This window comes from Cydia pomonella, chromosome 16 (assembly GCF_033807575.1).
Source record: "Cydia pomonella isolate Wapato2018A chromosome 16, ilCydPomo1, whole genome shotgun sequence".
In the NCBI taxonomy this organism is placed as follows: Eukaryota; Metazoa; Arthropoda; class Insecta; order Lepidoptera; family Tortricidae; genus Cydia; species Cydia pomonella.
The window spans coordinates 4010530-4135454 of record NC_084718.1 but is presented as its reverse complement, the minus strand read 5'-3'; the positions used below and the strand labels follow the sequence as shown (position 1 = coordinate 4135454).

The 124925-nt window shown below is 37.2% G+C and overlaps 2 protein-coding genes, 2 long non-coding RNA genes and 1 other non-coding gene across 10 annotated transcripts; 3 read left to right on the top strand and 2 right to left on the bottom strand.

The window, feature by feature from the left end:
- Positions 1-10577: 10577 nt before the first annotated feature.
- Positions 10578-69786, top strand: LOC133526510 (SH2 domain-containing protein 4B-like). 2 transcript variants are annotated; one of them, XM_061863181.1, is made up of 11 exons: positions 10578-10756; positions 21757-21802; positions 55682-55796; positions 58958-59074; positions 62870-63043; positions 63731-63949; positions 64372-64546; positions 65179-65292; positions 65697-65804; positions 66304-66504; positions 67647-69786. In XM_061863181.1, the coding sequence occupies exons 3-11, from the start codon at positions 55692-55694 to the stop codon at positions 67754-67756; spliced, it is 1323 nt and encodes a 440-aa protein (XP_061719165.1). In that variant the 5' UTR covers positions 10578-10756; positions 21757-21802; positions 55682-55691; the 3' UTR covers positions 67757-69786. The 2 variants fall into 2 exon arrangements, with proteins under 2 accessions (XP_061719165.1, XP_061719166.1); XM_061863182.1 differs by lacking the exons at positions 10578-10756; positions 21757-21802 and adding an exon at positions 53578-53732.
- On the bottom strand, positions 53883-53954 carry Trnat-cgu (transfer RNA threonine (anticodon CGU)). The gene has a single exon. It is a non-coding gene; the product is annotated as a tRNA-Thr (tRNA).
- LOC133526509 (cyclin-dependent kinase-like 1) lies at positions 69780-122415 on the bottom strand. Of its 5 annotated transcripts, XM_061863175.1 has the most exons (17): positions 103850-103970; positions 101662-101877; positions 88485-88708; positions 87583-87723; positions 83681-83875; positions 82850-83019; positions 82250-82371; positions 81466-81640; positions 80673-80745; positions 80338-80406; positions 79926-79992; positions 78887-78963; positions 77449-77538; positions 73035-73084; positions 72256-72362; positions 71992-72065; positions 69780-71495 (listed from the first exon to the last, which is right to left on the bottom strand). In XM_061863175.1, the coding sequence occupies exons 3-17, from the start codon at positions 88560-88562 to the stop codon at positions 71439-71441; spliced, it is 1545 nt and encodes a 514-aa protein (XP_061719159.1). In that variant the 5' UTR covers positions 88563-88708; positions 101662-101877; positions 103850-103970; the 3' UTR covers positions 69780-71438. The 5 variants fall into 5 exon arrangements, with proteins under 5 accessions (XP_061719159.1, XP_061719161.1, XP_061719163.1 ...); XM_061863177.1 differs by lacking the exons at positions 101662-101877; positions 103850-103970 and adding an exon at positions 122261-122415; XM_061863179.1 differs by lacking the exon at positions 101662-101877 and having other exon boundaries at positions 103850-103958.
- LOC133526513 (uncharacterized) lies at positions 73338-74085 on the top strand. The gene is made up of 2 exons (XR_009800740.1): positions 73338-73789; positions 73893-74085. It is a non-coding gene; the product is annotated as an uncharacterized LOC133526513 (long non-coding RNA).
- Positions 76627-77337, top strand: LOC133526512 (uncharacterized). The gene is made up of 2 exons (XR_009800739.1): positions 76627-77041; positions 77145-77337. It is a non-coding gene; the product is annotated as an uncharacterized LOC133526512 (long non-coding RNA).
- Positions 122416-124925: the final 2510 nt, after the last annotated feature.

Below are 124925 nucleotides of genomic sequence, written 5' to 3'. Positions count from 1 at the left end.
CGGCAACCCATCTGGTGTTGCAGGTGTCCATGGGCGGCGGTAATCGCTTACCATCAGGTGATACGTCTGCTCGTTTGCCTCCACTACCATTAAAAAAGGCATTTTGTCACAGCCGATTGAAGAGGTGCTCTATGGCCTCTATTTTGTTTTCGTAAACATCCATAAATTCAGGCGTTTAAGGCCGTAAGTAATAGGTTTACCAAGCAGTTTCATGCCAATTACTTCGACGGAAGCAGACAATTGCTACAGATTCTTTGCCGTCTGATTACATTTACTTAGAACAATGCGTCACTTGTAGGAATGCGTATATTGTGTCACCATCCTCAGTTGCTGTTAGCATAGGGTTAAATTAAAATATATTAAACATTTTATTTCATATTCATGGCTTGAATAGAACGGACGACTCAAAGGTTTACAGCTAAGCTAAGTTTTACTTTCGAATAAATGAAAAGATATAAAATATTTTTTTTTATGCGTTGCAAATTTTGTATTTGAAGTACAAGTACATTCAATATTTATCGTAGTTTATATAGACACTAACTGCTATGAATCGTTTAACATGCATCGGTGTTTTCTAATATACCTAGTATACAATTTACCAAATTTCAAAACTACACTGGTTTTCTTGACTTAGCTATAAGGGCTATAAGCAACAGAGTTATGGCTCAAAGTGAATGCACTAACTGTATAACAACGACATTAAGTTTAAGACCATAGTAATTAGTTGAAAAGGTCTAATAAAGACCTTTTCAACTAATCACGGTATTGGGAGCGTGCACAACTGTCACGCAACCTAGTGTCCGCAATTCTAGGGGAAAACGACAATTCACATCATCTTATAAAACTACTCCAAAAATAAACTACTGAACGGATTTTCATACGACTTTCATCTATCAATAGAGTGATTCTTGAGGAAGGCTTAAGTCATAGATTTATAACTAACCTAGATGCCTAGTCTGTACATCCCTAGTGAAGCCATTTCGAGTACGACATTATGTCGCCCTCGTGTCATCGTATCCGAACGGCCCTCGCAGTACTCAAGGTCGAGTTGGTTTGTGTTATGGTTATAAATGGTTATAAATTAAAAAATACAAGAAAGATGGTTGTTTGTGCGGTGAATTGGTGTCACAACACATCAGTGAATAAAAACAAACCGCCTGATATAACATTTCATGCGTAAGTATCCAGTTTAATGTGATATTTTTACGTAATTGTAAATACAAAAATCCAAATTTTCGTCAGCCGCCATTACTTATAAATGTTGCCAGGTGATATGAATCTTTTTTCCTCCAAATGAGGCATGACGATTACATTGATAAAATTAATATGCTTACTTTAAGTTCCTTGTATGACTATAGAAAATATTCTTTTTTAGTTTTTTCATTCTTTTATTTCAAATTATGTTTTGTCTTTTATAAAATTACAGTTTAAATTCATATTTTTATTTTGTGTGATATTCGTTTTAGATTTCCGACTGATCCGCTTCTGTCTGCGAGATGGACGGAAAAAATTAGATTAAATAGGAACGATGCAATATGGAAACCGACTAAACATAGTCGAATATGCTCTCGCCATTTTGATGAGCAAGTAAAGTAAATTTTATTTGTGGAACACAGGTGTTACAGTTAAGGTCTGTAAAAACGAAACGCAACTGTCACTGTCGCACTTATATGGAAGACTGATAGAGAGACACAAAGCGTTTCGTTGTTCGAAGCAATAGCGATTGCCACCTTGGCTAGGCCTGCAGGTACAATTACTAGTACTGACGATAAATAGTTATTTGTTTTACAAGTGGAAAAGTTGTTGTTTAACCGCTCGTGCTAATATTGCTACTCGAGCTAAATAAAGATCCAAAATGTCGAAAAATGGAATCTTGAGCGTTGCGAGGGTTTCAAGTTACGAGAGTAAAACAAATTTTGCCCCAAGTGAAACACAAAACTTTTCACCACACTAACCCGAAGAAAATATTAGTCAAATAAAATCAAACCAAATCAAATCCAAATGATCGTCATTAAATATTTATCATTTAAAATCATTATTCCAAAGTCAATTCTACCAGCTATTATCTGTGCACATTTGTAAAATAAAAAAAATAAACGTTTTTTTATTTAAACATTATTTCACAAAGTACAGAAATGCAAAGTCCTTAAAAGAAACCTTGAAAGCTTTTGCTACAAATTTAATATCTACATACACACTCCCAAATGATTGATAGCCAAGTATAAGGATGTGGTTAAAATCCATCTACTTTAAGGGGAATAAATGAACTCTGGCAACCCGTTTTTGTATATATGTGTGTGTCGCTGAGCGTAAGACACGAGCGTCGCACGCACACATCGATCGAGTTTCGGCTTCACTTTTGGCAGATTAGCATTATGAGGAGTAACTGTCTATGTGTGATAGGTCAGTGGCTTAAGTATATAACTTGTTAAGGTTTTGTGTAAATTGTTTGAAATATAACGATGTTGTCGGAAAAAATCACGCTGGATAGGAGCTTTAATCGAAAACGCTGCCTAATCCGTTTGAGCTATAACAACACAATGTATGGTGGGGTTGTTTCTCATTCACAGGTCTACAAAAAAGTCCGCGATGTGAAATGTCTATCTTTTAAGGATAACTTACTATATCCATTCTTAACTACTAGAAAAAGATCACGTAATATGTGGCATTTGCAAAGCTATTTACATGGATACATTATTAACAATTATCAAAATAAATACGTTAGTTATATTGAGCATTTCATACAGATTACAATGGTCCCTTACACCATACAATTTAAATGAATATTTCAGGAGTAATCGTAAATCAAAGTTTCATTTCGAGCCATATAATCGTACGAAATGTTAAAGACGCTATCCGCAGTTAGTTCAAATTTTACCTTATGCGCTGGGATCGCTTTACTTACCCCCACCATGCACTTCGCACGATCCCAATAGGTAAAAAACTTAAGTAAGTCACCTGTTGTATGTAGTTGTGACGTGTTCGAATAGACATTTGTTTGTGTGTGTCTTTTAAACATGTATTGTCTATTCGAACACGTCACAACTACATACAACAGGTGACTTACTTAAGTTTTTTACCTCTACTTACGGTTTTTACAACATAAGGTATCTACATGTAATTGAAATAAATAGCCCGATTTTATTTTGTAGCCGTTTTTTTTTGATTTTCAGAATATAAGCGCATTTTCACCGTACGAAACTGTATGGAAATTTCGTAACACAACGTAAAATTCCTAATTGGAATTTTGTGTTTATTCAGTTCTTGATGCCCCCACTGATTACCAGTTTGCCGGAAGATATCGGGCTGATAGTTATTCCTGATTTGCGCAGGCCCATATCGTCCGGCGAACTGGTTTTTATTTAATCGTATGGCATGCATAAAGAAGGCAATCAGAGTATAGCCTTGAGGTCGCTAAGCCAGGTAACCAACTCAGGCGTGACTGACTCCAGATCTTCAGCTGGTCCAGAATACGAGTGAAGGGGACAGCGTTGGAAAATATGATCAGTGGTCTGCTCTTCCTCGCCGCACTCGCAGAGAGGAGAATCTTTCCAACCCCATTTATATGTTAGGGAATTACAACGGCCATGCCCAGTTCTCAGCCTATTTAAGCGACACCAAAGTTTGCGGGGGAGGTCAAACCCTTTTGGTTTTTTTTGTTGGGTCGGTGACATGGGTGGTGTGCCCTGTTGTAGCAGCAGACCACTCCGTTTTCCACCGATCTGAGATAGAGAAGTTGTTCAGAGTCTGAGCTGCAGAACAGGGTGGATTTCGGGATTTTAGTCGCTGGGGAGGTGGACGGCAGAATTCATCATGAACTGGCAGCGCGGGATTCTTGACGATTTTCTCAGTTTCCCTCTTCAGAGCCCGTAGTCGTCGGAGATGAGGTGGAGCTATGTGACTTAATGCCGGTAGCCAGTGGGCGGGTGTGGATCGAATGGTACCAGATATGTAGCGCATAGCCTCATTTAGCTTAACGTCTACTTTGTGGACATGTGTGCTTTCAAGCCACACCGGCGCGCAGTATTCAGCCGCTGAATAGACAAGCGCAATGCCTGAGGTGCGTAAGCAATCAGCTGAAGCCCCCCAACTGGTCCCGCAAAGTTTGTGTAGAAGATTGTTCCTGGTCGCGATCTTCTGCGAGAGTTTTGATAGGTGAATTTTATATGTTAGGGATCTATCCAGAGTAACTCCCAGATATTTCGGACAGGGATTATACTTTAGAGCTTCACCATTCATGTAGACTTTTGGTTGGTAGTCTGCTAGCTGATTGTTAAGATGGAAGCAAGACACCTCAGTCTTGCTCGTACTTGGCACAAGTCTCCACGCGCTGAAATATGCGGCCACAGCTTTGAGATCCGATGTCAGGATTTTGCCTCCAGACTCAAAGTCTTTACTCTGAGTTACGAGTGCGATATCATCGGCATACATAAACCTGGCAGAAACTGTGTGCGGGAGGTCGGATATGTACAAGTTAAAAAGTATTGGTGCCAAGACAGAGCCCTGTGGGAGTCCATTGTTGAGCTTGCATTTTCGGCTCTTCTTGTTGCCCAAGAAAACTTGAAAAACCCTTTCAGTTAACATGTTGGACACGAGATCGACCACTTCTTTGCTTGGAATTACTGATAACATCTTGTGGATCAGACCTTGTCTCCAAACTGTGTCATAGGCAGCTGTGAGATCGATAAACACTGCGCTGGATTTAAGGCGTTTCTGGAATCCGGCTTCTATATGGTTGGTGAGTGACAAGACTTGATCAACACAGCTCCTGTTTTTTCGAAAGCCGGCCTGCTCAGTTGGAATAACAGCCTCTATGAAGGGTTCTATCCGTCCCAGAAGGAGACGTTCTAAGAGCTTAAGCGTACAGCTAAGCAATGCAATAGGTCGATAACTTTCAGGAAGATGTTCAGATTTGCCCGGTTTAAGCACTGCAACCACTTTTGCTATTTTAAACTCCTTTGGCAGGGTGTTATTTGCCAGAATGTTTGAAAACAAAGCTGTAAGCCAACTAACCGCGACCGGGCCCAGATGCTTCAGGAACTCATTAAACACGTTGTCTGGACCAGCAGCTTTATTATTCTTAAGTTGTTTGATGGCATTCATTACTTCGTCCTTGCCGAATGGCCTAGCCAGCTCGTGGTTTCGAGGCGAATTCTGCTTGAGAATCGTGAGTTCCTTCCTGATCTTTTTTGTGAAGACTATATCACGTTTTGCTCTGGTGAGCTCTACCATTCTATTCGCTATGGCATTCGGGTTAATTTAAGAGCAACCTATTTTATTAGGAGTGTACTTTCCAGTGAGGCTGTTAAGCGTTCTCCAGGCCTTTCTGCTGGAAAGCTTGAAGTCCATCTCTTCCACGGCAGATTCCCATTTTGCTTTTCGGCTCTCGTCTAAGGATGCAAGAAGTTTAGCGCCAGTATTGGGGTGGCCTGTTGTTTGAAATTCCTTGTAGAGATCTTCACTTTTAGAATTCCAGCCTGGTACGTATTCCTTCCTATAACCCCTCGGTATGCTGTGTTTTGCTGCTCTAAAGATTAGCTCGCTGAAATGACCGTAGTTGGGGGTAACTGGGTCTAGATTGGCATGGGACAGGTACAGGTCCAGGTGCTCTTTGAAGCTGTTCCAGTCAGCTCGAACAAAATTCCATCTTGGCAGGGGCATGGAGTTTTTTAGGGGTATCTTGGCTCCGATCTCCGCAAAAATGGGCCTATGTTGGCTGTTGGGAAAATTTGGGAGTACTGAGCGGCTGCAAGGAAGTGGGCGATCGAGGTGGTCTCTAGACACAAACAGTAGGTCAGGATTGTAGTCCTTTTTCCACCTGGCGGAATGAAAGGTACCTTTGTCTTTGGCATCGAAGATTAAGTGTACATTGTGTGTGTCTGCCCATTGAGCTAGAAGTTCACCATTTTGGTCCACCTTTGCGTACCGCCAATTTGTGTGGTGGCTGTTAAAATCCCCGACGTACACACTTGGATGCGGTTGGATGGGTAGCAATTCCGTAGGCCACGAAGCGGTTGGAGCTTTATAAACGTTTGTGACAAAGATGTTGTCTACCCGTATAACGATGTAGTATACATTATCCTTAGCACTGGCGGTGATAAGCTGTACGTCTGTGATGGCTGACTTGACAAAGGTGGATATTCCATGTTTGGGATGATGTATGGCTTTTACTAATGAGTAACCGGGTAGTTTTGCCCTTCTCTCGAGATCTGTTTCGTCTCTTGTGTGCGTTTCCTGGATATTAACGACGTCAACCCTATAGTCTTTTAGTACCTTTGTCAAGTAGTCACTTTTGGCTAAACTAATGCCTTCAATATTTAGTTGTAGGATGCGTACTGAGGGTCCGACATCCCTTGTCGGATGGCTCTGAGCAGAGCGCTTCTTGGATAGAGAATCGCATATGTTTGCCTTAGCATTTATCATTCTGATAGCCTCTGATTGCCTTGTTGCCTTTAAAAGGCGTTACTCATTTAGCACCACCCAGGGGACACGTGCAGGGCTGTGGTGGGTAATTCCTGCGGACGCGAGTAACATTTGCCCCCTGGCGAACTGGTAATCAAATCTTACCAAAACTTTATTTATGACGATAAAAAATCCAGGAACAAAATAACAAATAACACAGACTTCGCGAGTCTTGTCATAATTGTGGCAAGTGCCAATTGTCCTTTTTTATTATTTAAACTTTATTGCACATAAAAAGAGTACAACAGGCGGACTTAATGCCAATAGGCATTCTCTACCAGTCAACCATAAGGCAAAACAGAGAAACTTCAAGGTGGGTGCAGTGAGAATTAAACAAAAAAAACCGTAACTTTTAAGCGAAATAAAATTTCTAAATAAATACTATAGTATGTTTCATTATACCTTATGACTATGAGTACACAAATATATACATATATATGGATAACCAAGGATAGATACATATACATACAATTGCACAGCTTTGCAATTGTCCTTTTTGTAGGACAATGAAACTTTTTTTTTAAATATCAGGTTAATATTAATTATATTGATAACTTGCTTATGAAAATAATTATAAATTATATTTAAGTTCTGATATATTTAGGTTTAGTTTTTAATTAGTTTAATGTTTAGATATATTTTAGTACTCGTATGTATCTTCTTTGTTTTTGTTATATTATGTAATTTGTCTTGTTTTTATTATGAAATACGTAATAGTTTGTGTGAAATATTAGTACATATATAACGAATAATTTAAGTAGTAAACTACGATGTAAAGTAAATCTTTCGTCGCTGGATATAATTTATTTCTTCATCGCTTTACAAGTTTTTAAAGCGACTTGCAAAAAGTTACCGTTCTCTGTAACGTTACATAATATTTTTTTGCTTTATAATACAATTATAATAATCTTATTACAGAAAGTTACCGCGAGCGTTGCCCCTGCGCATCGATTACATGTTTCGAAACTAAAAAGGAATAACTAGCACAATATACCATTTTTAATCTGTTCTTTATGTAGTAGAATATAGAGTTGACTATCGAATGAGCTTGTCGATGAAAGTGTTACACTTTTGTTTTCGCTGTGAGACGTATATTATGATTTGAGGCCACACCGTCAGCGTCATCCATCACTGATAATGATAAACTATTAAATATGACGTGTGACCTTAAATTCATCAAGCTGTCATTAAATGCACTAGGTTATTAAAATGCACGCAGACAAATTACCGTTGCGGTAGAACACATATTTTAACAAATATTATTTACAATACCACTGGCTATTTTTTAACCTCAGACCAATTAAAATCACATATTTTATAGATCGGCATAATTTATTAACTAAAACCATATACTCGAACCCGTTAGTGTTTAGGTCATACTGAGTAACTTTTATTATGGGACCAAACCCGAAATCATGAAATAAAATTAGGCTATTTCGTACATATTGATTGGTCTGCCGATGCCGATGAAATGTTCTATGGAGTAAATTTTTTTTTGCGATTTCCGGGTCGACCCCATGATAAAATTTGCAAAGTATGACATGAATATTAACAGGTTTGAGTACATGGTTTTAATAAATAAACATACTTTATTAAGGATATATATATATATATATATTTTACTGTTATCTATTTAAGGATTAATTTAATAAGTATGAAGAGGGAAACGTTAAGTTTTGCACTCAGCTCGCTTGTTTTAGAGCCTAATGGTACCTATAATACTATAGAGTATCTCACAGCGATAGTGTGTCATAGTTCATAGAGAAAGTGTTTATTTAATGATATTGTCTATCAGCTGCTTCAATCCATAATAGATGTATTTGAATGGGTGTGTTTATAACATATGATGTTGATGTATATTACTTCACTTGATGGTCCCAATCCCTTCCATATTTGCGTTTAAGTACTTTTTTATTAATTTTTTTATGTATGATTTTTGGTCGACTTTCCAATCAAGTGCACTTCGATATCATGTTTTAAAACATGTACATCTAATATTTACTCATACTAGAATAAAATATACACCTAACTTGTACTAACTATAAACAAAGAGATACAATAGGACTTTATAGAGCTTTTTGTTAAAAAAATATTGAAGACATGATTCTCACAGATGCTGTTGTTTTAGGGTTCTTTCAACTCAGAATCAATAGCATGTTCATTCTGATGCTAAAAATAAATGTCCCAATTTTTTTTATGAAAATTGTACTTTTCACTACGCCACGCGCGTACAAGTTTTTTTTTTATTTATTCAAATTTTTAGGTTTTCAATATTTATTTTAGAAAACGCCCTATAACGTTGCATGCATGCTGTATGATTTAGACACGCTACTAATAGAGGCAATTGTGTCAAAGTTCATAACACAGGTCGGCGTTACAAGTACATACCGCGAACTGTGGAGAAAGTGCATACTGCATAGCTAATGATATAGTAAACATTGTCTGCTTATCTAATATCCACCACATACTGTAGTAGGGGTCACCTCGATTAAATAAGGTTAATTTAAGAGAGGTATGGTTATTGTGAATGTCATCTCGCTTAGTGTGGTAGGGCACAGCCAGCGGATGTCATTCCAGATCTAGAGCAGAGCCCAACTGGGGAAGTACCTCCACCTTACAGAAAACCGCAGCCAAATGACACTAGACCCTACTCATACCTAGTGTTGTGTTCCTGCTGGTGAGTAAGGTTGCCAGAGCTCAACGAGGGTGCGGAGTGTTAGGGTCGGCAACGCGCATGTAACTCCTCTGGAGTTGCAGTCTTACATAGGCTACGGAGACTGCTTACCATCAGGTGGGCCGTATGCTTGTTTACCACCGACGTAGTATTAAAAAAATAAAGTCTAAGTCATTTTAATGGAGAAAAACAGGGGAGGCTTGGAGGCAGCAGTGAGACACAAAAGTTATAACATGGAGTAACTTTAAAATTATAATATTACAATATTTATGAAAACAAATTGGGTCCGATAATTTAAATAATTCTATAATGTTGAGATGACATTCACTGATTTGAAACCGCTGTTAACATCTCCTTCTTTCTCTTTATCTTCTAGAACAAAATTGTGCAGATTTCTGTAAAACATTAATTTCAAAATTCAATCACATGTATTTTATATTAGAAAAATTCTTAGTTCTAAATTAAAAAAAAAAAACAACAAGCCTGACAACGCAGCTTTATTAACTGCTACCATTTAAGATGAAGTAATATGCACTTACAAGCTATTAAGTAATATGTACTCTGTGTAGAACAAAACCCTTGCTGGTGTTTCCGGCTGCGCCCGCGCCGAACAGCGTGTCGTGTCGTGATAAACAGTTCGTGATAGGCCGCCGAGCGAAATTTGATGGTATATTCTGAAAGTTCTTGGTTTGAGTTGCAAATACAATTTAATACAAATATTGAACACCAATGTTACAAATCGAAATAATGAATAGTTACACAATGTATAACTACGATTGATTGCATGATGTATATACTTAATATAAAATTAATTAGTATTCATCAATCAATTCAATTCATTGATCAAACATTTAGGTAGTCAATAATTTTACGTGCATTGTAATTCAAAAAAGTCTTCAACACTGTACAAAGTTATTTTAGTTTATGAATTATTATTTGAATGCACCTTCGTAAATTATATTATAGTAAATCTATCTAAAAGTTTATTTATAATTCTAACAGTTAAAAATTAAGAAGTACATATCAGATTCTATCATTTAATTTTTATTGTAATTTCAGGGCAGGAGTTTGAGATTGAGCTGGTTAAAGGAAGCGTTCCTGTATTATTTCATTATTGATTTTTATATAATACCTATTATATTTTTATTTTCATAAAAATAATATGATAACTTTAATAACGCTTTTGTAGAAAAATACTCTTATTAGGTTTTAATTTCACCACCGTGCTTGGTGATGAAATTAAAAGCTAATAAGACTTTCTTCTTCAAATACCTATGCAAATATACATTATTGCGTTTCTTTTATTTTATTCGCAGTGCGTGTAGTAAAGATGTAAAAATTTAAAGACATAATAAATTCCTATCTATCAAGAGAAAATAAAGTGTATTGAGTGCAGAATGGCACCAGCAGCATACCGTTTGTAAAGTCACATTCTCTTGTTTCTGAACGCACCAGTCGGCCCAGAGAGCGCTTCGAGGACAGACGCGTGCGCGTTCCGAATTTAAAAAGTTCCCGCTATTAAATTAAAAAGTTTCTTACTTTGAGTTTGGTCTGTGGATTTAGTGTTGTGTTATCGTGTTTTGTGAAAAGCTATACAGGAAGGTTTTTTTCTGTTTCGTGGTGAGTAATGCAATAATAACTTCTGTTAATTAAGGAAATATGTAGAGTAACTTGAGTTAGTTGTACACATTTTATAATTATTATATATAACGTAATAGTTGTTGAGTAACATCTTTATAATTTATATTTTTTTTTCAATCCTAATATTGAGTTCTATGTATATGTTTCAGTTTTTGTTTTTTTAGGTCGTACGAAGTGAAATTAAAACTATTAAAGTGTTCTCTAGTGTTAATGTCATAATGTCTACGTGATGCCCTAGTACTTTACTAACTACTACATTAACTTAGTTAACGAGTCGTTATCAACTTAAATTAACTCGTATTTGTGTGTTTTACGCAAGTTAGCTATTTAAATTACACAAATTATACAATCGCATGGATTAAATTAAATCACTCGAATATCATGTATTTCATAATCTTTAATTAACTTATAATAATAATGTAATTTAGACAGAAGTAATTAAATCATGTTATAAGTTTCATACTAGGTAAGTACTATTAATGTTTTTTTTTTATATGTAACTTGGTAGTTTAAATTATGTTTTAAAACGTATATTCCTAAACGTAATGTCCTTTATATAGGACAATGGGCAGCATGATTAGGACTTGATGGCTTTTGATGCATGTATTTTATGACTGACGACATTCTTGGGGGCACCATACTCAATTCGTTGGCTAGTCTAGCTAAGGGCTTACTAAATATAAAGTCATTTTATTAATATTATTTTACGCATTTCAAACAAGTTACATATGTGTAGTGAACCTGCATGTTACGCCATATATTTTCTCTATAAGTATTACAATATAAATTCAAATCTTTTCAACAGAACATCAGAATTTAGAAGCCAAGTGTATTCCACGTTTTAAGTAAACTTGACACTTTAAATTTACTCAGCAAGATTGAAAACCTATTTCGAAAACACTTTACCATTTCAAACGCCAACGACATGTTTGGAATGTAACTATTGGCTCCAATGGCCTCTTTGTATTTACTACCAGCAACTTCACTTACTATTGGTATGCCTTATTTCCTTATAATAAGGTTTAGAACCGGTCAATGAACTAATCGACAATTTGCTGATGAGTGAGTCATGGATAACGGAGTTTCAAGGTCCAGGGTAGGGCTTAGGCAAAGGAGAATCTTTGTCTGTATTGTACCTTTGTGTATTTGAAGAATGTGTGAATGTTGAATAGAACTTATTAGGTCACCTCACCTTGTTCGTGAATCAAGGTTGATGTTTGTTTACTTAATAATTAGTATTATTTGTGTCGATCAAACAATAAAATGTTTACTGAAGCGTTTTTGTGAGGAATGAATACTTGCATGTTATTATTAGTTTCAAACAACATGATAGTATTGTCGACGACAGCAACTATCATAATATATGTTTTCGTTAATATGTTAACGGCACCAGTCATGGGACATTTAAGAGAAAATTTGGAGTATTTAGATATTTTCTCGGAAACTATAAAATTTCTACCACTTTATACGTTAAAAGTTGAATGTTCTATTCGTCCTTTATGTTTTCAATGTATTTAATGAAAGATACTGCAAATTGGTTTCAATATTATTAAAAAATAAAAACTATGTTTTTTTGCTCCAGTCATGGGATGTATGGCGCCATTAATTTTAAAATAAAGAAATATCAATGAAACATCAAATTTAATCAGCATCATTGGCTCTTGTTTATGGTAAAATAATGCCAGTGTTTAAAAACTGATTATAGATTAGATTAGACTTATTTTACAGGATTTCTCTATACCATCCCATTACTGGTGCCTGTTCCATTATAGGGGTGTTTACTATATGCGAGTTTAAAAATACAAGAAAAAAGTTTTGTACAGTCAAGGACTTTATTTGTTGAGCTATTTAGGGTTCAATCTAATTTGGTTGGCTATACTAACGGTATGAAATGTCTAATGTAAAGTAAACGCTAAACCTGTACCATACATTGTATTATTTTTACTGCGCTGCGGCAGCTGCGATATAAATAAGTAAACAAAAAAGGAATATCCAATTATATTTCGCGTATTTACAAACACCACATATGCTTTTAAAGTCACGTGAAGTATGCCATGTTGGAAAACACTTGCCTTTAATTTTAAGACGCATAATCCCTTAATACATTCATACGAAATTTGAGGAACAAACAAAGTGAGGATTTGATAAAGGTGGAGATAACCTATCAGAGTAAACAAGATGAGATAAGAAAGAAAGGAAGGGGCGGTGTATGTATGTGTTTAACAATTTGATATTGGCAAAAATACTCAGATATGTACCACTTACCAAACTGTGTTTAATGTCGACTACGCTGCTCTAAATGGATTAAAACAATTATATTTATCAGAAATAACTCAGTATGTCAAATTGGTTCTAACATTTAATAGTCCCTCTTCTTCTTCTTCTTCTGGGTCCATATTGGCTCATATACAATTTATTATTATTCGAAGTTAAAAATTAGTTTAAAATTCGAAGTTCCAATGAGTATTGTTTAAAATTAAAAAGTATAATGATCATTAGGATGTAAAATTGTATGAGATACATTTTCGGAGTTTCAATAATCGAGTTTGCAATTTTATATGAACTTTGGCGCACCCTCTTCTTCTACCTAGTGATATCCCGGCCTTTGCCAGGCACTAAATAGATATTATTATATTATTATCCTACGTTCATCATTATTATATTATGAGTATGTATGAAATATGTAGTAGTATTAGAATTATTTATATTATAGTCTATTCTAGTCTTTTTTTCATGTACTTATCAGAATTATAAGTTTTAAGTTGTTTATAATGTTCTAATGAATACCATCATTTGTACATTATTTTAAATATTATACCACATAAAGTGCCTAAATACAAACTAATACTTCCAAACTGAAAATGTATAAAATAATTATGTTCGACACAATATAATTATTGCTGAGAAAAAATGTTGTACTCGTACACAGTTTTACGTTACATACAGTCTGTCATTTCCCATTCATCTTAATGTGTATCCCATTTGCATCTTTAGATTCTGCTTTGAAACCCTGGGCCCTCTTTTTCGACTTATCCGACTTAGCGCTAAATCCTTGTCATATTTTGTTTATGTCAACAAAGTAACACCAAAAAAACCTGTCCGATATCTTTATACCAAGTAAAACAGCAATGGATGTTTTGTAATTGTATTATTCCAAACGATTACATGAAAAGAAATCGCAATAATGTTCATTTAATGGAATTCAGAAAAGATACAAATCGACTTCTCGCGTTTGCATTTTTAATCAGTTAAATCAATGAATAAACGTTTAATTATCACCTGGACAAATATGGATGGTACAGTCAGTTGTAACTGCACATAAATAAAAAAAAAAAAAAAAAAAAATTAAACTAAAATTTTCAACTTAACCAGTTAAAATCCCAGCGTCCTATTTATAGGACAAAATTGATAAAAGTGTTTTGGTTCTCTCAAAGTAACAAGAGGCACTGAAATCGTCTTCAGTATCAGCATTACTTGAATACCTTACAGATAAATATTTTTTTAAATAAATAGACACGTAAGTTAACGGCACTAATCATGGGACATTTAAGAGAAAATTTGGAGTATTTTTGATATTTCACCGACATCTGTAAATATCGCTTTACGCTTCAAAAATCGAATGTCCAATTCGTCCTTTATGTATTTAATGGACACAACTGCAATTGATTACAAGATTATTAACCATTTAAAACTATGTTTTTTTTGCTCCAGTCATGGGATGTATGGCGCCATTAATTTTCTAACTAACAAAAATCAATGAAAAATTAAATTTAAGCAGCTCTTTGGCTTTTGTTTATGGTAAAATGTTGCTGGTGAAACTGATGGCAAATTCTTGTTTTTTTGCAGGATTTGTCTATACCATCCCATTACTGGTGCCTGTTCCATTATAGGGGTGTTTACTATATACTATTTGTAAAGCCAAGTAGAATATTTATTTTCTTCCTTTTAAAGTACGTTATATGAACTCCTAATCTATTAAATAACTAGCTACTTATAAACTATTGTGTGATAATGAAAAATATGTCAAAATTAAATAAATATCATTGAGCAATTTGCCTCAATTTTTCTTAAGCGAGCTTTAGAATGGCTATAGGTACTTAACGATATACGTATTACATAGTGAAAAATAAAATGATATGAAATCAGAATAAAATCAATAGTAAAAAATCTTAGAACGGTTAGTTTCACTAAAAAAAAGAATCACGAAATAAAGTTTTCGGAGCGCTACGCTCGTGGCAGATCCCAACGTTTTCCTGCTTTGTAGAGGAAACCGACTACGAACAGAGAACCCGCCGAGCGGGTTCCCGGTACTCATTGTGTTGATAAGTGTAGTCATTAAATTGATTAAATACTACACATTTTCGTGCTCGAGTATGCCAGTACATAAGTACCTACATTATGTACCCACTGCGGCAACGCTAACAATATCGTTATGTAAATAAAGGCAGATGTGTATTTACTTTCATTTTCGTTAATTTTCCACTGTTTTGGGTTCAAGGATAATTATACCAAAGCTAAATAGGTTTAGGCTCTAATTAAATTTCACAACAGTGATTCACGGGTTTGCAACATAGGACTAATTGTAAATGAGTTTCAAATTAAAGCAAATTGTTGCTAAATGTATTTTGGTGCGATACTGCAGAAATAAATTACATACCTATTCTGTACATATTTATACACTTTCAGCGAAACTAGAGCGACATGTTCCTTATAGAATAAATGGTACGGTGGTAGAAAAGCCAATAATAGGTATCTGAACTCCAATAGCAATGACAACGCAAAACATTACTTCAAAAGTGACCCGATTTGGTTACTCCATAGTGTTTTGGTGTAATTGAAATCCTCCTTTTAAAAGTCGATTATAGTAAAAACCCCTATAATGGAACAGGCACCAGTAATGGAATGGTGTAGACAAATCCTGTAAAACAAGTATTTACCATCAGTTTTTAATCGCTGGCAATATTTTACCATAAACTAGAGGCAAATAGCTGCTAAAGTCAAATTTTTCATTGATATTTTCAAAATGAATGGCGCCATACATCCCATGACTGGAGCAAAAAACCAGTTTTAATTGGTTAATAATATTGAAACCAATTGCAGTAGCTTTCATTAAATACCTACATAGAAAACATAAAGGACGAATTGGACATTCAACTTTTAAAGAGTAAAGCGGTAGAAATTTTACAGGTGGCGGTGAAATATCAAAAATACTCCAAATTTTCTCTAATTGTTCCATGATTGATGCCGTTAACATAAATATTAAAAAAAAACACAATAATCGGGTTTGCCATCGGTTCCAGCAACGTTAGGAATAAAATACCACAATCTCCACCTTGCTTATCTCTTTCTTCTGAGTTTTTATTGGCCTAAAAACCATATATTTTCTCTGTATACATTTCTTCAGTATGTGCTAGCTTAAGTATGTATGCTCGAAGTTCTATTGGCACCAAAGACGTTGAATTCTAATAGTAAATTTAAATTCCATTTACGTAATAACGAACCAACGGTCTCTGGATTCGAATTTTGAACGCACCCTGAATACTTTAGAAGTTTTAAAACGTTACATCGTATATTAAGTTATATCACCATTTAAATTATTATTAAGAAAGACGCGGTTACATAATTTTAGGAAATGGTTATCAGTCAAAATATTACACATTGCATTGAAAGCTTAAGATAATAAAACGTAGATAACCTGCAATTCTACATTAATCTCTTGACACAGTTAGATTAAGTCCAAATAGATAATGGTATAAATAATAACAACAAGTCTTTGTTTTGCCAGACATGTTACCTATTGACATCATTCATTTTTAGGTTAAATGGTTATAGAATAATAAATAATCAGCTAATATCGCTATTCTTCTTTTGGAATGGCATTATCACGATAATTTCTATGTGTCATGTCTGGTGTATACTGTAAGTGACATTATAAAAAAAAAATGTATATTATACAATTTTACGATTTTCCCGACTACCTATCATCCTCCATGCCTCCACCGGGCCAACCGCGAAAATCGAAGTTCGTCAATTGAGGGCATTTTTCTCTGTCACTCTAATTACGTCTTAGTGAGAGTAAAAGAGAAAGATCCCCGCAATTTGCGAATTTCGGTTTTCGTGGTAGGCCTCCAGAGTACCGTCGATGTAGTCTCATCCGCATGTAGCCCTAGTTTGCAAGCAAGAATAAAACGCAATCTATTTTATGTATAACTCATTAAATCGCGTTGCTTTTTAGGGTTCCGTAGACAAATGGCAAAAAACGGAACCCTTATAGATTCGTCATGTCCGTCTGTCTGTCCGATTATTTATTTCTGTCTGAGACCTAAATAACTCACGTGTCTTGGACAGATTTATAGTATTTACTACTTGTTTCTGTGGCTTTAACATGCTTACTTGTAAAATGGGTAACTGTCTGAGCGTAGTCAGTTATTTTAATGTCTGTTACCGTTTCGCTGAATAAATGTTAGTGGGTAAACGGTGATATTTTACCAATGATCGCGGTTTCTAGTGTAACTGCTGGTTAACCTAATTTTGTTTCTTTTTGGTCTAGATTCATGATCTGTATTTGATAGAAAATGTAAAGAGCGCCATTATTTTTCATTTTATCCTCCTGATGACTGGATTTCGACATTAGTAGAAACTTAATTTTAAGCATATTAATTGAAGACCTACTATTGTATCCATCTATGCTTAACAAATAAATTTATACATTTTATAAGTACTTTGTTTCTTATAGGATTAGAAAGAACTAAGGAAAATGTTCGATAACAGACCCTTTGTGAGGTAAAATTATGAAATGAACAGTGAGTGAGTGGTGGCTTTTTGGAAATTTTCACTATTTTTTATAGATACAGTACCAGATAAATATCTTCATGCTTACATGAAGTTCTTGTTAATGCTCAAACATTTATTTTATACCTGATTTTTTGTACTTGAAAGTATAACTTATATCTGGCGCAGATGATGATATCGTAGTAAACATAAATATTTATTTTAACTCCAAACATGGCCCGCATCTTTCGAGGTACTGTTCTAAAATAAGATTACGGATTAACTAACCCCTATGACAATAATGGGGTTCGTCTGGGGTCCGGGGCTAGTGTAATGTACAATACTATAAGTAGTTTCTATTCATAAAAATAATCAATCATAATTATTCACATTAAATATCCTATATAATGATTATAATTATTTAGGTAAGACAAAATAGTCATATAATGAAACAAATAAAGGACTTTTCAATTTAATAATGTGGCATAGATATATATACTTATAAAAGATTTGTATGTAATTTGTAAGTAATTTGTTTTTAAAACAAGGAATGCAAATCCTACAAGAAATTTGAACGGAAGTATTTCCGAAAACATGATGCACAAAATGTCACGGTCGAAAATAAGTCTCCGATTGACCTTTGCGATCTGATGCAATCGGATTATACACAGATTTGGCTTCTTATTTGTCCTTTCTATTCCTGAAAATACCAAATCTACGTCGTATGTCACAGAACGAAAGGCAAAGAAAGACAGAAAGTTCGCCTTTGCTGTATTTAATTTACTCTGTAACTGTGTTTTTCGTGTTTTTATTTCTATGTACAATAAAGTATATACATACATACAAAGAGACCCATTAATGTTAAGGTCATACTGAGCAACTTTTACTATGGCACCGACACTGAAATCGTGAAAAAAAATTGACTCTTCCATTTCAACATCTGCAGTGGCTGCATGGTTCCATTTTTATCGCTTGTCACTATGCCCGTCACTTTCGCACTTACATACTTGTTAGAACGTGACAGGCACGGTGAAAAATGGTAAAGAGCCGATCATCTTAGCTCTTCAGACAGCAAAATGTATGAAGCAGCCAATTTTTTTCGCAATTTCGGGGTTCTGTCCGATAGTAAAAGTTGCTTAGTATGACCTAAACATTAATGGGTCTCTTTCTTTGCCTTTTCTTCTGTTAAATACTGTATAAGTCACAGCCAGAAATAAGGCGTCAGTATTCATTATTGATTATTGATTTCTGTATGAAACTTCAAATTGTGTTTTACTGTACGTATACGATCCTAAATACGTTACGACATCGCTTACGCAACCGAAACAGCGTTAACATTCGAAACACCCGCACAGAACCATTGATGTGTACGCTATGAGGGTAATTTCTTATCTTGTCATGTTCCTGGCCTTTGTGATGTAACAATAGCATCCGCTTTTGGCGGATAATCAACAAAATGGGGGCAATCTTCGCGGGGGGCCACATCGCTGTGTCTTACTTGGTTAAGAGGCTGTCAACACCCAATGTCCTTGAAATTGATGTTACTTAAACAGTTTTTTAAGAAAGACTATTTGTTTTAGTCAAGTAAGAAAAATATATGTTCATATTAATTATATTTCAAAGACCGTGGTTGTACTCGATACATGATTGAACGAAATCGGCTCGATAGAAAATAATTGCAAAGATTGGTCTTAAAATCACAATTAAACGGTTCTATGTCGTTATTGTTTTGACTTATGGGTCTGCAATTAAAATCGCAATTTCAAAACATTTATATCTAAACCGCTATTGAGTAAAATATTACACTAATAATCCACTTTTTTTTTATTTAAATATTTTTCTTATTATTCCCTTGCCCAGGCCCAGTAACATGCGACAGTGCTATCTCATTTACTCCGATACAAATAGACAGTGTGCGCGCTTTAGGTATTAACAGCCTCTTAACTGCTTCTCTTAGTGTGCACGGAGTCCCTAGGTATTTGTTCCTGTATACTTCAACCTGTTTGCAGTCTAGGAGAATGTGTTTTATTGTTTCCTCTTCTTCCATGCACGCTCTGCACATTATTTTATTACTGTTGTTTAAACTTCAACTAAATTATTCGCTGTCTTGTTGCATGTTTTATATTTTTATCTAAATAAGACATTGAGGGAGGAGACAATAATAAAATTATAACTGTTGAGTGTACCTATTTCTAAAATTATATAATTGTAAACGTGAACGTGTGCTTTTACTATATTTAGTATGCTCAAAACGTACATATCATGTAACAGTAATCACAGAATAAATAATAGTATTATCGTACAGAAAGGAAACTTCCTACAAAACTGAAGTTTGACAACGATTCAGGGACGAATCATGTTATCCCTTTCTAATATTGTCACTATCCCTTTCGGCTATTTAGGGTTGTAAAAATTCAAGTCATTTTCTTATCTGTGGTCGTGCAAGCAAAGGGAAATTAAGTTTTGCCAGCCCTAATAATTGCTCGGAGCAATGCAGGGCGGCTACCGGGAAAATCGTAATTCGTCAATTGCGGGCATTTTTCTCTGTCACTCTAATTACGTCTTAGTGAGAGTAAAAGAGAAAGATCCCCGCAATATGCGAATTTCGCTTTTCGCGGTAGGCCCCCTGAGCCGAACGGAGCCGAGAATGCCCGAACGCTACCGTAATGTCTTTCATAAAAATAATTGATAAATCGTGAATCTTATTACAAATACATAAGGCTCACAGATGGTCTGTTGAGTGTTGCTGTAAGTACTACAGGAAGTACAAAATAGCAAAACTTAGGCATTTACGCAACGAGTGGGCTAAATAAATAATAGGATTGCCTAACGCAGTACAAATGACTAATTAGTAGCGGTTTTTAGTAATATATGCCCATTTGCAAAATCCTTTCATGTATTAGGCACAAGGAAAACGTTTTCACATTTCGCGTTTCGCGTGACGTAACTTTCAGTCGTAACCAGCTAGAAGTAAAGAATGCCGTCTTAGAAGCGTGCTTGCTTTAAAAGCCATCTGTTAAGAGGGGTTATTCCCACTAGGTAGTTACCACCAAGTTGTTACCAGTGGTAACTACTGGGAATTTTTTTCCCACCTTTTACCACTGGTAACTACTTGGTGGTAAGTAGTGGGAATAACCCTTTAAGAGTAAGACTAATAACAATTTTGATTGATTTACGGTTAGTTTCACTAGACTTAAATCGACCGGGATATGGACCGTGATTACCTTTTGTATTCTTTTTGATTTCCCGATATTTCGACGCAGTTACATGCATCTTGTTCACGGGTAACTGGAGTGCGGGTGGGTGTCAAAGTTGTGTCGGCTGCAATTCAAAAGGTAATCACGGTCCATGTCCCGTTTGATTTAAGTCTAAGACCAAGCTAACTCTGCAGCGATTTTGATAGCACATGTGCGTGTTATTTAAAACGTCATAATTTCATAGAAGTGATAGAAGGTGTTAGAAGTATTTTAAATAACACTTGCACAATCTGTGCTATCAAAATCGCTGCAGAGTTATCTTGGTCTATTTCTAAACTCTTTTAATAGTGCTCTAGCTAGATAGCCAAAGACATCTCTGTGGATTCTAAGAGCCTAGTATACCAAACCATCAGTAATAATTGTTAATTTCAATTGAATTGATAATTTGTCTATTAACATCTGCGGTATTAATTGTGCTATCCACAAACTTGTTAAGTCACGCGACTTTTGACAGTCTATTATTTCATTGTCTTTGGTGGTAACTGACTCACATGCGTGAACGCATTTTTTTGATACTTGATTTTTTCTTTTATGCGTTAGGTTTTTGAAATGTGATAGGTGGAAGTAGGAAATAGAAATGTTGTGTTTTGCAGTGAAATGGTATTTTATAATAAATAAATATTATAGGAAATTCTTATACAGATTGACTAAGTCCCACAGTAAGCTCAATAAGGCTTGTGTTTGAGGGTACTTAGAGAACGATATATATAATATATAAATAAGTATAAATACTTAAATACATAGAAAACACCCATGACTCAGGAACAAATATCTATGCTCATCACACGAATAAATGCCCTTACCAGGATTTGAACCCGGGAACATCGGCTTCGTAGGCCCCTGCCTACGAAGCCGCCTAGTGAAGGGTCACTACCCACTTGGCCAGAACCGTCGGCGAAATAATAAATACAAAAAAAATTTTTTTTAATTACCAAAACTTGTTTGTTTCAGGTTTAATGACTTTCCACGTTCAGTTATAGCCCGGTGACTGACAAAGGTAAGTTTTATTTATTTAGGCAACAAAAAAAAACAAACAGTCTTTTACAAAAAATATTTTTCATCACACCAACTGGTAAAGGCTCTCTCAATTGTTCAAAAACTAACGGGAAAGTTGCATTTTATCCTCGCAACGCTCAAGAATTCACTTCTCGAACCAGTCGCTACGCTAATGGTTCAATTTTGGAATCTTTCGCTTGCTCGGGTATCAATATATGTATATGGCATATACATGCATATACTATATGCACGAGCGGTTAAACAAACAAAACAACTTTGTCCCCTTGTAAAACAAATAACTATTAATAATAGGCAATGTGTTAACAGACCTCGAGTGCCCTACTTTAATAATATGTTCTAATTTAAAGTAGCGATCTAATCTACAGTTCCTATTAAAACCAAATTAATTAATATTACCCAATTACGAAATTCGCTAAATGTCAAACAAATAAAAGCTTTACTTATTTGTTTCAATATGCAATGTTCTTTTTTCGCCAATATGTAAAAAAAATAACGTGTCGTGTGCAGAAAACACACACACACACACACAATTTCTTTTACTGAATTCGTAATCGTAGAGATAGAGACATATCTCTTTTTGTTAAGCTTTCAGAGAATGGTAAATTCTTTTGACACATTTTTTTATACTACGTCGGTGGCAAACAAGCATACGGCCCGCCTGATGATAAGTAGTCTCTGTAGCTTAAGTACGCTTGCAACTCCAGATGAGTTACATGCGCGTTGCCGACTCCGCTCCCTCGTTGAGCTTTGGCAACCTTACTCACCGGCAGGAACACAACACTCACATAATCTGATACGCTACTTTGGAGGCTAATTGGAATATTTATGGGTGATTTTATGGTGGCATTTCTCTTGGTGACACAGTTTCACCACATCTAACTGTCTCATACAATTACTCCTTGACATCACAAAAATATTTCGCACAATAATAAGAAGCCACAATTAATACTCCGTGACCTGGTTGTGCATGTTTTAGTATAATAATGGCCATGTTTTAAGGTTACCTTCGGATAGTGACTGAAACAGCGTTACTGGTGCGGCGTTACTGCTGTTGTGTTGACGCGGGCAATGTCACTGTCAATTTCCTTGATAAATTGCGCAGATTTAGAATGACGCTTAAAGCACTAACAGACGGGTGTTCCGGACTGTTACTTTGGTATGGTTCGAGGCCAGGGCGGCTACCGGGAAAATCGAAATTCGTCAATTGCGGGCATTTTTCTCTGTCACTCTAATTACGTCTTAGTGAGAGTAAAAGAGAAAGATCCCCGCAATTTGCGAATTTCGGTTTTCGCGGTAGGCCCCCTGTTCGTATGAGGGAGAGGTGGATCGCCGGAACGAAAAAGACCGGACCAAGATTGTGGTCTGGTACGCCCGTCTGTTAGCACTATCACTCTTAACATTATATTAAATTTGTAATTACTTAAACTGAAATGAGTGACGGATTGTGTTCTAATCGCATCAGTAATGCGGCGAAGACATCCACGCAATGTATCAAGAATATTGACAATGGCATTACCCGCGTCAATGCCGGAGCAGGGCTATAACCGCGAAAATCGAAGTTCGTCAATTGCGGGCATTTTTCTCTTTCACTCTAATTACGTCTTAGTGAGAGTAAAAAAGATAGATCCCCGCAATTTGCGAATTCGGTTTTCGTCGCGCGCCGTCCACAGTCGCCACCCGGACGTTACCTTTAGTATAATAATGGCGCGCGACGCTCGGAACGGGTGATAAGCTATTGTGTATGACAACTGGAGCAGAGGAAACGGACCAGTGTCACGTAGGTTATGGTTTCAGCTTACAGTTGTTGCAGGTGTATGTTTTTATGAAATTGAGCCCATGTTCATTGTTCATTTCAACCTCATCCAATAGAATGAATTCGTGAAACCATTACAATTTAGAGCGTTTTCACATTGCCGGATGTTATTTGGTGAAAAACAGCTGCTAGAAAATGTCTAATGTCATCAAGTCCTTGTATTCTTGCATGAATGCTTTCTATTCTATAAGGAATAAAACGGCACGTTTTACTTTTGGTTTCTTTGTTGTCAATAATATTGCTGTCTTCTGGCTGCCTGGACCCGGGATATAACAACAACAAGAAATATTTGATCTATTTCATTTCTCTGCATTGCATTGATCTTATATGTTGAATTTATCATTTTCTCGTATACAGAATACATACAAGTTTATACTTTAGCGTGAAAACCGTCAATTAACAAAAAAATATCATAAAAACCACGAAATAACGTTTTATTTATTTGTAACTCCGTAAAAAATAAAGCCTAATGTTCAGCTAACACGATTTTATTACACAATGCTGTTTAAGTTGAGTAATACTTTTATGATATGCAAAATAAGCCTTCTAAACCAGTTTCGGCTGACCGTTACGTTTTGGGACCTGCGGGCTAATCACGGTCGTATTTTTATCGCCCGTCACTTTCTAAGAAGTAAGTGCGAAAGTGACAAGTGATATAAATGCAACCATGCTGCCACCGCAGTAGTGTTTACGATTTGACTTTACGAGTAAAAATAGTCATCGCGTAATGTTTAGCTCAGTTACATCCATAAGGTAGATGCGATTATAATGGACGCTAAAATTAACGAAAATTGCGGTTCTCTTCGGTAAGTTGGCGAAATAGTAAGCATACTAACTAACTCAACCTACCCGGAATTGGTAGCCAAATAACACTAGACCCTACTCATAGTGTTGTGTTCCTGCCGGTGAGTAAGGTTGCCAGAGCTCAACGAGGGCGGGGGGTTAGGGTCGGAAACGCGCATGTAGCTCCTCTGGAGTTGCAGGCGTACATAGGCTATGGAGACTGCTTACCATCAGGCGGGCCGTATGCTTGGTTGTCACCGACGTAGTATAAAAAAAATTGGTTTCTAAGGCTCAAAAGAAGTGTTTTTCTACTACATTCATTCACAGTCATTATCAAATATATTTTTTACTATAAATAAGTAATTAAGTAGACAAAAAAACATAAACGCGCGAGCCTCCGTTGGTCAATTTTTTTTAAAGTTGACTACAGCGTATCGAAAGAAACTTTATAGTTGTAAGTGCGCAATAATTATAGTTTGGTATACGAAATCTTAATTCAACCATTACAGTCGACGAGTACAAAAAATACTATTTTTACTTTTATTAATTTGAAAATATTAACTGTACCAAGTTTATATACTTTAGAAATTGCTATGTATGTTAAATTAAATATTAATCAATTTCCTGTTTATAGTGCACGGCAGCGACACAAAATCTCATTTCGGCCAGCAATTAAAAACAGCCTTGCGTGCAAAAAGTGTTTATAAAATTATTGTTTAATAAATTACCCAATTCAATAAGAGAATCTGAAATGCTTGTATTTAGGAAACATTTATCGGATTTTTTGGTACGAAATGCTTATGACTCTTTAAACGAATATTTTGACCATATGCCGCTTATTTATTTACTTTAGTATAATAAATAAATAAATAAATATTATAGGACATTATAACACAAATTGACTAAGTCCCACAGTAAGCTGAATAAGGCTATATATAGTATAAATTAGATTTATTTTCTTTATATAAGATTTGCATGCCCATTACCTGGCTGAATACTGTTATATGTTCTTTGAAATGTATTTGACAACATCTACTTGACTGTATTTAAGTAAATGTAAAAAGTAGCTTTATTTTTTTTTAGTTCGTGGCATTTTTTTAAATAATACACAGACAAAAAGATATAGTCCCAACCTAATGAAAGCATGAAACTTGGCATGTAATGTAGCTTATGTATGTAACAGTATGTTGGAACTTGTTTCCACTTGTTTTTTCTGACCTACAATGCTACAGGCATGCCCGGTTTCATGCTTTCTGGATGGGACTATACTTTTGGTTAAGGGTCCCAACTATTGCCAGTCCGCCTTCACTCTCTGGTCCTATCGGACGGCCTGTCGTCCCCGGCCAATAACGTCTACACACAGCGATTAATGCCTGCCGACAATGGCCTGCAGCTACATCTGCGACTACACAGAAGCAGTTGAGAATCGTCAGTTTTCGCCCCAAGACGGACTGTTCGGCCGATATCTGTCAACACAGACCGGAATCGTCAAGCGACTACACTCTCGGTTCGTATTAGTCGTTAGGCTGAAACCTAAAATGGAACTGTTAGTGTGTGACCTCTTAAGAGGCTGTCAACACCCAATGTCCTTGAAATTGATGTTACTTAAACAGTTTTTTAAGAAAGACTATTTGTTTTAGTCAAGTAAGAAAAATATATGTTCATATTAATTATATTTCAAAGACCGTGGTCGTACTCGATACACGATTGAACGAAATCGGCTCGATAGAAAATAATTGCAAAGATTGGTCTTAAAATCACAATTAAACGGTTTTATGTCTTTATTGTTTTGACTTATGGGTCTGCATGAAAATCACAATTTCAAAACATTTATATCTAAACCTTGTTCGAGTTAAATATTACACTAATAATCCACTTTTTTTATTTAAATATTTTTCTTATTATTCCCTTGCCCAGGCCCAGTAACATGCGACAGTGCTATCTCATTTACTCCGATACAAATAGACAACTGTAATACTAATATCATAAGGCGAACTGGTAATCTGTGGGCCCCTTCAGAGAATTCGCCGGACAATATTGATACATCTTTGTATTCCTTTGTTGGCGTGACATGCCAGAATTAGTCACAGTGCCTGTGTTACGAAGAGCCATTACAGCATATGACAGACAAAGAATTGTTGCAACAAGTCACGTGCGAGTGCAACAAAGCCTTTCAAGTTCACTAAGTAGATTATGCAGGCCGTTGATATCTACTTATTGGATTTTACAAGGGTCAGTCAGAAGATGATAATATATTTGTAGCCGCCGTGCAGGTCAGGATCTCGACGACTCAAATAAAACTTCGATTTATAATGAAGTGTCAGGTATAATCTTCCAAAAGGTACTGGTTTACAAGGGTTCATGCCAAAACGGTTAAATGTAGAAAGTGGGTGTTGATAATATGGAGGATGGTGAAAGAGTGATTTTTCAATATTTGATCAGTACAAAAGGTGGTTTAAATTTCGGTGTATGGAAGGTAGAGACAAGGAACAGAAACTCCTTAGGCAGCATTGTTGCAAAAGAGTCCAGCTGTCAGGTATAAATAATAGTTCCAAATCTCTCCAGAGTAGCGCTAGAGTATTAGCTTCTTAGCTACTGACAAATAGGCGTTTCGCTTATGGAAGGTAGAGGCAAGGAACATATCTCCTTAGGAACTGTTGCAAAAGTGTCCAGCTGTCAGCTATAAATAATAGTTCCAAATCTCTCCAGAGTAGCGCCAGAGTGGCTAAGAACCTAGGCGTTATTAACGGAGTGAAGTGCGCTGTCTATGATTAGTATTTTTCTCAAGTATTTTAGGTATTGTAGCGCCACCTATTTATGTTTTTTTTGTCGGAAACTTTTTGGTATATGGAGATTATGTTCCTTGCCTCTACCTTCCGTATTTCGGTGCTTCTAATTGGCCGTGATACAGAATATGTGAAGCGTATTGGTGCTTTTGAAAACTAGCCGAATACCGAATACTAGCCGAGCCCGGCGGCTGCGTTTAGCTACTGCATTGGGAATATTTCATATTCATATTCGTTTATTTGTATTAATTATACATTGTCAGTGTTACATTTTTATTTTTATATAATAATAAGTTGCATTCGCAACAATATTCAACCTTGGTCTAAGTTCACTATATTTAATGATATGAACCGGTCTACTGCGATGCTCGTAATTTATTACCTAAGATCTGACGTTTCAGCTGGGTGCACCACCTGGTGCAAAACAAGGTAAAAATAATGAAATTATATCGCGGTAAGCCCTTTCATATCAATATGTATACAAAACGTGAGAGTTTAAAGTGATATGTCTACTAAGTATGTTCAGATTTAGGCATCTTTTAAAAGTATTATGTAACTTGCAGTGTTAGTTTCTGCGCGTGGGACAAATAATGGAAGCCATATATATTATGATGTTATAATGACATCAATAAGTTGATCTGACAATAGAGACTAAAGGTGGCCATAGGAATCACCAAGTAGAGGATTGAAAATGGTGATACTGATAAAACAATCTCTCACAGCGATGACAAAACATCGTTTTTCTTATTGACAGCAGTGTCAATTATGTATAAGTCTGCATTAAGGTGTAAGTTCGTGTCCATCTCTCACTCTAACTGAGCGAGATGGAAGTGTAACTAAACCTACTCATTAATCTAATTATTACAAGCATAATGATAATGATAATAACGGCATTAAACTCGAGAAAGCATTATAAGAATCCACAAAATCCACTAATTACCGATTTTGATGCAACAATTACATCACATTTAATTATAATTAATTTTAAACTATAATTAATGTACATTCTTAGCTGAACGTAAAAGGTATGATTTTTGTAATGAGCGAAAAACGAAAGTTTAGCTGCAATTAGTTTTAAATCAGCTTAATTTCGTATTTATTACGTAAAAGTCGTCATTTTGGACCTAAGGTGATCTGAATACATTTTGATTTGCAAGAAATTACACTCTTAAGAGAAAAGGGGACGACCGCTTCTGCATACAAACGTTGTCACCATTTTCCTCCCTGCAGGATGTTAACCTAACCTAATTTGGCAATCTAATAATACCAAGTCGTTATTTAAAATACAACCGAGTTCTACATTTGGAGTATAAAATAAACCGAAATATATGGTTAAAAGCGGTGGTGGCCGAGTGGATATGACGTCCGACTTTCAATCCGGAGGTCGCGGGTTCAAATCCTAGCTCGTACCAATGAGTTTTTCGGAACTTATGTACGAAATATCATTTGATATTTACCACTAGCTTTTCGGTGAAGGAAAACATCGTGAGGAAACCTGCATACATCTGCGAAGAAATTCAAAGGTGTATGTGAAGTCCCCAATCCGCATTGGGCTAGCGTGGGGATTATAGCCCGAGCCCTCTCGCATGAGAGGAGGCCTGTGCCCAGCAGTGGGACGTATATAGGCTGAATTATTATTATTATATTATATGGTTATTTCGAAGTTTTTTGCAAAAAACCGGTTCCGATCCCTGTTCCAAATATAGTAGCCGATTTTTTTTCGGTTAATTTCTTACGACATTTATTTTTAAAACTTGTCATTTTAAATACGAATCAGGCATTTTAAATGCGTCCACATTTAATTGTAATTGCTCTGGTTTGAGATCGGCTTTTACTTCAATTTACCTATACGCGTTTCACACCACCGTATCTGTAAGTGTACGCTCAAATCCCGTTTCCATGATCGTATCAAGTGAAATGCAACTGTATATTGGTGATTTATGGCTAGTCGATTAGAGCGTACAGGGTGAACTTATAAGTTTTGAGTAAAGGCAAAAATCCTATAAAAGATAAAGATAAACGTAAGAAAACCTTTTGATTTCTTTGAAAAATGTCCAAAAATTAAAACAACCATAATACGCTTAAATAGAATTTCAATAACTACTATAAATGTACAAACTTGGTTTTGAAAAGTAAACATAAAACATTTAATTTTGTCAGCAAAAATTGTTACTGGCTCTAACATAGTAGGTATAAACCTAAACGAAGTAACTTAATACTTGTATCTTAGGTTAGAGTATTTAATTTTAATAGATCAATAAATAAATAAATTGTAAGTTGTGCTTATTGAGCAAAAACAATAAAAAATATATTAGGAACAATAACGTATGTAAATAACAAGTGAATTAAATGTTTCACCTTTAATATAGCTTCCCCCCAGAATTTCTTAACAAAAGTTAAAGTTTAAAAATTCATAACTCGAAAATTACCTACAACATACATGGGGTATATTCTGATAGCCCACAACGTGAGCAATCTAAAAAAAACATTTGGACGTCAAGGTTCGGACCACCCTGTATACATTATGAGTTAAAGTTTATCGCAGTATCCATATAGCTAATCGCTACATACGTCACGCTTCCGGTTAACACATCGTCAACAATAATTGAACTCAAGTTCAGACCAAGTTCATATCAATCAACGTTCAAAACACGCAAATTAGATCAGTACCCCTAGTGTAAATAAATTCGATTTCCAAACGTGACGTACGCGTTTGCGTTTAGTCTCATTTAGTATTGGATTTAGAAAGAGCGCGCCAAGCGGGACGTTTTGTAAACTCAAAATCCTATACAAAATGAGACTTAACGCAAACGCGTTCGTCACGTTATGATGTGATCAAATTTACACTAGGGGTACAGTACCCCTAGTGTAACTTTGATCGACACGTTTACGTCACGTTTCGAAATCGAATTTATTTACACTAGGGGTACTGATCTGATATTTAATGGTCTCTCAAACGTAACTGACAAACAGAATAAATAATTGTACTACCGAACAGAAATTACACTTCCTACAAAACCGAAGGTTGACAGCGATTCAGGGACGAATCATGTTGTTACTTTCTAATGATGGCACTGTCCCTTTCCGATATATGTCAAATTTCAAGTAATTATCTTATCTGTGGACAACCACACAAAACACGCAAAGGAACTTCAAGTTTTGCCAACCCTAATAATTGCTCGAAAGGTCGCGTGTCACCCCACGGATCGAATCTTCAGCCGAAACATGATTTTTATACCGAAAACTTGGGAAACCGAAACTTCGGTTGGACACTACCGATAAGAGTTTTTTTACCGAAACTGAAACTTCGATCGGACGGACAAAATTTAATATTAGGTAATTATTGTCAACTAATACTCGTAAAATGCGAAGAGAAATGTTTTATGTGTGCATGTACTGGACAAATAGTGACTTGAAAGGCTAGTAGCGACGAAGCGAGAGTGACATGACTTGCAAGAACTGTCAAGAAAGCTGTCAACATGTCTTCCGATCGGTAAGTAGACGTGACATTTACTATTGACAAAACCACGACGAATTAGCGACAGTCTGTCGTAATGATTGGCAATTAGAAGTAAATTAATAACTGATGGTCTTTTAGATCATACTTGGCATTGATAAATCATTTTGTATTACTACACGTATTTATTTTTACGAACTAGACAAATTATTAGGTATATTAGAGTACCTAGAGTCGGGCCAAGATAATTATGCAGCGATTTGGTTAGCACAAACAAGTGCAAGTGTCATTTTACACGTCTAACTTATAGGAAACGATGAAGTTTAAATTACACTTTCACGTCAGTGCTATAAATCGCTGCAGAGTTATCTTGCTCTGAGTCTATCTATTTAAGTCAATAGGTACAGTATTAAGTTAAATAAGTATTAAGTAGTTAAGTACATAATTTATTAAAATATCAATTTACGAAAAAACAAATGTCGTATACCTACACATAAAACTTGAACATTAAAAAAGATCTTCAAATATTATTAAAAGATTTTTATAAAATTAACTTATAGTAGTAAGTACTTTACAGTACATATGGTGCTACTTTACTGCACTAGTGCGAAAATTTGCATATTACGTTACTGTGTCGAACATTTAAAGGACCATATGTACTGTAAATCGTTGTACGATACATGTGCGAAAAATAGGAAATTCGAAACGAGTGGCGATAAATACACGACCGAAGGCGTAATGTACTATTACGATACGATTCGCACTTACTGTAAAGCCCGACCAGAAATATATGATCATTGTCAAGAGGGCGCTGTTATTCTCATGTATAGGCTGACAGTTAATTTAAGTATAAAAAGTTTAGTGCCAATGAAATTCCGCAATATGGCGCGTGATCATATATTACTGGTCAGGCTTTAATGTACTATTACTAAACTGGATACTTCATAATTTTCTTTCAAACAGATTGACCTAATAAACGTAGGGAGCGAATCGAATTGAATACAGCTCGGCCACTGTCCTTTGCACAACACTTGTTTTTGTCAAACCTTGTTAATTTAATAACAATATTTTCACCCGCTACACCGAAGTATTGCGAAACATTGTTTAGTTTCAGTATCGGTTTGGCAGGAAGGAAGTTAACAATTATAGTCACCATATATTGATTCATTTATCAACGACTATTTTTTATATTATCGTATGGCTTTATTGGAAAAATATAATACAAATCAAGTTTACAAAAGTAGCATTATAGTCATAGTTTAAGGTCCAAGTTTGATAGACTGGCATCCGCAGTTATCGCGTGCAGTTCTTTCATGCCTCCAGAAAAACATCTCATGGGGCATTCCTCCACGATGTGCGTGGTTGTCTGGTCTGGCGTGCCACAGTCGCAGTTTGATGAGGGCTTATAGCCCCATTTATTGAGATTATGGTATGGAGATAGTGGTCAACAACTGGTGGGTCGATTTATTGATCATTGAACATCATTAGAATGATTAGGCCTGTGGTAGACCATGTCAGTTACGAATCGGTCTATTCACCAACCAAAAACTGGAAAAAAAAATAAAAGTAGGCACTGTGCATAGGCTTCTTAGTGCCGAGTTTTTTATGAGTGTGTTTAAATGCAAAAATAGCCTATACAAAACAAATGAGTTAAAAATAAATTTCAGTTTATTTAGGTTTCCGGCGGTTTTGTCGTCTATCGGCCCGATTCCAACTTTACGATACGTCTAATACGATACGGATCGGATTTGTCAGAGTCAAAAGTAAAGTTTTTGTTTAAAAATACGATATGGATCGGTTATGTCCTTGTTAGTGGTAAAAGTGACGTTTTTGTTTGAAGTAATGTCATATCATATCTAGATCTAATATTTGACGTATCTTAAAGTTCGAATCGTGCCGTTGGTTTCGGTTTCTGTATCCATTTCGGTTTCTGGATATCTAGTACGGAAATGCATACAATAGTGTTTGTTTAATTGACGTTTCCGAACTTTTGCTAAATTTAGTGAATGAACGGCACTTTGTAATGTTTCTTTAGACACTATTAACAATTAGTTTTGTGATTGTTCTGCTAATGGTGCAAAACATTTGCAATAACAATAGGAATACATGAAGAAACAGTTTACTAAGAGTTGATTTGATTAGATACAGTCAGAGACAATTAGGACCACCGTGACCACTTTCTCTCTCATCTTAACTGCTGCCTTTGGCGCCCAGGGTCCACTTTCCGACATTTTCTTCTCGTATTCTCACGACTCTAACGCCTCGCCTTGGCAATAGAGGTGTGTTCAGATATATGTGAGCATCTTTGCCGCTCCGATATATCTGATGCCGACAGTACCTAAATAATTTAGATAAAACAAGTGCTGGAACTTGAACCGAAACCAAAGCACCGTGGCAGATCTAGAACTACGTGGATGTTATTGTCTTTCATAAAGAAAAATCTCGAAAACTCCAATACGGACCCGAAGACGACCCAGAAAAAACTACAATTAATTAAACCTGAACAAGAAAAATAAAATCTAAATTGTATACTGTACTAGCTGTTTATGATAAAAAATATTTGTAAAATAGGAAATTAACCTATAAATTGTATATACTATATACAGATGTCAATCATAATAAAAAAACTTATTTATTTATAGATTGTAATGTGACTAATGTGGTACGTTCCACAATAAAAGAGGAAAATAAAAATTTACATTTAAGGAAATTAACCTGTCACTTTAATCACAATTTTGTTTTGTATAAACTTAAACTTCGAATGTAAAATGATTAACAAATGGCAGGCTACGTCTCAATCAAATAAGTTAACATAAATAATATCGTGCATCGATAGTTCAACATAACCACTATAACCAGTTAAAAATGGCTGGCTTATCAAGCCGATCGCAATTCGTTAAGGCTAAATACGTCGCCGGCGCATAGTTGGTTGTGTTGCGTAACGGCTGTGCGTATTTTGCCTACTAATTTACGGTCCGATTCGAACTTTAAGATACGTCAAAAATTTCCCAAAGATATGGACTGGATATGTCAGTCTCAAAAGTGCGTTTTGGGTTGAAGAAACGCCACTTTGGACACTGATATATCTTTAGGAAATGTGTGACGCTTTATAGGGTTCCGTAGCCAAATGGCAAAAAACGGAACCCTTATGGATTCGTCATGTCTGTCTGTCCGTCCGTATGTCACAGCCACTTTTTTCCGAAACTATAAGAACTATACTGTTGAAACTTGGTAAGTAGATGTATTCTGTGAACTGCATTAAGATTTTCACACAAACATAGAAAAAAAAAAAATTTTTGGGGGATCCCCATACTTAGAACTGAATCTCAAAAAAATGTTTTTCATCAAAAAATACGTGTGGGGTATCTATGGATAGGTCTTCAAAAATGATATTGAGGTTTCTAATATCATTTTTTTCTAAACTGAATAGTTTGCGCGAGAAACACTTCTAAAGTAGTAAAATGTATGTCCCCTCCCCCCATTGTAACTTCTAAAATAACAGAATGATATAACCAAAAAAAATATATGATGTACATAACCATACAAACTTCCACTGAAAATTGGTTTGAACGAGATCTAGTAAGTAGTTTTTTTAATACGTCATAAATGGTACGGAACCCTTCATGGGCGAGTCCGACTCGCACTTGGCCGCTTTTTAAAGTTCGAATCGGGTCGTTAAAAGTTAAATTTAGGTATCAAAATGGCTCATGGAATAGGTGTAACAAAATGACAGACCTTATCTAATCATCAGTGATCGGAACTATGGGAGTAAAACTTTAACAAAACTTGTTAAGCGGAAATAAAATAGTGCATACAGCCTTAAAAATATTCATGTCCATAGGGATAGGAATAGTATAGTACTTACAGCCATAAAAATATTTACATTCATAGATATTCGAATATTTTTAAGGCTATAAGCACTCTTTTTACGTCCGCTTGATAAGTTTTGTTAAAGTTTTACTCCCATAGTTCCGATCACTGCTAATCATGTTATTAGGTTTCCGTATTAGCCAAAATGACTGAATGTTTAGTTATATCAAAGAGAATTTGACATAGTGGTGTATTGTCAAAGAAAACTTTGTAGCCAAGTAAATTTACTGCCATCTTTCGACACATAATTAAAACCGTTAGAACACTATTTGACTTTGATCCTTATTATTTTGCTGATATGTGTTAAATTTGTTAAATATCAAAAAGTGGCGCCATCTAATAGATCAAAGGCCAAAGGTATAGCATCGTTTCGCTTTCGAGCGATGGCGCCATAACCTTTAGGTAGGGCCCGGTAAGATGGCGCCACTTTTTGATATTTAACAAATAAAACACATATCAGTGAAAGAATAATAAAGTCAAATGGCGTTCCAAAAGTTTTAATTATGTGTCGAATGATGGCAGTAAATTTCCATGCTACGAATAGTATAAAGACCTTGCCCGTAAAGAGCCTATGTCATATAACACTGCATCATAGGCACACGTTTCAATGTCAGTGGAAGTAACAAGTTCTAGCTTCGCCATTATGCACGCGGAAGGAAGTGTTGGCGTTTTATTGTATGGGAGCGGTTTTTTTTAGCGGGTTCGTGTGATCCGTAAAACCCTGTCTCTACAAACAAACGTAGTCCTCATTTTCCTCTCTTATGGATAATATTTTTACATAATTTGATGTATATTGATAATAACGTTTGGCTTTTTTCGATTTTTTTGATTATTGTAAAAATTAGGAGCGGAAAACAGATTTAATAAATTAAATTAAATTAAATAATCATTTAATTCAGGCATGGCCCATATAAGTGTTAGTAACAGCCTTAAATAATAATGTTAAACTATGACTATTACAATTTCCTATAATCTGCCATGCAACACGTATACTTAGGGCTAGGACTATACAATACCGCGTGAATAAGATGTTTTAAATCTAACCCTTAATAAAATATTGAAGGTAAATCAGGCCGCGGCAGGAGAAGAATGTCATGGATTCGACGAGAAATGTAAAAGACTAGCTGGAAGCTAGCAGCACGGAAAAACTAATTCCCATGACTTCAGATAGAGTGACATATGGACATAAAGGATGACTCGCTAGACCGGGTCGGGGCCGGCCCGGAGCTTTCAGCGCTTCGTTTTGGAAAGCACCACGTAATTACCGAACAGCCGTCATAAAAAATTACGTGTCGGACGCCTCGGCCCGGGCCCGGGCCGGTCTAGCGTGAGTCATCCTTAGGGTCGCCGAACCTCCGGGATGGAGACGACACATAAAGAAGAAGAAGAGAGAATATTTACTTATGTCGCAGAACTCCCTCGCCATACAGACGTATTCTGATTTAAACAGCAGGTTATGAATAAGATCTAAAGTAGTTATGAATCTGATTTGTCAGTGTCAAAAGTCAGACTCATTTCTAATTCATAATCTGTTACATATAATCAGAATACGCCTGATAGGCACACAACGCTTCAATGCCAGTGTATCTAACAAGTTCCGACTTCGGCATTATGCATGCGGAAGGAAGTGTTCGCCTTTTACTGGCCTAACGTGTACTGGATTATGGCTTGGTTCGTTAAGACTGCAAGGAAAATGTCCAGATAAAATTATATAAAGAACACAATAAGTCTGTTAAATCGTTTTTAATAACAGTTTTGGATGATTCACGGTGAGAATGAGGATAGACCAAGCGCGGACTACGCAACTTTGTCACCCAAGTCACAAGTAGCACAGATAGCAGTCGAATAATGGAGTACAAATACGTTTAAGCTGAATATAAAAGCTGGATTAGAGCTGTAACAGCGAGTTTTCAGCTGTTATAACTCCAGTTACCCGTGAACAAAATGCATGTAACTGCGTCAAAATATCGGGAGCTCAAAAACAATATAAAAGGTAAACACGGTCCATATCCCAGTTGATTTAAGTCTAGTTTTTAATAAGTTACCTCTTAAATTTAATAGAAATAGAGGTATGGGCACTGTGAACGTTATCTCGCTTTGTGTGGTAGGGCACAGCACAGCGGATGTCATTCCAGATCTAGAGCAGAGCCCAACTGGGGAAGTACCTCCACCTTACAGAAAACAGCAGCCAAGTAACACTAGACCCTACTCATAGTGTTGTGTTCCTGACGGCGAGTGAAGTTGCCAGAGCTCAACGAGAGTGCGGAGTGTTAGGGTCGCCAAGGCGAATGTATCTCCTCTGGAGTTGCAGACACCACATTCGACCTAATTTTAAGATAAATAGTATTGTATATATATCTTTTCTTTAGGTATCTTATCTGTATCTTTATTAAAGTAAACAAACAATTTATAAATTTTCGGGTAAGTACTTAAAATTATTTATTAGGCTAATCCAATAAAAATAAACTAACTTATCTATTGAATAAAAGAAAATTAAAACTAAAAACGAATACTAAATAAAATTAAAATATGTCTAAAAAGTTTGGCATGTTGTGCGAGAAGCTGCCAGCTCTTCGGTCACCTGTGAAGTCGACCAGCCTTTTAGATAATTCTTCAAAAAGTTGTCGAGCATTAGGACCCCACGGGCAAAGCGTCTCAACCCCAAATGGCATAAAAATGTATTCGGGGCCGAGACCCCTGTACTTTTGTAATTTAAGCTTTTGGTTAACCAACCAAATACAAAACCACCTGGATCTGTCACTGAACGACCTGACTTTTAACCTTCATTGTTTGATCATGTAATGTTTCATCTACCCTCAACTGGCTTAAGGAGACCTAAAGATACAGAGTTTTATTAATAGGTGGTAACTGTTGTTTATTTTGTTATTTTCGTTATGAATGTGATGATATATTTATTATACGCGCTCCAAAATATCGTAAAATAGACTAAAATAGTATCCTCTCATGTGGCAGATATATTTCTTTAGTTTCGTTCATTGTAGAAAAATCCGCGTGAGGTCTCCTTATACACTCCTCCCTCCCCCAACGTGACCTGTCGTGAGTTTTTCACTCCTCCCCTCCATCGAATCTCACGTAAACAAATGTCAAAAGACGAGTGTCATAGGCATACTTTTTATCGCCTACCAGTATCTGCACTATGCAGGTTTGCCATGTTACTATTGTACACATCCCATACGTTATTATTAATAATGGAGCAAACAATCCACTTTTACTCGTACTGCGTACCGGGAACATTTACGGCTTTCTCTAATGATAGCCATTATATATATAGCCGCCGCAACATTGGCCATTGGCCCGTATTGGCACACTGCAGATTGGCCCATCAACATTCTAGACTAAAGACTAGTTAATAATAAAGGCTGCCAATCGCCAAGGTTGTGTCTTATCCGCCTCTAAGACGACCCTGGCCCAACGCTGAACCAGCGAGATGGCCATGCGATGGTTATGGCTCCTCTACACGGCCCAGCTCTGGACTAATGCGATGGTTGAGAGTACGCACTATGGAATGGGCCACGCGTAGATGCGTACGCACCATATCGCTGGCCTACTATCTTTGATGTCCGAACGAAAAACCGATACCGTGGCCAATGCCATCGCCATCCCGCCATGCTATGAGCCATCCCATCTAACACCACTACCCTCTCTATACGCTGGCCCATCTTAGTGGGCCGGTATGGTGGCCTATCGTGTAGATATACGGGAACTCGTCGAACGCCGATATATTAATGATAATATTCTTCAATGTTTTCCATGATATAATTGGCTTCGGGATGAGATATAGTGGCTAGTCGTGGCAGAGTATTAAAATGCATTATCATACAAGAAAAAATAGGATAAGCATATTACTAAATAGTCAAATCACTCTTTTTATGAAACATCAAAACGATTTATTATTATGAATTTAATATAAAAAACCAAGTCGAATTTGTAAGATTTTTATTGATTTTAAATAATTGAAAGCGCAAAAATAAAACCCAATCTGCTTTTGAACAGGAAGAAAGACTTCGGTGTATTTTTCTTTTTACGACCGCCTGCTAAACAATCTTGAGGTAAGTGCTCGGTGTTTTGTAAGACATACCGCAAAGTATGGGTTACAGGTTACAAAACTTCCGTGAGGCACTGAGACTACGAGTATATTAAATATATTAAAAACGGGTCACTCACGTATTTTGAGTAGAAAAGCGCTCGACATGTTTCACTCCGTACCGAGCGAGTGTCGTCAGGAGCTTGAGTTGAGTGTCGTAAGGCTTACGTTACTGATAGACAGCCTTTATAATTCTGGTCTCTGTTCTAGACCTAGAAATCTAGCTAGCTAAAGAGGGCACTAGAAACTTGGAAGCTGTATTGACCGACAGTTAATAGATTTCGCCTTTTTTCTTGAGAACTTGTCTACAATGTGAAAACTTAACTAGCACTATTAAGCCATAGAACACAAACCTGCTATACTATTATAAAGTGTATTCATTCATCCTTACGTGTATTATCATGTAAACAAACGTGACGTTCCAACAATACGATTCATAGAAAATCTAGACATCGTAATGTCAGATGATCCGTTCGTTAGTGCGATTATTGATAAAAATATTATGAGAAATGATATTTCTCAGTGGTTATTTTTTTGGTTTCAATACTTTGAGTTTCTATAAGTGTACAACAATATTTTAATTGATGATTGTTGTGTAATGCCAGAGAAAAATGAGTGATAATGTCTTGTATACATGATAGGACAAGTAATCAGGGATCGGAACCGGTTTTTTGGAAAAACTTTGAAATAAACATATATATCGGTTTATTTTATACTCCAAATATAGGACTCGGTTGTGTTTTTAGATAACGACTTCGTATTATTAGATTGCCCAATTAGAAAGGAAATAATTAACAAAGAACGAAAAAATACCGTTTTCGTTCCCATACAAAAAATACCGGTTTCCGATCCCTGCAAGTAATAGACTTTTGCCGTAACAGAAGTTTTTAGTGGGGTAAATTGACAAAAAAAAACTAAATCGAAAATTTCATGGTTGACCATGACCCGATGGGCTTTCGAGGTCATAAAACTCATTTTGAATTAACAAAAGTTTTGAAGATGAATTCATTGTCACTTGTCTTATCATCGTCATAAAAAAACAGCCACCCATTATTTTATGCAAGCAGGAATGTAGCAATTCAATATGCAATTTTTTTAATAAACAACTTTTTACCCAAATTCTAGATATTTTTTGGAATTTTTCTGCAATTTGCACATTTGTACGCCTAATATACGTACCGCTTTAAGACGAAAGTAGAGGACCCGCACGAAACCGCCTTTTCATACAAACATAGTTCTGATTTTACTCTGGACATTAACACTATTGAAAATATTTGTTGTACGCGAAAAAAAAAACAACGTGCTAGTCAAAATATATGGTATTCATTGCATGTAATACGCAAGTATGTGTAATGGGTTAGCACTGATTGACAAGCACGTTGTTTTTTTTTGCGGATTAGCGAAGTACCTAATATTTTTTTGTTTTAATTAGGAAAATGCTACGCTTGTATGGAGAAACGGTCGTTTCCTTTCCCCTTAAGGTTTGTTTTTGTTAGAACGTTGGCTTTGTTTTATTTGATATACGGTCCTCTAACTAGCGTTCTGTGGAAAAAGCTGGGCTTGTGGTGAGAGATATTTAATTAGCTTTTTGCCGTGGCATAACAAAAGACGATAGATTATATGGCAGAATCATGCATCTATATTTTTTTTATTGTTAATTAAATAGCATTTAGCATGTGAATAGTCGCACCCAAAACTTTTAAGTAAATCTACTGTTTACTATACTAATGTGTGCCAAAAATAGATGCTACTTGATATGTCTTTCGAGAAATTTCCCAATTAATTAGAAACATCAAAGAACTTTCTTGGAATCCTAAAACGTGCAGTAAAATGTTTCAACTTTTAATTTAATTCTCGAATGGAATTTACCACAGGCTTTAAATGTGGTAAGTTTTCGTATTAAAATACTATTTGACTGCACCTGGTTGCCAATTTAAGGGTATTCATATTCATATTTTACTTGCATTGATCATACATTGTCATAGATGCGAAATTTACATTATTTCATACAATACAATAGGTTAGGCTTAAGGTTGTCTGGAAGAGATCGCTCTGTAGCGATAAGGCCGCCTGTTGTTTACCTCTATCTTCATGTATTATATGTGTTCCCATGTACATTTTTTCAGAGGTTGTGCAATAAAGAGGATTTGTATTTGTATGTCAGAAATATAATAATTCAGCCTATATACGTCCCACTGCTGGGCACAGGCCTCCTCTCATGCACGAGAGGGCTCGGGCTATAGTCCCCACGCTAGCCCAATGCAATGCGGATTCGGGACTTCACATACACCTTTGAATTTCTTCGCAGATGCATGCAGGTTTCCTCACGATGTTTTCCTTCACCGAAAAGCTAATTAGGTAGGTACGAGTATCATTGTAAACATTGCAAATAATAATAATAAGTAAATTGACAATAAAATAACTACACCCCGTTCCAAAACGTTAGCTTAAGTTTATTTATTACATAAGGAAGTCAACTAATACCAAACTTTCATTGAATATTCATTAGCCTTCCAGGAATTCCTTAACCGAATAAAAAACGCCTTTTGTTTTTTTTTTTTTTTTAATTTGATAATAAATTTCTGTTTCAACATCCTTTTGTACCTGTTATAGATGGTATTTACAGTTTCTTAGGAAACCTACTATTTTTAGTCTACAGTGTCTTAGGAAACCTACTGTTTTTACTAAGAATTCCAGACGTTCGGTTTCATATTGTTAAATTTTTAAGTGGATTCCAAAAGTTTTCAGAGTATCGTTCGTACAACACTGTTGGATGGCTAGTTGCGTGTGCAAAGATTCTTCTAATTTTACTTTAGTAGGTACCATATCTATTACGTAAGGTGATATTACGCTCAAGATTCAGGCGGGATTCGGCTATGGTACCATCTCCTCACCCCTGGGGGTAAATAAGAGAAAGTAGTTTAATGATCATGCTTAGAGCAAAATACTTTCTCTTATTTTCATCGAAATTAGTTTTTTTAGCCGTGAAAACATAATGACATAGACAGAGTTTTACATTATTTGACTACCTAATATCTAAAAAAATACTCCATCGAACCGTAAGTACCTACGTTTGAAATGTTTGTATTGCGTTGACTAGAGGGAAACATTAGTGAGTTTTCGACGTTTTCCTCTCAGAATTTTGGTCCTAGATGATTTTTTTATGAATTAAATGTTACCAGTACCAGTGTGTTATCTTTACATATTGCTTTTTTGATATTCTTGTTTTTATAAGAACTAGGTTCCTTCAAAATAACTGCCAAATAAATGTGCCTTAAATTGACGCCTGGCATACAAAATCGGCAACAATAAACGCAAAAATCAAAACGTTCAGATACAGATAATTTCTTTCTCCATCCGTTCCCAAATTTTTGTTACAATTGGTAAAGTTATGGAGGAGGAAAATTTCGAGAACAAAACCTCTATTTCTGAGATTTTTACGCACAACCTTATCGCACTAATTGTAGGAGCCGTCCCTGGCCAGCGCGACGGAGATATTTACCTAATATTCTTGAATCTGAGAAGGTGCTCAGCTGTATCAAACGAAGCGTGAAAGCACTGCATAAATAGACAGTAATCCTATACGCAATGAAACCTAACCCCGTCGTGTGTGGTTACTTACATGGTCCTGCACTAAGGTGCGTCCATATCTGTCGAATGGCGCGCTAATGAAGCTCGCCAGATCTGGACGCACTGAACGAAACTCCGAAGGGTACTTAGCTAACATGCCAATCGTTTACGCTCCATAGCATAGCTAATAACTAACTAACACACCTCCAGAGCGCTATTTATGAAAGATCAGCCATCACTCTCTATTACTCTTCCATATTAGTACGACAGAGACATTGGCGTTTCGTTCGCTACGGAGCGTAAATGATTGGCTAGGCACCCAGTACTTATGATATCCACGTGACCAGCAGTTAGCGATCTTTCATAAATAGCGCGCTGGAGGTGTGTTCGCCAATTCTGGATGCATTTTTACATATTACTGCTTAGTTGCTTACACGACCGACAAAAAATACCGCAAATATGCTTTACCTACAGATTCTTTTCAAGCACACGTATTCAAAAATCACAGTTATAGCAGTTGAGTGTCTCGGGAAGGTGGGAAAACAACCCAACAAGCCAACGTGTCTAGATAAGACCATATAGGGAATAAAAATCGCTGTTTTTCTCCACAATTTCCAACAGAAGCAATGAAAACCAACAAGTCCCATAGAGCGGCTCGGCGGGATTTCAACCCTTTAAGGAGGATAGTCTTTATGGTGTCTATCTTTATGGATTCAAAATGGTAGAATTTGATTATGAATTCTCTGGGCATTCTTCTTGAAAACATGTATAAAATAACGATAAGATACTGATGCCATTTTTGGCGTGGTTGGCATTATTACCTTCAAATTCAAGTGTTTCAACAAAGAGAATTTGAAATAGAGGAGGATTGTCAGAGAAAATTTATTGCCATCTTTCGATACATGATTAAATATTTATATTTGAATTTGATCCTTATTTTTCACTGATATGTGTTAAATTTAAATTATTTATTTAATAATTTAAATTTGTTAAATATCAAAAAGTGGCGCCTTCTTACCGGGCATCGACTAAAGGTGGTTGCGCCATCGCGCAAAACGATGCCGCCATACCTTTGGCCTTTGATCTATAATGGCTCATCTACACGATGGCCCAGCGCAGGCCAGTCCAAGGGACGCATTTATGAGTTAGAGGGAGTAAGTGATATTGCTATCTCATTCCACCGCATAGCTGCGCTCCCATAGACTGGCTTATGCTGGGCCATCGTGTAGAGGAGCCCTTAGATGAGTACGAGTATGTACCTACTTCAAAGCATAAATAATAGACGCATTCATTCAAAGTTTTTCTTCGATGCGTCGCCACAATTTTTTAATTGCATAATTATTATGCTTTCTTGCCTTCAGTTTTCAGATGTACAGGTTTACCTCCCTACTACATAAAGAACTAAATAACGCGTTTATAATTAGGCCTAGTTTAAAAGTGGATCGGTGGCGCCTTGCGGGGGCTTAGCCAATTTAGCCATCATCCTTAATTATGTGTGTGCTGAGTCCTCATTATATCGTAATGAGGTGTCACTAGATCATTAAAATAAGTAGGTAAACTACTGTGAAGAGAAAGAAAACAAAAGGAAAAAACTTGCATATACCTAGATAATTGAAGGAGAGACAAATAGAACAAAAACATTTTCTTCTTAAGCGGCCCACTGATTACCAGTTCGCCGGACGATATCAGCCTGTCAGTTATTCGCGAACTGACAGGCCGATATCGTCCGTCGAACTAGTAATCAATGGGCCCCTTTGGCCTATGAGTATTAAAGTGTCCCACTGCTAGGTAAAGGCCTCTCTTTGCCGCCGTTTTGTCCTATCAAAGAAGTCCATTTTTTTTTTAATCCTCATGGTATAATGAAATCGGAAATTCAGCTCTTACTTTCTTTCTTTGTTTAGTTATGTATCAATTGCTATCATAAACTTCATGATACTAGCTACCAAAGATTTATATAACTTCGTATTCTATTCTATTTGCTAGCTACTCAAGTTTTATAAGATATTTGAAAACTTCATAAGCCACATAACGTAAATACTGTTTTATAGCATTAAAAATAACATGACAAAAATGTTTACAATAAAATGATAATAATAACCGTCTTTTACTGGACCGGTTTCACAAAAACTTTAGTTCATGAACACCGTTCACCCGCTGACAAGTTACCAAATAATCTGGATTTCAAGTAACTAATTTGGACATGTACAATTTCAAAAGTTCATTGACTCAAGCTACGCTGTACACGTCACCTCCATAACACAGTATCACAAATCACAAACTCAAGTCTTAGCAAAATTAAACTCTATGTAACTCAAGTTAAAGTAGTTTTTGTAATCTCGTTATAAAGTCAGATGAGATATTGCGATAGTAACAGCCGACATGTGATATTTATGTAGTGCACGTGTTTTGTTTTTTGCGGCGACTTCACGCGTCGAGAATATTAAGGGTACACAATCTGTATCTGTACTATAAGTAGTACATGCCTACATGATGTACATGTGTGTCTGGTCAGTAAAATGATCCTTTGTTTTATGGTAGTAAAAAATGGCCGCTATACTTGTTGTTAATTATAAACTAGACATTGGTGGCGTTAATGACCTGCCGGCGAAAAAAAAACATAGTGGAGCCTTTTAATACATAATACCTATGTAAAATAATTGTTCAAAATGTTCAACGATTTTTTTATAATAGAATATTTTTTTTGGCGCTTAATCATATTTAGGTATATATGCGTAAACGAAGACAGTTTACAAGTTTCGTTTTTATAGAAGATAATTTTTTTAAAGTACTTCCGAATCCTGCCCAATATTTTAAATATAAACAAAAAAAAAACAACAGGTTGAGGATTTTTTAAATGCAAACTTATTTTGAGCATTTTTGATGCCGTAGGGAAGTCCGTTCCAAAGACGGGCCGGATTTATGTGGTAAGATACAATATTCATTTATTGCGCTATCGTACACAAACATGACAATTTATATTACATTAAAAAATGTACACTTCAGAACTATTACAATTATTTAACATTAAAAAAGTTTATCACTCAGAAAGATCAACTTCCATCCATAATTTCAACGACTCTTACACCATCATCATTACTAGAACCATCATGGAGCTTTTCGATCAGGTCACGTGTCCGTCTTACGTATTTTCAATCTGACAAATCTGTCGGTCACGTCACCTGTTGCGAGTTTAAATTTTTTTCCTCATCAAAAAAAGTGCACAGCGCCGCTAAAGAAGTTTTCACTTCAAAAAATTAGGCCTGTAGGCATAGAAATTTCCATATCAAGAGACCGGCTTACATAAAACTGGACCACCGTGTACCATTGTAAATTGTAATACCTATATACCTAACTCGAAAAAAATATCCATATTTTTGATGTCGACTGTACACACTTAAAATTACCGTGACGAAACAATGTACTTACACCTAATTTAAACACTTTCCCAAAAACTATATTTAGAAAAGAAACTGACTTAAAACGACGTTTTTAAACTCAAGTAAATCCTTCGAAAGTAAAATTCGCAAAACAATAGAATATTCGTCGCAAACCTCATAACATCTGTAACCTCTAATTTGTTTGTGTAACCCACTTTCGAACGTTTTGTTTCCCGCGTCAGCCATCTGACATCTGTCATTGTGACATTTCTTTGTTTTTTTAAATTGCAGGTTTGCGGGACAAAGGCGCGACCTTAAGTCTACAAGATGGTTGTCGGAACGATTTTATTGTTTGGGCTTTTACTTTTATAAGAATTATAAGATAACGTAACGTGTAGAATTGTAACGTGTAAATATTAAAGGCACTTCCTAATTCTGCCCAATATTTTCAATAAATACATTTTTATTGTACTTAATGGGTTCTAAACAGAATGTTTTTTTTCCTAAAATTAGAAGTAGGTACTGAGCCTATTAAAGTGGTAGAAAACTTATATTGCTCTTTTCGAAGAACATTAGGTCTTAATAGCAGTAAAAATAGAGAAATGTTTAATGTTCAGAAAAATAATTATTCTTCTAAGTGACGCCCAAGGCGACAAAATAGTACATATACATATTTTAATAACTGAGCTGAGCACATCTTTGCATTCGCATAGCGAGTCCTAATAGATATGCTGACATTTCAACATCCAGTCCATAATCATTTAATTTAAACCCATATGCGGCATAACTTTTGCATCCGGCGAACCGGTCGGGACTGGCCGATAACTATGTATGCCAACCTTTAGGACCGTGTGACCGACTTTTTCGCCGTGAAATTAAAAAAAAAGTAACAGCATGAGAATGTATGACGCATACGGCATTTTTGCGTCGTGTGGCGTGTTTAGCGCCTCCAAGCGATAATTAGCACACTTTTTTGTTAGTATAAAGTAGGTTATGCTTTGGTTGCTTGACCTTTATTTTTGGGATGTACTTTAGATGAGTTAAGAACATAACACCGACATATTTTTAGTGAGACACGGTATTTTTAAAGTTAAAAATGCAATAACGCTTCATGGTCGTGCGTGACTACGAATATCACCATATCAGATCGCATTGAATTAAGTACCATGTCGCTGTAACTTAAGTGTTTTTCTTTTTAATAGTACAACGTTCTTTGCGACAAGGTACTTAATATATCGTTACTTATGCCTGTTTGAATATTGAGTGTATGTAAACGGAAACTCGATCTGTTCGTGGTCTGCATAGTAAAGAGTTATAAATAATTTTAATCGAGATTTCAGAGTAAGGATGTTAAGGAACGTGTCTGGAGAAACTAAGAAACATGGAAAGGAAGGGAGTAGAACTAAGCGCATGTGATATCTCTGGAGTTGCAGGTATCATAGGCTGCGGTAACTGCGTACCATCAGGCGGGCTATAAGCTTGTATTAAATTGGCGTCGAAAATCCCCGCATGTACAAGTACAAATTCAATTCAAGGTTTTAAGTCTTATAGAAATGAAAGAAAATTCCAAATTTAAAAGCACAAAAATTTCCTTGGTTCTTAGATTTTAGTATCTGTTAGTGGTATGTTATTGTGGTTTTTTGGAAACTTGTCATTATCATCCAAGAGACATCCACTGATGGCAATCTATGAGGATACAGCTCCTCTTAGGTCCTCTAGAATGTCTGGTCGAGCACTGCCCTCATTCAACGATCGTGGTGAGTTTATATGTGTACAAGTACAAAAACTTAACTATACTTCAGTGGCGGCGCGTCACAAACATTCGTAGGGAACCCGGAGCTAATTTTGCTTTCCTTTTCTCCATGAACCGATCGTGAAAGTACTCAATGGGCTGAAGTTTAGACAAGCCGGTGGGAATCGAGTTCTTTGAACGATCCGCCACTGCTATACTTACGAAAGTAAAATGAATGCATGTTCACATAAAAAGGCCAGTTCGTTATCACAAGTTGACATCATAAGGTTTGCATTGTTGACAAAGTAAACAGGCTTAATAATCAAATGCTGCCATCTTTACGATATCCATCTTTCATTGTTAGCAAGAATTGGGGCTATGGACAAGTTAAATTGTAGTGTAATAGGCTGGTGACATATTGTTATGAAACACTATGTGAGATAGTCAAATGTGGTTTTGACAATATCTTTTAACCTTATTATTGGATGTGACTGAGCTGATATGTCGGGATGGTTAAAGCGTATGACTTTTTAATGTTAATATGTGCTCGTGGGTGTAAATCCTGGCTGGTACTAATGACTCCTCATAAGTCTCAAAGCTCATGTAAAGTTCTATATTTCGTATATATCACCAGTTTTTCAGTAAAAAAATCATCGGGGGAAAAAAATTGAACTATCTCACTAATCCCAATCAGGCATATTTAGATTTTTCCCCTAGATTTGAATTTGAGCCCCGAATAGGACCCATATAAAAATTCTAATTCTTTCTAATCATTCTATAAACGCCCCACTGCTGGGCAGTAGTCTCCTCGTAAAAAAGGGTATGGGCCATATTCATCGCAGATTGGGGATTCGCACAACTCTTTTAATAATTTTGAAAGTTTTACATAATAATTTTGAAAGTTCAGATGTAGGAATGTTGCCGATTATTTAGAAACGTTACTTCTTTTTTGAAAAACTTTTAAAGTAGTTCTTCGAGAAAATCTACAATAAATCTTCAAACAGTAGTCCATAGCCTCGCCATCGGTGTTTGAGATTGACAGTGAATGGCAAGGTGCCCTTGACTGCGCCTGCGCGTCGGATGCTTTCTTCGCCGCGCTGTTATTCACGATGGACGCCTCAGGCAAAACAATTAAGTTTGATCTCTGAAGCATAAGTATAGATTCAGTCAAGAGGGGTGGACCAAGTGCGCAGGCTTTAGGCTCAGGGCGTCCCAGCACTTATTGGACACCGCCCAATTAAGAGCTTTTCTTCTCTTCCTGTTACCCTCCGTATCGTTCTATCAATCATGCTTTTTTACTCGCTTCGGTTTTGGGACTTATGGGCAGATTGGGTCAGCTAAATTTAAATGAAATTTATTAAACATTCTGGTCATCCATAAAGAAAGTTTGCCAACCACTGCCTGAGATAAAAATATTATAGGAGTTCTATCTATGTATCGAGATATTGCCTTTTTATATTCTTATAAGAACTAGATTACTTTAAAAAGCGCTAAAAACGGCAAAATAAATGCGCGATAAACAGAAGTCTAGCGTACAAAATCAGCAACAGTAAATGCAGAAATCAAAACGGTCAGGTAATTGGGTCAGGTTATTTTTCGGTTCTCAAAATTTCGTTACGATTGGTTAAGTTTTGGAGGAGGAAATTGTCGGAAACAAAACCTCGATTTCTGAGATTTTTACGCAGAATGTTTCACCTAAGCTGCAGTTGTCCTTATCGCACTAATTTTTGGACCCGCCCCTGACAGTACGACGGAGATAATTACCTAAAACTGAAGGCCTACCGCGAACCACGTTCGACGTGTTGCCTCCCTGTCACACTTACATACGAATTTACAAGTGCGACAGAGAGCCAACACGTCGAACGTGGTTCGCGGAAGGCCCTCTGAACTCAAATCTGAGAAGGGGCTTACCTGGTATTCCCTTTTAAGACTGTATTGGACAAATGGGGCCCCACCGGGAACTTCGACAATCCAAATTCGTGTTTCTCACTATACGCAGCCATAGACAATGTTCTAGTATCGATGTTTGCGTCAGCCTGTTTCTGGTTCGCTATTATCCCCAAACGTCTTTTAAGCAATCAGAATAACATTTGCTTGCACAATGCAATGCGCGGGAGTGGATGACGTCACTTCATGCATTTGTTTAATGATGTACGCTTCGTTTTGCTAAAGGTCGGGAGTCATTTGTTTAGGCGTGAGTTTGACAAATTGTTTAGTATTTAGTAGATAATGGCGTTTGTATGTTGCCTATGTTTGTAAGGTCTTGCAATTTAGAGAGGCAACTGGGAAGAATGATGTTGATGAATGTCTAAAATCACTCACATAGAGGTAAAACTAGTGTGGAATGGTGGCAGTGCCCCCAAGCTCTGGGGGCCCCAAAGCCTGATTGTTAATAAAGTTTAGTTTTATTTTTAAAATATGTACATTGGTAATACTGAAAGATTCTACAATGAGCCACTTAGATATCACATTTATTTTTTGAAGTTTCTCCTTGTCTATTTTTTGAGCTACAATTTAGTTGGATGGGGTGGTAAATATTATTTGAGTGTGTGAATTTTACTTGAATTAATTTCTGCGTTTCCGTCTAAATGAAGAAATTATTCAGCTTGTAAATTCCCCCATTTAAGTTTCAACCTAAGTATATCCTCGTTATTTGTAACCTATTTACTTAATACACATTCCACGTTATAATTAGGAAGCCTACAACATCGTTGACTGACCTAGATATATATATATATTTTTTTACTTAGGTATACGTACAATGTATCAAGCTTTTACACATAATTTACATATTTCTATTATTTCTAAGAACTCATATTAACTTCTGTAGTTATAGGTACAAATAGATATACCAACCATGATATTCCAAGGCAAGTGTCAGAAGTGAACCCGCCTAGATCTCAGTCACGATTTCAGTCACCTTCACTTTTAAACTATTGCCACCCACAATCTAGCGAACTTCAAAATGGGGTATGCGTCTTAAAATGGAGGACATTATCTCTGTGAAGCTTTTGAGCTTAGGTTGTTAAGAGATGGAAACAGTTTCGCTTAGAACTCAGACGGAATTCATGAAATATGATAGAATAAAGTAAAAGTTATTACTGCTCCACTTTGTATTATTTAGTTTAGTGCCAATGTACAATAAATTTTAATATATCAGTCCATTAAAAAAATACTTTGCTTATCCGCGAACAGATAACGTGCTAACCAATCAGTGTTTTTCGCGGATAAGCAAAGTATTTTTTTTGCTTTAATTAATATGGATTTATGCAAAGTAACGCCTGATTCTATTCATATATCAGTACATCACGCTAGCATTTCTATATATATAAGTATAAATCTATAAAAAGTTATAAGTTTTACTATCAATTTATATATAAATATAAATCTGCTAGTAAAATATAACATCAGCTCATTTCGCTGTACCTAGTCTGGTAAATAAGACAAAACTTCGTATAACTTCGTACAGGCAGCGACATGAGTACGCTCGATTAAAAATTATAAGCGATTAAAAGGTTAGATTTTCTATAAAGCAGGTTTTGTTTCTAGTACCGAAAATACATATTTAGCCTTAAAATCATCAGGAACCCTACAGATAGACCTAGACCTTGTTATTAACGAGGAGCGGCATGCAAACTACCTGTCAATAATTTTTTTTTTTAATTTATTTAGAAACCAAACAGTCGCATAAACATATCAACAATGCAATACAACCGATGTACCACACCAAAAGGAAAATACAACAAAAATACCTAGAGCTTCATAAATTATAAATTATGTTAACTGAAATAAATATAGTTATATAGCTAATGCAAATTTTTGAATCCGATAGAAAAAATAACTGATATCTGTACTTATATATTAAAACAACTTTTTTTAACTATATTTTTTAGACTAGCCAACGAATTTTGAAAACAATCTACTTCGAATAGATTTTTATTATAGTAACTAGGAACTCGTCTGAAAAAGGTATGCCTGGAATAGTTCTTGACAGAAAAACTAATATGAAACAGCGACCGAGGGCGTAAGGGGTGATGCGGACAACTGAAAGTAACTAATCTTAGTAGATTAGGACAATTAATAATATTTTTTAGAATTTTAAACAAAAACATAACGTCTAAGTATATCCTACGGTTAAAAAGAGAAGGTACACCAAAATGTTAAATTGATATCATTTTAACATCTCTCGTGGCACAATTACCTATGAAATCAAATTGAGATTAATTCGTAAAGTTCGAATAATCCAGGGCTGTACTGCGCCACAGAACTGGTTTGATTGTGTCGCAACTACAGTCACTACTGCTTTGTCAGTTCGGTACGAGCCTACTCGAGCAAGGATCGTTTTTCTTGCAATTTTGAGTGAGGCGAATGAAATTGATGATTGAATAATAACAATAAATATACTTTAAGTAGGTATGTATGTATAGAGGTATCTATTTTACTAGTGCAGTCTGCAGAAAAAGTATTTAAGCACGCCAGGTCGCCAGGTGTTCAACTTTTTCATCTAAGTTTAAGTACATGCTTAAGGACATGAAGGTCTGTAAAAATATAAATTATTAACTCCATTCTACCCTCCTTCATTCTGGATTTATTTGGTTTCACTCAAATGCTTGGTTTAGCTAAAAAAAAAATTTTACTGCTACGCTAGATGTCGACTACGAAAATAACCAGAAAACTGATGTATGGAGTTAGCACTCTATCCTTACTTATTTATCTATGATAGCACCAACCGAATGCACTCTTAGTCACGACCGTAGAATAAACAGGCAGATAAAACATTACACAGCATTAGCGAGCACCGAAGTATGGTAAACATCCTGCGAGGATGTATACAGGGTGACATGAGTACAATATCGTCAATTTTGAAGTTCAGTCTTATTTGGAAATTCAATATTAGGAATCAGAAGTTTATAAATACACACATTCAGTGACATATAATATGTATCCGATGTACTCGATCTACACTTACTCGAGTTACACTTAAGGATAAAGTGCGCAATGAGCACATAAGGGGGAGTTTCAAAGTTGCACCTATTACAGAGAAAATAACTGAGACTAGACTGAGATGGTTTGGGCATGTGCAGCGTAGACATGATGACCATATTGTTAAAAAGTGCCTTTCCATGACTACAGAAAAGAGAGGGAAGGGCAGGCCACAGACAACGTGGATGACTAACGTCCAGAAGGACATGAAGGAATGTGGCCTGTCTGTCGACGTTGCAAAGCAGCGGAATAGATGGCGCCTCAAAAACAAGAAAGCCGACCCCGCGTAACGGGATAAGGCGAAGACCAAGAAGAAGAAGAAGAAGATGTACTCGATCTACCAGTGCTTTTACTTATAAAGTACATAAAAATAGCTGTTTTATAATAGTACATTACGATACAAGTGCGAAAAATAGGAAATTCGAAACGAGTGGCGATAAATTAAAACACGACCGAAGGGAGTGTTTTAAATCGACACGAGTTGCGAATTACCTATTCGCACATGTATCGTACAACGTTTTACAGTACATATGGCCCTTTAAATGTTCGACACAGTAACGTAATATGCTACTTCTCGCACTAGTGCTATAAAGTAGCCCCATATGTACTGTAAAATATTTTATTTACAAATATACAAATTACCAAAATTTCTATGAGTTTTTAATACTTTTGACTGACGAAAGTGGAATATGGAGTTTGTTATGCCTCCTAGTTTTTATAATAATCAATAAATCTAAAAAGTCAAACGAAGGGGTATAGCTATAGTTAATATACATCAAATTATGTAATAATATTTTCGATAATGTTAATATACAGAAAGAAAAATGGGGACTACTTACGGATGTTTGGAGATCGTCCTCTTTCCTCTTAAGTGTAGACAAATTTTGAATAGAGATAGAATAACATAGCTGTGTAACCTACACGGGTGGAGCTGAAGTTTGGAACCGTAATATTTTTTCTTCCCTCCCGCAGACGCTTCGGCTGTGGAATGAGCTCCCTGCCGAGGTTTTTCCGAGGGGCTATACAGTATGGGGTTCTTTAAAAAAGGAGTGGTACAGGTTTTTAAAGGGTCGGCAACGCGCATGTAATATCTCTGGTGTTGGAGGTGTTCATGGACATTCATACGGTGACTACTAACCATCAGGCTGCCGTATGCTTGTTTGCCACCGACGTAGTATAAAAAAAGGAAGTTTCCATTATCACCCTGTATGTGAGCGTGACTAACCAACTGTGACAAGGAGCATGACATATCGGCGTAATGCAAATGCAAGCGTGGCTTGGTGGCAACACGATGTTGCTTTATAGTCTAAGATATTCACTTAAATTAAATTAAAAATATCTGAGTGGCTGAAAAGTGAGAAAATGCAGGAAAATCATATTTTTCAAGAATGAAACAAGTTAACAAAAAACTTTCTCATTGAGTCGTGCTTAGAGGTATGTTTTGGATATAGACTCAACAGGAAATCAGATTAAATATGTATTCATAGTTAACTGATATAACATAGGCTGTAAGTGAAAGTGATGTGGTGATCTATAAAGGAAATAAATGTCATAGACAAAGGAAAAAATTACCAAGGCCTTCAGTGCCCAGGGCTGGAATCGAACCAGCGTCCTCCGTTTACGCGACAGATGCCTGAACCGCTCGGCCACCTGAGCTCGGTGGTATGGGACGTAAATTCCCAAGTATATGATATCTTCCGAAGACCTGTGGCACCCTATGATTAAGGTAGAACCGCATGGTTCGATCTTCTAACCGAATCATCTCAGGTGATTCCGGGCTAGCGAGGTGTGGATAGATTTAACAAAACCCCTAACATACGAAAGTAAATCTGGTGGTAAAAACAATATTTTAGTATGTATTTTAAATATAATGGGATATTTTCTATAAATGGTGTAACGTTTTGTGTAGGTATAAATAAAACATCTACCTATTCTTCAAATAAAATGATTAAACGCGAAAACTTTACTCCTATGTAACAAGGCAAAGAATATCTTTTACGTTGACCGTACAACGCATTAATACATAATTATATTCACTACATAACATTATTATATACTAGTGCGTATGTCAAGCTATTTACTATTCAACTACACACTACACTACACACACACTACACTACACTAGGAAAACTTCTCAGTAATATTCCGTTAAAAGCAACATTAATCAACATTACAAGCATTGATACGCAAAGGCCACAGTTACAAGGAAGCTCTATTTATGGACCATAGGTTATCCAAGACCATCATTTACTTTCACTGGTTTGTTTCCTGGAAATTCGTAATTATAACTAGAGTTAATAACTTGCCTGATTCGTACGCATTAGGGTAATGAGTGTGTAAAAGCAGTAGTAATACATGATGATTTCCTTTTTGTTATGGCGAAGCTGAAAGCAAAATTAGAGATAGGCTTAGAATATTATAGTGTCTGCTGGGTTGGGAGTTCTTCACGGCACGGTAGTGTTCCCGCCACGACGGGCCGAGCCAAGCACTAGGGCACTGCTTACCCGGACCCGGGTATGTCCTTAAACTACGTCCAAAAGAGAGGTATGGGCATTGTGAATGTCATCTCGCTTTGTGTGGTAGGGCACAGCACAGCGGATGTCATTCCAGATCTAGAGCAGAGCCCAACTAGGGAAGTACCTCCACCTTACAGAAAACCGCAGCCAAATATCACTAGACCCTACTCATTGTATTGTGTTCCTGCCGGTGAGTAAGGTTGCCAGAGTTCAACGAGGGTGCGGGGTGTTAGGGTCGGCAACGCGCATGTGGCCCCTCTGGAGTTGCAGGCGTACATAGGCTACGGTAACCAATTAACATCAGGCGGCCCGTATGCTTGCCACCGACGTAGTATTAAAAAACCTACTTTTTCTCGAAGCGCTTCGTCGTTTTTTTTAATACTCCACGCCGTTTCGCTGAAAAAATAGTTCTTGTAGTAATGAAATGGTTTAGCAACATATTTTGACTAAGGTGTAGAGTTTGTGAAGTTAGGGCTTGTAGATCTGAATATTTTTTGACAGTGCGTTCCATATGGAATCAGCTTGGCAACATTATACATACAAATGTTTTTGGTGGGACGTATGTAGTGTAGTTGTCACGGACTGGAAAATGTAATTAATGTAACGTTTAATAGTAGGTTTATAATACGACTTCTAATTAGTTGTCATAAGCCTGGCTGGCTGGGATATGCCCAACGAAAACTCGAGCTGGAAACCTCTTGAAAAGAGTCAAAGAATAGGCACATTCCCATTTTACTTCGGCAAAATTTCACGTTACATCCCTCTTAACACTTCGTATCTTGTCAAATTATTGTTCCATTTTTAAAAATAAAATTGTTTAATTTTCATCTTTTGACTATTCTTTAAAAATCGTTTCTGTTGTTCCAGGGCCGGCACCATGCTGCAGCAGATCCTGCGGGACATGTGGGTGGACCCGGAGATTCTGGCCGAGCTGGATGAGACCCAGAAACAGACGCTGTTCTGCAAGATGCGGGAGGAACAGGTATGTACAGATGGTACAGTCGGTATGAAAAGTAATGGATCAGATAACGCATCAAAAGTATCCAAATTCTCTAAAAGCTCTACAGAAAAAAATACTTATCTCTACTTGGAAGATAATTCTAGGGTGGCAGATATTTATGGTGTGTTATTTGGCTTGTACCATAGTAACCGGAACTTTATTTTCAACTCGTACGCTTACTCTGGTTATAATCTTCTTCAACCTAGCGTTTTCCCGGCCTAGCGCCAGGGCGCTGGCTGGTTATAATATTAGCTAAAAATCGTTGAGCATTAGACTTTTTGTTTGCCGCGATATCTATTGTCGAGTAGCAGTACTGAGAGTTCCGCTACTCGATGCTAGATGTCGACTACGCAAATAATAAGCGTTTTGGTACCCAAAACTGATGTATGGAGTGACCACTCTATGTACTTCTTATTTCTCTATGCTTCTACAATACGAGAAGTTTATTCAGTCTACGTCTTTTGGCGTACTATACTGACTCGTACGTGGCAGGCCCAGACGGAGATGGCGGTATACAGACCCTCAATAAGTAACTGGGCAGAAATAACACAACATCGGGAGCCGTGGAGACCACGGGGAGAGGTCTTCGCCCAGCAGTGAGACACTATCGGGCTAACTTAAAAAAATACTCGTAAACGCATCACTAATCATGATGACTCTTCCTCCTATAAGAAATGTAACGTTTAAATTACTTAATTTGAAGTTGAGAGATAAAATACCGATTAATTAGGTACAATACAAATGTAAACACACACTAGGGTTGAGATACGTGCTAAGCTTGACTTAGAAATGACAAAATGCGGAAAATCATTTGAGACTATTAAGGGCATATCAAAGAAATGGTAATGCAAAAGTAAACATTACAATAAACCTCACCCTCTCTTTTTCTCTACTCAGTCAATGCTTTTTTCTGATTGCTACTTACTCAAACTAGCAAACAAAATCTTGCAAAAGACTTACACACTAACCATTGCAAGTCGGCTCGTTTCAAAAACAAACAGAGATGGTCTGGCCTTCAGAACATTTCAATTAACCAAGTCTTGAATTGAAAAAGCCAAACGGATGTTGTGACAATTAGCGGACATCGACAATCTATGGGTTAACCGAAATAGATTTTCTTACATAATTTGATTCCGTTTTTTGTACCAAATTGTACTTTCGACACAGCAAGGTCAGTTCATTTTAAACCACTACCTAATGACTGGTAATTGAATGGCAAGGACGATAAAATCGATTCGCTATGTTCGTATTTGAAGCTTGTAAAATAGATCCATGATATCTATTGATACAATCTAAGGTCGAACGAACGAACCTACTAAACCTTTGTGAGGTTTATTAAATAAGGTTTAATTAATAATATAAGTATCAGAAGATATAAATAAAGTACTAAAGATTAAATGGTATCTATTAGCAAAGCGCTTAGCCTATTATTTAAAATGACAATTGAAATAGTTTCTAAAGAATTCAATGCTGTATCTTACATTCTTTCTTTTGCTGTCTTGACTTGAATGATGTTAGAAGGTTAATGTTGCTTTACACTGCTATGTCAATTTGGTGTTAGTAATATTCTAATCTCAGATTCAATAGTAAATGGCAAGCGATGATGAGGTCGTGATAGGGTTAAAAGTTTGTGGTCTCATAATGCGGTCTTGTATTTCACCACAACACTCTTTATTGAACATTTTCTCATAATTAATTATAAATATCAGTTAGTTTATGCTCTGTCGGTTGTACATGTAATGGGTACAAAAGGATCTACTTTTAAATGGTAATACTTACCATCATTATAGTCTTGTTAATATCGGTGAATCATGTTAATTTTCGGGAAACTTCGGTATAACCACAAAAAATAAGGAATCTTTTATTTCTTTAATTATTCTTATCTTTAACCTGCTTCGGCAATTCTTTTAGGCCTAGTACGATACGATCAGTTAAGAGTTATGGATAAGCAAAGTACTCGTAAAATAATATAAATATGAAGTCAGGGAAACTGAGAGAAACATTAACCATTTGATATGAGGTTCGAAGGCAATTTTTTTGGCGTTTCAAATTCAAACCAAAAACATACTTAAATAATAGCAAACTTAGAATGAAAATGTAATCTAAAATTAAAACTACCTACAAAATTAAAACTAATACCTAAATAAAGGACATGAGTGACCTAGCCCAATATGTTTATATTTAGCTAGATCACCCAGGTCCGATTCCTGGGGCTGGTTCCCGTAAGGTTGGCTGCGTTCCCCCTTTGCATCGCTAACATTTGCTTATGTTCTATAGTTTTAACGACAAACTGGCTATCCATTGCAGCACTCATTATTAAAATAATTGTATTAATTATAAATCCATCGGCAGATTGCTTTCAAATTCGACAGCGGGTCGTGACAACTCTGACCTCGAGCTAATGGTACCAAAGAACTTACAATAGACAATTGTTGTAACAGGTCATCTGAAGAGTATTATAAAGTTAAAATATTGCATTTAGATGTCTTCTTTTTACAACAAAGTAACTTACATATGTAGGAGAAATATATTTTCTTAAAGGCCTGTTACTTGCAGTTTCCTGGCCTATAACTTGGTAGTAACTAAAAGTTCACGCAAATTTTGCAATGATGAGGTGTTACATACACATTGCCGACCCTAACACTCTGCACCCTCGTTGAGCTCGTTGTATTTATTTTGTATCAATTAGTTAAAACTAATAACTAGGTAGCCATCTTTCCCCCCCTTTTTTCCCACCCGTCCCCCTTTCTTCATAAACTAAAACCAGTCAATTCGTATTCTGGAGAGAACGAGGAATAGAAACATACCAGTTTTAGTTATTTAGAAGAGATGTCGACAACTTTTCTCAAAATAGGCTTGTTTCCTCTATCTATTCGATCGGAAGACTAGTTCAGGCGCATATGGTGATCTAGATTTCTCGTTTTAAAAACAAAAAGTTACTTTAATTTCCTATGAAAGGTTTCTCAAATTTCCCAGAACTTTTCCAATTATTTTGAAGCTAGGGAAACTTGCACCTTGCACATCCATTAGTCCTTCCAACCGGACCAGGTAGGTACAAATTTTGTCACAAAAAGAAATATAACGGATAAATTAAAATAGACACTTTTGAGACGGTATAATAAGTAGTTTAATCCAACTTCCAGGTGCGGCGGTGGCAGATCTGGGACCAAAAGCTCTGCAAAGAAGAAACGACGGACAGGCCTAAGAAGAATGGAAAGAAGCAGGTCAAGTTCTTGCACGGAGAAGATGGAGAACCGTGGGTAAGAAACTAATATTAACTGAGCATCTTGGCTTAGGCTGATCTGAGCCTGGGAAAAAAAGAAGAGATGATTCACAGGCCCAGACGATAGTGATGGAAAGGTAGGATCTGGAAATAGTATCTGAGTGAAAGCGAAATGATAGACACTTGGGAAGAAGTAGGTTTACTCTTGCATGGGGAAGATGTTTCCCATCTTCATGGGTAAGCACCGCTAGACAGACATACCTACTCTATTCCATGGCTATTGGTTACCATGAATCGGAGTAAAAGCACAAAATAAACAATAGTACTACTTTACAGAAAGGAAACTTCCTACAAAACCGAAGTTTGACAGCGATTCAGAGACGAATCATAGCCCCTTTCTAATGTATGGAACTATTCCTTTCAGCTATTTAGGGTTGTAAAATTCATGTCATTATCTTATCTGTGGTTTTGCACGCAAATGAACGTCAAGTTTTGCTAACCCTAATAATTGCTCGTAGCAACGCCGAGCCGAACGGAGCCGAGAACGCCCGAACGCTCTAGTTTCCCCCAACTGATAAAAATTCAATCAGCTTTACTATGCTTTTGCCAATTTTCGCCTAAGTGTCATAATAATAAATTATGTGATTAGTGATCACCCAAACTTCAATCCATAAACGTATACTCTTCACTTTTTCTACAATAGTTCCAATGTCTGCTGCGACCGGTTCATGGGTGTCTATTGTTGTACCTGTGAACGGGTTCCAGCAGGCGTCTACATGACATTAAGTCTCCCCAAAGAGCCTCTACGTTTTAGATCTATCCAGGATTTATAGGCCCGTGAAATCCAAAGGAGATACAAATAACATTTCTCTCACTACATCCAAGTAAGTAGGTCGCCTTGCAGACCTCAGTACCCCTAGTGTAAATAAATTCGATTTCGAAACGTGACGTACGCGTTTGCGTTAAGTCTCATTTTGTATGGGTTTTTGAACAGCGCGCCAAGCGGGACGTTTTGGAAAGTCAAAAATCTCATACAAAATGACACTTAACGCAAACGCGTACGTCACGTTTCGCTGTCGAAAATATTTACACTAGGGGTACAGTTCACGACTCAGATTCAAGTGACTAATCGTTTTGTGGTTAGAAGTGGAGCAACATGACCGCGTGTTGCCATCGACTCAACGAGTCTAATATTTAGGAAAAACAATGTATTTGAGAACTTGAGATCCTGGACAACTGGAGAGTAAATTTCTATCTCTATAACGAAATTCAAGGGAAAGAGACCGAGGACTTTATTAGATTGTAGTATGTACAAAAGGCAACTTGTAATAAAAACTACTGAACTCGATCATTCTAACTTACATTCTAAATACTTACTGTTTAAACGGGGTATTTTTTATGGGTATTTATCATATATTTGTGAGTTATCTTGTTATCTAAAACGGAAAGCGCAATAATCATCCATCCGCTCTAGTCTACTCTCTCGCTGCTCTGTAAATTATTGGAATAGCAACAGAACAACAGATTTGTGTTTTGAACCAATTGGTCTCGGGGTGAATTCCTTGGGAAGCTGAGGTTTGAGACTGCTGGAACGAATAGGTGATATTTGCTCGATGCGTAACAAATATGGTCAACGTTTAGATTTTGACATTAGGTATCCATGACCATGCTAAACTATAGAAGAAACCCGTTAAAACATTTTCTTGATTGTAGTATCTGGCTTGCATTTTAAATGCTTATACAATTTATATTATCTACTAGTAGGCTTGAACAATAGAACAATGATATCTACTTATATCATATCAAAGTTCCCACAGGGAAAGTGTACGTTATGAAAATATAATGTCATAAAAGATGAGATAACCATTTTGCGATCTGGATCTTGATAAGTTTGTAGTATGTATTTCTCTTCGAGGAACATTATACTGATCACGATAGATAATGACCCCCGCAGTATAGACTGGTGTATGCGGGGTGGTCAACTAATGCTACGAGTACTTTCATTGAAAATAAATTCGATTGGGAGGTAAGTAGATTTTTACAATGCAGATTAAAGAAAATTCACATTTAGGGCCTGTTTACACTGATTAATGTTTAGGATGAGTTCATGCATTTGCTACTCAACGCAAGTATCAAATGTATAAACTCACACTGAACGCTATTCAATCTGAAAACAGAACCCCTAGTGTAAATTTATTCGATAGCGTGACGTGACGTACGTGTTTGCGTTAAATCTAATTTTGTATGGGATGTAGAAACAGCGCGCCAAGCGGGACGTTTTGGAAACTCAAAATCCCATACAAAATGAGACTTAACGCAAACGCGTATGTCACGTCTCGCTATAGAATAAATGTACACTAAGGGTACTGTTCCTTAAGACGTAGGAAACTTAACCAATACATGACAATATGGTAAATGTCTAGTTGGTATTTCAAACGCTTTGAATTTACATTTGACCTAAATAAGAGAACAAAATGGAATTCCAAACATCTTGCAATGCCAGGCATTTCATGATTATCATCAAAGCCATTAGCACTTATTTCAATAGGTTTAAGGTCGCGTCTTCCATCGGAACACAAGCGGCCTGTAGTAACATCTGGTCCTTTTGTTAGCTCAATGTCGTATAGGTTTACTCAATGCTTGAACATTTATTTTGTTGTGGACTTAAATCCTATTGATGTCTTACTAGTGGGAAGACGGAATAAGTACCTACGCAGAGAGGAAGTGCTGACAATTCAGACTATTAATTAATGTCTTCCTAAATACTTACCTTAACTTGATGATTCTAAATAGAAAAGGTAGGTACTGATTTAGTGATTGTGACTGCTTCAACAGTGTAGTATTAATATGGTGTGTGATCAATGAACTTATTTTTACAGCGGAATTCTATATTAAAATCACCAGCGAATTAATTATTTTCTATTCCGATCTAAGCTAAATGATAGATTTTATCAGTACCTCAGTATAAATGAGAATTTCTAATTACAATTAGAACACCGAGCAAAATCAGGAGTCACCAATAGATTCGCTTGGTGTCTCGTTCTTACTCGTTACTGATGATGATGAAATTACGAAGAGTAAAAATGAAAAGCACATCATGCTTGAAAAAGGCCATTCAGTAGTAACAAACTGTTCCCAAATATAGCAATGACATCATCAAAACAGTCCACAAACTAAAGTGAACAAAATAGCGCCCAATCATTTCAAATTGCACTGCGTGGTGACTCGACAGTCAACTCTTGCGTATGCGCTGACGGAAATGCTGATTGTGTTATCCGCACTGGACTCAGTGGTATTTTTAAGTTATTTGACTAATGATGGGGAATGCGCATATTCCTAACCGATATTGTATATGGGGTAAAACCTTGTAGATTTTTCCTGGTGGCTATTTTTCAATGTATATCGTTCATCTTGTGTGAGACAGGGAAATAAAGGAAATTAAAAATGGAATACCGTCACCGCTTTGATCAAGTTTCGAACACAGCCCTTCGAAACACCGATACGGCCCCTCTAAGCAACTGAAATACCAATCCTAGTAATATTATTTGTGAAGGAACAGAGAATTCGCAAACTTATTTAAATTATGCTACGATACGCAATATAACGGTGTACGCTTCAAGTACCTACTAGAGTATTGACGTGTTAACTGAGAACCATAGATATGTAACGCACCAAAACATACGTATCTCAGCAGTCGTCATTACGTATTATTATAATAACTATAACTCTCATCTATAATAATATAATAATCATAAGTGAAGTCAACACCAAGTATAGTAGTAGTAGTAGTAGTAGTGGCGCTGAATATTTTCTAAACACAATTCTTCGGCAGGTCTGGGTGATGGGTGAGCACGCCAACGACAAGTCCATAGAAAGCATCCTGGAAGAGGAGACCCGCGCGCGCGCACTCGCACAAGCACGGGAGGAGGCGCACCAGCTACGCAAGTCCGTTGAGAAGGAGCTCACACAACTCATCGACTACCGGCCTCTGGATAGTCTGGAGCAGGTAAACAGGGCTTTATTACTATTGCCGTAGAGAGCATTATGGAAGAGTCGCGCGCGCGCACTCGCGCAGACGCGGCTGGAGGCACACCAGCTACGGAAGTCCGTTGAGAAGGAGCTCACACAACTCATCGACTACTGGCCTGTGGATAGTCTGGAGCAGGTAAAGAAGGCTTTATTACTATTGCCATAAAAAGCATTATGAAAGACTCCGCAGGCGCGGCAGTAAGCTCACCAGCTACGCAAGTCCGTTGAGAAGGAGCTCAGAGATTTTATCGATTACCAACCGCTGGATAGTCTGGAGCAGGTAAGTTGCTGTTTCTATTAATATCGTCAATTATCGTCTTCATTATGTTATCAAAACGGGACCAATGATAATAATACTCCACGTTATAAATGCATTATATATGTGGAAGCTTCTAATTTGCATCTAGTAAATAAGTCTATTAACCTATATATTCAACCCAACAACATGACGAAGAACTGGCCTGCCTACTTTTCTAACAGACTACAAGGGAGTGGTTGTGTTGTGCCATGTCATATTAAAAAGCAACATGTCATGATCTCAGGGCAACAATTGTGATCTCAAACACCCTTTTGCTTTAAGATTCCGAGCTCGACCCTTCATAGTTATTAGAAAGTTTTCTTTGTTATTGACCTAGTAAATAACGGTTCTTCATTACAATTTCAGAAATTCGACCTATCCCCAAAAAATGTCGACTCTATAGAAGACGCTTTGGAAATCTACTGCACAGTGGACGATTTGCGGCAGCGCATCGCGGCGCTGGAACCTGAAGTGAAAGAGAAGTCCGGAGGAAAAGAAAAGGACTACAGCGACGACATGAAGCTGGACCTTAATAAGAACACTCTGCATTTCAACTTTATCGAGGGGAAGAGAGATGGATTACAGGTTAGTGAATTATATTTTAATTCTTTTTTGCAAAGAAGAAAGAATAGATAACGACCTCCAGCAACCTTTGGACGGAACCTGCAAAACTTGATTCGGCGCGGTTTCACAAAAGACAATATTTCCACGTGGAAAAAAATACGGAGCCTTAACACCGTTTTGTGTTAGGAACGAACTTCTCCATAGGTAGTCGAAATGAAAACTTCTGTTCCTTTATTTGGAGTATTTTTTTTTAAGAAACTCCCAAGAAGTTTTACAAGTTTTTGCAAAGTCTTGCACATCAATAGCTGGCCTTACCTTGATTGTGTCTACAATCGGATATTGTCTACTCTACTATTTGCCGCCCAGTTTCTATTTTTCTTTGGATATATTGACCATTTCTCTTGAAAAAGTAATTTGGCGCACATATAACCTGCTGTTTTCAGGATCTGTCTCCAAACAGCGCCACTGACGGTGTCAGTTCACGCGTACTCGCATGGGAGCGGCGCGTGGCGGGTGCAAGAGCTGGTGAACTACTGCGAGGGATTAAGGCCAGAAGAGCACGCTCTATGCGAGACGCCACGCTTAATGCGCAGGATGACGCAGCCTGGCGGGAACAAGGTATATTGTCTCAATGACCTATTTTTAAATAGTTCCACTGCCTGTCTTAGTCATTACTTGCATGAGAGCACGTTGTGGTTGCAAGAGCAGGTGAACTGCTTCGAGGGATTAAGGCCAGGAGAGCGCGCTCTATGCGAGATGCCTTGTATGTAGGATGATGCCGTGGGGTGGGAGCAAAGTAAGTTGTCTCCAAACAGTGCAACTGGCAGTGTTAGTTTTTACGTGGAAACGAGGCGTGGTGGATACGAGAACTGGTGAATTACTGCATGGCATCAAGGCCATGAGTTTACGGCTCCATGCAAGATGATACTAGGCCCATGTACCTACCTTACTAAGCATGCATTACGGTAATTGTATTTTTATTTCTTCCATTAAATTCTTCGTTAACTTTGGACATGTTGACTTTGTGCATTGTCAATAAAGGCGTGACGAAGCCTGTGGCGGATTATCACTTATGTAAATTGGACGAAGTTTGTTGCGGATTCTGTTTTGTATCTATGTTTTTGATGAAGCCTGCGTTGTGGATTTGGATGATGGTTTCGTAATAATTAATAAAATATTTGACATTGATAGTTAAAAGATAAAGGCGTTTTAAGATCAAGACTCTTTTAAATCCGAGTTTACTATTGCAGAGCGTAAAGCCAAGGAAGCGGAAGCCGCGATGAGGGAGATAGCGCGCGCGGCGCGCGAGGCGCACCGCCGCTCCGCCGAGCCCGCGCCCGCGCCGCCGCCCTGCCCCAGCCAAGGTAACCAGTTTTATATCATTATTTAGGTTTTGAAGAAACTGAATGCACTAAACAGCCAAATGTGACTTTGGACGCTTGGGAGTTTATCTATGAATCTTAATTCGTTATGTAATTTTACTCATTTTTATGCCCTACCTACGGAAGTAGGTCAGATGATGAAGAATTGGTTTCTTTATTCATAAATATGAACAAGGAAACCAAATTAAATGACGGAAAATTGCTTTTTCAAAACTTCACAATAAGTGTCGACAATAAGTTTCTCGAAGATGGCAAAAGGGCTTTATATCATTCATTTTGTGTTTCTAACAAAAGCCTGGTCCTGCGATTAAACTCTATTCGTAAAAATATCATGTCTACTTTCTATGTATTATATTTCTTCTCAAATTGCAACTGATTATTTCCAGCTGGAAAGCCTCCAAATCGGGAAGCGGTAGTAGAGTGGTTCCGCAGCCAAGAGCTGCCTCGAGGCGTGGGGCTCGACGAGAACAACAAACCCGTTAACTGGTTCCATGGTACGAATTGTTCCATTCTTTTATTTTCAAATATGTAAATATGTTCATAAAAGTAAGAGAGAAGATTTGGTTCTATATCCCCTCTAGTGGCTCAATTGCAAGGATTAAAGATGGAAAGCCTACCACTCCCGCAGCGTCTTGTAAAATCGATGAGAATGAGTCTAATTTTCCAGGGCTCAAAAATACGTCCGTGACCGTCTCCAGAAAACGATTAATGGATCTGAAGAATACGCAACATTATTTTTTACATTAGGGAATATCGATATGTACCTCCTAATTAGTTAATTAAGTTTCAGTTCTCCACTACCTAAAGGTTGTGTGGAAGAGATCGCTCTGTAGCGATAAGGCCGCCTGTTGTTTACCTCTATCTTCATGTTTTTTATGTGTTTCCATGTACATTATTTTCAGAGGTTGTGCAATAAAGAGGATTTGTATTGTATTGTATTGTATGTCCCACCTCATCAAGGAATTTCGTTGATGATGACGACGATTGCTCCAGGTCTCATCACCCGAACGGAAGCGGAGCAGCTGCTGTCCCGCTGCCTGCCGGGCGCCTTCCTGGTGCGCGTGTCGGAGCGCGTGTGGGGCTACGCGCTCTCCTACCGCGCGCCGCTCGCGCGCTGCAAGCACTACCTCGTGGAGCGCGCGCCCCAAGGGTACCGGCTGCTGGGCGGCAGCCAGGCCACGCACGATACACTAGGTACGTCTATTATGTTGGCTTAAAGTTACCTTAGAGAGAAAGAGAAGGAATGAGTGGGCTGGGAGGAAATGAGATAAAGACATTGACTGTACTTCTTGGTGCACGTGCCCCAGCGGCTGCCGGCTGCTAGGGGATAGCGAGGCCACGCACAATACCTTAGTTCTGTTTCGGCTTATGGATTAGTGAGAGAAATGAGAGAGTTATGAACCCGTCGTATGTCTAAGCACTGATCAGTGCGCATGAATTTAAATCCATTGTTTATTATAATAGGTTTAAATTCATACGCACTGATCAGTGCTTACGAGTAGATATACGAATGGTTAAAAGGGTATTTAGATGAAAAAGATATGTATTGATTGCACTTACCTTAGTCATCATGTGACAAGCATGTTGACTAAGTGGTGTGAAGGGGTGGTGAAATCGTGGTGAGAAGCAGGGGTCACCAATTAGTTATATCAGGAGTATCAGGACTCTGGCTTAAAAAAAATACCATTGTGGTCCGTTTCTACTTGAGTTCACGAAATAGGTCGGTGGTCGGGATCCGGACCGCTATCCGCGATTTAGTGACCCTTGGGTAGTGGTTCAAGGCGTTTTATCTCACCGATAAACTTTTAAGAACTTATATATGTATTGTTATTTAAGTTATCGCTATTTCCTTGACGATGAAAATCCTTGTAACAAAACTTGCACACGTGATATCTCCTATCCGCTTTAAATCACTGTGTACTTGCAAGAAGACTTCCACCAAATGGTGACACGATTAAAAACTGAGAATATTAAGTTAAGTAAGAGAACAGTACCCCTAGTGTAAATAAATTCGATTTCGAAACGTGACGTACGCGTTTGCGTTTAGTCTCATTTTGTATTGGATTTAGAAAGAGCGCGCCAAGCGGGACGTTTAGGAAACTCAAAATCCTATACAAAATGAGACTTAACGCAAACGCGTTCGTCACGTTATGATGTCGATCAAACTTACACTAGGGGTACAGAACTCAAATTTAACACATGACGTTCGACTTGAGTTCTGTTAGGAAGAATTTTATCTTTGGTCTCTTTATATTTACAGTCGCTTATACATAAAAAAATAATACTCTTGGATAAAAAATATAACCATACCCGTCTCCTCCGTCTCCCTGTTCCAGCTGATCTCATAGCGTACCACAAGACGGTGGCCATCACGGAGAGCGGCGGCGAGCTGCTCACCGCCGCGTGTCCCCACCAGCAGCCGCCCGCCATCTTGGAGGCGCTCTAGCGACCCGAACTGTACCACAAGAGTCACAACCATACCGCAATGTTGCAGTGGAAGCCCTAATTAGGGTTGGACATGAGAATTTTCTGTTTTCGGCGATAACTTTTTAGTGTCCTTAAAAAAAATCTATGCGTAATCTAAATGTGGAATAGAATAATTATTTATTGCCACTCACATAAGCATACACATACTAGAAAATATACAGAAAAAAGGGTTTCCTAAAAACTAAACAAAAAGGGATGATCTCAGCATTTGCTGTGGTGCAGTGTAGACTAGCAGCTACAGCGCTGGTTTTCAGTTCACCCCCAATGACTATTACGAGTATATCTACAATAAATTTTGCGGTTGTTCAAATTACAAATTTGAGAATTTGTTCAGTTATCTCACTCAAAATTTACGATTAACAACACTATAAAAAGTCATAGAAAAAAATCTCATGTCCAACAAGTACGGTGTCGTTCCACAGTGCGTATATCTGGGTGATTACAGTCATGGTCCTAAATGATATGTAGTTCGTGTCATCCACGATGACGCGCATGTCTGTCAAATCTAACCTTTAATAACATGACATTACGAGTTAAGGCATGTATCTTGGTGAATGACACGATATATACTGAACAACCTTTCTTATGGGACCAACCATGAATTCGCAAATAAAATCACCTATCCCATGAAACTTTTCGAACTTAGGGTGACCGAAATGTATTGGGATAGGAGTATTTCTTTATGCGATGTTCATACCAAGTAGTCCTTATTTAGAGAAAACTAATTCAGTCAAACCATCTCAATCAGTTTTTGTCATTTCGGATTATGACTTCATAATAACCCAGTATATATTCGTAGTGTCACAGGAAGAAATAAGCATATCAGAAGGATAGAAGTATTGGACTAAAGCGTCACTTACGAATCGGTATTCTTTCAATAGTTCTGGTAAAGCTAGAAATCCAATCTTTGGTCTAATGTAGGTACCTACTTCTTGACTTAAGTTTGCGCTCCATTAAAATTGGCTTCCCAGTATTCCCAGAGATATTAAAAGAACCCTCAAAATCTGAACCATTTTTGACACCATTTTACGTTAGAATTCTTGTTCACTGATGGTTTCTAACATGTCGGAGTCTTTACTGTTCAAAAGCCCTAACTTCATGTTACTGTTCTATGTAATTTAGAAGTTAAGGAATAAGCTAGAAAGACATCTCAAATATTGAGTCACATTTTGTAGATCAAACTGGGACCATTTCTACGAGTCATGTATGTTTAGAAATAAGTTATGTCTGTATTATTCTGAGATTTGACCACTATATTCTAAGTATTCTTAAGGACGTGATACCTATAGGTAGCGAAGCAAAGGCTTTTGTGTTAAAGCTATACCTATTCATTTGTATAATTTTATTTTCGAAAAAAATAATTATCAATTTGTTTTTAGATACGAAATATTCTATTTCTTTTCAACTTCTGGTAACAATCGTTAGAAGAAAGCCATAAAAAGTCCTAATAAGAAGTTAGTCTCGAATAAATATTGTTTATACTCAGGTATCAACCTAGCATTTACTTGTATGAATTGTTTTATTATATTACTTTATGGTAATTGTTGAGAGGCCTTTAACTGCAATATGAAATAGCGTATTTTGGTGCTAATAAACTAAGCACTATAGCTCTATGATTATCAAATAAAATAAAAAAAGATTGGTTTTTGACGTTGTCGTCACACGGACTTCAATACGCGACGCCATTTTGGATGTTGCCAGCACTTTCCCGCGTTAATGAACAAATGTTAGATTTAATGGAATAGTTATTTATTGTGATAATTACCACATCTGCTTCAGTATTATTTAAATTGCTTTCTCTAAGCGAAACCCGGATTCTAACAAGCCAAAGTGAAATTCAAATTAGATACGGAGTTCTCAGCTTCTGACAAGTTAAGATCTATATAAATATTTTTAAACGATCTATATGCCATTGTCGTTTGTAGATATACCATAGATCTACGATATTGTACTCTAAACTGCCAACTAGATTAAAAAATATGTCAATTACTCTGTCGTTTTATTTAGAAAAAATACCTTTATTTGATAAGTGTTTATTAATTAAGCAAGTATTAAAATGTAACACTATACATTATTTACAAACACCCTTTTCATGGACCATTTAATTTTTGGTCTCTTGACAAGACACGGAATATATTAAATAGTAGATATAGATATAATATAATAATAATAAGTTATTTTCATGGCTAATTCCTTGATGTCTCTTTTAATAATTAAGAAACATAATTCCAATTTTCAATTTCTACAGTTGTGCATTTTTCTTTACAAAACTTTTCCAAATATCAGATAAATTCGATATCCTAAATACTTTTTGGCAGTGTCTTCTAGATCTAGAACTTTCACAGTTGTTTTCATACAATAAATTAAGCAACTATATAGTCTAAAATAAACATACTAATGTATACAAAATATAAAGATAGTAAAACAAGTACAATACAAACTAGTATAGATTACCGACAGCTGAACTATTGTTTAGATTAGTCACTAAGTCTTCTGGCCGAAGGGTGTCGTGTTTCGGAGGTTCCGGGGCAAACTGCCGAATCCGACACAAGAGCAGCCGATTCAACGGAGCCACGCCGTTTTGTCGCCTAAATAGTGTTTAGTTGTAATTTTATAAAATGTATATGTATGTTAGTCTGTAAGGTATTTGTAATATGGGCCTTGTTGCCTGAATCAAATTTTAAATAATTAAATGAATAAAATTAAATAAATAAATAAATACAAATTCAGAACAATGAATGATAAATTATACAAAATAGCCCGGAAATATCTCATGTTGAGATGAACATTAAATTTAACCTCCATTGAACGGTTTAAATTCTTTACGAAGAATGCTAGAATACCAATTTGTTTGCGTTCTTCATCCAATCTCCACTTATGTTGCGTAAATATTTATACGCATTCACTGCCACCGACGCATATATGCGTTCACCGTCATACAAGTTTGTTCCTAGGCCACGCCCCCTGGCAGTGAATGCGTTAACTAGGTACATATTTAATTTATATTTTTATAGTTGAATTTTTTTTTAAATTGACCGGATATCACTTGAGAGCTTATCTTGTTAACAATGACATTATTCTCTTTTGCTTAAGGCTACCGCTACTAACAAATAATATAAACTAACAAAAAATGCATACAAATTGTACCTACCATCTTCTCTAAGTCAGGTTGAAATTGCAATAGCATAGCACATTCGATAATGATACTTGGACATTGAAAGGTACGTCGTCAGCGTTGTACCGCTTTCAGTGACAAAATGCCTTAAAAAGTTTGCAATTTCAACCTTGCGTATTAGAGAAGATGGTAGCTATTTGTATGCGTTTTATGTTACTTGCTATTTGTTATTGGCGGTAGCCTAAAATATTTTAGAACAATGTCGTTGTTTACAAGATAATCTCTCAAGTGCTAAGCGGTCAATTTATAAAGTTTCAACTATACCATGTTTTACAAAATTACCAGATTCTAATTGTATCTACGGAGCAAAAGTTAGACTACTAGCTAGAGTTGTGTTTAAAAAAAATCTTCATTCGTAATTTGGCAATATATCTGGTATTTTGTAAATCTGGTAGTAAAAGACAATGGCGTTGTGGTATCGAAGTGGTTAGTAGAAGAGGGCCCGGAGCAACCCGTGGCCATGTTGTCACATGTACGGTAAGTTGGTGGGCGTTCTCGCGCTGGATGCCAGCTCCGCCGTCCGCTGCGAGCAAACGGAGTATGTTAGAAGACTTCAGATTTTATTTAAAAAAGGTTCAACCAAGGAATATACTTAATGAGGATGCACCCGGATGGCTTGGTGGCTATGGGTTTGAAATAGAGGTGGATTGTCAAAGAAAACTTTGTAGCCACAGTAAATTTACTGCTATCTTTCGACACATAATTAAAACTTTTGAGAACGCCATTTGACTTTCATCTTTATTCTTTCACTGATATGTGTTAAATTGGTTAAATATCAAAAATTGGCGCCATCTAATAGATCATACGCCAAAGCTATGGCGGCGACATCGTGTCGAACAACGATGGTGCCGTAACCTTTGATCAAAGTCAAATGGCGTTCTAAAAGTTAATCATGTGTCGAAAGATGGCAGTAAATTTACTGTGGCTACAAAGTTTTCTTTGACAATCCACCTCTATTTAAAATTCTCTTAGGTCAAAGCCAGAGATTAGGCTGAGAAATCACATGACACTTGTCTTACCTCCCAATTCCCGCAGGATTTGTTGGGCCCAATTGGTAGGTGTTTCTTTGCTATCTTCACTGGGCTGTTGCTGGCTGAAAGACAATTTCACTAGATTAGTCTACCGATAGATACCACATATTTTGTCCTTAGATACCATAAATTACCTAATAGAAGTAATAGATACTAACAGCAATAAGCGTATCAGATCATTATTGAATCTAATCTCTTTGCAATAAGGTTTACAAACGGTCAGCTGGTAGTCAACCGAGCCAACGATATTACCTCCTGGAACGTAGGGTAGGGAGAACTCTGGCTGATTCTTGAAGGCTTTCTTAGCGGCTGCACGCCCTCGCACCAGGTCCTCGTCCATCACCAGCTTGTGGTTCACCCTGTACACGAATAGTCACTTTATTGTCTAATTCTGTGCAAGTACAGGTCAAGTCACAAGAGCTGGCATAAATGGAACCAAAGTGAATTTGAAATAGAGGTGGATTGTCAAAGAAAACTTTGTAGCCACAGTAAATTTAATGCCATCTTTCGACACATAATTTAAACTTTTAGAACGCCATTTGACTTTGATTCTTATTTTTTCACTGATATGTGTAAAATTAAAAAAAAAGTGGTGCCATCTAATAGATTAAAGGCCAAAGGTATAGCGGCATCGTTTCGAGCGATAGCGCCACAACTTTTAACCGATGCCCGATAAAATGTCGCCACTTTACTTTTACTTAGGATATTTAACGATTTTAACACATATCAGTGAAAGAATAAGGATCAAAGTCAAATGGCGGTCTAAAAGTTCCTCTATTTCAAATTCTCTTTGATGGAACGAATGAGTGAATGAAAATAAAATCTATCTGTGTATAACAATAACCAATATACTTAATGGCGGCCCTGACTGTATACCGATACATGTTTCAGTCGAAAGTTTCGTACATTCCATTCGTGTCAGCTGTCGTGAAACGACCTATAATTGTCGGTCTGTCTGTAAATAATGATTTAGATAACTAAAATGTTTGTAATTATTGTGTAATTTCTACAGATGACAGTATATTACTCACTTCTTGATGTAAGGCGTTCGGGGGTAGGAATTTACTGGCACGTTGAAATTCTGGAAATATTTGTAATAATACAACAGTTAAAATTTGCCTGATATTATACTATACCGAATACTATATTTTTATTTAAAAAATAAGCAGTATTTAATTTCGACTATTCTCTTATTAGTTCATATTCTTGTAATTTATTTTCTTGAACATTTGGTGGTTATTTTTGTACTTTTGGTGGTGGGTTGTTATATTTATTTGCGTATTTATACGCAAGTAAGTATAACGGGTTAGCACTGATTGACTAACACGTTGTTATGATGTCACTAAGTCAACTTTAGATTATCGACATCATTCTATAATAAACCTTCTGTCTTTGAAATAAGGTGCAATGGTTTAAAGGCGCTGTAACTGGTTACTAATTTACGGCCGCTAGCCATGAGTCTTGGTGGTCCAGTGGCGTGCGGGCTAGACTTCTAAGTTGAAGGACCGAGGATCGATCCCCGGAACGTGTTAACTTTTTGTATGATTAGTTTGTGTATTTGAATGAATTAGAATAATATTTGCGGTCATGCCGAGAAAAATTGTAACCGACACTTGAACTTGGAATAGCGAATCATGTAGGCATGTATTCTCCACTGGTGCTGTGATTTAAGATTGTAAAAAGGAATTTATGGAAATATTTTGGAATTTAAATCTAGACAATCCTACCAGTGGATGTGACATAAATTTTGTTATTTTGTGAGTGTCAAATCATCTACACCAAAGGGGTAAGTTTTAATATTAAGGAAATCCTAGTTTTGTATAGTTAGCCGTTAACGTTACTTTGTCTATCTAGTAGTGGGGAATAAAGTATATTATGTCTTGTTTTAGCGTATCGTCATGCCCTTTTGGTGTACGGCTGAATGTGAAAAGTATAATCTGACTGAGCTAGCCTTTACCTCGGCAGCGGTTCGGCTGAGTACCTCGTCGGTCACCAGACGGAAACTCACCTGGCGTCCAAATTTAGATTAATTAGTTAGTTAAGTAGGATTAGTTATTGTAATATATATAAAGTTAATTTTTATTTGTGACCTTTATTCTTGGCTTCCCCTTGTCAACCCGTAACAAATTAGCGCCCAACGTAAAATAACGGGTGGTTGGCAAGCGGTCGTCACAGGTCAAAGTTCGTTGAGGTGAATTTTACAATTTTTGCAGCGTAATCCTCACATTGTAAGATTGTAACGCTTATTGGGTTATGATTAGTTGTTTGAAGTCTTAGTGGGTTATGTTTAAGTCGCTTGGTTAGTACTATTAAGATTAATAAGTGGTATAGTATAATAAAAAATGGTTTATTTTAAATATTCAAGAAATTTAGATGTGTATATTACGGTTATTTAGGGTATTTGGATAGCTATAGTATTTCGATTTTATTTTTGTAAGTACCTATTTAAATAGTGTTTTTTTGTCTTTTGGGTTATTATTAAGAATTATTTCAATGTTAATGTTAAATTGTGAAATGTGAATGTTTTTAATTCTTGGTGATAGTTTTTTATTGTTTTTGCAGATTTTTTATATTTATTGCTTATTGCTACGGGTAAATAGATTTAAAAATGGATCCTAATTTTTTATTGAAAGATGAATTAGAGTATGAGCTCGCATGCCGGGGGATTGTTCTGAAGGCAGCGACAGCTCCGGTTATGAAAAAGCTGCTGACTGAACTGATGCGTTCAGAGCTGGACAAAGGTTCAGGGTTAGAAATTAGGGCACCAAAGTCAGAGTCTGTGCAATATGACCTTGAAATATGCTCGGCGAAACTGCAGGTTCTGTCAAATTACATTGCGGAGTTGACTGGCAAACCAGATAGGTCGTTGTTTAAACGGTTGATCTCCAGGCTATATCACGTTCAAAATAGGTTATCTTTATTGAAACAGGTCACCGAGGCTGAGGGGGTTCGTAAGGAGGGATTGCTACAGCAGTGCCAGGTGCTGGTAGATAAGCTGGAAGGGCAAGACGACATTGTCGAGGGGGAAAACTTGACTGTAGATGATAGGGAAATTTTACAGAACACTTTAGGGGAATTGGGGCGTTTGGTTATACAAAGATTGGATGACCAAGCTAATGTTCCTGAAGACATAGGGGGCGCTTCTACGAGTAAGCATGAGCATGGGGAGGTTTTGGACAGGTGCGATAGGAGTGTTATGTTCTCAGATAGTCAATGGGAACAAGATACAAGGAGCAGGCCCAGGTTAGTGCGTAACTCAACCATGGCTGAGGAAGAGGCTTTGCCAAAACGGAAGTTAGTGCCGGTTCATCAGTGGGGTCTTAAATTCGCGGGAGGCAAAAGAATGAGCGTGAACGCATTCTTGGAACGAGTTGCGGAATTAAAAGAGGCTAGAAATGCAACTGATATAGATCTATGGCGTTACGCGATTGACTTTTTCGAAGGGGATGCATTGGTCTGGTTCAGGGCCAATAAAGAGTACGTTAGTAGTTGGGATGAGTTGGTCGTTCTCTTGAAACGTGCATTCCAGAGACCTTATTATCAGGAGGAGCTTTTAGCAGAGATAAGGGCAAGGACGCAAGGCACTGATGAGTCTGTGCTAATATATATTTCTGTCATGCAGAATATGTTCAACCGGTTGCCTAACAGGATCACAGAGAAGTGAAGTGGCCTTGGCAAGTAGTAGCCATGGACTTTATGGGTCCATTTCCAAAGAGTAAGAAGTGTAACACCATGTTATTAGTAGTAACCTGCTTGTTCAGCAAGTTCACTGTTTTATTTCCTCTACGTACAGGGAAGGCGGACAAAATGTGCGAGACTCTAGAAAAATTATTCTTGTTATTCGGTGCACCAAAAGTGATTGTCTGTGATAATGGGAAACAGTTCGAGTCACATTTATTTAAGGACTTAGCTTCAAAGTACTGTGTAGAAATTAGTTACACCCCGCACTATCATCCACAGAGCAATCCTACCGAAAGAGTAAATCGCGTAATAGGGACAATGATTTCTTCATATATAACGTCAAAGAAGCATAATGAATGGGATAGTAGTATAGATGAAATAGGCCATGCGATTAGAACAGCGGTTCATGAAACCACGCGGCTGACCCCATCATACTTGTTTTTTGGTAGGGAAACTGCGGTTTCGAATTTAACACCCTTGCCCTCTGCTCAACCATTAATTATTCCGACAGATAGTGTCACCGTAAATACGGGACCTTATCTGGACAGTCTAGAAGAAAGAGGGGCAATATTCAAAGAAGTACAAGATAAAATAAAAAACGCACACATTAAGAGTAGTTTTCGTTATAATCAAGGGACAAGACTGGCAACATTTGAGGTAGGTGATATAGTCTGGAGAAGAACCAAATATTTGTCTAATGCAGGTAACAAATTCATGGCTAAGCTAGCTCCTAAATTTGACAGGGCTGTTGTAGTGGAAAAATTGTCGGACATTGTGTTTAGGTTAAACAACGCACATGGAAAGAATATTGGAATTTGGCATATTAAGGATATGAAACCCTACTATAAAAAATAAATAAATAAATTTTATTTATTTATTTTTTTAATGAGGGAAGGGGCATGTTATGATGTCACTAAGTCAACTTTAGATTATCGACATCATTCTATAATAAACCTTCTGTCTTTGAAATAAGGTGCAATGGTTTAAAGGCGCTGTAACTGGTTACTAATTTACGGCCGCTAGCCATGAGTCTTGGTGGTCCAGTGGCGTGCGGGCTAGACTTCTAAGTTGAAGGACCGAGGATCGATCCCCGGAACGTGTTAACTTTTTGTATGATTAGTTTGTGTATTTGAATGAATTAGAATAATATTTGCGGTCATGCCGAGAAAAATTGTAACCGACACTTGAACTTGGAATAGCGAATCATGTAGACATGTATTCTCCACTGGTGCTGTGATTTAAGATTGTAAAAAGGAATTTATGGAAATATTTTGGAATTTAAATCTAGACAATCCTACCAGTGGATGTGACATAAATTTTGTTATTTTGTGAGTGTCAAATCATCTACACCAAAGGGGTAAGTTTTAATATTAAGGAAATCCTAGTTTTGTATAGTTAGCCGTTAACGTTACTTTGTCTATCTAGTAGTGGGGAATAAAGTATATTATGTCTTGTTTTAGCGTATCGTCATGCCCTTTTGGTGTACGGCTGAATGTGAAAAGTATAATCTGACTGAGCTAGCCTTTACCTCGGCAGCGGTTCGGCTGAGTACCTCGTCGGTCACCAGACGGAAACTCACCTGGCGTCCAAATTTAGATTAATTAGTTAGTTAAGTAGGATTAGTTATTGTAATATATATAAAGTTAATTTTTATTTGTGACCTTTATTCTTGGCTTCCCCTTGTCAACCCGTAACAACGTTATTTTCTCGCGGATTAGCAAAGTAATATTATGTTCTTGTGTTAAAATTCACGTAACAACTTACTTGAAAAGTGTCGTTGAGGGCAGGGGCGAGCGCGCGGGCCGGCGCGCGCGCGGCCGTCGCATACGACTTCCGAGACGCTTGTGCTGTGTTCTGGAATCGATGTTTACATGTTGTCATTACTTGCCAGTTTAACAATTAGTTTCATAGAGTACTTGCTGGGGTTTCTTCGGTTAGGCCTATTTTCAAAGGATTGCCGCATCCCCTCTAAAGTTACACTTCATTACTTACTTATGATCAACTAGGCTTTTGGTGTCAAAGAGAATTTGAAATAGAGGTAGATTGTCAAAGAAAATTTTGTAGCCACTGTAAATTTACTGCCATCTTTAGACACATGGTTAAAACTTTTAGAACGCCACTTGACTTTGATCCTCATTCTTTCTCTGATGTGTGAAATTTGTTAAATATCAAAAAGTGGCGCAAGTTCGCCTATTGTACAGTGTGTTTTCTTATGTGCAATAAAGATTAAATAAATAAAATAAATAAATCAGTGAAAGAATAAGGATAGCGTTCTAAAAGTTTTAATTATGTGTCGAAAGATGGCAGTAAATTTATTGCGGCTACAAAGTTTTCTTTGACAATCCACCTCTACTTCAATTTCCCTTTGGTTGTGTGTTAGAAAGATAATTTAAACCTGGAAGCAGCTAGTGGTACATTCATAGTCGATCATATAGTACATATATTGAATAATAATGTTACTAGAAGAATAATGTAGGTTCAAATACAAATGATCATACGTTTGATTATGCGCGCGAAGGTCATTCTGATTCCTCACAGTGAACTTAAAAAATAGGGTTGTCAAAACAAAAAAAAGAAAATAATACACTACGCGACATTCTGCCAAGGAAGCAACGCCTGTATTCCTTGCAACGCGCGGCGCACGTCCCTTGAAAATAGGCCTAGCTATCGGGGCCACTGAGGTACTAGCGGCGCCTCGCCTAGGGCGCGCTGTCTTCTTACTGAGTCTTAATTTTGCCTGCAAAGTACAAACCTTTGTTGGAACAGATATGACGCTTAATATTTGTATGTGCAATTTTTGTGGCAAAGGAAATTCCTATGAGGTACAGGTTTTTTGTATTACCAACTGTAATGCTGACTTAAACTTTCACGAGTTTTACTCATTATTATTCACTACAACGGGACTTAATCGAGTAAAATTTGACGACCGGTTTGGCCTAGTGGGTAGTGACCCTGCCTACGAAGCTGATGGTCCCGGGTTCAAATCCTGGTAAGGGCATGTATTTGTGTGATGAGCATGGATATTTGTTCCTGAGTGGGTGTTTTCTATGTATTTAAGTATTTATAAATATTTATATATGATATATATCGTTGTCTAAGTACCCTCAACACAAGCCTTATTGTGCTTACTGAGGGACTTAGTTAGTTATGTAATAATGTCCTATAATATTAAAAAAAAAAAAAATTAGAAATCAATAATCACCTCAGCAGCCACGTGAGAAGCCTCGGAGGGGTGCGGTGGCTTTTTCTCCGACACTGTCTCCATTTGAGCCTCTGAAACTTTAACAAATCAATCAAATTAAGAGGCTGTCAACACCCAATGTCCTTGAAATTGATGTTACTTAAACAGTTTTTTAAGAAAGACTATTTATTTTAGTCAAGTAAGAAAAATATATGTTCATATTAATTATATTTCAAAGACCGTGGTTGTACTCGATACATGATTGAACGAAATCGGCTCGATAGAAAATAATTGCAAAGATCGGTCTTAAAATCAAAATTAAACGGTTCTATGTCTTTATTGTTTTGACTTATGGGTCTGCAATTAAAATCACAATTTCAAAACATTTATATCTAAACCGCTATTGAGTAAAATATTACACTAATAATCCACTTTTTTTATGTAAATATTTTTCTTATTATTCCCTTGCCCAGGCCAAGTAACATGCGACAGTGCTATCTCATTTACTCCGATACAAATAGACAGTGTGCGCGCTTTAGGTATTGACAGCCTCTTAAGCGGAATGTTGATAAAATCCGACTAGCGGCGATCGGCGAGAACTAGCAATGAGGAAATTTATATTAGAAAAGGTACTCGTCGTCAGCAGTTAGCGATTCGACAACATTCACGTTTTTTTCTTCTTAACTAATTCCAAAAGAGGAGGAAATGTTACTTACAGAAAACCGTTGTTAGGTTAAAGTAAACTTTTACTGGTTACACGGAATTAACAATCGATTCTCGCATGCAGTGGCGGGGCAAGGCCAAAATTTTATTTGGGCAAGGTACATTTTGCGAGGCCCTCTGGTGGCACTGGCATTTTTACCTTACCCAGATATAATTTCTTATTTTAGGCGCGAGGCCGTAGGCGGGGGCCCACGTCGCCCACGCCTAACGGCGCTTCTACTCGCATGAGTAATGGTAGATCGCTAGACGCTCCCTCGGTGCCGGTCGGACATTGGGTGAATGATTTTTTTATAAAATAGAAGGAAGCAATATTACAAAACACATAATAGTAAATTACCAGGAGTGTAATTGTAGTCTAACAAAGATTCTCCGGCCGCGCTCTCCGTGCAAGACCTGCTGTGATCCTGAAATTAAAATCGACGGTCTTTATTGCTAATAATATTAACCATGTTGTCTTAGTTTTCAAGACAAAAGCAGTTAAAGTTAAAAACGTTATCTCACCATCAACATCATCTTCGTTACTTGAGCCTATCTGATTATTGCCAACCTAATCTTAAGAACTTGCGAAGGAACAAAAAACGTTCAACAGGTGATCGAAGCTGGGTTTGAACTAGCTTTTATGGCTATGTTATAACTCATAAGCCACCCGGCCATCAAATAAATTAGTCGAATATACAATTATGCAATTATAGGGCTTATTGATTTGGTCCCTGATCGAAACGTTATAAAGAGGTAGGTAAGTAACTTACAGGGATTATGTTCAGCGTCCATTGTTGACGTGGTTTCCCAACGCGCGCTGTACTCTGCTGAGGAGGTGTCTGTATATATTTCAATTTAGATTATTATAAATTTACAATTTGTATAAATTTACAATAAATCATTTCTATCACTATACTGCGATATTGTAAGTAGTCAGAGTGCGTAGACATGATGCTAATCGTTAACGCTCCGTAGAGAATGAAACACAACTGTCTCTGTCGCACTTATAAGGAAGTATGATAGAGAGAGATAACTAATATGCTACGCTACGGAGCGTGAACATTTGGCATCTTGTCTACGCATCCAGGTGTAATAAACAAAATACCTGTAGTTCCTTTCCTAGTTTTTTCCTCAGTTCTGCGTTGAAGACATCCACGAAGCCATCATGAGTAAAGTATCTGAAATAGATATTAAAACAAATCATTTAGAAACGGAACTAAGTAAATAGTGTGTTATAATACCTATGGATAGGAAGTTTAAGCCTCACTACCGTCCTTCAACGTTCTTCGTAAGAAGAAGAAAGAAGAGACCTCAGCGTGAAATTTCCCTGTATTACAACCGTAAGTCCACTGTCAAAGTGTCCATAGTACTTTAACACAGAAGATAAGATTAAGTTAGAAGATTCTTGACTTGTCCCGTCCAGAGCATAGCCTCACAGACCAGCAGTCACGAAGAATATATTATAAGCTACTTATGCCTTAACAGCGCGCAGTATAAGGCTTCGCTACAACTCTATCCTTCGCAGTAGCGGCGCGTGAAAATTCTGGCTAGGCAACTCGGAACAAAAAAACACCTTAACATTATGTACTTTTCTTCATGATAAAAGTGAGGCGTGCGCAAGGTGTGTCCTTGGGCGCGAGCTTTTGCAGTTAGTGTATAACCACCTTTGCCATACTATTATCGTATTATCAATTCCAAGGTAATGTAATACGTAGTGTTTTCATTATGGATATATTTTTAATTTTAATGATGATATATAAGTTTGGTTTATGTAGCAATAAATTTTAGGCAAGCCGGTGGGAATCGAGTTGTATGGACCCGCCGCCCCTGATCCTTAGACAAACCGTTAGGTCTTGGCATATTCAGACCCGGACAGGAGCCTATTCACCCATACTCACTTATGCCTAAGCAGTGCGCCGGCAGAAGGCCTCGCGCGGGGCTCCGTCCTCAGACAAGCCGCTAGAAGGTCCTTGGCATGTCCTGTCCCTGGAAGCGAGCCTCGAGGGCCGGCCGCTAGCGCGGCGCCGCTAGCCAGGCGAGCTACAACTTGCTGGTGGCGTGGGGGTAGCTTGCCTGGAATTATTTTAAATAATTAGGTAACGTTAAGGTTGCCTTTCCATTAGATATGTACGAGAATGTGTAGCAAGGGATGTGTTTGTTAAGATCCAATAGAAATTTACGCTGAACGAGGATAGTGATTGTATTGGTTTTCAACATATCCTTCGCTAACGCTTTCTCGCAAATCTCTGGTGGAAACGGAGCCTTACTGTTACTGGGCTGATTTTTTTAAAATGTTATACAACACACTATTTGTGTAGATTATCTATTGACGAAATTAAATCAAACGCGGTGTTTGTACCTATTATTCACTTTTCTTGGGCAGACCAGAGCCAGAGCCAGAGTTTCTAGTCTACCAGATACACAACGACACCGTACTTGTGGTTGGACATGAGATTTTTCTGTTTTTCGACGGTATTTTTTATTGTCCTTAAAAAATACTTATGAAATTTAGTAAGGTTCTTGGGAATCTGTTCACCCTTATCCCATGCAAATTTTACGATTCTTTGTCAACACTATAAAAAGTTATCATCGAAAAACAGAAGATTCTTATATCCAACCACAAATATGTCGTCCTTCAACGTTTCAGTGAGATGTGTATGTTCGCCTAATATTGAAACTCACCGACAGTCTTGATGATGAGCGCGAGCTGGTCGATGTCAGAATCGCCAGGAAACAGCGGGTCGCCGGTCAACATCTCAGCGAACAAACAGCCTATTGCCCAGATATCCACTTCAGGGCCGTACCTGATAATGTGGCACAGTATTAAAATCGAATACCTATTTAGCCTTAGTCTACATTCATCCCACTGCTGGGCCCAGAACTTGACGTACACCCGAGAGACCTGAACCTTCTAGTGTGTATAAGTGTAATATAAAAATTTGTAAGTGATATTTATATCTTCCGGGAGTTTTCTGAAGAGTTAGCCAACGGCTAAGCGGTGTCGTATATGAATCTGATTTTTGCTCCACTCCAAATTGCAGAGCTTCACGATGTCCGTATTGAAGGCAAAAGGCGGGACACATAACAAATAGAGCCACTGACCGCGATGGCTTCTAACGCAGGTGAGAAGAAATCTTGAATGGCGACCGCGAATCAGAGCACGCAGCAAGAGAAGACTCCTAACAATTTCCACCGATCCAGATCGCAAGGCTTGGATAAGGTCCTTGGATGAGTTGTTGCATAATGATGATGGTGGATAATGGATGGCCTAGTATAATCTACCTGTGTTCTGCTACCAGTAACTCCGGCGCCCTATACCACCGCGTGGCCACGTACTCCGTGTAGGGCTCGCCTGGCGCTGCTAGAGCCCGGGCGAAGCCCAAATCGCACAGCTTGACGATGCCTGTGTTGGACACTAGGACGTTCTCTGGCTTGACGTCACGGTGGATGATCTGTAAGAAGAATAAATATTTGTGATGAAATGATTACTATTTTTCTATCCTGAATAATGTCTTATTTTATGGCAGTTGATGCAGCTGTACATTTTTTAGTGAATTTTTAGATGTTACCAAAGTTATTTCCATCTCGTGAACCACCACCAAGTCAAATCGCTTGATCGAAGCTCTAAATAAAGTCAGCACTCGCAGCCAAAACCAATTTTTTTATCTTGTTACATTTAATTTACAAATCATCAGTGACGTCTTTCTCCTTGTCACCAAGTAGATGTTACCTACTTATTAATTTCCAACCTAGAAAATAAAATATAGCGTCCATTTCTTCCAAGCGAATAACTAAGTTAAATACAAGTGGAAGTCAGTAGGTATCTGGAGGTTTTCAGAAAAAAATGTACCTTTTTCGAAAATCTATCAACTTTTGGGTTACTTCGATTCAGAATCACGAGGATTTAATAAAATGAAAAAGTATCCCCAGTTTTTTAGAAAAATTTTGGGTGTCAATTTTGTGAATGCGTCACGAAACTGACATTTTTTATTGCCATTTTTGTTTACCCCAACCCAAAAATTTATGGTTTTCGAAAAAAAGTAAATGTAACACTTTTTCTGAAAATGCTTATTTTTCTAATAAAGCAACACATGGTAGAGAGAAGGTACTTACGGAATTCTGATGACAGAAGTCGATCCCCTTCAACAGCTGGTAGAGGTGCCTCTTAGCGGTATCTTCTCCTAAGCCACCAGGGGAGGCTTCCAGCTCATCCAGGAGTGTGTGGTCCAGGTATTCGAAGACGAGGTAGAACCGCCGCTTGCGACGGAACACCTCAATCATGTTCACCAGGTGCTCGTGGCGAAGTTTCTGCAAGGTACAAGTAAAACGTTTCAAAAACGCCACCATTGCAGGTATGAAACAGGCAAACTTTAACCATAACCCATATTTTTATGGTTTTAGATAACATAAAATTGAGATTTTTAGCACCTCTGGTTTACACGCTTAAACCATTTTTTTTCAGTTGGTCTAACAAACTCATCTTCTTATTAAATAAATTGATAGTTTAAAAAACACTAGAAAAACACGCTTTTTAACCTTGAAACCTGATCGTGTTCAAAGTCCATTACGTGACCTTCCTCACAAATCCAAACACAGCTATGATACGATCATGAAGTTCCAGTTCATATCTTCCGGCTCCATCATCAGATCAATGACAAATTAGGAACGAGATTGAAAAGCTTAATTATATCACTATCGTATATAATATTTTTTCTACGAGTCATCAACACTATTTTTTTTACTATAAAACCTAAATAAGTAATGAAAATTGTTAAGTATTTAAGTAGACAAAATAATATATTGTCAGCGAAATCACTTAATTATAAACGCTGAGAAATGCTACACTATCACATTTTCCCGTAAACATAATCCTATAACTTTCGATTATAAGTTAGCTGGTAGCAGTGTCTCACGGGTGTCGTCGATCCGAGATTTAGGGATTACTCTGGATGCTAAACCTCTCCTTTGTTGAACACATAGATAATATTGTGGCGAGAGCATATAAAAAAATAGGAATGATTTTGCGTTTAAGTAAACCATTCAAAAGTACATTCACGTTAAAAGTTTTGTATTACTCTTTCGTCCGTAGTATTTTCGAGTTTGGCAGTGTTGTTTGGAGCCCACATTTTGGCATTCATAAGTCACGACTTGAAAGGATTCAGAAATTTTTTTGTAAGTCCCTTGATTACAGAACCGGCCGCTATAACTGTGATTATTTTTCGTCAGCAGCTAGACATAGTCTCCCTCCATTGGAGAAAAGAAGAGCATATCTAGATGTTTTATTTTTATTTAAAATTATTAGAAATCACATAGATTCTAACCTTTTATTAGATAGCGTTTCCTTCAAAATCTCTCGTTTCCACTCACGTTCTAAACCCACATTTTCTATTTCCTCCTGTGGCACACAGTATGCTAAAAACTCTTTCTTTAGGCGCACTTGTTATTTGTATAATGAATCTCTTAACGATATAGATATTTTTGTTCATAGTTTGTCCGTATTCAAGAACAAAGTTCGGCAAATTTTGTTTTCTAGAAATTGATCAATTTGGTTCCAGTCATATTTTTCATACTTTTGTATGTTTTCTTAACTTACTTGCATGTAGTACACAACTAAACCGGTAATTTATAATTGCGTAATTTACATTTCTATGTAATAGTTTTCTTAGTAATGTAGGAAACTTTAGGCCTATTTTTAGTTCATTTACTCTAGACATATTTGTAAAAGGCTGTTTGTTTTCTAAATAAATTAAAATATATATATGTATATATATATATATAAACGCGCGAGCCCCCACTCGCCTTCCTCCGTTCTATGGGAGCGCGGCGGCACGTGATTGGTCATTTTTTAGGGTTCCGTAGTCAACTAGGAACCCTTATAGTTTCGCCATGTCCGTCTGTCTGTCTGTCTGTCCGAGGCTTTGCTCCGTGGTCGTTAGTGCTAGAAAGCTGAAATTTGGCATGGATATATAAATCAATAAAGCCGACAAAGTCGTACAATAAAATCTAAAACTTTAATTTTTTTTAGGGTACCTCCCCTACTCGTAAAGTGGGGGTGAATTTTTTTTTCGCTTAAACCCTAGAGTGTGGGGTATCGTTAGAAAGGTATTTCAAAACTAATAGGGGTTTTCAAGAAACATTTTTTGATAAAGTGAATATATTCGGAGATAATCGCTCCGAAAGAAAAAAAAAAATGTGTAGAGGGGGGGCTCTAACTTTTGAACCATAGGTCCAAAAATATGAAAATAATCGTGGAAGTAGAGCTTAAGAAAGACATTAAATGAAAACTATAGCGGACATGATCAGTTTATCGCAAAAAGTTTTCCCTTCATAGTAAAAAGACTTACTTTAATTAGATACTGATTATGCACATTTGCCTATTTGTTTAACTCGGGTGAAAGGTACCGTTTCATCCCTTGGTTAACAATTTACTATACTTTAAGCTCCAGTTTAGTTTATTGTGACGGAAGAGTAACTACGGAACCCTACACTGAGCGTGGCCCGACATGACCTTGGCCGGTTATTTTATACTTGACTAACGTATCGAAAGAAATTTAAAAGTTGGGCTTCCACGTACATGAAAAGTACGCAATCACAGTTTGGTATACGAAATCATAATTCAACCATTACAGTCGACGAGCAGAAAAAAGTGAATATATTTTTTTTTTATACCACGACGGTGGCAAGCAAGCATACGGCCCGCCTGATGGTAAGCAGTCACCGTAGCCTATGGACGCCTGCAACTCCAGAGGTGTTACATGCGCGTTGCCGACCCTTTAAAAATCTGTACACTCCTTTTTTGAAGAACCTCATACTGTAGACCCTCGGGAAAACCTCGGCAGGTAGCTCATTCCACAACCGGAGCGTGCGCGGGAGGAAGTTCCTCTTAAACCGCACAGTGCGTGACCATTTAGGTTCTAGGGTGTGAGAACGAACACCCTGCCGACGGCGGGCGGTGCGGTGATAGAAAGTAGCCGTGGGCATCATGTCAAACAATTCTTCAGAGCACAGCCCATTGTACAAGCGGTAGAACACACATAAGGAGGCAAAGTCTCTCCTTAGACTTAAAGGTTCAATACCGCTTGTGAGTTTGGGATCGTCGACGATTCGTACAGCACGTCTTTGAACTGAGTCAATATAGTGACTTTGAACGTATTGCTGAGTCATTGATATGACTTTATTAATTCATAGATCGGTATCGGGAAAACTTTTATTTCTAAAACCTACGACTAGAACCTTGAACATTCTTCTATTGTATTATATCGCCTTGCGACGAAATCGCATCGAAAATAACCGTAGGCACTATACAACTTTCAGGGGTAATTCAGTGTTTGATGTGATTTGGAGTTTGCTTATTTCTGTGGCCTAGAAAACGTAGGTCTATGGTTGACGTAATAAATAACCTAATGTATAGTTGGATACTAATGCAATGACTCGTAGTTTCTGATCAAATCGCGGTAGAAGGTTAATGTGGGTGTTGTTTTTGGTTCATTGTGTAGGATTTTTTAAAAGAAACGGTAATTTTGAAACCTTACTATTTCTATTGTAAAAACCTCAGATTTTTTTGTGAATAGGTATCCCCAATCGAGGATGTCTTGTGTACGAGTATTACCTACTGTTAAATAAGAGGCCGATTCGAATGTGCGTTTTGATATCTAAATGATGTCATGTAGGTATAATTGGCGCGTCCATTTCACTCGTACTTGTGCGTACATGTCCTAGCGCATTGTGATGTCCAAGTGTAAGTTTGAATGGGCCTCCAATCTTTCCAGCTCATTCTGAGCGGGTTCACAGAACATTCGGTAGTAATATTGAGGAAGAGATTTCACAGATAGAATAGTTACCTTGAGCATTCGTATCACTCGCAGCGCCATCTTACGGACGGCGTCGTCGTCTTCCGTCTCCAGGAACTTCTTAATGGCGATGAGCTGCCCTGTGTCGCGGCGACGGCACTTTAGCATGCCGTATTAATTCTCATCAGTCTCATCACTGTGCAATAAAGTTCAGATTGGTAATACCTTGAGCATCCGTATTTCGCGCAGCGCCATCTTGCGGACGGCGGCGTCGTCCTCCGTCTCCAGAAACTTCTTGATGGCGACAAGCTGCCCTGTGTCGCGGCGGCGGCACTTTAGCACCACGCCGTACGAGCCTTCGCCGACCTGAGGATCAAATAATAATCGAATTCTCATCTTAAATTCTACTATGCTCTGATTTTATAACTCGGATATAATTAAGAATACATATCTCTATCAGGCTATTATGTATCTATCAGGGCACATCAGGCGCATTGTCGGCCATTTTACATGCTTTTCTAATTATGGTGTGTAAGTATCAAGACATTCTTGAGTACTCACGTCAGCTAGCTGCTCATATTTGTCCATGGCCTGGCTGCTAGGGGTGGAGGGGGACAAACGGCGCATCTTGCTCCTCATGGCCGGCTTTAGCTGCTACTTGATGAGTACTCACGACAGCTAGCTGCTCATATTTGTCCATGGCCCGGCTGCTAGGGGTGGAGGGGGACAAACGGCGCATCTTGTTCCTCATGGCCGGTTTTAGCTGCTACTTGATGAATACTCACGACAGCTAGCTGCTCATACTTGTAAATGGCCCGGCTGCTAGGGGTGGAGGGGGACAAACGGGGCATCTTGCTCCTCATGGCCGGCCATTTTAGTTGCTACTTGATGAGTACTCACGACAGCTAGCTGCTCATATTTGTCCATGGCCCGGCTGCTAGGGGTGGAGGGGGACAAACGGCGCATCTTGTTCCTCATGGCCGGTTTTAGCTGCTACTTGATGAATACTCACGACAGCTAGCTGCTCATACTTGTAAATGGCCCGGCTGCTAGGGGTGGAGGGGGACAAACGGGGCATCTTGCTCCTCATGGCCGGCCATTTTAGTTGCTACTTGATGAGTACTCACGACAGCTAGCTGCTCATATTTGTCCATGGCCCGGCTGCTAGGGGTGGAGGGGGACAAACGGCGCATCTTGCTCCTCATGGCCGGCCATTTTAGTTGCTACTTGATGAGTACTCACGACAGCTAGCTGCTCATATTTGTCCATGGCCCGGCTGCTAGGGGTGGAGGGGGACAAACGGCGCATCTTGCTCCTCATGGCCGGCCATTTTAGCTGCGACTTGATAAACCTGAGGACAATGGTTTTATCGAAATTAAACTTTGCGAGACATATTTTACAACGGTTTCATGAATCCAAATTATCATTTGACAGTTGTACTTCAACTTAGTCTTAGGATTAGCTACTTATAGGGTAGTTCTTTATTATTAGTAAAAGTCTTTATTGTTGTTTTAAGGTCTCTAAAATTTTGAAACTAAATTAACTCCTCCCTTCGTGAAGTCGTCTAATGAAAACAAGTTTTTATGAAGCATTCTAATGGTAGGTATAAATATATGATACACTATGAAGCACTATGAATGCACGGCGCTTGCAGGAAAGGGGTCTCGACCTCCGCTCCGGGTCGTTCCTAGCGCAAAGGTTGTCCATCGCGGTTCAACGCGAAAACGCAGCAAGCGTGATGGGCACCTTTGCGTTGGGAGCGACGCGGGGTGGGTTGTTTGACTAGTTTTTTTTTTAGAGGTTAGTTTAGGTTTAGTTTTATTTATAGTTAAGTTTATTTGTTAGTCCTTAAGTATTTTAATGATTGTATTTTTTTATTTAATAAGTTTTAGAATAAATATTTTTATTATAGAGGTTCACATGTTGTTACAAACCGACCTTGGGTGGTATAATACATATGTATGTAGTTCGCAAGTCCCAATTTATCTGTAAGTAAGTAGTAATCAAATATTGTGTTATTTTTAATATTTTTATGCAAATATTTCTTTCAGTAAACTAAATAAATATAAAACTAAATAAATATAAAACTAAACAAATATAAAACTAAATAAATATTATTTATGTTGTTTTTTTAAATAAAGAACCTATCTATGAAGCATAAACTGCACCTATTTCTAATATTGACGAACTAACTAGGTAGATTACCTAAAAACTACAATTTTAAATAAATTTCTCTTTCAGACAATAAATGCCAAGCCGAATTTCTTGTCGGTCCCATATTGGGATACCCTCCTACGATTTAGGAGGGATTTAAATCTTCTCGGGTCAGAGGTGTAGGGTTATAGCCAGGATAGCTTTATTTGACGTTCATAAGCGCATTGTATTATGCCTACTTGTATAATAAACTATTTTTATTGATAACGGCTTATAAATAAATAAATAGTGATGTAGGTCACTACACCAAGGACCATATTTACGATCTTCTAATTAAAAAATTAGTAAGAAGGTAAATGTGGACTTTTTTTGACGACCGGTCTGGCCTAGTGGGTAGTGACCCTGCCGACGAAGCCCATGGTCCCGGGTTCAAATCCTGGTAAGGGCATTTATTCGTGGGATGAGCATGGATATTTGTTCCTGAGTCATGGGTGTTTTCTATGTATTTAAGTATTTATATATTATATATATCGTTGTCTAAGTACCCTCAACACAAGGCTTATTGAGCGTACTGTGGGACTTAGTCAATTTGTGTAATAATGTCTTAAAATATTTATTTATAATATTTTTGCATTCAATTTGACCCAACCTTGAGCGTTTTCACCAATTCTTACTTGAAAGCGTTCAATGAAACCTTTGTTTATTGTTAAACATTGTCACTCAAGGATAGCAAATGGCAATTGATTTCGGAGTTCTGAAAATAGCATTTGGTACTTACCTACTTTGAATCAATCACTGTTAATGTTTTAAACGTACTTATTTAAGAAATTCACAACGTTTTAAAGAAGATGAATGAAAAATGAAGACGGAAGCCAATGATCGAAAAAGCTCGTTGTGCTCAACTCAACGGATCTAGAGTATTGAGAAGCAGACATTAACATATGAAGAACATTGACATATGTCTAGAGAATGGCCTTACGGGCACTAAGAATGGTGCTAGTTCAGTGGTGTCACTCACTAATTCGAGCCAATCGCGCAGTCTTACGCAACTAGTTGCGAATTCATCAACCAATCGCATTGTGGCGTTAGACTGCACGATTGTCTCGAATTCGTGTGCATGACATGACACATCGGTGTGGCATGTACTAGCCCCATTCTTATTGCCCGTAAGGCGAGGTGCCTTACGGGCAATAAGAATAGTTAGATAGATTTATGTTAATGATCGAGACAGTATTTCACGCCGGCCCACCACCTACAGCTTAAGTTGTAAGGTGCAGGTCCGCACACCTTATAAAATACATACTAGCGTATATAAATAAATATTACATACATATAAAAAATATCACAAGGACAAGAATATTATAATAGTAATTTCATACTGTTAGTATTGACTGCCAAATTAGATTGAACCTTAGATGGATCATCAATTAAAGTCCGTGACCGTACGAAAATTCGATTTTGTTAACTCAGCGGATGATTTTTTTTACAACATAATTACGGTGAAATTGCGCTTACATTGCTCAGAACAGGGACTGACTGGACTCTATACCGGGTACCGGGTACCTATATTCAAAAGTTATCTTTTATCTATAATTTTAAGATTAAGTTTCCTACTGATATTTGCTTATTTTGGCAAAATTAATAGACATTTCTAGCGGATATATACACAGCTGCTAAAATTAAAAATTCAGAAGTTACTCGTTCCGGTGTCTACGACTGCCCTACTTACTTATTACGGCACATTATTCACGTGGATAACGAGTCCACGTGAATACTCGTAATGTGCCCAATAAAGGCGATTTGCAGTAATACCGACATTGTCATATACAATATCAGATGTCTCAGCCCCGCTTTAAACGTATTAAACGATAATTAATAAAGAAATAAGTTTTGTCAGTTTTAGTCATTATTTAACATAAGATTCAGTCAACGACTCCGTCTGCGTAAAATGACGATTTTAGAAAACGGAATAGAATAAAAGAAATTTATTCAGAAAATGCTAAATTTAGCTATTACATGAGACTACAGGACCAATTTATTATTATGCGTCGCTGAAAAGGTCTCCACTCAGCTTAATGTCAAGATACCAACTAAGGATCTCGACGCTGGTCTTCCGTGGAAACCTTTTCTTAATTTGTTCAGTTTAACGTCTTGCTTGTGTACGATATGGACCTTGACTGAATCTTTGCATTTTTTTTCGAGAACGAGGTTTGTATACACGATTTTTGACCACCACGCACATATGAAGTAATAAACAGACAGACACAGTTACCTACTTTCACATTTATAATACCTAGGGAATAGGGGGTAGAAAAGTAGCTAAACCAAACACCGATTTTAAATTTAAGGAATAATTGTAGGTTTGGAGAACAATCTTAAAGAGACCAAAACGCGTCCGAACGAAAGAAGAAAATATTTAGTAAGTTGTTAGTTGTTACTTACAAATTTTACAATGGCATCTATATTAAAATCGATACCTGTCGCATTTGAGTGAGACACTAAAATGCTGACTTTTTAAACGGAAAATCATTTAAATACAGCTTTTCAAATCGCAAAGCGTTTCATGTTTGTAATTAAACTAAATGACAGAGTTCTGCCGCTGAATAATTGAGAACTGCGAGCGAATGCAGCCTGGATTGCGGGTGTGTAATTACATTTAGTCGATGGATCACAGTGGACAGGGCCCCAGTAAAGCACACGCCATTACATTCTCATAATCCTTTGTCATTGTGGCAGTATATTACATATCGCTCGAATTAAGAGGCAATAGGAGTGGTCATTTCTCGATACAAGCGTACGCGACTGTTTCCTCCGTGGTTTTTGAAGCTAGAGCAATGATTTTTTGAACACAGATTATTATTATTAATATTTGTCTCGGACTATTTTGCTTTTTTTACATTTTTGTTTCTTAAGGCGCTAGTGCACTTCAAGTTTCGCGCGGCGCGCCATAATTTTGTTTCTTTCTAATTTCCTCGCTTAACGCCCTCCTGTTTGCTAGCCGATAGAGGCGTATTAGATTCGCCGCCCAATTAAATGACCATAATGTATTTCATTTAAGGAAGAATACCATGCAACCTGCCGCCCCGGGGCATGGACCCTTGGCCCTAGGGCCTAGGGTACCTAAATACGCCCATGCTAGCCGACCGACCTACTCTACTGCTCCTAGTGTCCTGCGTCGAACTGTCAACATACCGGCGCGCCCTGCACCTGCTTCTGCTGCGATTCCTCCCACATTAATATTCCATGTAACCCAGGTCGAGTCAGGCCGTGGATGTCAAAGTATACCGTATACTTATTCGTCCAGTCGTCCTTCTGAGACAGAACTGTTTAAAATGGTCCTTCGGTTTGGGCACGCCCCATCAGTGTGGCTGCCACCAGTTAGGCAGACATACACTATCGAGAACGTAACTTACTTTCTATGCATCTCGCTCATACTCGCATTACTACACAGCATTGTGGCTTTCCGATACTTTGATGGTTACGACTTCCTAGTTCCATTGAGTACTTCTACTTTTTTAATTTCCTTTACTTTTCTGGTCCGAATTCATATTTATTTATATTATATATTGAATATTTATTTATTTTTATTTATATATATATGTATGCATTATTTTATGGTTTTTTTTATTATTTTTTTTATAAAAATTTCAATAAAAACATTCCCATAACAGTGGCAGAAGCCCCAATAAGCTATGTGGATGAATATATCTATCTCGGACAGTTAATGGCCACGAAGGACCCTAGGACCCTATAGACAAAGAAATAGACAGAAGAGTAACAAACGGATGGAAAAGGTACTGGAACCTGAAAGAAGTGATGAAAGACAAAAGTCTCCACATCGCAACAAAATCGAAACTGTTTAACACCTGCATTTTGCCAGTTCTAGTATATGGAAGCGAAACTTGGAGCTTAACAACAGAAAACACTGAAAAACTGGCCACTTGCCAACGAGCGATGGAAAGGAGTATGATAGGACTAAGACGAGCAGACAAAGTTAAAAACACCATCATCAGAATAGCCACAGACAGACAAGAATGGAGAAGACTGGAGGAGGCCTTTGCCAATTGGCAACCAGATGAGCAACAGTGGAATAAGAACGAAATTTACGAGTATTGAACGGCATCTGTCAAAAAGGCTAATAATAAATAAATAAAATAATAAAATATTTTATGGTTATTATTTGTATCAATGTGTATTCAAAACGTGCATTTCATTAATTTCAGTGATTGTACACTTTTGTTTGTGTTTGTCATTCATTCACCGTTACTTCTGTTTTACTCATTTCCTCAAAGGTTAACTGGAAGAGATCTCATACAGGGATAAGTTCGCCTTTGTTGTATTTAATTTACTCTGTAACTGTGTTTTTCGTGTTTTTATTTCTATGTACAATAAAGTATATACATACATACATACATACTAATACACTGTTAAATTTATAATAGACAGTATTTATACAAACTAGGTACATGATACTGTCTAGAAAGGACAAACAGAACAAATGTAAGAAAGAAAGACTAATACAAGACAGAAAATTCTCGCTTATTCATCGTCTCACAGAACTTCATACATTCTTTACACAGATCCATCCAACTACTTGCAAATACATCACATTCCGGTGCTGATGCGAGGAGCACGGATATAAGTACGAGCGAGATGTGAAAGTAAATTACGTTCTCGATAGTGTATATGTCGGTTTTGACACTGTCAGTGACTCATGGTACGGGTACAGTTCTTTAAAGGTGGTTTAGTGAAACAATTGATATTTTTCAGTATTACCCCCCACTTCAAAGCCCACTACAAAATTAAGACCATATTGGTAACAACTTAGTTAAATTCCCTCTTTGTATGTAGTTGTGTACAACTTATAAAAACGCATTAAATAAATTACTTAACCTTGACAGCTATTGCTGTTTAATGTTCATGAAAAATAAGATGAACATGAAAATAATTGAACAAACATCTTAGCAAAGTATAAATAAATCTACAAACCTTACATCATAAGATGTATTGGGGTTAGTTCGTGTCGTACTATAAATTCATACGTAAGTGTGCCAGGGAGGCACCACGTCGAACGTGGTTCGCGGTAGGCCCTCAGACCCCTAGTGTATATTTATTCGATAATGTGACGTGACGTACGCATTTGCGTTGTCTCATTTTGTATGGGATTTAGAAACAAAATGAGACACACAAAATACCCATACAAAATGAGACTTAACGCAAACGCGTACGTCACGTTTCGCTATCGAATAATTTTACACTAGAGGTACTGGTTACGCTAACAGTGGACGTTACGTACCTATACTAAAATTAATACAAGTGAATAAATAAATATTTGGGGACAATTTTACACAAATCAACCTAGCCCAAACTAAGCAAACCTTGTAAAGTCTGACCAGTAATATATGATCACGCGCCATATTGCGGAATTTCATTGGAACTAAAAATTTCATACTAAACTGAACTGTAACTCTATACATGAAAATAACAGCGCCCTCTTGACAATGATCATATATTTCTGGTCGGGCTTTACTATGGGTAGAAAACACCAATGACTCCGGAACAAATATCTATGTTCATCACACAAATAAATGCCCTTACATTCGGACCATCGGCTTCATAGGCAGTCACTACCCACTAGGCCAGACCGGTCGTCAAAGATAGATAAACACTCATCAACTCACCCAAATAGATGAAATACCTAAACTGTCGACAGTTCATGGCCAAGGAAGGGCACTTAAATACATACTGAAGCGTGACGCATTCATGATAAATGATTGTACTAATGTCATAAGGGCTAAGGTGAACTTGAGCCATTTCATTTTTAAAGTGGTAGATTATGTATTTTTTTGGTATTTTTATGTTATTTTCATTCAGAATCATGATCATGAATATTCAAGTGACATACGTCGTTTTTGAGTTGTTGAAATATTGATTTTATTTCAATTAATCTTTGAAATTTAAGGTCGGTTTTAGTGTCTCACTGACCGTCGGTGCGGACCGACTATTTGTATGAAGTTTATGTTCGCGCGGACCCGTCAGCTTTACTCTAAAATCCTTCCTGAAGTGCCAATTACATCTACACTTTATCAGGCCTGATGTCAGACCCGAGCAAGAGTATTTTTCCATTTCACCAAATATCAGCACATCGTTTACAATATTTGGCCGTAGCCACAGCGCCATTCTCGTTTTAATTCTTAGAATCAATGCATGAATGCAATTTCTTATACGGTAGGTAGGTATGCTAGTGCTTCTAAAAACAAGCCATAAATATCAATCTTTACAATTTTACATGAAACCTACTCAAAGTTGACAAAGCAATCAAATCGATCGACGGCAGCACGCGAAACTCATTGTTTAATGTCTCCATACATAACAAATCGCCAAATCGGTCTGTCCTTCGATTATTTTTACGTGACATTGGACAAAACCCTATCCTACACGTTTTAGAGCGAATGTCGTAGAAATTAGGCTCAAAATGGTACATTTTATATACTTGCCCACACGTTTTCGTGACGCTAATGGGGGACGCGGACGGTCAATGCCAAACGGACATAATGTCATTGGTTATTTGGGTTATGTCATTATTTATTGATATGGTCATTTGAAGTTAAGCGTTTTGTCATGATAGTGAAATTGCTTGAATAATTGAAGCCTTTGTAGAATTACCTAAGGGGGGTGCTTGCCCGTGTACAGTCATGTCTGAAAATATCGATACAAAAAATGTGCCAAAAATATGTATACACTATCTTAATATAATGGGCAATAAAGTCGTGTATACATATTTTTGGCACTTTTTTCGTATCGATATTTTCAGACATGACCGTACCTAGAGCTGTACCTTTTTCGAGAACGTTCTCCGTTTTAATTTTGTATTAAGAGGCGTCGCGCAGCGGTGTATTTGTATCGGAGCATCGTTTATAACGGCGGAAGCGCCATCGACAATAAGGTCACTTTTCATAGATAACGTCACATATTAGTGATTTTTCCATACTTACGTTCTCGATATTTTCCTCTCTGGATTTTGGCCCTAGATGAATATTTTTTTATATGAGTTCAATATTATCTGTACCAGTGCCTGTGTTTTGCTTTTTTTTTATATTCTTGTTTTTATATCAACTAGGTTACTTCAAACAGCGCTAAAAACGGCCAAAGCCAAACGGCGCCGTAAACTGATGCCTAGCATACAAAATTGGCAACAATAAACGCAAAAATCAAAACATTGTTTTTTTTCATATTGTTCCCAATATTTTGTTATGATACCTACTACTTACCATTGGTTAAGTTTTGGAGGAGGAAAATATCTAGAACGAAACCTTGATTTCTGATATTTTTGTAAGGAGCTGCAGTTTTCCTTATCGCACATTTTTGAGGCTCCACCCGCGCCTGCGAGACAACAATATTTATTTTACATTCTTCATTAATCTTAAATTTAAAAATGGGGCTCAAGTAATATTTCCTCTTATTTATTTTTCTATTTCTATTGTAAGCAGAAACATCTGCAAACGATGCTCTTAAGTTCTCATATTCTCTGTTTTTATGGAAAATATTCTCGCTCGTAAATATTTCCCATAGGAAACGGAGAACGTTCTCGAGAACGACACAATTCTACGTTTACCTACTAAAATGATCTGCAACGATAAAAAATTATGATACAGTTCCTGGCCAAGTACCTAGTTAAATAAATAAATATTATAGGATATTCTTACATAGATTGACTAAGTCCCGCAGTAAGCTCAAGAAGCCTTCTGTTGTGGGTAGGTATTGAGACAACGATATAGTAATATACAATATAGAAAACATCCAAGACTCGGGAACAAATATCTGTGTTCATCAGTCTCATCACACAAATAAATTCCCTTTCCGGGATTCGAACCCAGGACCATCGGATTCATAGGCAGGGTCACTACCCACTAAGTCAGACCGGTCGTCGGTTAGTAGTTGGAAGTAATCATATTGTAAATGACATATCTTTCCCATGATTATGAAGATATGATAACAGCAAGCGAAAATCTTGCCACTTGATTCGCATAAGACACAATAAAAGCGCCTGCCAAAATAATGATAGCAAAAGCACAGGAAAATATAAACTTTCCGTTGCATCCGTAATTTATTGCAGGAGCGGAAAGGAAGCAGGTATATAAAAAAATGCGGAGTTATTACCAGTCCAATAATGCTAAAGTCGGGAGACACGCATCACGAGCACGGTATTCCTAATTTTTGCAGTCTAAGGTTCCACAATAACACGATGCAAAAGCAATGGTGGTGATAATCATAACATTGTTACTTTGACTTTAGTTGTTACAATTTCAATTTATTTATTTATTGAGTAGATAACACAGAAAACATACATGGCATTAACAAAAACTTAAATAGCATAAATGTTCTTAAATACAGATGCTTCCATATGCGTATCTCACGAAGAACCTAACCACTTAATACTTAACACTAACATGCGGTTTACAACATTATAAGTGTTTAGAGAGACTTAGTGTATATACGTATGCATTTAAACTTAGTATATAGGTAACTAAATAGGAAGGAAAACGTTACCTAGGTATTTATAATTTTATTTCTATATAAATTTGCTGTCTTGAACTGGGCGCGGGATTTTGAGAATATATCGATCTCGAGAATGCAGGAATGAATGAATTGGCACCTTTTAGCAAAAATATATATGTATAGCTATTGATGTCGATGTTCGATAGGTGGACCTATTTATTACTACCATAGAGAATTTGAAATAGAGGTGGATTATCAAAGAAAACTTTGTAGCTACAGTAAATTTACTGCCATTTTTATTATTAAAACTTTTAGAACACCATTTGACTTTGATTCTTATTCTTTCACTGATTTGTGTTAAATTTGTTAAATAAGAATAAATGGCGCCGTCGTTTCGAGCGATGGCAATGGTGCCTAAGGTCCGTTAACACAAATATATTTAGTATAAAAATATCCAGTGTTATCTTCTACTCACAACAAGTTAATCTAACAATAAGTTACATCCTGATAGCAATATACACTTATTTATTCATCAATAACAATAACCACAAAACGAAACTACCCAAATGAACTAGTCATTACTTGCAACCGCGCCTTGCGGCTTAAAATGTGGGTACGAAACCAATCAAAATCACAAAAAACGGCACACCAACCGGGCGATGCAACCAACGGGTGGCTAAGAAACGGGCGCTCGTGAGGGGAAAATTCAAATTCACCAATTCTCATTGCCAAAACTCATTGCTTATAGATCTCGGCTCGATTTTTGGCCGAGAATGCCGAGACCGAGACCGAGACCGAGATCTCGGTCGGACCTTAATGACGCCACAAGATTTAGCCGGTGCCCGGTAAGGAGCGGCGAGTCCCACACACACTCTTACGAAAGACCTTCCCACGGCCAGCGCGACGGTGCGTAAGTGCATTCCCACTCCGTCAAACAAAGAAAGGTAATGTATTTGCAGACATTTAAAATTTAGATAACTGGTAATAGTAATTTTGCCTACTGAACTTTACCAGGCAAATACTACTCCCGCTTGGCCATCATTTTTCTTCATTCCCTACCTTCAATAGCTTAATAAACATTCCCAGGCCAAGCCGGGAGGGTAATAAAGGATTAGCACGACATTCGGGTTCGGAAGCCAAGAATATAGGTTAATTGTATGCTATAAAATACACTAGGAATCAAATTAGACTGCTAGGATGTTGCCAATATAATCCAATTTGCAATGGAAATGTGGCTATTGCATTAACTGGGGGCACGGTAGTGCCACCGCCAAGACGAGCAAAGCGAAGCGCAAGGGCACGACATACCTTTTCTCGAAGTAATTCGTCGTTTTTTTTGAACCCTCATAACTTAGGATTGGATTCAACTGAATAGCTCTCATATTTCTTCACTGACTCACTCACTGATGAACAACAGAACCCTTAGGGTACTTCCTGAAGTCCTAGGAAACTGAAATCCGGTACGTAGTATTAGTACAAAAAAATTCAAAAACTTGAAATTTTGAGCCCCTAAGGGAGTGAAAATGGAGGTCGAATTATGTATGGGGAATCAATAACCGTTGAACTGATTTAGTTGAAATTTGGTATGTAGATAGTTTTTGTTATGGGGAAAGATATAGAATAGTTTTCAACCTCAAAATCACACCATAAGGGTGAAAAGGGGAGGATCAGGGAGGAAAAAGAGGTTGAAGTTCGTATGGAAATTAGTAAAAAAAAACAGATTTTATAAAAGATGCCCCCAGATACGTATTTCAGGATTTGCTGTTGCTTGGCCGTCTCCTTACTAATATATTATAAAGTTTTCAATTCAAAATTTCACTCTCTTCAAGTTGTAAGACTATACATGATCACAACACAACATCTGTGTAGGCCTAATGAGCAAAAACTACTTTCATTGTTTGTATTACAGATCATCCGTCAACCAAGGAATCAAATTACCAGTCTGGATACCACCAGTTCGGCAATGACAAACAATATCGAGCTCGTAACTTCTCGATCGCATATAATTGCGAGCGAGATGTATAGAAAGTAAATTACGTTCTCGATATGTCAGTTTTGATATTGTCAGTGACTCACGGTACGGGTACAATACAATGTCAAAAATGATTCATTACAGAAAAAATCGTGGAAGCGACTGCGGACGATATTGATTAGCGATCGTGATGTCGCAGCAAATCGGCGGGGACACGCAATCTCGCTGCCTGGCTTTACTTCCCGTATGATGTGCCTTTATTGTGTTTCATTAGTTTATTTTGACGTAATTATAAATAATTTAAATTTTGTAAAATTTAACAAAAGTAACTGACTACCCAATAGTAGTTTATGTGACTGCTACATAAAGGGGCCCACCTATTACCAGTTCGCCGGACGATATCGGCTTGTCTGTAATTCACGATTGTCAGCTTTTGCGAATAACTGAGGGGCCGATATCGTCCGGCGAACTGGTAATCAGTGGGCTCCTTAATGAAAGAAATGTAGGTTCCGTTGCCGGACGCCATCAGACCGTCAACATCTCTATCTCCTGATGATTCCTCGTAGAGAGGCGAAACACGTGACGAGTTTTGTATTTTTGGTAGTTGTTTGTTATACATATTTATTCTCGCGGTTCGAGGGTGGTATTATTTAAATATTTATTGCATGTAAAAATCGCAAGTAGGTATAAGGGTTGGCACTGATTGACTAGCACGTTATTTCCCGGATTAGCGAAGTAGATATTTTTTTTGTTATAATTTGACAATCTTGTACAGTCAGCGTCAAATAAATTTTAGCAGTCAAAGTGGCCAAATAGTTCGGTACACCATACTATTTAAATATATGGTGTACCGAACTATTTGGCTACTTTGGTTGCTACAAAGTATTTGACGCTGACTGTACTGTAGATCTGTTCGTAGTGTAGATCTGTGTGAATAGCTCTGAATGCTATATGAGACTAGCGCTATATCATGAATTCATGACATCATTTAAATATATTAAAGTAGCCATAGTGACTCATGCTGCAGTCTTACGATAAGCACGAAGCCCTTGAATATAAAGCAGTGTTTTATGACCCTTAAAATGTGCAGGAGGTCAAGCTCCGCTAATGAGAGGAAACGACATTGTGTTCAATGTGAAAATGTGAAGGTTGCAAATAACAACGAAGATAAAATGTAATGTAAAATACCAATATATATTATATTCTTCCCCGCGTTATCCCGGCATTTTGCCGCAGCTCATTGGAGCCTGGGGTCCGCTTGGCAACTAATCCCTAGAATTAGCGAAGGCATTAGCTTTCACGAGAGCGACTGCCATCTGACCTTCCAACCCAGAGAGTAAACTTATTGGGATTAGTCCTGTTTCGTCACGATGTTTTCCTTCACCGAAAAGCGACTGGTAAATATCAAATGATATAATGTAAGATACCAATATTCATTACACTCTGCAGCATAGCAGAGTGTAATGAAATGACAAAGTGTGGCGATGTCATTAGTGATGTCCGATTTCTTCGAGAGCGGTTGGGCTATAGTACCCACGCTGCAATGAGACTTCACATACACCTTTGAATTTCTTCGCAGATGTATGCAGGTTTCCTCACGATGTTTTCCTTCACCGAAAATCTAGTGGTAAATATCAGCAGAAAATAAAAATAAAACAGGAATAGGTAAAAATACTCACCACACACCGTTGCGGTTGCTACACAAAAAGAAACAGTCAGCATTTTAAATGACGAATTCAATCTCAGCCAATCAGGCAACAAAATTCCAACCAGTCTTTACACTATTCAAATGTCACTCGCTTTTTACGAATTTTCTTTAATTAGCCGTTTTAACATTTCAAAAAATGTATTGTGTGTGCTAGCTAGTGTACACCGATTTATACCGTGTAGTCCAACTTAGAACAAAATAACAATACGTTTTTGGCATAAATTTAATTTTTGGGTCAATATTTTACCGCTGACTGTACTTTTCTTTCTCCAGGCAACAAATACGCATCGAGACAATTTTAAAAGCTCCAAACACAATTAGGTTGCGTTGTTTCATCACAGGGTTCCTATGGTCACCTCCTGTCTCCATCATCAGATCAGCTCAATGGTACCATGATATTGCATTGTCACCAGATTTACATATGTATGCAAATTTTCAGTTTCATTGGAAACCGGGAAGTGGGTCTAATTTAACTTGCAAGATTTGACCCGTACAAACACATAGTTTAAGATACATTGCATGGTAAATAAAAGCTTGTAAAATAAATCCGGCCAAGAGCATGTCGGGCCACGCTAAGTGTAGGTTTCCGTAGTTACTCTTCCGTCAGAATAAGCTAAACTGGAGCTTAAAGTATAGTAAATTGTTAACCAAGGGATGAAACGGTACCTTTCACGCGAGTTAAACAAATAGGCAAATTTGCATAATCGGTACCTAATTAAAGTAAGTCTTTTTACTATGAAGGGGAAACTTTTTGCGATAACTCAAAAACAGCTAAACTGATCATGTCCGCTATAATTTTCATTTAATGTATTTCTTAAGCTCTACTTCCACGATTTTTTTCATATTTTTTGGACCTATGTTTCAAAAGTTAGAGGGGGGACACATTTTTTTTCTTTCGGAGCGATTATTTCCGACTATATTCACTTTATCAAAAATGTTTGTTGAAGACCCCTATTAGTTTTGAAAGACCTTTCCAACGATACCCCACACTGTAGGGTTGAAGCAAAAAAAAAATTACACCCCCAATTTACGTGTAGGGAAGTCCCTAAAAAAAATTAAATTTTTAGATTTTATTGTACGACGTTGTCGGCTTTATTGATTTATATATCTATGCCAAATTTCAGCTTTCTAGCACTAACGACCATGGAGCAAAGCCTTGGACAGACAGACAGACGGACATGGCGAAACTATAAGGGTTCCTAGTTGACTACGGAACCCTAAAAAGGGGATCTCGGGTAAAAACAAGTGACAGCACGACAAATTTAAGCAGATTTGTTAAAAATGCCCACTGATTAACAGTCCGCCGGAAGGTATCGGCCTGCCAGAACAAAATAAATAAATAAATATTATATAACATTATTACACAAATTGACGAAGTCCCACAGTAAGCTCAATAAGGCTTGTGTTGAGGGTACTTAGACAACGATATATATAATATATAAATATTTATAAATACTTAAATACATAGAAAACACCTGACTCAGGAACAAACATCCATGCTCATTACACGAATACATGCCTTTACCAGGATTTGAGCTTCGTAGACAAAAAGTTGACAGTTCCGAACTACTGACAGACCGATACCATCCGGCGGTTAATCAGTGGGCCTGTTAACAAGCGCAGCCGGGCGAACCGTCGGCGGCGAGCATATGCGTCCGTGATTTTGAATTTCGAACGAGGATTATAAAATGTTCGAAGTTGGACTACTGAGTCTAAAAACACCTTCCCTATACTGTGGTGTGATGGTGGTCTTAAATCGTGGCATCAAATCTTAGTATTGACAAAAAAAACTCATTTTTGTTTAAATTTTAAAAATGAGACTAATAATTAATTTAGGATCCTTTTCACACACACGAGGTTCAACGAATTTATATAATTTAGTTGACTCCTTAAAACCGGTTAACGAAATTAATTTCGAATTTAGTAAACGTACATCAAGTAAATTAGTATAAGTTATGTGTTCTTTGTTATTTATTATATTGTAATTCACAAAGAGGCACAGAACTCAAGAAAAAATTGCTTTAAAATCACAGCTTTTATAACTAAAACACTTAGAAAAAGTCAAAAATTATTATACATATGTCTACATCTAATAGTAAATAATAAATAATAAACCTTGTTGATTAAAATTACATAGAAATATGCATAATTATTCTTACTTAAAGTGATTGGGATCACAGCGGAATCGAAATAAAGGTTAATTTTGACATGTCGTTTAGTTATCGATCTTTTAAAGCTTTTTCCACGATCTTAAACGTGTCATTTTTCGAATCGGGCCACGAGCCTACGTACCGGCTACGAATGTAGTCGTGAGTGCTACGCGTCGCGGCGCTACGGTGCTACGGGGGCGGGCGGCTACGGGCGCGCGGCAGCCTGCACTGACGGCAACCTATGAATACGGTGTGCGTTGTCGTAGCGAGACTGTCAAGCCAGTTTTCGTGGCTATTTTTTATACCACGTCGGCAAACAAGCATACGGCCTGCCTGATGGTGGCCGCCACTCCTTTTTTGAAGAACCCCATTCTGTAGCCCCTTGGGAAAACCTCGGTAGGGAGCTCAATCCACAGCCGAAGCGTCCGCGGGAGGAAATCCCTCTTGAACCGCACAGTACGCGACCATTTAGGTTCTAGAGTGTGAGGATGAAACTGCCGACGGTAAGCGGTGCGGTGATAGAAAGCCGCCGTGGCCGTTGGCATCATGTCAAACAATTCTTCAGAGCACAGCCCATTTTACAAGCGGTAGAAGACACACACGGAGGCAAATATATTATGTTTTGTTACTTGTTGTTTTCCTCTTTTATTTTGCCACGAATAAACGCTATCTAGTCTACTCAATTCGAACGTACACTGACATTAAAATGATATTTGAACCATATTACTCGTATTTAGTTATCGTGCGTCTCGCCCGCGCCGATACTTGTAAGAACAAGTAAGAGCGAAATGCACGATAACTGAATGACATCAGTTAGATGTCTTTAGGTACCGGAATTGAATAAATTACCTTAATATAGGGGCAATAAAGTCGTGTACTAGGCACTTTTTTCGTATCGATATTTTCAGGCGTGACCGTACGAAAACTTATCCTACTTATCAATATGGGTAATTCCACGAGACTGTAACGTCATCGTCAGTTACCAATTCTTTCGTGTGTTCTTTACATTCATTAAGGAAATTTAAGTATCCAGATATCTACCTGTAGGGCTACGCCATACATACAGACACTTACATCTGCTTAATTAATCTAAGAACACATGAAAGAATTGGTAACTGACGTTACAGCCTCGTGGAATTACCCATATGGCGATACCGATGAGAGTCGAAGACCCCGCCAGCGCCACGCAAACGGTTTAGGGTTACGACGACATCGGAAGAAATTCAAGAAATACGCGGTGACGTCGCGAATAAATCACCGGCGAATGAAAACTGCAGCACGACACACAAACAAAACAATTACGCGTTTGGAAATGGAAACCCTTAAATAGAGAAGAATAGCTTTGCGATACTAGCGAAATAACGGTACTCTTTCTATGAAATTCCATTTCGGAGAAAACGTTTTTCACTAACTAAATCTTAACACTGGATCAGATTTGCCGATAACATTGCTCCCATGGCAGACACAGAAGAGACGCTCCAAGTAAATATACAAAAAATGGACGGAATTTTCCGAGAATACAACCTTAAAATAAACGTTAAGAAAACAAAGGTTCTAGTGACAAGCAAAACCAATTCTCCATCGCTCTCAATTACTTATCTGGGAAGCATCATCGAGGAAAAAGGCAGAAGCGAAAAAGAAATAAGAACTAGGCTAGCAATGGCAAAGGAAGCTTTTACTTCAAATAGACATATTTACGACAGCAAAATCCACATGAATTCACACAAAATAAATCATCCTGTATTTGCTGCACGCCCCACTCGTCGCATACTCAATACCCTTAAGGAATACTTCAGCCGTTTACAACTTTCTAGATATGAATGCCTCGCAGCGATAAGGAATGCATGGCCGGTTTCTGTATCTGAGCGGGAGCTATTTACTCGTATTTAGGTTGACCCACCGCTATATTGTATTTTTGCATTAACTGATCTCTTTTGTAATTTTAATTTTAGAATGTATATTTTGCTAATGTATCACAACTATCTATAATGTTGCCGCCACGAATCTAGCGTCGACACATACCCATACACATACGCTTTTCTGTTACTTTAAATGTATTATTTTTATATAGAATTAAAAAAATGTAAGAATAATAAATATATGCAAAAAAAACCTAAACGTAAGGAAAAATGTAATCAAAACCTATATTTGGAGCACCGCCCTCTACCGTTGTGAAAGTTGGAACATCACATCACAAGACCGCCGTCGTCTAGAAGCATTCGAAAGTCTGGAAGGCAAAATAGAAGAGACAAATAATGCACGTCATTGAAAAACGTAGAGCTAAATGTATAGGCCACATACTCCGACACGAAGGGTTAAATAAAATCATACTGGAGGGCAGAATTGCGTTTCGGACGGCTCTTTGCCCGTCCGGATTAAACAGGCCCTACTGTACGCGCGTGTTGCTATAGAGATAGAAAATGCGGGTCAATGTACGAAATATTCATTCTTAGCGTCCTTACTTTACATTTTATAGACACGCGATCATTGTCTGATTTCATCTTTTTTCGACAGATAAGTAAATAGTAATTATTGCATTAATTGCTAACGGCCATAAACGGTTGCAATGCTGTTAATTGACGGTTTCATAGTTTTCGAGGCTAAATTCAATTCAATTGCATTTATCGCAAATTCGATCTTTCGATTGGGATAATTGGTTAACGAATTGATGGCAATACTTTTTAAGGTATTGTCGTTTGCGGTCGATTTGCTGTAGATGATCTGGGCATTGGATTTAAAGTAGGCTAATGCATTTAACTTTTCACCCGACTGCGTCAGAAGAAGGGTAAGGTTTTTCGAGCGTATGTATGTATGCATCGTTTTCTTTGACACGCCCTACAGCCCAAACGGCTGGACGGTTTTTGGCATTATTAAGTATCGTTGAATTCATTCAAAAAGGGGGTAGTGACATAGGCAAATATAAACTTAGAAAATGGCGCCCGCATATGAAAAAAGGGGGGGGGGGGTTATTTTTTCTTACCATAGCAATATGGGTATCAAAGCTATTGAAAATACCATTTCAAAAATATATGTAGCAGTCGGATTTATTGTATTTTTAAAATAAATTTGATATTTGTTGGACCAGAAAAGAATCAAATGCAAATTAAATTTAAATTTCTTACTGATTTTGAAATTTAATATCTGTCCGATATTACCCACTAATGTTCGTACATTCACAATGACGTGTATATTTTTCAAATCTAACCATTAATAATTAGACAATACGAGTCAAGGTGCGCGTCTTCTTGAATGACACAATCTATATCACCGAAAGAGATTAACCTTTACAAATTCGTTAACGTTAAAAATAGCGATGCCAGCGACCATTTAATAGAAAATTCTCCATACAATTTCATTTTATCGTACTTAACTGACTTTACTCACAATAATGGATGGTTTCAATCAAACCTCTTAAATATGAATCGTAACCGACTAATTTCATAAAACCCTGAATAAAATACCCACGGCTCGTGCTGTACAAGATTCATAAATGTCATGCGCGTAACCAGTGGAGCGACACTCCTCCTTTCGGATTTTCTCTGCTCCGTTCGGGTCAGCTTTGCTCCGAGCAATTATTAGGGTTGGCACAAGTTGACGTCCCTATACGTGCGCGACCACAGACTTGAATTTTGACAACCCTAAATGGCCGAAAGGGATAGTGCCATACATTAGAAAGGGACAGCACGATTCGTCCCTGAATCGCTGTCAAAACTTCGGTTTAGTAGGAAGTGTCATTTTTGTACGGTAGTTTATTTATTCTGTGCCGTAAGCCTATTTGTCAGCGAAAGCTGACTTAAGTTACAAATCAAGACTGTTGTAAGCATATTTAAAAAACTTATATCGATATGCTTTCAAATAAGCCGACTAAACGACATTATTAGCAAAGAGATAGGTACGGGCTGAAAAACAGCGCTATGCAGTCACCAGACTCGCGGCAAAAGCTGAGTCCCGAGCCCATTGTCGCACTTAAGAGTTTGAATGTAAACAATAGTTCTATATGGTATATTATCATAATAGTTCTCAAAAGCTGTATACTTATTGCTACTGTGCTGTAATGAATGCTTATAGAGTGGTTGACTGTTTAGTCGAATCAAGTTGCTCAGTCAAAACGATTAGTCAATCATGTTTGGTGCTGCTTGCTGTATGTACTATTTATTTATTTTTTGCGACAATAAATGACTTTTTAATTATTTATTTAATTTATTATCAAACTAAAATGGAGTTGGGAAGGACATGTTGCTAGGCAGAGCGATGGCAGGTGGACTAAAACGTTAACGGAATGGTGGCCGCTTTCGGATGAAAGAAGCCCCTGGCGTCCGTTAACGCTCGTTGGGTGGACGGCATTCGGAAGATTGCGGGCCACTTCTGGGGCAACTTGCGGGCAAGTGGCGTACTGGAAGAGAGGCCTATGCTCAGCAGTGGGCGATAAAGGGCTGATATGATAATGATGATAAGAACGAAAATGCTTGCAGTATTTCTGTTCCAGCCCAATTTCACCAATGTGTCAGTAAATCTTGTTTTTTTTTTTAAAATACTATGTCGGTGGCAAACAAGGATACAGCCCTCCTGATAGTAAGCTGTGTCTGTAGCCTATGTACGCCTGCAACTATAGAGGAGTTACATGCGCGTTGCTGACCCTACCACTCCGCACCCTCGTTGAGCTCTGGCAACCTTACTCACCGGCAGGAACACAACACTAGGGTCTAGTGTTATTTGCAATGAGCGGAATTCTTCATAGCAAAAATCAAACTGTCAGAGGGATTGACCTAACTGTTTTATCGACTTATCGATGTTACGGAATAATATCGCATTAGGTATCCATAATCAACTTAAAAGATTATTCTGTAACATTTGACCTCTTTGATAAGCAATTTGCATCTCCGTATTAAAGTAAATCATGTCAGCGTCACATATGTCATTTATGTCACTTGAGTTTTCATGAGTGATTTCCGTGCCGTGTTACTAAAATGGTTAATCCTAAAAGAAAACAATAAAAAAATGGATACAGAAAGATTCTTATTTCAGTTTCAAAGAAGATTCTTCCACAATATATTGCTCTAAATGTTACGTTCATTTACATCATAAAAGTATTTTCTGTTTTATTCTTTACTATTATACCAAAATACAGTGGCGGTCAGCTAATTAGGGACACCTGTGTTTCGTTAAGTGACAAATATTTATCGATAAGTCGATAAAACAGTTAGGTCAATCCCTCTGACAGTTTGATTTTTGCTATGAAGAATTCCGCTCATTGGTTATTTGGCTGCGGTTTTCTGTAAGTTGGAGGTACTTCCCCAGTCGGGCTCTGCTGGAATGACATCCGCTGTGCTGTGCCCTAGTGCCCTTCCACACAAAGCGAGATGACACTTACAATGCCCATACCTCTCTTTTGGACGCAGCTTAGGACGTACCCGGGTCCATTGTTTTTTATGCATCTTCTTCCTCCTCGCGTTAGTCCCGGCATTTTGCCACGGCTCATGGGACCCTGGGGTCCACTTGGCAACTAATCCCGAGAATTGGCGTAAGCACTAGTTTTTACGAAAGCGACTACCATCTGACCTTCCAACATAGAGGGTAACTAGGCCTTATTGGGTTTAGTCCGGTTTCCTCACGATGTTTTCCTTCACCGAAAAGCGACAGGTAAATATCGAATGATACGAGTATTTCGTACATAAGTTCCGAAAAACTCATTGGTACGAGCCTGGTTTGAACCAGCGACCTCCGGTTTGCATGTCGTACGCTCTTACCGCTAGGCCACCAACCTGTTTTTTTTATGCATACCAAAGTTTAAATCCATGCAAAATAATATCAGAATTCGAATTGTTTCAGCCCAAAGTGAAGTTTCTAGATTTTGGCGATTAAGTATTTTGGATTAGATTTACGTCGTCACCGAATCGAATAGGTACCTATACAGGATGTTTATTTAGTCACCCGCAATAATTTATGGGATGAATATATAGGTTATACTGGTCATATGGGACCAAGCCTGAAATCGCGAAAAAAACATTGGCTGTTTCATACATTTCGGCTGTCTCACTTGACATTTTATATGGAAGAGTAATTTATTTTTTCGTGATTTCGGGGTTGGTTCTATAGTAAAAGTTGCTCAGTATAACATATATATTCAGCCCGTAAATTATTGCAGGTGACTAAGTAAACATCCTGTATGAGGTAGAATTTAAAGCATTTTTCTTTGATGAAGAATATCTTGAATTGGATTATCACATGCATATGCTATGCATTCTCATAAAACACCTTCCAGCTTGCTCTGAAATTAATCATAAAAATGTACATATTGTGTTCCTGTCTTTACCTTGGTCTCAGCGGTCAACTCTGACCACCCCTTGACCGCGACGGCACGCGAGGGTTCAACGACCTCTGAAGGCTGTGCCCGGTTATGCTTTGTTATGCGTGTTATGCCATTTAATGCCTGGCTTTAAGGAATTTCCGGGAATTGAAAGAACGCAAGTTCCAACAGTTCCTTAATAACTTGAATGAATCGTGATTCGTTTTATTAGTTTTTTTTTGTTTCGATCTATAAATTGTAATTTCTTATTTGACTATTTTTCTTTCTGACATATTTTCTGTTTGTGTATATTTAATAATTGAACATGTAAGTGCTTTGGTGTAATGACATACTGTAAAGTTACATTGTATTTAAGTGATTAAATGAAAATAAATGAAAGTAAGTGACTTAAGGGTTGTATTATTAACTTATAAGCTTTTTTTTTCAATATGGGCAAGTGGGAGTTATGTACTAGTATAACTTTTTGTTTTTAATTATAATAGTCGATAGGTATGAGTTCTCATAGGTACAAAACAAGCATAAATTTGCCCTAATACTTAAAATTTATTTATTTATGTTACACACCCGTCTTTGGGTCACCGACTTACGCTTACATTTGTAGTATCATACCTGCAGTATAATATTAATATATATAAAAGGCTATCCATCACAATTCAACGCGGTAACGCAGCGAGTGTGATGGGCACCTTTGCGCCGGGAACAACTCGCGGGGGCCTCTGAGTAGTTTGTTAGTGTAGTTTAAGCTTAATTTATAACGAATGACATAATTATTTATTGACGTAATACAAGTGTATATATATATAAATATATAATTATTATTAATATTATACCAAGTTTTTAAGCAAATTGTTAGTGACAGACGGGCGAACAGACAGACACACGAGTTATCTTAAAATATTTTCTTTTTGAGGTGCAGAACTTTAAAAAATTCGAACATATGATCCAGTGACATAAAATTGGTGAATAGTTTATATTTAATATTATTTTTAATTTTTTTTATCTTCCAATACGCTACTTTTCACATAAATAAATTCCTAGTAAAATATATATATATATATATATATATATATATATATCTACTTTTACTAACCTTTACCGTCCATCATAAAATAATATAGAAAATAATAAGTTTATCCTTTATTTTTAATGTTTTAAAACATCAATATAATACTACATTCTGCAACGAGGGGTGTAAGTGAAATATTGTACACGAGGGTGGTAATTAAAGACCCGAGTTTGCAATATTCTTACCCCCGGAGTTGCACGCAATGTATTTCATCAATTCATAAATTTTAAGCGAAATATTTCTTAAATTTAATACGGTATACATACAAGCATTCGTCCGCCATTTTGTAATTTCTTGACAAACGGAAGGCACCGAAGGCACAGGCCCATTTGGCATTCAGCCACGATTGAAAATTATGTTTAAATAATTTAAAACATAAACAAAAATATTAAATTATTAACGTCAGTATTTTAAAAGTAAAACTTATTTATGGTACTTGGTTTGAATGAATAAGTGACATAATACGTATAACTTTTAACAGTAAGTTATAGCTTTTTTTTTCACAATCCATAACTCCCCCGGGAACAAAATATGCCTTTGTCCTTCAATACACCTGCATGAAATAAGATCTTTGTCGAGCAAGTGTGTTGAAAAAGTTATTTCTGCACCCTAAAACATTACACCAACTGTTGACTGAAGAAGCAAAAGCAAGTAAAGAAAAAAACGATGAAATATAAATGACGGCACGAACTAGGCCGAAACAACATGTGCTCAGAAAGCTGCTTGAATGTTTAATTTGCCGTGTCATATCTTTACTGGGTCATCCTTAAAAATAGCCTTTAAATAACTGCCTTTCAGTCTTGGGAGGCAAGCCACCTGCAGAGTTTGATGTACAGTCACGTCTAAAAATATTGATACAGATAAAGTGGCAAAAATAAGTGTACACTTAAGTGTTGGATAAGACTTGAGTCCTTTGAGTCCTCAGCTTTAAGACTCGGCTCAGTTTTGCAGACTCTTATAATTAAGAGGAAATTCGAGTCCTTTTCGACTTATTAGAGTCCCGCGTCGTTTGTAGAGACTTGAGTCCTTTTCGGAGAACTTTTTTTTTAACAAATAACTTCGAAATGCGTTGTCTTTATGTAAAATTCATGGATGTACATAACATAAATCATACAATAACGCCTATTTCCTTTACTTTAGTTTAGGTAAAACCCATAAAATTGTTGACTGAGTCTTTATTCGGAGATTCGACTCCTTTTGATTTGCGCTTAAAAAAGACTCAATAAAGGACTCGACTCGGGACTTAAAAGACTCAGAAGTTTTTTAAGCTCCGAGTCTCGTAAAAACGAGTTGAGTTCATAAATTTAGACTGAGTTCCTACCAACACTATATACACTACCTTAATATATGGGCAATAAGGTCGTGTATACATATTTTTGGCAATTTATCCGTATGGATATTTATAGACGTGAGTGTAAATAAATAAGTGTGTATAATATATGACACCAGAGACGTACGAAGTAAACGTTTCTAATTTAACTATAAACTACCTAGTTTTATTTTATACTGCGTTGGTGGTAATCAAGCATATGACCCGCCTGATGGTAAGCAGTCTCCGTAGCCTAACACCTGCCACTCCAGGGGTATACATGCGCGTTGCGAGCTCTGGCAACCTTACTCACCGGCAGGAACACAACACTATGAGTAGGGTCTAGTGTTATTTGGCTGCGGGTTTCTGTAAGGTGGAGCTACTTCCCCAGTTGGGCTCTGCTCTAGATCTGGAATGACATCCGCTGTTCTGTATCTATGTGACGTGAAGATTGTAGACTAAGTGAGTCTGCCGAGCATTTTAAAGACGATTGTTTTCTGGAGTTATAGTAAACACCCCTATGATAGGACTGGCACCAGTAAGGGATGGTATAGACAAATCCTGTTAACACTTGGCGGGTTCTCTGTTCGTAGTCGCTTTCCTCTACAAAGCAGGAAAACGCTGGGATCGGCTACGAGCGTAGCGCTACGAAAACGTTGGTAGCGAATGTGTTAAATAAGTATTTACTATCAGTTTTTAAACGCTGGCAATATTTTAGCACAAAAAAGAATGCAAGAAGAATAGAGCTACTTAAGTTTAATTTTCCATTGAAATTTGTTAGTTTGAAAATTAATAGCGCTATACATCCCATGACTGGAGCAGAAAAACATATGTAGTTTTAATTTTTTAATAACATTGAAACTAAATATAGCATCTTTCATTAACCTTTTCAACGCTTTTCCACACGTGTCAAGAAATGCCATGGACGCCAAAAAGTTAACTGGCGAAGAGCGAATATGAAGCTTAACTGACAGTAGGAAAGTCGCTTTGATAACGTCCGCCATAGCCTTTTTAATGGTCATTGGCGTCGCGGGCACGACAGACGATGACCGTTTTAGTGGTCTTTGGCGTTGAAAAGGTTAAATACATAGAACACATAAAGGACAAAGAAGACATTCGACTTTTAACGCATAAAGCGGTAGAAATTTTACAGGTGTCGGTGAAATATCAAAAATACTCCAAATTTTCTCTTAAATGGCCCATAATTGGTGCCGTTAACATACATACAAATTGCTATATGTTGCTAATAGCATCATCTATTTTTTACTATTTTTTTTAAACTTTTATTAACGTGTGCCATGGCTTATCGCCCGCCCGTACTATTATACATACTAGCCCCCTTATTCATAAACGTGTACTAAAGTTACGATGCCGCTAATCATCGTTTGCCCCTTTCCGACGTATTGGTATGATGGAAAGGGACAAACGATGATTAGCGGCATCGTAACTTTAGTACAGGTTTATGAATAAGGGGGTAGTAGTGTGTCTACCGAATTACTTTGTAGCTACTTGCTGTAATCGTATTACAAATTAGCCAATTTCAGCTTCGTGACTAGACATCGCGGTCGTTATATTATAAATAAAGCTTACCGAGTGTACAGCTAGTACTAACAGTTTAAATTCAAGTAGAGCATATCTATATATATTTTTAAATGAATTGGAAATGTTTTTAATTGATATTATAACGAATGGTTTTACTGTTACAACTTAAGAATATCAATATATTATTTTATGTTTGATTAATTACCTAGTTAAGTTATTGTATTAATTATTTTATCTACACACATATCATAAACCCTTTATGATGCCTCCAAAATCCGTAAATAATGGCCAACATTACAATAAACTGTTTTGTCACAACAAATTTCTTATCTGTGATGATGTTGTAATTGCTTCATAACTACATCAAAATCGATGCGGTTATACATTCAAATTTGGAACATCTCGGGAAAAAAAGCAATTCGATTTGACCTCTATTCTAATATCAGTCGAGATGCCTTTTTGGTCGAAATGAAATGTCAATTGCTACAATTTTGACATATCTCGCATGTTAGTTTGTATCGAATGATACGAAAATAGGCCCCCGACTCTAGTTTGTCTGTGAATAAAAAAAAACTAAGAATGCGTGACATGCGTGGAAAAAAGTTTTCATTTACCGTCATTTTACGTACAGTTATCTTTTAATTAGTTTTAAGTATAAAAAATGAATATGTTTTGTTGTTTTTAAAGTAACTATTGCAAAAGGTGCGTGTAAAATGAGCGATAAAAATATTTCGGTGACGCCACCACATATCCGCGAGTTCCACCAAGAGAGCAAAGATGCTCAACGTTGGCTGTAATTTGGGTTCGTGAATATATCATAGAAAGTTTATAATATGTGTGTAGACAAAATACGAGTAGTGTATGTCACTGTACATAATTAGGTATTAAAACACTCGTGTGATCTTTTTAAGAAACTCACTTCGTTCGTTTCTTAAACCCACACTCGTGTATTTTAATGCCTTTTATTATGTAGCTGTCACATAATCTACTATTAAGGGCATGATTTTGTGCGTTAAAAGGCACTATATCGTTGTCTGAGTACCCACAACACAAGCCTTATTGAGCTTACTGTGGGACTTAGTCAATTTGTGTAATAATGTCCTAATAATATTTTACACCAATTACACCACTGTAACAGTTTCACCTATGTTTTACAAATAAACTTTGGCTATTGACTAGGCGCCTGGGAGGGGGGGGGGGGGGGGGGGGGGTTAGACAATCCAATCGAAACATAAATAATGTATAAATGTACATACACAACAATACTATTAACTTAGCAACTTTGCATACAAACTTCTATGCAAGAGGCTACTTTTCTCTGCAGCTGACTGTTCAAACATACAGCGTATATTTTTGATATGATAGTGTAGTTAGTTTAGGCTATAATGGACACACTTTCATAGGTTTAAAAAAAATGGAGACATTTATTTTTCGATATAAAATAATTCAGCAAGCAATATATCACTATTGGTAAAAAACTTAAGTAAGTCACCTGTTGTATGTGGTTGTGACGTGTTCGAATAGACAATACATGTTTAAAAGACACACACAAACAAAACAAATGTCTATTCGAACACGTCACAACTACATACAACAGGTGACTTACTTAAATTTTTTACCTATACTTTGTTTTATCTCAAAACTTCGCATTTAACAACGCGACGTCACTTGTGACAAGTAACCATGATGTACTAAATACATGGCCGCTCGAAATATTTTCAAAAATGGCCTGGTAGTTATGACTAAACTTAAAAAATCTTTCAGAATTGTTTTTTAGCATTAAAACTTAAGTCTAGTTTAAGTTTGCGGTTAAATCAAAAATGCACACTGTATTGTCACGTAACTTTTCGCAGTATGGCGACCAACGGCGGCCGAATCCGACCGTGTAACCGAAGCTTAATAGGGGTCGTTGCGCCGAGATCAGTATCAGCACTCCATCATACTCGCTACCCTCTAACGATGTAACAGGGTCACTAACAACTTGCGAAACTCTACCCGACTGCCCTGGAGTTACATTATTATGTAGGTGTTTTGTACAGTCACGTCCGAAAATATCGATACGAACAAAGTCCCAAAAATATGTATACACCCGTATTGCCCATATATTAAGGTGTATTATTTTTGGCACTTTATCGTCCGTATATATATTTTCAGACGTGATTGAACCGTCACGGACTTTAATAGTTAAGTCATTTAGGGTTTATTTTACATCGGAGATATCATAGCGTCAGTATTTGACACCTGACAGCCAAATTAGCTTGAACAGTAGATGGGAAGAATATTTTTGCGATCCTAACCGAACGTACGTACGTTGTTGATGAAATTTCCATTTCGGGAGAAAACGGTAACCAGTAATTAAATCTTGACAAATCACTTCGTTTTTAATGTCGATCGCTTCAGCATAATATATTGTAGGTGTATAGGTTTCGCTATTTAAAAAAAATTACATAGTTTTTGTAAAACAAGTATATTTATATAAAAAGTGATTAAAACTTGGCCGAATTAAGCAGTTCGTTTTATAAAACCTATACAAGGTGCCCGTGAGCATTGCGAGTGATTTTAACGGTGCATTCCTGATGGCAACAGAAGCAAAAAAATGTTATATGACTTTTTGTGAAATTCGACGAAAAAACTTTTTTTTTGTTTTTCTATTTCTCCTTTTTTTGAACACTCCTGTACATAAAACGTATTTTTTATTGATAAACACATAACCTAAAATTAACTAAAAAGTTTTTTTTATTTGGGGGAAGCCTGTCGAATACATTTTTTAAATTTTTCGATGTCAATCAATATATAATGTCCATAGACTAGACCTCAAAGTGGCAATACCACAGTCAAAAATGTGTTTTGTACCGACTTATGGCGAAAGAATGATTTCGAAAAACATTTGTTTATCTCTGAAACTCTGATTATTTCTAAATATTACCAGGAATGCTAAGTTAAAATGTCTCGCAATGCTCACGGGCACCTTGTATAATATTTTTAAGAGGCCGTTATCGATTTTAGTCGCATAAATGTCAAATTGATAGATTTAGTCGTTGAAATTGTACACCTTTTGTTAACTATTGGAAATAACAAGTACTGGTTTCTATTAGCACGTCTTTTTATCTTTCATTTGAATAAATCAATTTTTTGAAAACAGACTCACTTAATTATTAATGTTTTCTTTTTTTTCTGATGGACGTTTAGATGAAGCTCTTAGTTGTAAATTTTGTAAAGTTTGGACTGCCAATACTCATATCCTGTACTTCAACTTTGATAAACTACATTTTCGTTTTTATAAATTCGAAGTAGTGTAAATGAAAATTAGACGAAATCAATTTTCTCCAGAAATTACTCCAAAACAAGTGACAATTTCTCTGAAAATCGACTTCATTTCAACGTAATTTTGATATCTTAAACAATCTACAACATTTGCTGAAACTGTTCTTATACATCATTTTGTATAATTTATCACTATAATATTCTGATGATTTTTTATAAACTGTCCCTTCTTGTCATATATTACCAGGGACGCACGCATTATTAAAAATATACTTACCAATACTTGTTATTTAGATATTACGTAACAAAAGGTGTACAATTTCAACGACTAAATCTATCAATTTTACATTTTTGCTCTAAAATCGTAACCGGGCTCTTAAAAATGACAAACCCATAAACTTAGAATATATTATGCTGAAGCGATCAACTTCAAAATCAGTGATTTGTTAAGATTCAGTGAAAACCGTTTTCTCCCGAAATGGAAATTTCATTAAAATCGTACGTAGTTTCGGAATCGGACCGCAAGCTATTCTTTCCTCTTATGGCTCCTCTACACGATGGCCCAGCGTAGGCCAGTCCAAGGGACGCATTTATGCGTTAGAGGGAGTAAGTGATATTGCTATCTCATTCCACCGCATAGCTGCGTCCCTTAGACTGGCCTAGGCTGGGCCATCGTGTAGAGGAACCCTTAAAGTCTGTGACCATACAGTCGCCAACAGATATATCGGAGCGTCCAAGGTGCTCAAAAATATCTGCGACTGTAACACGCATTTTTATTGCCTGTCGCGTTCTAACAAGTATCTAAGTGCGAAAGTGCTGCCATCGCTACATGCACTTGAACGACTTGTTAATACCGTAAAACCACCCATCTATAGTCCAAAGCTCCCAACTATGGTCCACAAATAAACTCAATTTTTCTCGTTCAGGTGTGTATTTTACTATATTTTTGTAGTTCTAAGGCAAAGTATGTTTATAAATGGAAGGTAAAACTAGGAGTAAACCACAAGGAACATTGGTATAGATACTTAATTTCCTTTTGAACTTGTGGACCATAGTTGCAGTATTGGACTATAGTTGGGTGGTTTTACGGTAGACTAGAGACTTTGTTCAGATATTTTTGAAATACCTTGGCCGCTCCGATATATCTGATGAAGGCTGTACACCTAAGCCTAAATCACTTTTCAACCTCAGATGCAAGGAGTGTTATAAGTTGAACGTGTCTATCTATCTATTTCTGTCTATTTTTCCCAACGGATAATCCGATTTCCGTGCGGTGTCTGCATTCAACTGAACACATTCAAAAGCAATGAAAGGGCTTACATTTATATATAAAGTGAACTGTTTTACCGCTCTGCACTCTATTCATAACTCTATTAGAGATAGGGGTTTTTAAGTCATTGGTAGACTTCGTAAAATAATGTAATACTTATCATACACGGTGTTTTTAAAGTCCTTTCATTTCAAGGGTGTATTGCTGAGCTCAAATTAAATAACTTAGGTCTGATTTTTCACAAATCAGATAAAGTCATCTCTTATATATCGAACGACCGGTTTGGCCTAGTGGGTAGTGACCCTGCCTACGAAGCCGATGGTCCCGGGTTCAAATCCTGGTAAGGGCATTTATTCATGTGATGAGCATGGATATTTGTTCCTGAGTCATGGGTGTTTTCTATGTATTTAAGTATTTATAAATATTTATATATTATATATATCGTTGTCTAAGTACCCTCAACACAAGCCTTATTGAGCTTACTGTGGGACTTAGTCAATTTGTGTAATAATGTCCTATAATATATATATTTATATATATATATAGCACGCTCCCTTTCTTTGACATGCAAGAAGAAAAAGAGAGTGTGATATTTATCTGATATTTGAAAAATCAGATCTTAGTCTAAGAAACCGGTATTCTAATTTACTCCGTTTTGGAGATAATTCATGTTTTATTTTCTAATAAGGCCCACCCGGTATATCTTACATAAAGTTAAAAACTGCTTGAAGTCGATTCTTGCTACATTTCAACCTAGTTTATTATTTTAAATACTTTGTAGCTTATCAATTCTCGGTAACAGCACAATGAGAAGGAACATGGCTGACCTCGCATTCGGTGAACTTAATCTGATAAATATTGCTTAGGCGGTTTCATAGAAACGGCAAAATACATTATAAATAAACAAAATATATTTGGGGAAAATCTTACACAGATCGACTTAGCCCCAAACTAAGCACAGATTGTAATATGGGTACTAGGCGACGGTTTACATACGTATATATACTAGATAAATACACACTTATATGCGTAGAAAACAGCAATGAATCGGGATCAAATATCTGTGTTCATCACACAAATAAATGCCCTTACCAGGATTTGAAACCGAGACCATCGGGTTCATATGCAGGGTCACTACCCACTAGGCTAGACCGGTCGCAGATTTCTGATCGGTTGGTTTCAACCGGGACAGTTTTCAAAACACCGGACAAGTGCGAGTCGGACTCGCTCACCAAGGGTTACGTACATTCAAGGTATTAAATATCCACACGGACAAAGTGCCAAAAATATGTATACACGACCTTGTTGCCTATACATTAAAGTAGTGTGTACAAATTTAACATTTTAGTTTTGATAAATTTATAGTTTTCAGATTTTTCCCTGTACTTGTAGTAAGACGATATTACTGGCCAAATATCATAGTTCCAGGTCAAAGGAAAGTTCCCTTGAGAGTGTCGAAATATACGTCTTTTGCGGCATAAACGGCCGTATCTTTTCTTTACGTTAACTTAGAAGTTCAAAGACGTGCTGTACGAATCGTCGACGATCCCAAACTCACAAGCGGTATTGAACCTTTAAGTATAAGGAGAGACTTTGCCTCCTTATGTGTGTTTTACCGCTTGTACATTGGGCTGTGCTCTGAAGAATTGTTTGACATGATGCCCACGGTTACTTTCTATCACCTCACCGCCCGCCGTCGTCAGGGTGTTCATCCTCACACCCTAGAACCTAAATGGTCACGCACGTGTGCGGTTTAAGAGGAATTTCCTACCGCGCACGCTCCGGTTGTGGAATGAGCTACCTGCCGAGGTTTTCCCGAGGATCTACAGTATGAGGTTCTTCAAAAAAGGAGTGTACAGATTTTTAAAGGGTCGGGAACGCGCATGTAACACCTCTGGAGTTGCAGGCGTCCATAGGCTACGGTGACTGCTTATCATCAGGCGGGCCGTATGCTTGCTTGCCACCGTCGTGGTATAAGAAAAAAAGTTTGCCTTTTTCATAGCTTCAAGATTACCTCCACGCGTTTCCGAGATCTTGACACTCTTGACAGACAGATGGACGGACGGACAGACAGACGAACAACAAAGTAAGTGTAAGGGTTCCTTTTGAGGTATGGAACTTTAAAAATATTTTTATATTTACAGACTGCCTACATTTGCGCTTTTTTTGGGGTTTCGATTGGGTGGGATTTTTAACCTTATTCGACATCGGCAGTCCATCCATTCGCTGCCCTGAACTGCAGGATTTTCAACACCTACATAAGAGCTATAAAACGGTTAGTGAATATCCATGAGAGTCCACGGCACACGACCTGTGACCCGGACGTGGTGACACTTCCGGGCCTCGTCCGGTGTTCCACCACGTCACTTGCAGCTACCCTACATTACAGAACGTGAGGAGGTTTTCGCTAGCTTATAGATTGTCTTCACGAAGACGCGTGTCTTATGTTTATGACAATGATGAATACATGGGCTGTTTTGGAAATGGGATTATTTAAAGCAATACATATTCTAAAGATATATGATAAGTCAAAGGCTACAAGAAGCACAGGAAAGTTTAAAGTAACATCTTAGAGACTGGTAATTCAAGAAAGTTGTTCTTGGGAAATTATATAAAATTCTATAACAAGATACCAAAAAATGTCACCGAATTTACAGATTCTAAATTCTAAACTGATGTTAAGCAAAAACACATTTCGCGTGCATACTATAAAATAAGCGATTATATCATGGATAGGGATACTTGGCAATATTAACTTCCTGCATTAGCAATCTAGTGCATCCAATTTCTGTAAGAGAGTACCTACTGTATGTTATTTTTTTAATTCCATATTAATTTAAATTGTATTTTTTATTTAGTGCATTTTAGTTATACCATGTAATGTTTTGAAAAGATGTGTCCTCATATTGGGATATCCTCCTAAAATTTAGGAGGGATTTTAATCTTCTCGGGTCAGAGGTGTAGGGTTAGAGTCGGCGTAGCTTTATTTGACGTTCATAAGCGCATTGTAATATGCCTACTAGCAGACGGGTCATAATCGCAAGGCCCTCAATGAAAAGGATGGGAAGATGAAATTATACGTACAGTGGGACCACTCTGGATAAGGGTGACAAGAGAGAGGAGATACTGAAAGAAGTTGGAGGAGGCCTTTGCTGTTAGGCACACTGAACTAAGAGACTTCATATGACTTTTCAAAACTAACTTACTATCAAAAAAAAACAATCATATTCAGAACAAAGGGCTATTAAAATAATAAAAATACTTTTACAGTACATATGGGGCTACTTTATAGCACTAGTGCGAGAAGTAGCATATTACGTTACTGTGTCGAACATTTAAAGGGCCATATGTACTGTAAAACGTTGTACGATACATGTGCGAATAGGTAATTCGCAACTCGTGTCGATTTAAAACACTCCCTTCGGTCGTGTTTTAATTTATCGCCACTCGTTTCGAATTTCCTATTTTTCGCACTTGTATCGTAATGTACTATTTTTTAATATAAAGATAGGCAGGCGTTTGACCACGATCTCACCTGATGGTAAGTGATGATGCGGTCTGGAGCACGCTTACCTATGAGATTACCTATGAGATACCCTAGCCTTGAAGAGACCCAGATTGTACTCATGTTCATACTGTATAATTCATACAAAATAACTCACCGAGTATCACAAAACTGGAAAATCGGGAACAGGAAAACTAAAACACGATGCACAATTTCGATCTATACACGATTTCTTCCACGTTTCACACGCGAAATTATTTTACAACTTTAACATGAACTCGTGACAACGGGAACTGTCAATTTTAGAACGTTCGTTTCCAAATGTCATTTTTACTTTATTTTCTTACGACCAAAAAGGACCGGTGGAAAAGTCTGAATGTTTCTGCCCTGTCACACATAACAGCCATATCAGCTATTGATAACCAGCTGGAATTTGGAACTTATTACGCGAGAATACGGTAAAAAATGGAATAAGTTTTCCCAGGGCTGTTAAGGCCTTATGCGTGGTGCGTGTTATACTTTTAAAAGGAAAGGGGAGCTGAGCCCCTTTTCTTTGGAGGATTTAACAATTGGAGATGCCTAGTCTGTAATTTTCTGTTCAAAACAGTCTGCCGATTATTGCGGGGGAGGAGCACGTCAAATGTATGGCTATTTATACTTAACGTACAAATAACCATGTCAGATAAACGTCACTCCATACAATACATATGACCTTTGGCCGAGGCTCTTAAAGACGACTCCAGTTGTTAAATACTCCAAGCCCTCTTCCGATTTGGCAACTTTAGGTAAATATATCCGTCGCGCTAACGATAGCGACTCCTAAAATTAGTGCGATACGGAAAACTGAACTAAGGCGAAATATCCTTCGTAAAAAAATCTCAAAAATCGAGGTTTTGTACTCGCCTGTTTCCTCCTTCAAAACTTAACCTATCATAACGAAATGTAAATAATAATGAAATTATCTACGTTCGAATGTTTTGCTTTTTTGGCTAATTGTTGTATAACTTTGCGGCCTAGTAAATTGTGTCGTTTTAGGCAATGTTTGAAGAGCTCTAGCGCTCAAATAAACAAAAAGCAAAACAGTTCGACACAGATATTGATAATATTAATATGTGTTCAAAAAATAGTTGCTCTAGTCTCAAAAACCACGGAGGATACAGTCGAGTACGTCTGTATGGAGAAATGACCACTCCACTTGCCTCTTAAGATCACTTGCCAACACGGGAAGTTATATGATATGGAAGGTAGAGGCAAGGAACAGAAACTCCTTAGGCAGAATTGTTGCAAAAGTGTCCACCTGTCAGCTATAGGGGCTGCCATCTTGTGGCCTGAATCGGAACCATAAACATGCACATGTACACGTTACGTGTTTTCTTGTGCATAGTAGGTTCTGCCATCTTGTGGGCTACATCGGAACAAAAAACATCACATTTACGCCTCGCGCCAAAAATCTGACGGCTCTGTGCTGCCTCCTACAGTTCATGCACGCTCCCTATAAATAATAGTTCAAAATCTCTCCAGAGTAGCGCTAGAACAGCTAAGATCCTAGGCGTTATTGACGGAGTGAAGTGTGCTGTCTATGACTAGATTTTTTTCTCAAGTATTCTAGGTATTATAGCGCCACCTATTTATGGTTTCTTGTCGGACACTTTTTGGTATATGGAGATTCTGTTCCTTGTCTCTACCTTCCGTATTATATGATCTATCGCTGTCACTTCATGGTATGACGATCATACCTATCTACGTTCCCATAATAATTTACTCGTAGTATGAGAACCTGAGCCCCTAGTGTAAATTTATTCGATTTCGTAACGTGACGTACGCGTTTGCGTTAAGTCTCATTTAGTATGGGATTTAGAAACAGCGCACCAAGCGGAACATTTTGGAAATTCAAAATCCCATACAAAATGAGGCTTAACGCAAACGCGTACGTCACGTTACGCCATCGAATAAATTTACACTAGGGGTACTGACCGCTGAAGACGAAAGTGGAGGACACGTGCAAAATCGCCTTTTCATACAAACGTTCTCTTTTTCTTTATATATAATATGTATGGGTCTTTTTATCCGAAATAAATGAGTTTTTTTATTCACATTATTGAAAATATTTTGACACAGCTATGTCCCTACGTTTGATTTTTTGAATTTTTAATTATTATAAGAGTTAGAAGCATTTAAAAATTGGTATGAAATCTGTTTTATGCTCATAATTTTTACAGTAATCAAAAATCTAAAAATATGTAACGTAGGGGCATATTTTTACATATCTAATTTGATGTATATTAACCGTAGTTTCACAATCCTCAAATAAGCTTAACTGGTAGATAAGTGCTAAGTTTTGCAGGAAGTTTTATCTGGCAGTTAATTTATTTGTTAATTAGCTATCCAATACTTTACTTGCACATTGTAAAATAGGCCTTTACAATAAATTAAACACTTTTAACCCATAGCCATAACCAATAAATTCTTAGAGTGGAACTGAAGACAACAATAAAACAATAGCTTTCTTCTATCGTTCAACATGTGTTTGGGACGCATCAGTGCACGCAATGAACTATTGTTCATATTATCCTTTCCATTCTCTTTTTTTGATCAATATTGAATTCTATTTAGCGCTGCTGGCCTAGCGGTAAGAGCGTGCGACTTGCAATCCGGAGGTCGCGGGTTCAAACCCCGGCTCGTACCAATGAGTTTTTCGGAACTTATGTACGAAATATCATTTGATATTTACCAGTCGCTTTTCGGTGAAGGAAAACATCGTGAGGAAACCGGACTAATCCAAATAAGGCCTAGTTTACCCTCTGGGTTGGAAGGTCAGATGG

Coding starts and splice junctions, on each gene's coding strand:
- LOC133526510 (XM_061863181.1), top strand. CDS start 55,692: ATGCTGCAGCAGATCCTGCGGGACATGTGGGTGGACCCGGAGATTCTG. Junction 59,075..62,869: donor GAGAAGATGGAGAACCGTGG/GTAAGAAACTAA, acceptor ATTCTTCGGCAG/GTCTGGGTGATGGGTGAGCA. Junction 64,547..65,178: donor CGCAGCCTGGCGGGAACAAG/GTATATTGTCTC, acceptor TTACTATTGCAG/AGCGTAAAGCCAAGGAAGCG.
- LOC133526509 (XM_061863177.1), bottom strand. CDS start 88,562: ATGAGGAGCAAGATGCGCCGTTTGTCCCCCTCCACCCCTAGCAGCCGG. Junction 82,372..82,849: donor TTACTGGTAGCAGAACACAG/GTAGATTATACT, acceptor CCACATTATCAG/GTACGGCCCTGAAGTGGATA. Junction 73,085..77,448: donor CCCTCAACGACACTTTTCAA/GTAAGTTGTTAC, acceptor AAATATTTCCAG/AATTTCAACGTGCCAGTAAA.